Here is a 141,118-nt window from a genome sequence, read left to right as displayed (position 1 = left end):
CTCCCCTGTCCATGGGGAGGCACTAGATGCTACCTGCGTTTCCAGCAAAACCCCCGCATTTCCCCGGCAGCCCGTACTGGGAGGGACTCGGGGAAGACCCTCGAAGGGCTCCTAGGAGATCTCGGGTGCTACAGACAGAAGACGGAACCTCCCCACACTCAGAAATCCGGAACAAGGGTGACTGTTAGGGTGAGGTTTAGGGCCGCCCTCCATGCAGCTTCCTGGTGTCACAGGTGTTCCCTCGCAAGGGGAAGTCCGCTAATTACCTCCCGTGTCCATGGGGAGGCGTAGATGCTACCTGCGTTTCCAGCCCAACCCCCGCCTTTCCCCGGCAGCCCGCACTGGGAGGGACTCGGAGAAGACTCTCGAAGGGCTCCTAGGAGATCTCGGGTGCTGCAGACAGAAGAAGGAACCTCCCCACACTCAGAATTCCGGAACACGGCTGACTGTGTGGGGGAGGTTCGGGGCCGCCCTCCACGCAGCTTCCTGGTGTCACAGGTGTTCCCTCGCAAGGGGAAGTCCGCTACTTACCTCCCCTGTCCATGGGGAGTCACTAGATGCTACCTGCTTTTCCAGCCCAACCCCCGCATTTCCCCGGCAGCCCGTACTGGGAGGGACTCGGGGAAGACTCTCGAAGGGCTCCTAGGAGATCTCGGGTGCTGCAGACAGAAGACGGAACCTCCCCACACTCAGAATTCCGGAACAAGTGTGACTGTGTGGATGAGGTTCAGGGCCGCCCTCCACGCAGCTTCCTGGTGTCACAGGTGTTCGCTCGCAAGGGGAAGTCCGCTAATTACCTCCCCTGTCCATGGGGAGGCGTAGTTGCTACCTGCGTTTCCAGTCCAGCCCCCGCCTTTCCCCGGCAGCCCGCACTGGGAGGGACTCGGGGAAGACTCTCGAAGGGCTCCTAGGAGATCCTGGTTGCTGCAGACAGAAGACGGAACCTCCCCACACTCAGAATTCCGGAACACGGCTGACTGTGTGGGGGAGTTTCGGGGCGGCCCTCCACGCAGCTTCCTGGTGTCACAGGTGTTCCCTCGCAAGGGGAAGTTCGCTAATTACCTCCCCTGTCCATGGGGAGGCACTAGATGCTACCTGCGTTTCCAGCCCAACCGCCGCTTTTCCCCGGCAGCCCGCAGTGTGAGGGACTCGGGGAAGACTCTCGAAGGGCTCCTAGGAGATCCCGGGTGCTGCAGACAGAAGACGGAACCTCCCCACACTCAGAATTCCGGAACACGGCTGACTGTGTGGGGGAGGATCGGGGCCGCCCTCCACGCAGCTTCCTGGTGTCACAGGTGTTCCCTCGCAAGGGGAAGTCCGCTACTTACCTCCCCTGTCCATGGGGAAGCACTAGATGCTACCTGCGTTTCTAGCACAACCCCCGCATTTCCCCGGCAGCTCGTACTGGGAGGGACTCGGGGAAGACTCTCGAAGAGCTCCTAGGAGATCTAGGGTGCTGCAGACAGAAGACGGAACCTCCTCACACTCAGAATTCCGGAACACGGCTGACTGTGTGGGTGAGGTTCAGGGCCGCCCTCCACGCAGCTTCCTGGTGTCACAGGTGTTCCCTCGCAAGGGGAAGTCCACTAATTACCTCCCCTGTCCATGGGGAGGCGTAGATGCTACCTGCGTTTTCAGCCCAACGCCCGCCTTTCCCCGGCAGCCCGCACTGGGAGGGACTCGGGGAAGACTCTCGAAGGGCTCCTAGGAGATCTCGGGTGCTGCAGACAGAAGACGGAACCTCCCCACACTCAGAATTCCGGAACAAGGCGGACTGTGTGGGGGAGGATCGGGGCCGCCCTCCACGCAGCTTCCTGGTGTCACAGGTGTTCCCTCGCAAGGGGAAGTCCGCTAATTACCTCCCCTGTCCATGGGGAGGCGTAGATGCTACCTGCGTTTCCAGCCCAACCCCCGCATTTCCCTGGCAGCCCGTACTGGGAGGGACTCGGGGAAGACTCTCGAAGGGCTCCTAGGAGATCCCGGGTGCTGCAGACAGAAGACGGAACCTCCCCACAGTCAAAACTCCGGAACACGGCTGACTGTGTGGGGGAGGTTCGGGGCCGCCCTCCACGCAGCTTCCTTGTGTCACAGGTGTTACCTCGCAAGGGGAAGTCCGCTAATTACCTCCCCTGTCCATGGGGAGGCGTAGATGCTACCTGCGTTTCCAGGCCAACCCCCGCCTTTCCCCGGCAGCCCGCACTGGGAGGGACTCGGGGAAGACTCTCGAAGGGCTCCTAGGAGATCCCGGGTGCTGCAGACAGAAGACGGAACCTCCCCACACTCAGAATTCCGGAACACGGCTGACTGTGTCGGGGAGGATCGGGGCCGCCCTCCACGCAGCTTCCTGGTGTCACAGGTGTTCCCTCGCAAGGGGAAGTCCGCTAATTACCTCCCCTGTCCATGGGGAGGCGTAGATGCTACCTGCGTTTCCAGGCCAACGCCCGCCTTTCCCCGGCAGCCCGCACTGTGAGGGACTCGGGGAAGACTCTCGAAGGGCTCCTAGGAGATCTCGGGTGCTGCAGACAGAAGACGGAATCTCCCCACACTCAAAATTCCGAAACACGGCTGACTGTGTGGGGGAGGTTCGGGGCCTCCCTCTACGCAGCTTCCTGGTGTCACAGGTGTTCCCTCGCAAGGGGAAGTCCGCTAATTACCTCCCCTGTCCAGGGGGAGGCACTAGATGCTACCTGCGTTTCCAGCCCAACCCCCGCCGTTCCCCGGCAGCCCGCACTGGGAGGGACTCGGGGAAGACTCTCGAAGGGCTCCTAGGAGATCCCGGGTGCTGCAGACAGAAGACGGAACCTCCCCACACTCAGAATTCCGGAACACGGCTGACTGTGTCGGGGAGGATCGGGGCCGCCCTCCACGCAGCTTCCTGGTGTCACAGGTGTTCCCTCGCAAGGGGAAGTCCGCTAATTACCTCCCCTGTCCATGGGGAGGCGTAGATGCTACCTGCGTTTCCAGGCCAACCCCCGCCTTTCCCCGGCAACCCGCACTGGGAGGGACTCGGGGAAGACTCTCGAAAGGCTCCTAGGAGATCCCGGGTGCTGCAGACAGAAGACGGAACCTCCCCACACTCAGAATTCCGGAACAAGGCGGACTGTGTGGGGGAGGATCGGGGCCGCCCTCCACGCAGCTTCCTGGTGTCACAGGTGTTCCCTCGCAAGGGGAAGTCCGCTAATTACCTCCCCTGTCCATGGGGAGGCGTAGATGCTACCTGCGTTTCCAGCCCAACCCCCGCATTTCCCTGGCAGCCCGTACTGGGAGGGACTCGGGGAAGACTCTCGAAGGGCTCCTAGGAGATCCCGGGTGCTGCAGACAGAAGACGGAATCTCCCCACACTCAAAACTCCGGAACACGGCTGACTGTGTGGGGGAGGTTCGGGGCCGCCCTCCACGCAGCTTCCTGGTGTCACAGGTGTTACCTCGCAAGGGGAAGTCCGCTAATTACCTCCCCTGTCCATGGGGAGGCGTAGATGCTACCTGCGTTTCCAGCCCAACCCCCGCCGTTCCCCGGCAGCCCGCACTGGGAGGGACTCGGGGAAGACTCTCGAAGGGCTCCTAGGAGATCTCGGGTGCTGCAGACAGAAGACGGAACCTCCCCACACTCAGAATTCCGGAACACGGCTGACTGTGTGGGGGAGGATCGGGGCCGCCCTCCATGCAGCTTCCTGGTGTCACAGGTTTTCCCTCGCAAGGGGAAGTCTGCTAATTACCTCCCCTGTCCATGGGGTGGCACTAGATGCTACCTGCGTTTCCAGCCCAACCCCCGCATTTCCCGGCAGCCCGTACTGGGAGGGAATCGGGGAAGACTCTCGAAAGGCTCCTAGGTGATCTCGGGTGCTGCAGACAGAAGACGGAATCTCCCCACACTCAAAATTCCGAAACACGGCTGAGTGTGTGGGGGAGGTTCGGGGCCTCCCTCTACGCAGCTTCCTGGTGTCACAGGTGTTCCCTCGCAAGGGGAAGTCCGCTAATTACCTCCCCTGTCCAGGGGGAGGCACTAGATGCTACCTGCGTTTCCAGCCCAACCCCCGCCGTTCCCCGGCAGCCCGCACTGGGAGGGACTCGGGGAAGACTCTCGAAGGGCTCCTAGGAGATCCCGGGTGCTGCAGACAGAAGACGGAACCTCCCCACACTCAGAATTCCGGAACACGGCTGACTGTGTGGGTGAGGTTCAGGGCCGCCCTCCACGCAGCTTCCTGGTGTCACAGGTGTTCCCTCGCAAGGGGAAGTCCACTAATTACCTCCCCTGTCCATGGGGAGGCGTAGATGCTACCTGCGTTTTCAGCCCAACGCCCGCCTTTCCCCGGCAGCCCGCACTGGGAGGGACTCGGGGAAGACTCTCGAAGGGCTCCTAGGAGATCTCGGGTGCTGCAGACAGAAGACGGAACCTCCCCACACTCAGAATTCCGGAACACGGCTGACTGTGTGGGTGAGGTTCAGGGCCGCCCTCTACGCAGCTTCCTGGTGTCACAGGTGTTCCCTCGCAAGGGGAAGTCCGCTACTTACCTCCCCTGTCCATGGGGAAGCACTAGATGCTACCTGCGTTTCTAGCACAACCCCCGCATTTCCCCGGCAGCTCGTACTGGGAGGGACTCGGGGAAGACTCTCGAAGAGCTCCTAGGAGATCTCGGGTGCTGCAGACAGAAGACGGAACCTCCTCACACTCAGAATTCCGGAACACGGCTGACTGTGTGGGTGAGGTTCTGGGCCGCCCTCCACGCAGCTTCCTGGTGTCACAGGTGTTCCCTCGCAAGGGGAAGTCCACTAATTACCTCCCCTGTCCATGGGGAGGCGTAGATGCTACCTGCGTTTTCAGCCCAACGCCCGCCTTTCCCCGGCAGCCCGCACTGGGAGGGACTCGGGGAAGACTCTCGAAGGGCTCCTAGGAGATCTCGGGTGCTGCAGACAGAAGACGGAACCTCCCCACACTCAGAATTCCGGAACACGGCTGACTGTGTGGGGGAGGATCGGGGCCGCCCTCCATGCAGCTTCCTGGTGTCACAGGTGTTCCCTCGCAAGGGGAAGTCTGCTAATTACCTCCCCTGTCCATGGGGTGGCACTAGATGCTACCTGCGTTTCCAGCCCAACCCCCGCATTTCCCGGCAGCCCGTACTGGGAGGGAATCGGGGAAGACTCTCGAAAGGCTCCTAGGTGATCTCGGGTGCTGCAGACAGAAGACGGAATCTCCCCACACTCAAAATTCCGAAACACGGCTGACTGTGTGGGGGAGGTTCGGGGCCTCCCTCTACGCAGCTTCCTGGTGTCACAGGTGTTCCCTCGCAAGGGGAAGTCCGCTAATTACCTCCCCTGTCCAGGGGGAGGCACTAGATGCTACCTGCGTTTCCAGCCCAACCCCCGCCGTTCCCCGGCAGCCCGCACTGGGAGGGACTCGGGGAAGACTCTCGAAGGGCTCCTAGGAGATCCCGGGTGCTGCAGACAGAAGACGGAACCTCCCCACACTCAGAATTCCGGAACACGGCTGACTGTGTCGGGGAGGATCGGGGCCGCCCTCCACGCAGCTTCCTGGTGTCACAGGTGTTCCCTCGCAAGGGGAAGTCCGCTAATTACCTCCCCTGTCCATGGGGAGGCGTAGATGCTACCTGCGTTTCCAGGCCAACCCCCGCCTTTCCCCGGCAGCCCGCACTGGGAGGGACTCGGGGAAGACTCTCGAAGGGCTCCTAGGAGATCCCGGGTGCTGCAGACAGAAGACGGAACCTCCCCACACTCAGAATTCCGGAACAAGGCGGACTGTGTGGGGGAGGATCGGGGCCGCCCTCCACGCAGCTTCCTGGTGTCACAGGTGTTCCCTCGCAAGGGGAAGTCCGCTAATTACCTCCCCTGTCCATGGGGAGGCGTAGATGCTACCTGCGTTTCCAGCCCAACCCCCGCATTTCCCTGGCAGCCCGTACTGGGAGGGACTCGGGGAAGACTCTCGAAGGGCTCCTAGGAGATCCCGGGTGCTGCAGACAGAAGACGGAACCTCCCCACAGTCAAAACTCCGGAACACGGCTGACTGTGTGGGGGAGGTTCGGGGCCGCCCTCCACGCAGCTTCCTGGTGTCACAGGTGTTACCTCGCAAGGGGAAGTCCGCTAATTACCTCCCCTGTCCATGGGGAGGCACTAGATGCTACCTGCGTTTCCAGCAAAACCCCCGCATTTCCCCGGCAGCCCGTACTGGGAGGGACTCGGGGAAGACCCTCGAAGGGCTCCTAGGAGATCTCGGGTTCTACAGACAGAAGACGGAACCTCCCCACACTCAGAAATCCGGAACAAGGGTGACTGTTAGGGTGAGGTTTAGGGCCGCCCTCCATGCAGGTTCCTGGTGTCACAGGTGTTCCCTCGCAAGGGGAAGTCCGCTAATTACCTCCCCTGTCCATGGGGAGGCGTAGATGCTACCTGCGTTTCCAGCCCAACCCCCGCCTTTCCCCGGCAGCCCGCACTGGGAGGGACTCGGAGAAGACTCTCGAAGGGCTCCTAGGAGATCTCGGGTGCTGCAGACAGAAGAAGGAACCTCCCCACACTCAGAATTCCGGAACACGGCTGACTGTGTGGGGGAGGTTCGGGGCCGCCCTCCACGCAGCTTCCTGGTGTCACAGGTGTTCCCTCGCAAGGGGAAGTCCGCTACTTACCTCCCCTGTCCATGGGGAGTCACTAGATGCTACCTGCTTTTCCAGCCCAACCCCCGCATTTCCCCGGCAGCCCGTACTGGGAGGGACTCGGGGAAGACTCTCGAAGGGCTCCTAGGAGATCTCGGGTGCTGCAGACAGAAGACGGAACCTCCCCACACTCAGAATTCCGGAACAAGTGTGACTGTGTGGATGAGGTTCAGGGCCGCCCTCCACGCAGCTTCCTGGTGTCACAGGTGTTCCCTCGCAAGGGGAAGTCCGCTAATTACCTCCCCTGTCCATGGGGAGGCGTAGTTGCTACCTGCGTTTCCAGTCCAGCCCCCGCCTTTCCCCGGCAGCCCGCACTGGGAGGGACTCGGGGAAGACTCTCGAAGGGCTCCTAGGAGATCCTGGTTGCTGCAAACAGAAGACGGAACCTCCCCACACTCAGAATTCCGGAACACGGCTGACTGTGTGGGGGAGTTTCGGGGCGGCCCTCCACGCAGCTTCCTGGTGTCACAGGTGTTCCCTCGCAAGGGGAAGTCCGCTAATTACCTCCCCTGTCCATGGGGAGGCACTAGATGCTACCTGCGTTTCCAGCCCAACCCCCGCTTTTCCCCGGCTGCCCGCAGTGAGAGGGACTCGGGGAAGACTCTCGAAGGGCTCCTAGGAGATCCCGGGTGCTGCAGACAGAAGACGGAACCTCCCCACACTCAGAATTCCGGAACACGGCTGACTGTGTGGACGAGGTTCGGGGCCGCCCTCCACGCAGCTGCCTGGTGTCACAGGTGTTCCCTGGCAGGCGGAAATCAGCTAATTACCTCCCCTGTCCAGGGGGAGGCACTAGATGCTACCTGCGTTTCCAGCCCAACCGCCGCTTTTCCCCGGCAGCCCGCAGTGTGAGGGACTCGGGGAAGACTCTCGAAGGGCTCCTAGGAGATCCCGGGTGCTGCAGACAGAAGACGGAACCTCCCCACACTCAGAATTCCGGAACACGGCTGACTGTGTGGGGGAGGATCGGGGCCGCCCTCCACGCAGCTTCCTGGTGTCACAGGTGTTCCCTCGCAAGGGGAAGTCCGCTACTTACCTCCCCTGTCCATGGGGAGGCACTAGATGCTACCTGCGTTTCCAGCCCAACCGCCGCTTTTCCCCGGCAGCCCGCAGTGTGAGGGACTCGGGGAAGACTCTCGAAGGGCTCCTAGGAGATCCCGGGTGCTGCAGACAGAAGACGGAACCTCCCCACACTCAGAATACCGGAACACGGCTGACTGTGTGGGGGAGGATCGGGGCCGCCCTCCACGCAGCTTCCTGGTGTCACAGGTGTTCCCTCGCAAGGGGAAGTCCGCTACTTACCTCCCCTGTCCATGGGGAAGCACTAGATGCTACCTGCGTTTCTAGCACAACCCCCGCATTTCCCCGGCAGCTCGTACTGGGAGGGACTCGGGGAAGACTCTCGAAGAGCTCCTAGGAGATCTCGGGTGCTGCAGACAGAAGACGGAACCTCCTCACACTCAGAATTCCGGAACACGGCTGACTGTGTGGGTGAGGTTCAGGGCCGCCCTCCACGCAGCTTCCTGGTGTCACAGGTGTTCCCTCGCAAGGGGAAGTCCACTAATTACCTCCCCTGTCCATGGGGAGGCGTAGATGCTACCTGCGTTTTCAGCCCAACGCCCGCCTTTCCCCGGCAGCCCGCACTGGGAGGGACTCGGGGAAGACTCTCGAAGGGCTCCTAGGAGATCTCGGGTGCTGCAGACAGAAGACGGAACCTCCCCACACTCAGAATTCCGGAACACGGCTGACTGTGTGGGGGAGGATCGGGGCCGCCCTCCATGCAGCTTCCTGGTGTCACAGGTGTTCCCTCGCAAGGGGAAGTCTGCTAATTACCTCCCCTGTCCATGGGGTGGCACTAGATGCTACCTGCGTTTCCAGCCCAACCCCCGCATTTCCCGGCAGCCCGTACTGGGAGGGAATCGGGGAAGACTCTCGAAAGGCTCCTAGGTGATCTCGGGTGCTGCAGACAGAAGACGGAATCTCCCCACACTCAAAATTCCGAAACACGGCTGACTGTGTGGGGGAGGTTCGGGGCCTCCCTCTACGCAGCTTCCTGGTGTCACAGGTGTTCCCTCGCAAGGGGAAGTCCGCTAATTACCTCCCCTGTCCAGGGGGAGGCACTAGATGCTACCTGCGTTTCCAGCCCAACCCCCGCCGTTCCCCGGCAGCCCGCACTGGGAGGGACTCGGGGAAGACTCTCGAAGGGCTCCTAGGAGATCCCGGGTGCTGCAGACAGAAGACGGAACCTCCCCACACTCAGAATTCCGGAACACGGCTGACTGTGTCGGGGAGGATCGGGGCCGCCCTCCACGCAGCTTCCTGGTGTCACAGGTGTTCCCTCGCAAGGGGAAGTCCGCTAATTACCTCCCCTGTCCATGGGGAGGCGTAGATGCTACCTGCGTTTCCAGGCCAACCCCCGCCTTTCCCCGGCAGCCCGCACTGGGAGGGACTCGGGGAAGACTCTCGAAGGGCTCCTAGGAGATCCCGGGTGCTGCAGACAGAAGACGGAACCTCCCCACACTCAGAATTCCGGAACAAGGCGGACTGTGTGGGGGAGGATCGGGGCCGCCCTCCACGCAGCTTCCTGGTGTCACAGGTGTTCCCTCGCAAGGGGAAGTCCGCTAATTACCTCCCCTGTCCATGGGGAGGCGTAGATGCTACCTGCGTTTCCAGCCCAACCCCCGCATTTCCCTGGCAGCCCGTACTGGGAGGGACTCGGGGAAGACTCTCGAAGGGCTCCTAGGAGATCCCGGGTGCTGCAGACAGAAGACGGAACCTCCCCACAGTCAAAACTCCGGAACACGGCTGACTGTGTGGGGGAGGTTCGGGGCCGCCCTCCACGCAGCTTCCTGGTGTCACAGGTGTTACCTCGCAAGGGGAAGTCCGCTAATTACCTCCCCTGTCCATGGGGAGGCACTAGATGCTACCTGCGTTTCCTGCAAAACCCCCGCATTTCCCCGGCAGCCCGTACTTGGAGGGACTCGGGGAAGACCCTCGAAGGGCTCCTAGGAGATCTCGGGTGCTACAGACAGAAGACGGAACCTCCCCACACTCAGAAATCCGGAACAAGGGTGACTGTTAGGGTGAGGTTTAGGGCCGCCCTCCATGCAGCTTCCTGGTGTCACAGGTGTTCCCTCGCAAGGGGAAGTCCGCTAATTACCTCCCCTGTCCATGGGGAGGCGTAGTTGCTACCTGCGTTTCCAGTCCAGCCCCCGCCTTTCCCCGGCAGCCCGCACTGGGAGGGACTCGGGGAAGACTCTCGAAGGGCTCCTAGGAGATCCTGGTTGCTGCAGACAGAAGACGGAACCTCCCCACACTCAGAATTCCGGAACACGGCTGACTGTGTGGGGGAGTTTCGGGGCGGCCCTCCACGCAGCTTCCTGGTGTCACAGGTGTTCCCTCGCAAGGGGAAGTCCGCTAATTACCTCCCCCGTCCATGGGGAGGCACTAGATGCTACCTGCGTTTCCAGCCCAACCCCCGCTTTTCCCCGGCTGCCCGCAGTGAGAGGGACTCGGGGAAGACTCTCGAAGGGCTCCTAGGAGATCCCGGGTGCTGCAGACAGAAGACGGAACCTCCCCACACTCAGAATTCCGGAACACGGCTGACTGTGTGGACGAGGTTCGGGGCCGCCCTCCACGCAGCTGCCTGGTGTCACAGGTGTTCCCTGGCAGGCGGAAATCAGCTAATTACCTCCCCTGTCCAGGGGGAGGCACTAGATGCTACCTGCGTTTCCAGCCCAACCGCCGCTTTTCCCCGGCAGCCCGCAGTGTGAGGTACTCGGGGAAGACTCTCGAAGGGCTCCTAGGAGATCCCGGGTGCTGCAGACAGAAGACGGAACCTCCCCACACTCAGAATTCCGGAACACGGCTGACTGTGTGGGGGAGGATCGGGGCCGCCCTCCACGCAGCTTCCTGGTGTCACAGGTGTTCCCTCGCAAGGGGAAGTCCGCTACTTACCTCCCCTGTCCATGGGGAAGCACTAGATGCTACCTGCGTTTCTAGCACAACCCCCGCATTTCCCCGGCAGCTCGTACTGGGAGGGACTCGGGGAAGACTCTCGAAGAGCTCCTAGGAGATCTCGGGTGCTGCAGACAGAAGACGGAACCTCCTCACACTCAGAATTCCGGAACACGGCTGACTGTGTGGGTGAGTTTCAGGGCCGCCCTCCACGCAGCTTCCTGGTGTCACAGGTGTTCCCTCGCAAGGGGAAGTCCACTAATTACCTCCCCTGTCCATGGGGAGGCGTAGATGCTACCTGCGTTTTCAGCCCAACGCCCGCCTTTCCCCGGCAGCCCGCACTGGGAGGGACTCGGGGAAGACTCTCGAAGGGCTCCTAGGAGATCTCGGGTGCTGCAGACAGAAGACGGAACCTCCCCACACTCAGAATTCCGGAACACGGCTGACTGTGTGGGGGAGGATCGGGGCCGCCCTCCATGCAGCTTCCTGGTGTCACAGGTGTTCCCTCGCAAGGGGAAGTCTGCTAATTACCTCCCCTGTCCATGGGGTGGCACTAGATGCTACCTGCGTTTCCAGCCCAACCCCCGCATTTCCCGGCAGCCCGTACTGGGAGGGAATCGGGGAAGACTCTCGAAAGGCTCCTAGGTGATCTCGGGTGCTGCAGACAGAAGACGGAATCTCCCCACACTCAAAATTCCGAAACACGGCTGACTGTGTGGGGGAGGTTCGGGGCCTCCCTCTACGCAGCTTCCTGGTGTCACAGGTGTTCCCTCGCAAGGGGAAGTCCGCTAATTACCTCCCCTGTCCAGGGGGAGGCACTAGATGCTACCTGCGTTTCCAGCCCAACCCCCGCAGTTCACCGTCAGCCCGCAGTGAGAGGGAACCGGGGAATACTCTCGAAGGGCTCCTAGGAGATCCCGGGTGCTGCAGACAGAAGACGGAACCTCCCCACACTCAGAATTCCGGAACAAGGGTGACTGTTTGGGTGAGGTTAAGGGCCGCCCTCCACGCAGCTTCCTGGTGTCACAGGTGTTCCCTCGCAAGGGGAAATCCACTAATTACCTCCCCTGTCCATGGGGAGGCACTAGATGCTACCTGCGTTTCCAGCCCAACCCCCGCTTTTCCCCGGCTGCCCGCAGTGAGAGGGACTCGGGGAAGACCCTCGAAGGGCTCCTAGGAGATCCCGGGTGCTGCAGACAGAAGACGGAACCTCCCCACACTCAGAATTCCGGAACACGGCTGACTGTGTGGGCGAAGTTCGGGGCCGCCCTCCACGCAGCTGCCTGGTGTCACAGGTGTTCCCTGGCAGGCGTAAATCCGCTAATTACCTCCCCTGACCATGGGGAGGCACTAGATGCTACCTGCGTTTCCAGCCCAACCGCCGCTTTTCCCCGGCAGCCCGCTGTGTGAGGGACTCGGGGAAGATTCTCGAAGGGCTCCTAGGAGATCCCGGGTGCTGCAGACAGAAGACGGAACCTCCATACACTCAGAATTCCGGAACACGGCTGACTGTGTGGGGGAGGTTCGGGGCCGCCCTCCACGCAGCTTCCTGGTGTCACAGGTGTTCCCTCGCAAGGGGAAGTCCGCTATTTACCTCCCCTGTCCATGGGGAAGCACTAGATTCTACCTGCGTTTCCAGCCCAACCCCCGGATTTCCCCGGCAACTCGTACTGGGAGGGACTCGGGGAAGACTCTCGAAGGGCTCCTAAGAGATCTCGGGTGCTGCAGACAGAAGACGGAACCTCCTCACACTCAGAATTCCGGAACACGGCTGACTGTGTGGGAGAGGTTCAGGGCCGCCCTCCACGCAGCTTCCTGGTGTCACAGGTGTTCCCTCGCAAGGGGTAGTCCGCTAATTACCTCCCCTGTCCATGGGGAGGCGTAGATGCTACCTGCTTTTCCAGCCCAACCCCCGCCGTTCCCCGGCAGCCCGCACTGGGAGGGACTCGGGGAAGACTCTCGAAGGGCTCCTAGGAGATCCCGGGTGCTGCAGACAGAAGACGGAACCTCCCCACACTCAGAATTCCGGAACACGGCTGACTGTGTCGGGGAGGATCGGGGCCGCCCTCCACGCAGCTTCCTGGTGTCACAGGTGTTCCCTCGCAAGGGGAAGTCCGCTAATTACCTCCCCTGTCCATGGGGAGGCGTAGATGCTACCTGCGTTTCCAGGCCAACCCCCGCCTTTCCCCGGCAGCCCGCACTGGGAGGGACTCGGGGAAGACTCTCGAAGGGCTCCTAGGAGATCCCGGGTGCTGCAGACAGAAGACGGAACCTCCCCACACTCAGAATTCCGGAACAAGGCTGACTGTGTGGGGGAGGATCGGGGCCGCCCTCCACGCAGCTTCCTGGTGTCACAGGTGTTCCCTCGCAAGGGGAAGTCCGCTAATTACCTCCCCTGTCCATGGGGAGGCGTAGATGCTACCTGCGTTTCCAGCCCAACCCCCGCATTTCCCTGGCAGCCCGTACTGGGAGGGACTCGGGGAAGACTCTCGAAGGGCTCCTAGGAGATCCCGGGTGCTGCAGACAGAAGACGGAACCTCCCCACAGTCAAAATTCCGGAACACGGCTGACTGTGTGGGGGAGGTTCGGGGCCGCCCTCCACGCAGCTTCCTGGTGTCACAGGTGTTACCTCGCAAGGGGAAGTCCGCTAATTACCTCCCCTGTCCATGGGGAGGCACTAGATGCTACCTGCGTTTCCAGCAAAACCCCCGCATTTCCCCGGCAGCCCGTACTGGGAGGGACTCGGGGAAGACCCTCGAAGGGCTCCTAGGAGATCTCGGGTGCTACAGACAGAAGACGGAACCTCCCCACACTCAGAAATCCGGAACAAGGGTGACTGTTAGGGTGAGGTTTAGGGCCGCCCTCCATGCAGCTTCCTGGTGTCACAGGTGTTCCCTCGCAAGGGGAAGTCCGCTAATTACCTCCCCTGTCCATGGGGAGGCGTAGATGCTACCTGCGTTTCCAGCCCAACCCCCGCCTTTCCCCGGCAGCCCGCACTGGGAGGGACTCGGGGAAGACTCTCGAAGGGCTCCTAGGAGATCTCGGGTGCTGCAGACAGAAGAAGGAACCTCCCCACACTCAGAATTCCGGAACACGGCTGACTGTGTGGGGGAGGTTCGGGGCCGCCCTCCACGCAGCTTCCTGGTGTCACAGATGTTCCCTCGCAAGGGGAAGTCCGCTACTTACCTCCCCTGTCCATGGGGAGTCACTAGATGCTACCTGCTTTTCCAGCCCAACCCCCGCATTTCCCCGGCAGCCCGTACTGGGAGGGACTCGGGGAAGACTCTCGAAGGGCTCCTAGGAGATCTCGGGTGCTGCAGACAGAAGACGGAACCTCCCCACACTCAGAATTCCGGAACAAGTGTGACTGTGTGGATGAGGTTCAGGGCCGCCCTCCACGCAGCTTCCTGGTGTCACAGGTGTTCCCTCGCAAGGGGAAGTCCGCTAATTACCTCCCCTGTCCATGGGGAGGCACTAGATGCTACCTGCGTTTCCAGCCCAACCCCCGCTTTTCCCCGGCTGCCCGCAGTGAGAGGGACTCGGGGAAGACTCTCGAAGGGCTCCTAGGAGATCCCGGGTGCTGCAGACAGAAGACGGAACCTCCCCACACTCAGAATTCCGGAACACGGCTGACTGTGTGGACGAGGTTCGGGGCCGCCCTCCACGCAGCTGCCTGGTGTCACAGGTGTTCCCTGGCAGGCGGAAATCAGCTAATTACCTCCCCTGTCCATGGGGAGGCGTAGATGCTACCTGCGTTTTCAGCCCAACGCCCGCCTTTCCCCGGCAGCCCGCACTGGGAGGGACTCGGGGAAGACTCTCGAAGGGCTCCTAGGAGATCTCGGGTGCTGCAGACAGAAGACGGAACCTCCCCACACTCAGAATTCCGGAACACGGCTGACTGTGTGGGGGAGGATCGGGGCCGCCCTCCATGCAGCTTCCTGGTGTCACAGGTGTTCCCTCGCAAGGGGAAGTCTGCTAATTACCTCCCCTGTCCATGGGGTGGCACTAGATGCTACCTGCGTTTCCAGCCCAACCCCCGCATTTCCCCGGCAGCCCGTACTGGGAGGGAATCGGGGAAGACTCTCGAAAGGCTCCTAGGAGATCTCGGGTGCTGCAGACAGAAGACGGAATCTCCCCACACTCAAAATTCCGAAACACGGCTGACTGTGTGGGGGAGGTTCGGGGCCTCCCTCTACGCAGCTTCCTGGTGTCACAGGTGTTCCCTCGCAAGGGGAAGTCCGCTAATTACCTCCCATATCCATGGGGAGGCACTAGATGCTACCTGCGTTTCCAGCCCAACCCCCGCCTTTCCCCGGCAGCCCGTATTGGGAGGGACTCGGGGAAGACTCTCGAAGGGCTTCTAGGAGATCTCGGGTGCTGCAGACAGAAGACGGAACCTCCCCACACTCAGAATTCCGGAACACGGCTGACTGTGTGGGGGAGGTTCGGGGCCGCCCTCCACGCAGCTTCCAGGTGTCACAGGTGTTCCCTGGCAGGGGGAAGTCCGGTAATTACCTCCCCTGTCCAGGGGGAGGCACTAGATGCTACCTGCGTTTCCAGCCCAACCCCCGCGCTTCCCCGGCAGCCCGCAGTGGGAGGGACTCGGGGAAGACTCTAAAATGGCTCCTAGGAGATCCTGGGTGCTGCAGACAGAAGACGGAACCTCCCCACACTCAGAATTCCGGAACACGGCTGACTGTGTGGGGGAGGTTCGGGGCCGCCCTCCACGCAGCTTCCTGGTGTCACAGGTGTTCCCTCGCAAGGGGAAGTCCGCTAATTACCTCCCCTGTCCATGGGGAGGCACTAGATGCTACCTGCGTTTCCAGCCCAACCCCCGCATTTCCCCAGCAGCCCTTACTGGGAGGGACTCGGGGAAGACTCTCGAAGGGCTCCTAGAATATCTCGGGTGCTGCAGACAGAAGACGGAACCTCCCCACACTCAGAATTCCGGAACAAGTGTGACTGTGTGGTTGAAGTTCAGGGCCGCCCTCCACGCAGCTTCCTGGTGTCACAGGTGTTCCCTCGCAAGGGGAAGTCCGCTAATTACCTCCCCTTTCCATGGGGAGGCATAGATGCTACCTGCGTTTCCAGCCCAACCCCCGCCTTTCCCCGGCAGCCCGCACTGGGAGGGACTCCGGGAAGACTCTCGAAGGGCTCCTAGGATATCCCGGGTTCTGCAGACAGAAGACGGAACCTCCCCACACTCAGAGTTCTGGAACAAGGGTGACTGTGTGGGGGAGGTTCGGGGCCGACCTCCACGCAGCTTCCTGGTGTCACAGGTGTTCCTTCGCAAGGGGAAGTCCGCTAATTACCTCCCCTGTCCAGGGGGAGGCACTAGATGCTACCTGCGTTTCCAGCCCAACCCCCGCAGTTCCCCGTCAGCCCGCAGTGAGAGGGAACCGGGGAATACTCTCGAAGGGCTCCTAGGAGATCCCGGGTGCTGCAGACAGAAGACGGAACCTCCCCACACTCAGAATTCCGGAACAAGGGTGACTGTTTGGGTGAGGTTAAGGGCCGCCCTCCACGCAGCTGCCTGGTGTCACAGGTGTTCCCTCGCAAGGGGAAGTCCGCTACTTACTCCCCTGTCCATGGGGAGGCGTAGATGTTACCTGCGTTTCCAGCCCAACTCCCGCCTTTCCCCGGCAGCCCGCACTGGAAAGGACTCGGGGAAGACTCTCGAAGGGCTCCTAGGAGATCTCGGGTGCTGCAGACAGAAGACGGAACCTCCCCACACTCAGAATTCCGGAACACGGCTGACTATGTTGGGGAAGTTCGGGGCCGCCCTCCACGCAGCTTCCTGGTGTCACAGGTGTTCCCTCGCAAGGGGAAGTCCGCTACTTACCTCCCCTGTCCATGGGGAAGCACTAGATGCTACCTGCGTTTCCAGCACAACCCCCGCATTTCCCCGGCAGCCCGTACTGGGAGGGACTCGGGGAAGACTCTCGAAGGGCTCCTAGGAGATCTCGGGTGCTGCAGACAGAAGACGGAACCTCCCCACACTCAGAATTCCGGAACACGTCTGACTGTGTGGAGGATGTTCGGGGCCGCCCTCCACGCAGCTTCCTGGTGTCACAGGTGTTTCCTCGCAAGGGGAAGACCGCTAATTACCTCCCCTGTCCATAGGGAGGCACTAGATGCTACCTGCGTTTCCAGCCCAACCCCCGCATTTCCCCGGCTGCCCGCAGTGAGAGGGACTCGGGGAAGACTCTCGAAGGGCTCCTAGGAGATCTCGGGTGCTGCAGACAGATGACGGAACCTCCCCACACTCGGAATTCCGGAACAAGTGTGACTGTGTGGGTGAGGTTCAGGGCCGCCCTCCACGCAGCTTCCTGGTGTCACAGGTGTTCCCTCGCAAGGGGAAGTCCGCTAATTACCTCCCTTGTCCATGGGGAGGCGTAGATGCTACCTGCGTTTCCAGCCCAACCCCCGCCTTTCCCCTGCAGCCCGCACTGGGAGGGACTCGGGGAAGACACTCGAAGGGCTCCTAGGAGATCCCGGGTGCTGCAGACAGAAGACGGAACCTCCCCACACTCAGAATTCCGGAACAAGGGTGACTGATTTGGTGAGGTTTAATGCTGCCCTCCACGCAGCTTCCTGGTGTCACAGGTGTTCCCTCGCAAGGGGAAGTCCGCTACTTACCTCCCCTGTCCATGGGGAGGCACTAGATGCTACCTGCGTTTCCAGCCCAACCCCCGCATTTCCCCGGCAGCCCGTACTGGGAGGGACTCGGGGAAGACTCTCGAAGGGCTCCTAGGAGATCTCGGGTGCTGCAGACAGAAGACGGAACCTCCCCACACTCAGAATTCCGGAACACGGCTGACTGTGTTGGGGAAGTTCGGGGCCGCCCTCCACGCAGCTTCCTGGTGTCACAGGTGTTCCCTCGCAAGGGGAAGTCCGCTACTTACCTCCCCTGTCCATGGGGAAGCACTAGATGCTACCTGCGTTTCCAGCACAACCCCCGCATTTCCCCGGCAGCCCGTACTGGGAGGGACTCGGGGAAGACTCTCGAAGGGCTCCTAGGAGATCTCGGGTGCTGCAGACAGAAGACGGAACCTCCCCACACTCAGAATTCCGGAACACGTCTGACTGTGTGGAGGATGTTCGGGGCCGCCCTCCACGCAGCTTCCTGGTGTCACAGGTGTTTCCTCGCAAGGGGAAGACCGCTAATTACCTCCCCTGTCCATGGGGAGGCACTAGATGCTACCTGCGTTTCCAGCCCAACCCCCGCATTTCCCCGGCTGCCCGCAGTGAGAGGGACTCGGGGAAGACTCTCGAAGGGCTCCTAGGAGATCTCGGGTGCTGCAGACAGATGACGGAACCTCCCCACACTCAGAATTCCGGAACAAGTGTGACTGTGTGGGTGAGGTTCAGGGCCGCCCTCCACGCAGCTTCCTGGTGTCACAGGTGTTCCCTCGCAAGGGGAAGTCCGCTAATTACCTCCCCTGTCCATGGGGAGGCGTAGATGCTACCTGCGTTTCCAGCCCAACCCCCGCCTTTCCCCTGCAGCCCGCACTGGGAGGGACTCGGGGAAGACACTCGAAGGGCTCCTAGGAGATCCCGGGTGCTGCAGACAGAAGACGGAACCTCCCCACACTCAGAATTCCGGAACAAGGGTGACTGATTTGGTGAGGTTTAATGCTGCCCTCCACGCAGCTTCCTGGTGTCACAGGTGTTCCCTCGCAAGGGGAAGTCCGCTACTTACCTCCCCTGTCCATGGGGAGGCACTAGATGCTACCTGCGTTTCCAGCCCAACCCCCGCATTTCCCCTGCAGCCCGTACTGGGAGGGACTCGGGGAAAACTCTCGAAGGGCTCCTAGGAGATCTCGGGTGCTGCAGACATAAGACGGAACCTCCCCACACTCAGAATTCCGGAACACGGCTGACTGTGTGGGGGAGGTTCGGGGCCGCACTCCACGCAGCTTCCTGGTGTCACAGGTGTTCCCTCGCAAGGGGAAGTCCGCTAATTACCTCCCCTGTCCATGGGGAGGTACTAGATGCTACCTGCGTTTCCAGCCCAACCCCCGCATTTCCCCAGCAGCCCGCACTGGGAGGGACTCGGGGAAGACTCTCGAAGGGCTCGTAGGAGATCTCCGGTGCTGCAGACAGAAGACGGAACCTCCCCACACTCAGAATTCCAGAACACGGCTGACTGTGTGGGGGAGGTTCGGGGCCGCACTCCACGCAGCTTCCTGGTGTCACAGGTGTTCCCTCGCAAGGGGAAGTCCGCTACTTATCTCCCCTGTCCATGGGGAGGCACTAGATGCTACCTGCGTTTCCAGCCCAACCCCCGCATTTCCCCGGCAGCCCGTACTGGGAGGGACTCGGGGAAGACTCTCGAAGGGCTCCTAGGAGATCTCGGGTGCTGCAGACAGAAGACGGAACCTCCCCACACTCAGAATTCCGGAACAAGGGTGACTGTGTTGGTGAGGTTCAGGGCCGCCCTCCACGCAGCTTCCTGGTGTCACAGGTGTTCCCTTGCAAGGGGAAGTCCGCTAATTACCTCCCCTGTCCATGGGGAGGCGTAGATGCTACCTGCGTTTCCAGCCCAACCCCCGGCTTTCCCCGGCAGCCCGCACTGGGAGGGACTCGGGGAAGGCTCTCGAAGGGCTCCTAGGCGATCCCGGGTGCTGCAGACAGAAGACGGAACCTCCCCACACTCAGAATCCCGGAACACGTCTGACTGTGTGGGGGAGGATCGGGGCCGCCCTCCACGCAGCTTCCTGGTGTCACAGGTGTTCCCTCGCAAGGGGAAGTCCGCTAATTACCTCCCCTGTCCATGGGGAGGCACTAGATGCTACCTGCGTTTCCAGCCCAACCCCCGCATTTCCCCGGCAGCCCGTAATGGGAGGGACTCGGGGAAGACTCTCGAAGGGCTCCTAGGAGATCTCGGGTGCTGCAGACAGAAGACGGAACCTCCCCACACTCAGAATTCCGGAACACGGCTGACTGTGTGGGGGAGGTTCGGGGCCGCCCTCCACGCAGCTTCCTGGTGTCACAGGTGTTCCCTGGCAGGGGGAAGTCCGCTAATTACCTCCGCTGTCCAGGGGGAGGCACTAGATGCTACCTGCTTTTCCTGCCCAACCCCCGCACTTCCCCGGCAGCCCGCAGTGAGAGGGACTCGGGGAAGACTCTAGAATGGCTCCTAGGAGATCCCGGGTGCTGCAGACAGAAGACGGAACCTCCCCACACTCAGAATTCCGGAACAAGGGTGACTGTTTGGGTGAGGTTTAGGGCCGCCCTTCACGCAGCTTCCTGGTGTCACAGGTGTTCCCTCGCAAGGGGAAGTCCGCTAATTACCTCCCCTGTCCATGGGGAGGCGTAGATGCTACCTGCGTTTCCAGCCCAACCCCCGCATTTCCCCGGCAGCCCGTACTGGGAGGGACTCGAGGAAGACTCTCGAAGGGCTCCTAGGAGATCTCGGGTGCTGCAGACAGAAGACGGAACCTCCCCACACTCAAAACACCGGAACACGGCTGACTGTGTGGGGGAGGTTCGGGGCCGCCCTCCACGCAGCTTCCTGGTGTCACAGGTGTTCCCTCGCAAGGGGAAGTCCGCTAATTACCTCCCCTGTCCATGGGGAGGCACTAGATGCTACCTGCGTTTCCAGCCAAACCCCCGCATTTCCCCGGCAGCCCGTACTGGGAGGGACTCGGGGAAGACTCTCGAAGGGCGCCTAGGAGATCTCGGGTGCTGCAGACAGAAGACGGAACCTCCCCACACTCAGAAATCCGGAACAAGGTTGACTGTTAGGGTGAGGTTTAGGGCCGCCCTCCACGCAGGTTCCTGGTGTCACAGGTGTTCCCTCGCAAGGGGAAGTCCGCTAATTACCTCCCCTGTCTATGGGGAGGCGAAGATGCTACCTGCGTTTCCAGCACAACCCCCGCCTTTCCCCGGCAGCCCGCACTGGGAGGGACTCGGGGAAGACTCTCGAAGGGCTCCTAGGAGATCTCGGGTGCTGCAGACAGAAGACGGAACCTCCCCACACTCAGAATTCCGGAACACGGCTGACTGTGTGGGGGAGGTTCGGGGCCGCCCTCCACGCAGCTTCCTGATGTCACAGGTGTTCCCTCGCAAGGGGAAGTCCGCTACTTACCTCCCCTGTCCATGGGGAGGCACTAGATGCTACCTGCGTTTCCAGCCCAACCCCCGCATTTCCCCGGCAGCCCGTACTGGGAGGGACTCGGGGAAGACTCTCGAAGGGCTCCTAGGAGATCTCGGGTGCTGCAGACAGAAGACGGAACCTCCCCACACTCAGAATTCCGGAACAAGTGTGACTGTGTGGATGAGGTTCAGGGCCGCCCTCCACGCAGCTTCCTGGTGTCACAGGTGTTCCCTCGCAAGGGGAAGTCCGCTAATTACCTCCCCTGTCCAGGGGGAGGCACTAGATGCTACCTGCGTTTCCAGCCCAACCCCCGCAGTTCCCCGTAAGCCCGCAGTGAGAGGGAACCGGGGAATACACTCGAAGGGCACCTAGGAGATCCCGGGTGCTGCAGACAGAAGACGGAACCTCCCCACACTCAAAATTCCGGAACAAGGGTGACTGTTTGGGTGAGGTTAAGGGCCGCCCTCCACGCAGCTGCCTGGTGTCACAGGTGTTCCCTCGCAAGGGGAAGTCCGCTACTTACCTCCCCTGTCCATGGGGAGGCGTAGATGTTACCTGCGTTTCCAGCCCAACTCCCGCCTTTCCCCGGCAGCCCGTACTGGGAGGGACTCGGGGAAGACTCTCGAAGGGCTCCTAGGAGATCTCGGGTGCTGCAGACAGAAGACGGAACCTCCCCACACTCAGAATTCCGGAACACGTCTGACTGTGTGGAGGATGTTCGGGGCCGCCCTCCACGCAGCTTCCTGGTGTCACAGGTGTTTCCTCGCAAGGGGAAGACCGCTAATTACCTCCCCTGTCCATGGGGAGGCACTAGATGCTACCTGCGTTTCCAGCCCAACCCCCGCATTTCCCCGGCTGCCCGCAGTGAGAGGGACTCGGGGAAGACTCTCGAAAGGCTCCTAGGAGATCTCGGGTGCTGCAGACAGATGACGGAACCTCCCCACACTCAGAATACCGGAACAAGTGTGACTGTGTGGGTGAGGTTCAGGGCCGCCCTCCACGCAGCTTCCTGGTGTCACAGGTGTTCCCTCGCAAGGGGAAGTCCGCTAATTACCTCCCCTGTCCATGGGGAGGCGTAGATGCTACCTGCGTTTCCAGCCCAACCCCCGCCTTTCCCCGGCAGCCCGCACTGGGAGGGACTCGGGGAAGACACTCGAAGGGCTCCTAGGAGATCCCGGGTGCTGCAGACAGAAGACGGAACCTCCCCACACTCAGAATTCCGGAACAAGGGTGACTGATTTGGTGAGGTTTAATGCTGCCCTCCACGCAGCTTCCTGGTGTCACAGGTGTTCCCTCGCAAGGGGAAGTCCGCTACTTACCTCCCCTGTCCATGGGGAGGCACTAGATGCTACCTGCGTTTCCAGCCCAACCCCCGCATTTCCCCTGCAGCCCGTACTGGGAGGGACTCGGGGAAAACTCTCGAAGGGCTCCTAGGAGATCTCGGGTGCTGCAGACATAAGACGGAACCTCCCCACACTCAGAATTCCGGAACACGGCTGACTGTGTGGGGGAGGTTCGGGGCCGCACTCCACGCAGCTTCCTGGTGTCACAGGTGTTCCCTCGCAAGGGGAAGTCCGCTAATTACCTCCCCTGTCCATGGGGAGGTACTAGATGCTACCTGCGTTTCCAGCCCAACCCCCGCATTTCCCCAGCAGCCCGCACTGGGAGGGACTCGGGGAAGACTCTCGAAGGGCTCGTAGGAGATCTCCGGTGCTGCAGACAGAAGACGGAACCTCCCCACACTCAGAATTCCGGAACACGGCTGACTGTGTGGGGGAGGTTCGGGGCCGCCCTCCACGCAGCTTCCTGGTGTCACAGGTGTTCCCTCGCAAGGGGAAGTCCGCTACTTACCTCCCCTGTCCATGGGGAGGCACTAGATGCTACCTGCGTTTCCAGCCCAACCCCCGCATTTCCCCGGCAGCCCGTACTGGGAGGGACTCGGGGAAGACTCTCGAAGGGCTCCTAGGAGATCTCGGGTGCTGCAGACAGAAGACGGAACCTCCCCACACTCAGAATTCCGGAACAAGGGTGACTGTGTTGGTGAGGTTCAGGGCCGCCCTCCACGCAGCTTCCTGGTGTCACAGGTGTTCCCTTGCAAGGGGAAGTCCGCTAATTACCTCCCCTGTCCATGGGGATGCGTAGATGCTACCTGCGTTTCCAGCCCAACCCCCGGCTTTCCCCGGCAGCCCGCACTGGGAGGGACTCGGGGAAGGCTCTCGAAGGGCTCCTAGGAGATCCCGGGTGCTGCACACAGAAGACGGAACCTCCCCACACTCAGAATTCCGGAACAAGGGTGACTGTGTGGATGAGGTTTAGGGCCGCCCTCCACGCAGCTTCCTGGTGTCACAGGTGTTCCCTCGCAAGGGGAAATCCGCTAATTACCTCCTCTGTCCATGGGGAGGCACTAGATGCTACCTGCGTTTCCAGCCCAACCCCCGCATTTCCCCGGCTGCCCGCAGTGAGAGGGACTCGGGGAAGACTTTCGAAGGGCTCCTAGGAGATCCCGGGTGCTGCAGACAGAAGACGGAACCTCCCCACACTCAGAATTCCGGAACACAGCTGACTGTGTGGGCGAGGTTCGGGGCCGCCCTCTACGCAGCTGCCTGGTGTCACAGGTGTTCCCTGGCAGGCGGAAATCCGCTAATTACCTCCCCTGTCCAGGGGGAGGCACTAGATGCTACCTGCGTTTCCAGCCTAACCGCCGCTTTTCCCCGGCAGCCTGCAGTGTGAGGGTCTCGGGGAAGATTCTCGAAGGGCTCCTAGGAGATCCCGGGTGCTGCAGACAGAAGACGGAACCTCCCCACACTCAGAATTCCGGAACACGGCTGACTGTGTGGGGGAGGTTCGGGGCCGCCCTCCACGCAGCTTCCTGGTGTCACAGGTGTTCCCTCGCAAGGGGAAGTCCGCTACTTACCTCCCCTGTCCATGGGGAAGCTCTAGATGCTACCTGCGTTTCCAGCCCAACCCCCGCATTTCCCCGGCAGCCCGTACTGGGAGGGACTCGGGGAAGACTCTCGAAGGGCTCCTAGGAGATCTCGGGTGCTGCAGACAGAAGACGGAACCTCCCCACACTCAGAATTCCGGAACAAGTGTGACTGTGTGGATGAGGTTCAGGGCCGCCCTCCACGCAGCTTCCTGGTGTCACAGGTGTTCCCTCGCAAGGGGAAGTCCGCTAATTACCTCCCCTTTCCATGGGGAGGCGTAGATGCTACCTGCGTTTCCAGCCCAACGCCCGCCTTTCCCCGGCAGCCCGCACTGGGAGGGACTCGGGGTAGACTCTCGAAGGGCTCCTAGGAGATCCCGGGTGCTGCAGACAGAAGTCGGAACCTCCCCACACTCAGAATTCCGGAACACGGGTGACTGTGTGGGGGAGGTTCGGGGCCGCCCTCCACGCAGCTTCCTGGTGTCACAGGTGTTCCCTCGCAAGGGGAAGTCCGCTACTTACCTCCCCTGTCCATGGGGAGGCACTAGATGCTACCTGCGTTTCCAGCCCAACCCCCGCATTTCACCGGCAGCCCGTACTGGGAGGGACTCGGGTAAGACTCTCGAAGGGCTCCTAGGAGATCTCGGGTGCTGCAGACAGAAGACGGAACCTCCCCACACTCAGAATTCCGGAACACGGCTGACTGTGTGGGGGAGGTTCGGGGCCGCCCTCCACGCAGATTCCTGGTGTCACAGGTGTTCCCTCGCAAGGGGAAGTCCGCTAATTACCTCCCCTGTCCATGGGGAGGCACTAGATGCTACCTGCGTTTCCAGCCCAACCCCCGCACTTCCCCGGCAGCTCGCAGTGAGAGGGACTCGGGGAAGACTCTAGAAGGGCTGCTAGGAGATCCCGGGTGCTGCAGACAGAAGACGGAACCTCCCCACACTCAGAATTCCGGAACAAGGGTGACTGATTGGGTGAGTTTTAAGGCCGCCCTCCACGCAGCTTCCTGGTGTCACAGGTGTTCCCTCGCAAGGGGAAGTCCGCTAATTACCTCCCCTGTCCATGGGGAGGCGTAGATGCTACCTGCGTTTCCAGCCCAACCCCCGGCTTTCCCCGGCAGCCCGCACTGGGAGGGACTCGGGGAAGACTATCGAAAGGCTCCTAGGCGATCCCGGGTGCTGCAGACAGAAGACGGAACCTCCCCACACTCAGAATACCGGAACACGTCTGACTGTGTGGGGGAGGATCGGGGCCGCCCTCCACGCAGCTTCCTGGTGTCACAGGTGTTCCCTCGCAAGGGGAAGTCCGCTAATTACCTCCCATGTCCATGGGGAGGCGTAAATGCTACCTGCGTTTCCAGCCCAACCCCCGCATTTCCCCGGCAGCCCGTACTGGGAGGGACTCGGGGAAGACTCTCGAAGGGCTCCTAGGAGATCTCGGGTGCTGCAGACAGAAGACGGAACCTCCCCACACTCAAAACACCGGAACACGGCTGACTGTGTGGGGGAGGTTCGGGGCCGCCCTCCACGCAGCTTCCTGGTGTCACAGGTGTTCCCTCGCAAGGGGAAGTCCGCTAATTACCTCCCCTGTCCATGGGGAGGCACTAGATGCTACCTGCGTATCCAGCCAAACCCCCGCATTTCCCCGGCAGCCCGTACTGGGAGGGACTCGGGGAAGACTCTCGAAGGGCGCCTAGGAGATCTCGGGTGCTGCAGACAGAAGACGGAACCTCCCCACACTCAGAAATCCGGAACAAGGGTGACTGTTAGGGTGAGGTTTAGGGCCGCCCTCCACGCAGGTTCCTGGTGTCACAGGTGTTCCCTCGCAAGGGGAAGTCCGCTAATTACCTCCCATGTCCATGGGGAGGCGTAAATGCTACCTGCGTTTCCAGCCCAACCCCCGCATTTCCCCGGCAGCCCGTACTGGGAGGGACTCGGGGAAGACTCTCGAAGGGCTCCTAGGAGATCTCGGGTGCTGCAGACAGAAGACGGAACCTCCCCACACTCAAAACACCGGAACACGGCTGACTGTGTGGGGGAGGTTCGGGGCCGCCCTCCACGCAGCTTCCTGGTGTCACAGGTGTTCCCTCGCAAGGGGAAGTCCGCTAATTACCTCCCCTGTCCATGGGGAGGCACTAGATGCTACCTGCGTATCCAGCCAAACCCCCGCATTTCCCCGGCAGCCCGTACTGGGAGGGACTCGGGGAAGACTCTCGAAGGGCGCCTAGGAGATCTCGGGTGCTGCAGACAGAAGACGGAACCTCCCCACACTCAGAAATCCGGAACAAGGGTGACTGTTAGGGTGAGGTTTAGGGCCGCCCTCCACGCAGGTTCCTGGTGTCACAGGTGTTCCCTCGCAAGGGGAAGTCCGCTAATTACCTCCCCTGTCCATGGGGAGGCGAAGATGCTACCTTCGTTTCCAGCACAACCCCCGCCTTTCCCAGGCAGCCCGCACTGGGAGGGACTCGGGTAAGACTCTCGAAGGGCTCCTAGGAGATCTCGGGTGCTGCAGACAGAAGACGGAACCTCCCCACACTCAGAATTCCGGAACACAGCTGACTGTGTGGGGGAGGTTCGGGGCCGCCCTCCACGCAGCTTCCTGGTGTCACAGGTGTTCCCTCGCAAGGGGAAGTCCGCTAATTACCTCCCCTGTCCATGGGGAGGCGTAGATGCTACCTGCGTTTCCAGCCCAACCCCCGCATTTCCCCGGCAGCCCGCACTGGGAGGGACTCGGGGAAGACTCTCGAAGGGCTCCTAGGAGATCCCGGGTGCTGCAGACAGAAGTCGGAACCTCCCCACACTCAGAATTCCGGAACACGGGTGACTGTGTGGGGGAGGATCGGGGCCGCCCTCCACGCAGCTTCCTGGTGTCACAGGTGTTCCCTCGCAAGGGGAATTCCGCTAATTACCTCCCCTGTCCATGGGGAGGCACTAGATGCTACCTGCGTTTCCAGCCCAACCCCCGCATTTCGCCGGCAGCCAGTACTGGGAGGGACTCGGGGAAGACTCTCGAAGGGCTCCTAGGAGATCTCGGGTGCTGCAGACAGAAGACGGAACCTCCCCACACTCAGAATTCCGGAACACGGCTGACTGTGTGGGGGATGTTCGGGGCGGCCTTCCACGCAGCTTCCTGGTGTCACAGGTGTTCCCTCGCAAGGGGAAGTCCGCTAATTACCTCCCCTGTCCATGGGGAGGCACTAGATGCTACCTGCGTTTCCAGCCTAACCCCCGCATTTCCCCGGCAGCCCGTACTGGGAGGGACTCGGGGAAGACTCTCGAAGGGCTCCTAGGAGATCTCCGGTGCTGCAGACAGAAGACGGAACCTCCCCACACTCAGAATTCCGGAACACTGCTGACTGTGTGGGGGAGGTTCGGGGCCGCCCTCCACGCAGCTTCCTGGTGTCACAGGTGTTCCCTCGCAAGGGGAAGTCCGCTAATTACCTCCCCTGTCCATGGGGAGGCACTAGATGCTACCTGCGTTTCCAGCCCAACCCCCGCATTTCCCCTGCAGCCCGTACTGTTAGGGACTCGGGGAAGACTCTCGAAGGGCTCCTAGAAGATCTCGGGTGCTGCAGACAGAAGACGGAACCTCCCCACACTCAGAATTCCGGAACAAGTGTGACTGTGTGGGTGAGGATCAGGGCCGCCCGCCACGCAGCTTCCTGGTGTCACAGGTGTTCCCTCGCAAGGGGAAGTCCGCTAATTACCTCCCCTGTCCATGGGGAGGCATAGATGCTACCTGCGTTTCCAGCCCAACCCCCGCCTTTCCCCGGCAGCCCGCACTGGGTGGGACTCGCGGAAGACTCTCGAAGGGCTCCTAGGATATCCCGGGTGCTGCAGACAGAAGACGGAACCTCCCCACACTCAGAATTCCGGAACAAGTGTGACTGTTTGGGTGAGGTTTAGGGCCGCCCTCCACGCAGCTTCCTGGTGTCACAGGTGTTCCCTCGCAAGGGGAAGTCCGCTACTTACCTCCCCTGTCCATGGGGAGGCACTAGATGCTACCTGCTTTTCCAGCCCAACCCCGGCATTTCCCCGGCAGCCCGTACTGGGAGGGACTCGGGGAAGACTCTCGAAGGGCTCCTAGGAGATCTCGGGTGCTGCAGACAGAAGACGGAACCTCCCCACACTCAGAATTCCGGAACAAGTGTGACTGTGTGGGGGAGGTTCGGGGCCGCCTTCCACGCAGCTTCCTGGTGTCACAGGTGTTCCCTCGCAAGGGGAAGTTCGCTAATTACCTCCCCTGTCCATAGGGAGGCATAGATGCTACCTGCGTTTCCAGCCCAACCCCCGCCTTTCCCCGGCAGCTCGCACTGGGAGGGACTCGGGGAAGACTCTCGAAGGGCTCCTAGGATATCCCGGGTGCTGCAGACAGAAGACGGAACCTCCCCACACTCAGAATTCCGGAACAAGGGTGACTGTGTGGGTGAGGTTTAGGGCCGCCCTCCATGCAGCTTCCTGGTGTCACAGGTGTTCCCTCGCAAGGGGAAGTCCGCTACGTACCTCCCCTGTCCATGGGGAGGCACTAGATGCTACCTGCTTTTCCAGCCCAACCCCGGCATTTCCCCGGCAGCCCGTAATGGGAGGGAATCGGGGAAGACTCTCGAAGGGCTCCTAATAGATATCGGGTGCTGCAGACAGAAGACGGAACCTCCCCACACTCAGAATTCCGGAACACGGCTGACTGTGTGGGGGAGGTTCGGGGCCGCCCTCCACGCAGCTTCCTGGTGTCACAGGTGTTCCCTCGCAAGGGGAAGTCCGCTACATACCTCCCCTGTCCATGGGGAGGCACTAGATGCTACCTGCGTTTCCAGCCCAACCCCCGCATTTCCCCGGCAGCCCGTACTGGGAGGGACTCGGGGAAGACTCTCGAAGGGCTCCTAGGAGATCTCGGGTGCTGCAGACAGAAGACGGAACCTCCCCACACTCAGAATTCCGGAACACGGCTGACTGTGTGGGGGATGTTCGGGGACTCCCTCCACGCAGCTTCCTGGTGTCACAGGTGTTCCCTGGCAGGGGGAAGTCCGCTAATTACCTCCATTGTCCAGGGGGAGGCACTAGATGCTACCTGCGTTTCCAGCCCAACCCCCGCATTTCCCCGGCAGCCCGTACTGGGAGGGACTCGGGGAAGACTCTCGAAGGGCTCCTAGGAGATCTCCGGTGCTGCAGACAGAAGACTGAACCTCCCCACACTCAGAATTCCGGAACACGGCTGACTGTGTGGGGGATGTTCGGGGACTCCCTCCACGCAGCTTCCTGGTGTCACAGGTGTTCCCTGGCAGGGGGAAGTCCGCTAATTACCTCCAATGTCCAGGGGGAGGCACTAGAGGCTACCTGCGTTTCCAGCCCAACCCCCGCACTTCCCCGGCAGCCCGCAGTGAGAGGGACCCGGGGAAGACTCTCGAAGGGCTCCTAGGAGATCTCGGGTGCTGCAGACAGAAGACGGAACCTCCCCACACTCAGAATTCCGGAACAAGGGTGACTGAGTTGGTGAGTTTCAGGGCCGCCCTCCACGCAGCTTCCTGGTGTCACAGGTGTTCCCTTGCAAGGTGAAGTCCGCTAATTACCTCCCCTGTCCATGCGGAGGTGTAGATGCTACCTGCGTTTCCAGCCCAACCCCCGCCATTCCCCGGCAGCCCGCACTGGGAGGGACTCGGGGAAGACTCTCGAAGGGCTCCTAGGAGATCCCGGGTGCTGCACACAGAAGACGGAACCTCCCCACACTCAGAATTCCGGAACAAGGGTGACTGTGTGGATGAGGTTTAGGGCCGCACTCCACGCAGCTTCCTGGTGTCACAGGTGTTCCCTGGCAGGCGGAAATCCGCTAATTACCTCCCCTGTCCAGGGGGAGGCACTAGATGCTACCTGCATTTCCAGCCCAACCGCCGCTTTTCCCCGGCAGCCTGCAGTGTGAGGGAGTCGGGGAAGACTCTCGAAGGGCTCCTAGGAGATCCCGGGTTCTGCAGACCGAAGACGGAACCTCCCCACACTCAGAATTCCGGAACACGGCTGACTGTGTGGGGGAGGTTCGGGGCCGCCCTCCACGCAGCTTCCTGGTGTCACAGGTGTTCCCTCGCAAGGGGAAGTCCGCTACATACCTCCCCTGTCCATGGGGAAGCTCTAGATGCTACCTGCGTTTCCAGCCCAACCCCCGCATTTCCCCGGCAGCCCGTACTGGGAGGGACTCGGGGAAGACTCTCGAAGGGCTCCTAGGAGTTCTCGGGTGCTGCAGACAGAAGACGGAACCTCCCCACACTCAGAATTCCGGAACACGGCTGACTGTGTGGGGGAGGTTCGGGGCCGCCCTCCACGCAGATTCCTGGTGTCACAGGTGTTCCCTCGCAAGGGGAAGTCCGCTAATTACCTCCCCTGTCCATGGGGAGGCACTAGATGCTACCTGCGTTTCCAGCACAACCCCCGCACTTCCCCGGCAGCTCGCAGTGAGAGGGACTCGGGGAAGACTCTAGAAAAGCTCCTAGGAGATCCCGGGTGCTGCAGACAGAAGACGGAACCTCCCCACACTCAGAATTCCGGAACAAGGGTGACTGATTGGGTGAGGTTTAAGGCCGCCCTCCACGCAGCTTCCTGGTGTCACAGGTGTTCCCTCGCAAGGGGAAGTCCGCTAATTACCTCCCCTGTCCATGGGGAGGCGTAGATGCTACCTGCGTTTCCAGCCCAACCCCCGCATTTCCCCGGCAGTCCGCACTGGGAGGGACTCGGGGAAGACTCTCGAAGGGCTCCTAGGAGATCCCGGGTGCTGCAGACAGAAGACGGAACCTCCCCACACTCAGAATCCCGGAACACGTCTGACTGTGTGGGGGAGGATCGGGGCCGCCCTCCACGCAGCTTCCTGTTGTCACAGGTGTTCCCTCGCAAGGGGAAGTCCGCTAATTACCTCCCCTGTCCATGGGGAGGCACTAGATGCTACCTGCGTTTCCAGCCCAACCCCCGCATTTCCCCGGCAGACCGCAGTGAGAGGGACTCGGGGAAGACTCTAGAATGGCTCCTAGGAGATCCCGGGTGCTGCAGACAGAAGACGGAACCTCCCCAGACTCAGAATTCCGGAACAAGGGTGACTGTTTGGGTGAGGTTTAGGGCCGCCCTCCACGCATCTTCCTGGTGTCACAGGTGTTCCCTCGCAAGGGGAAGTCCGCTAATTACCTCCAATGTCCATGGGGAGGCGTAGATGCTACCTGCGTTTCCAGCCCAACCCCCGCATTTCCCCGGCAGCCCGTACTGGGAGGGACTCGGGGAAGACTCTCGAAGGGCTCCTAGGAGATCTCGGGTGCTGCAGACAGAAGACGGAACCTCCCCACACTCAAAATACCGGAACACGGCTGACTGTGTGGGGGAGGTTCGGGGCCGCCCTCCACGCAGCTTCCTGGTGTCACAGGTGTTCCTTCACAAGGGGAAGTCCGCTAATTACCTCCCCTGTCCATGGGGAGGCACTAGATGCTACCTGCGTTTCCAGCCAAACCCCCGAATTTCCCCGGCAGCCCGTAATGGGAGGGACTCGGGGAAGACTCTCGAAGGGCTCCTAGGAGATCTCGGGTGCTGCAGACAGAAGACGGAACCTCCCCACACTCAGAAATCCGGAACAAGGGTGACTGTTAGGGTGAGGTTTAGGGCCGCCCTCCACGCAGGTTCCTGGTGTCACAGGTGTTCCCTCGCAAGGGGAAGTCCGATAATTTCCTCCCCTGTCCATGGGGAGGCGAAGATGCTACCTGCGTTTCCAGCACAACCCCCGCCTTTCCCCGGCAGCCCGCACTGGGAGGGACTCGGGGAAGACTCTCGAAGGGCTCCTAGGAGATCTCGGGTGCTGCAGACAGAAGACGGAACCTCCCCACACTCAGAATTCCGGAACACGGCTGACTGTGTGGGGGAGGTTCGGGGCCGCCCTCCACGCAGCTTCCTGGTGTCACAGGTGTTCCCTCGCAAGGGGAAGTCCGCTACTTACCTCCCCTGTCCATGGGGAGGCACTAGATGCTACCTGCGTTTCCAGCCCAACCCCCGCATTTCCCCGGCAGCCCGTACTGGGAGGGACTCGGGGAAGACTCTCGAAGGGCTCCTAGGAGATCTCGGGTGCTGCAGACAGAAGACGGAACCTCCCCACACTCAGAATTCCGGAAAAAGTGTGACTGTGTGGATGAGGTTTAGGGCCGCCCTCCACGCAGCTTCCTGGTGTCACAGGTGTTCCCTCGCAAGGGGAAGTCCGCTAATTACCTCCCCTGTCCATGGGGAGGCGTAGATGCTACCTGCGTTTCCAGCCCAACCCCCGCCTTTCCCCGGCAGCCCGCACTGGGAGGGACTCGGGGAAGACTCTCGAAGGGCTCCTAGGAGATCCCGGGTGCTGCAGACAGAAGACGGAACCTCCCCACACTCAGAATTCCGGAACACGTGTGACTGTGTGGGGGAGGTTTAGGGCCGCCCTCCACGCAGCTTCCTGGTGTCACAGGTGTTCCCTCGCAAGGGGAAGTCCGCTACTTACCTCCCCTATCCATGGGGAGGCACTAGATGCTACCTGCGTTTCCAGCACAACCCCCGCATTTCGCCGGCAGCCCGTACTGGGAGGGACTCGGGGAAGACTCTCGAAGGGCTCCTAGGAGATCTCGGGTGCTGCAGACAGAAGACGGAACCTCCCCACACTCAGAATTCCGGAACACGGCTGACTGTGTGGGGGAGGTTCGGGGCGGCCTTCCACGCAGCTTCCTGGTGTCACAGGTGTTCCCTCGCAAGGGGAAGTCCGCTAATTACCTCCCCTGTCCATGGGGAGGCACTAGATGCTACCTGCGTTTCCAGCCTAACCCCCGCATTTCCCCGGCAGCCCGTACTGGGAGGGACTCGGGGAAGACTCTCGAAGGGCTCCTAGGAGATCTCGGGTGCTGCAGACAGAAGACGGAACCTCCCCACACTCAAAATACCGGAACACGGCTGACTGTGTGGGGGAGGTTCGGGGCCGCCCTCCAAGCAGCTTCCTGGTGTCACAGGTGTTCCTTCACAAGGGGAAGTCCGCTAATTACCTCCCCTGTCCATGGGGAGGCACTAGATGCTACCTGCGTTTCCAGCCAAACCCCCGAATTTCCCCGGCAGCCCGTAATGGGAGGGACTCGGGGAAGACTCTCGAAGGGCTCCTAGGAGATCTCGGGTGCTGCAGACAGAAGACGGAACCTCCCCACACTCAGAAATCCGGAACAAGGGTGACTGTTAGGGTGAGGTTTAGGGCCGCCCTCCACGCAGCTTCCTGGTGTCACAGGTGTTCCCTCGCAAGGGGAAGTCCGATAATTTCCTCCCCTGTCCATGGGGAGGCGAAGATGCTACCTGCGTTTCCAGCACAACCCCCGCCTTTCCCCGGCAGCCCGCACTGGGAGGGACTCGGGGAAGACTCTCGAAGGGCTCCTAGGAGATCTCGGGTGCTGCAGACAGAAGACGGAACCTCCCCACACTCAGAATTCCGGAACACGGCTGACTCTGTGGGGGAGGTTCGGGGCCGCCCTCCACGCAGCTTCCTGGTGTCACAGGTGTTCCCTCGCAAGGGGAAGTCCGCTACTTACCTCCCCTGTCCATGGGGAGGCACTAGATGCTACCTGCGTTTCCAGCCCAACCCCCGCATTTCCCCGGCAGCCCGTACTGGGAGGGACTCGGGGAAGACTCTCGAAGGGCTCCTAGGAGATCTCGGGTGCTGCAGACAGAAGACGGAACCTCCCCACACTCAGAATTCCGGAAAAAGTGTGACTGTGTGGATGAGGTTTAGGGCCGCCCTCCACGCAGCTTCCTGGTGTCACAGGTGTTCCCTCGCAAGGGGAAGTCCGCTAATTACCTCCCCTGTCCATGGGGAGGCGTAGATGCTACCTGCGTTTCCAGCCCAACCCCCGCCTTTCCCCGGCAGCCCGCACTGGGAGGGACTCGGGGAAGACTCTCGAAGGGCTCCTAGGAGATCCCGGGTGCTGCAGACAGAAGACGGAACCTCCCCACACTCAGAATTCCGGAACACGTGTGACTGTGTGGGGGAGGTTTAGGGCCGCCCTCCACGCAGCTTCCTGGTGTCACAGGTGTTCCCTCGCAAGGGGAAGTCCGCTACTTACCTCCCCTATCCATGGGGAGGCACTAGATGCTACCTGCGTTTCCAGCACAACCCCCGCATTTCGCCGGCAGCCCGTACTGGGAGGGACTCGGGGAAGACTCTCGAAGGGCTCCTAGGAGATCTCGGGTGCTGCAGACAGAAGACGGAACCTCCCCACACTCAGAATTCCGGAACACGGCTGACTGTGTGGGGGAGGTTCGGGGCGGCCTTCCACGCAGCTTCCTGGTGTCACAGGTGTTCCCTCGCAAGGGGAAGTCCGCTAATTACCTCCCCTGTCCATGGGGAGGCACTAGATGCTACCTGCGTTTCCAGCCTAACCCCCGCATTTCCCCGGCAGCCCGTACTGGGAGGGACTCGGGGAAGACTCTCGAAGGGCTCCTAGGAGATCTCCGGTGCTGCAGACAGAAGACAGAACCTCCCCACACTCAGAATTCCGGAACACTGCTGACTGTGTGGGGGAGGTTCGGGGCCGCCCTCCACGCAGCTTCCTGGTGTCACAGGTGTTCCCTCGCAAGGGGAAGTCCGCTAATTACCTCCCCTGTCCATGGGGAGGCACTAGATGCTACCTGCGTTTCCAGCCCAACCCCCGCATTTCCCCGGCAGCCCGTACTGGTAGGGACTCGGGGAAGACTCTCGAAGGGCTCCTAGAAGATCTCGGGTGCTGCAGACAGAAGACGGAACCTCCCCACACTCAGAATTCCGGAACAAGTGTGACTGTGTGGGTGAGGATCAGGGCCGCCCTCCACGCAGCTTCCTGGTGTCACAGGTGTTCCCTCGCAAGGGGAAGTCCGCTAATTACCTCCCCTGTCCATGGGGAGGCATAGATGCTACCTGCGTTTCCAGCCCAACCCCCGCCTTTCCCCGGCAGCCCGCACTAGGAGGGACTCGGGGAAGACTCTCGAAGGGCTCCTAGGATATCCCGGGTGCTGCAGACAGAAGACGGAACCTCCCCACACTCAGAATTCCGGAACACGTGTGACTGTGTGGGTGAGGTTTAGGGCCGCCCTCCACGCAGCTTCCTGGTGTCACAGGTGTTCCCTCGCAAGGGGAAGTCCGCTACTTACCTCCCCTGTCCATGGGGAGGCACTAGATGCTACCTGCTTTTCCAGCCAAACCCCGGCATTTCCCCGGCAGCCCGTACTGGGAGGGACTCGGGGAAGACTCTCGAAGGGCTCCTAGGAGATCTCGGGTGCTGCAGACAGAAGACGGAACCTCCCCACACTCAGAATTCCGGAACAAGTGTGACTGTGTGGGGGAGGTTCGGGGCCGCCTTCCACGCTGCTTCCTGGTGTCACAGGTGTTCCCTCGAAAGGGGAAGTCCGCTAATAACCTCCCCTGTCCATGGGGAGGCACTAGATGCTACCTGCGTTTCCAGTCCAACCCCCGCATTTCCCCGGCAGCCCGCAATGTGTGGGACTCGGGGAAGACTCTCGAAGGGCTCCTAGGAGATCCCGGGTGCTGCAGACAGAAGACGGAACCTCCCCACACTCAGAATTCCGGAACACGGCTGACTGTGTGGGGGAGGTTCGGGGCCGCCCTCCACGCAGTTTCCTGGTGTCACAGGTGTTCCTTCGCAAGGGGAAATCCGCTAATTACCTCCCCAGTCCATGGGGAGGCACTAGATGCTACCTGCGTTTCCAGCCCAACCCCCGCATTTCCCCGGCAGCCCGTACTGGGAGGGACTCGGGGAAGACTCTCGAAGGGCTCCTAAGAGATCTCGGGTGCTGCAGACAGAAGACGGAACCTCCCCACACTCAGAATTCCGGAACAAGTGTGACTGTGTGGGGGAGGTTCAGGGCCGCCCTACACGCAGCTTCCTGGTGTCACAGGTGTTCCCCCGCAAGGGGAAGTCCGCTAATTACCTCCCCTGTCCATGGGGAGGCGTAGATGCTACCTGCGTTTCCAGCCCAACCCCCGCCTTTCCCCGGCAGCCCGCACTGGGAGGGACTCGGGGAAGACTCTCGAAGGGCTCCTTGGAGATCCCGGGTGCTGCAGACAGAAGACGGAACCTCCCCACACTCAGAATTCCGGAACAAGGGTGACTGTGTGGGTGAGGTTTAGGGCCGCCCTCCACGCAGCTTCCTGGTGTCACAGGTGTTCCCTCGCAAGGGGAAGTCCGCTACTTACCTCCCCTGTCCATGGGGAGGCACTAGATGCTACCTGCGTTTCCAGCCCAACCCCCGCATTTCCCCGGCAGCCCGTACTGGGAGTGACTCGGGGAAGACTCTCGAAGGGCTCCTAGGAGATCTCGGGTGCTGCAGACAGAAGACGGAACCTCCCCACACTCAGAATTCCGGAACACGGCTGACTGTGTGGGGGAGGTTGGGGGCCGCACTTCACGCAGCTTCCTGGTGTCACAGGTGTTCCCTCGCAAGGGGAAATCCGCTAATTACCTCCCCTGTCCATGGGGAGGCACTAGATGCTACCTGCGTTTCCAGCCCAACCCCCGCTTTTCCCTGGTTGCCCGCAGTTAGAGGGACTCGGGGAAGACTCTCGAAGGGCTCCTAGGAGATCCCGGATGCTGCAGACAGAAAACGGAACCTCCCCACACTCAGAATTCCGGAACACGGCTGACTGTGTGGGCGAGTTTCAGGGCCGCCCTCCACGCAGCTGCCTGGTGTCACAGGTCTTCCCTGGCAGGCGGAAATCCGTTAATTACCTCCCCTGTCCAGAGGGAGGCACTAGATGCTACCTGCGTTTCCAGCCCAACCCCCGCCTTTCCGCGGCAGCCCGCACTGGGAGGGACTCGGGGAAGACTCTCGAAGGGCTCCTAGGAGATCTCGGGTGCTGCAGACAGAAGACGGAACCTCCCCACACTCAGAATTCCGGAACACGGCTGACTGTGTGGGGGAGGTTCGGGGCCGCCCTCCACGCAGCTTCCTGGTGTCACAGGTGTTCCCTCGCAAGGGGAAGTCCGCTACTTACCTCCCCTTTCCATGGGGAGGCACTAGATTCTACCTGCGTTTCCAGCCCAACCCCCGCATTTCCCCGGCAGCCCGTACTGGGAGGGATTCGGGGAAGACTCTCGAAGGGCTCCTAGGAGATCTCGGGTGCTGCAGACAGAAGACGGAACCTCCCCACACTCAGAATTCCGGAACACGGCTGACTGTGTGGGGGAGGTTCAGGGCCGCCCTCCACGCAGCTTCCTGGTGTCACAGGTGTTCCCTCGCAAGGGGAAGTCCGCTAATTACCTCCCCTGTCCATGGGGAGGCACTAGTTGCTACCTGCGTTTCCAGCCCAACCCCCGCATTTCCCAGGCAGCCCGTACTGGGAGGGACTCGGGGAAGACACTCGAAGGGCTCCTAGGAGATCTCGGGTGCTGCAGACAGAAGACGGAACCTCCCCACACTCAGAATTCCGGAACACGGCTGACTGTGTGGGGGATGTTCGGGGCCGCCCTCCACGCAGCTTCCTGGTGTCACAGGTGTTCCCTCGCAAGGGGAAGTCCGCTAATTTCCTCCCCAGTCCATGGGGAGGCACTAGATGCTACCTGCGTTTCCAGCCCAACCCCCGCATTTCCCCTGCAGCCTGTACTGGGAGGGACTCGGGGAAGACTCTCGAAGGGCTCCTAGGAGATCTCGGGTGCTGCAGACAGAAGACGGAACCTCCCCACACTCAGAATTGCGGAACAAGTGTGACTGTGTGGGTGAGGTTCAGGGCCGCACTGCACGCAGCTTCCTGGTGTCACAGGTGTTCCCTCGCAAGGGGAAGTCCGCTAATTAACTCCCCTGTCCATGGGGAGGCGTAGATGCTACCTGCGTTTCCAGCCCAACCCCCGCCTTTCCGCGGCAGCCCGCACTGGGAGGGACTCGGGGAAGACTCTCGAAGGGCTCCTTGGAGATCCCGGGTGCTGCAGACAGAAGACGGAACCTCCCCACACTCAGAATTCCGGAACAAGGGTGACTGTGTGGGTGAGGTTTTGGGGCCGCCCTCCACGCAGCTTCCTGGTGTCACAGGTCTTCCCTCGCAAGGGGAATTCCGCTACTTACCTCCCCTGTCCATGGGGAGGCACTAGATGCTACCTGCGTTTCCAGCCCAACCCCCGCATTTCCCCGGCAGCCCGTACTGGGAGTGACTCGGGGAAGACTCTCGAAAGGCTCCTAGGAGATCTCGGGTGCTGCAGACAGAAGACGGAACCTCCCCACACTCAGAATTCCGGAACACGGCTGACTGTGTGGGGGAGGTTCGGGGCCGCCCTTCACGAGGATTCCTGGTGTCACAGGTGTTCCCTCGCAAGGGGAAATCCGCTAATTACCTCCCCTGTCCATGGGGAGGCACTAGATGCTACCTGCGTTTCCAGCCCAACCCCCGCTTTTCCCCGGCTGTCCGCAGTGAGAGGGACTCGGGGAAGACTCTCGAAGGGCTCCTAGGAGATCCCGGGTGCTGCAGACAGAAGACGGAACCTCCCCACACTCAGAATTCCGGAACACGGCTGACTGTGTGGGCGAGTTTCGGGGCCGCCCTCCACGCAGCTGCCTGGTGTCACAGGTTTTCCCTGGCAGGCGGAAATCCGTTAATTACCTCCCCTGTCCAGAGGGAGGCACTAGATGCTACCTGCGTTTCCAGCCCAACCCCCGCCTTTCCCCGGCAGCCCGCACTGGGATGGACTCGGGGAAGAATCTCGAAGGGCTCCTAGGAGATCTCGGGTGCTGCAGACAGAAGACGGAACCTCCCCACACTCAGAATTCCGGAACACGGCTGACTGTGTGGGGGAGGTTCGGGGCCGCCCTCCACGCAGCTTCCTGGTGTCACAGGTGTTCCCTCGCAAGGGGAACTCCGCTACTTACCTCCCCTGTCCATGTGGAGGCACTAGATGCTACCTGCGTTTCCAGCCCAACCCCCGCTTTTCCCCGGCTGCCCGCAGTGAGAGGGACTCGGTGAAGACTCTCGAAGGGCTCCTAGGAGATCCCGGGTGCTGCAGACAGAAGACGGAACCTCCCCACACTCAAAATTCCGGAACACGGCTGACTGTGTGGGCGAGTTTCGGGGCCGACCTCCACGCAGCTGCCTGGTGTCACAGGTGTTCCCTGGCAGGCGAAAATCCGTTAATTACCTCCCCAGTCCAGAGGGAGGCACTAGATGCTACCTGCGTTTCCAGCCCAACCCCCGCCTTTCCGCGGCAGCCCGCACTGGGAGGGACTCGGAGAAGAATCTCGAAGGGCTCCTAGGAGATCTCGGGTGCTGCAGACAGAAGACGGAACCTCCCCACACTCAGAATTCCGGAACACGCCTGACTGTGTGGGGGAGGTTCGGGGCCTCCCTCCACGCAGCTTCCTGGTGTCAAAGGTGTTCCCTCGCAAGGGGAAGTCCGCTAATTACCTCCCCTGTCCATGGGGAGCCACTAGATGCTACCTGCGTTTCCAGCCCAACCCCCGCATTTCCCCGGCAGCCCGTACAGGGAGGGACTCGGGGAAGACTCTCGAAGGGCTCCTAGGAGATCTCGGGTGCTGCAGACAGAAGACGGAACCTCCCCACACTCAGAATTCCGGAACACGGCTGACTGTGTGGGGGAGGTTCGGGGCCGCCCTCCACGCAGCTTCCTGGTGTCACAGGTGTTCCCTCGCAAGGGGAAGTCCGCTAATTACCTCCAATGTCCATGGGGAGGCGTAGATGCTACCTGCGTTTCCAGCCCAACCCCCGCATTTCCCCGGCAGCCCGTACTGGGAGGGACTCGGGGAAGACTCTCGAAGGGCTCCTAGGAGATCTCGGGTGCTGCAGACAGAAGACGGAACCTCCCCACACTCAAAATACCGGAACACGGCTGACTGTGTGGGGGAGGTTCGGGGCTGCCCTCCACGCAGCTTCCTGGTGTCACAGGTGTTCCCTCGCAAGGGGAAGTCCGCTAATTACCTCCCCTGTCCATGGGGAGGCACTAGATGCTACCTGCGTTTCCAGCCAAACCCCCGAATTTCCCCGGCAGCCCGTAATGGGAGGGACTCGGGGAAGACTCTCGAAGGGCTCCTAGGAGATCTCGGGTGCTGCAGACAGAAGACGGAACCTCCCCACACTCAGAAATCCGGAACAAGGGTGACTGTTAGGGTGAGGTTTAGGGCCGCCCTACACGCAGGTTCATGGTGTCACAGGTGTTCCCTCGCAAGGGGAAGTCCGATAATTTCCTCCCCTGTCCATGGGGAGGCGAAGATGCTACCTGCGTTTCCAGCACAACCCCCGCCTTTCCCCGGCAGCCCGCACTGGGAGGGACTCGGGGAAGACTCTCGAAGGGCTCCTAGGAGATCTCGGGTGCTGCAGACAGAAGACGGAACCTCCCCACACTCAGAATTCCGGAACACGGCTGACTGTGTGGGGGAGGTTCGGGGCCGCACTCCACGCAGCTTCCTGGTGTCACAGGTGTTCCCTCGCAAGGGGAAGTCCGCTACTTACCTCCCCTGTCCATGGGGAGGCACTAGATGCTACCTGCGTTTCCAGCCCAACCCCCGCATTTCCCCGGCAGCCCGTACTGGGAGGGACTCGGGGAAGACTCTCGAAGGGCTCCTAGGAGATCTCGGGTGCTGCAGACAGAAGACGGAACCTCCCCACACTCAGAATTCCGGAAAAAGTGTGACTGTGTGGATGAGGTTTAGGGCCGCCCTCCACGCAGCTTCCTGGTGTCACAGGTGTTCCCTCGCAAGGGGAAGTCCGCTAATTACCTCCCCTGTCCATGGGGAGGCGTAGATGCTACCTGCGTTTCCAGCCCAACCCCCGCCTTTCCCCGGCAGCCCGCACTGGGAGGGACTCGGGGAAGACTCTCGAAGGGCTCCTAGGAGATCCCGGGTGCTGCAGACAGAAGACGGAACCTCCCCACACTCAGAATTCCGGAACACGGCTGACTGTGTGGGGGAGGTTCGGGGCGGCCTTCCACGCAGCTTCCTGGTGTCACAGGTGTTCCCTCGCAAGGGGAAGTCCGCTAATTACCTCCCCTGTCCATGGGGAGGCACTAGATGCTACCTGCGTTTCCAGCCTAACCCCCGCATTTCCCCGGCAGCCCGTACTGGGAGGGACTCGGGGAAGACTCTCGAAGGGCTCCTAGGAGATCTCCGGTGCTGCAGACAGAAGACAGAACCTCCCCACACTCAGAATTCCGGAACACTGCTGACTGTGTGGGGGAGGTTCGGGGCCGCCCTCCACGCAGCTTCCTGGTGTCACAGGTGTTCCCTCGCAAGGGGAAGTCCGCTAATTACCTCCCCTGTCCATGGGGAGGCACTAGATGCTACCTGCGTTTCCAGCCCAACCCCCGCATTTCCCCGGCAGCCCGTACTGGTAGGGACTCGGGGAAGACTCTCGAAGGGCTCCTAGAAGATCTCGGGTGCTGCAGACAGAAGACGGAACCTCCCCACACTCAGAATTCCGGAACAAGTGTGACTGTGTGGGTGAGGATCAGGGCCGCCCTCCACGCAGCTTCCTGGTGTCACAGGTGTTCCCTCGCAAGGGGAAGTCCGCTAATTACCTCCCCTGTCCATGGGGAGGCATAGATGCTACCTGCGTTTCCAGCCCAACCCCCGCCTTTCCCCGGCAGCCCGCACTAGGAGGGACTCGGGGAAGACTCTCGAAGGGCTCCTAGGATATCCCGGGTGATGCAGACAGAAGACGGAACCTCCCCACACTCAGAATTCCGGAACAAGGGTGACTGTTTGGGTGAGGTTTAGGGCCGCCCTCCACGCAGCTTCCTGGTGTCACAGGTGTTCCCTCGCAAGGGGAAGTCCGCTACTTACCTCCCCTGTCCATGGGGAGGCACTAGATGCTACCTGCTTTTCCAGCCCAACCCCGGCATTTCCCCGGCAGCCCGTACTGGGAGGGACTCGGGGAAGACTCTCGAAGGGCTCCTAGGAGATCTCGGGTGCTGCAGACAGAAGACGGAACCTCCCCACACTCAGAATTCCGGAACAAGTGTGACTGTGTGGGGGAGGTTCGGGGCCGCCTTCCACGCAGCTTCCTGGTGTCACAGGTGTTCCCTCGCAAGGGGAAGTCCGCTAATAACCTCCCCTGTCCATGGGGAGGCACTAGATGCTACCTGCGTTTCCAGCCCAACCACCGCATTTCCCCGGCAACCCGTACTGGGAGGGACTCGGGGAAGACTCTCGAAGGGCTCCTAGGAGATCTCGGGTGCTGCAGACAGAAGACGGAACCTCCCCACACTCAAAATACCGGAACACGGCTGACTGTGTGGGGGAGGTTCGGGGCTGCCCTCCACGCAGCTTCCTGGTGTCACAGGTGTTCCCTCGCAAGGGGAAGTCCGCTAATTACCTCCCCTGTCCATGTGGAGGCACTAGATGCTACCTGCGTTTCCAGCCAAACCCCCGAATTTCCCCGGCAGCACGTAATGGGAGGGACTCGGGGAAGACTCTCGAAGGGCTCCTAGGAGATCTCGGGTGCTGCAGACAGAAGACGGAACCTCCCCACACTCAGAAATCCGGAACAAGGGTGACTGTTAGGGTGAGGTTTAGGGCCGCCCTCCACGCAGGTTCCTGGTGTCACAGGTGTTCCCTCGCAAGGGGAAGTCCGATAATTTCCTCCCCTGTCCATGGGGAGGCGAAGATGCTACCTGCGTTTCCAGCACAACCCCCGCCTTTCCCCGGCAGCCCGCACTGGGAGGGACTCGGGGAAGACTCTCGAAGGGCTCCTAGGAGATCTCGGGTGCTGCAGACAGAAGACGGAACCTCCCCACACTCAGAATTCCGGAACACGGCTGACTGTGTGGGGGAGGTTCGGGGCCGCCCTCCACGCAGCTTCCTGGTGTCACAGGTGTTCCCTCGCAAGGGGAAGTCCGCTACTTACCTCCCCTGTCCATGGGGAGGCACTAGATGCTACCTGCGTTTCCAGCCCAACCCCCGCATTTCCCCGGCAGCCCGTACTGGGAGGGACTCGGGGAAGACTCTCGAAGGGCTCCTAGGAGATCTCGGGTGCTGCAGACAGAAGACGGAACCTCCCCACACTCAGAATTCCGGAAAAAGTGTGACTGTGTGGATGAGGTTTAGGGCCGCCCTCCACGCAGCTTCCTGGTGTCACAGGTGTTCCCTCGCAAGGGGAAGTCCGCTAATTACCTCCCCTGTCCATGGGGAGGCGTAGATGCTACCTGCGTTTCCAGCCCAACCCCCGCCTTTCCCCGGCAGCCCGCACTGGGAGGGACTCGGGGAAGACTCTCGAAGGGCTCCTAGGAGATCCCGGGTGCTGCAGACAGAAGACGGAACCTCCCCACACTCAGAATTCCGGAACACGGCTGACTGTGTGGGGGAGGTTCGGGGCGGCCTTCCACGCAGCTTCCTGGTGTCACAGGTGTTCCCTCGCAAGGGGAAGTCCGCTAATTACCTCCCCTGTCCATGGGGAGGCACTAGATGCTACCTGCGTTTCCAGCCTAACCCCCGCATTTCCCCGGCAGCCCGTACTGGGAGGGACTCGGGGAAGACTCTCGAAGGGCTCCTAGGAGATCTCCGGTGCTGCAGACAGAAGACAGAACCTCCCCACACTCAGAATTCCGGAACACTGCTGACTGTGTGGGGGAGGTTCGGGGCCGCCCTCCACGCAGCTTCCTGGTGTCACAGGTGTTCCCTCGCAAGGGGAAGTCCGCTAATTACCTCCCCTGTCCATGGGGAGGCACTAGATGCTACCTGCGTTTCCAGCCCAACCCCCGCATTTCCCCGGCAGCCCGTACTGGTAGGGAATCGGGGAAGACTCTCGAAGGGCTCCTAGAAGATCTCGGGTGCTGCAGACAGAAGACGGAACCTCCCCACACTCAGAATTCCGGAACAAGTGTGACTGTGTGGGTGAGGATCAGGGCCGCCCTCCACGCAGCTTCCTGGTGTCACAGGTGTTCCCTCGCAAGGGGAAGTCCGCTAATTACCTCCCCTGTCCATGGGGAGGCATAGATGCTACCTGCGTTTCCAGCCCAACCCCCGCCTTTCCCCGGCAGCCCGCACTAGGAGGGACTCGGGGAAGACTCTCGAAGGGCTCCTAGGATATCCCGGGTGATGCAGACAGAAGACGGAACCTCCCCACACTCAGAATTCCGGAACAAGGGTGACTGTTTGGGTGAGGTTTAGGGCCGCCCTCCACGCAGCTTCCTGGTGTCACAGGTGTTCCCTCGCAAGGGGAAGTCCGCTACTTACCTCCCCTGTCCATGGGGAGGCACTAGATGCTACCTGCTTTTCCAGCCCAACCCCGGCATTTCCCCGGCAGCCCGTACTGGGAGGGACTCGGGGAAGACTCTCGAAGGGCTCCTAGGAGATCTCGGGTGCTGCAGACAGAAGACGGAACCTCCCCACACTCAGAATTCCGGAACAAGTGTGACTGTGTGGGGGAGGTTCGGGGCCGCCTTCCACGCAGCTTCCTGTTGTCACAGGTGTTCCCTCGCAAGGGGAAGTCCGCTAATAACCTCCCCTGTCCATGGGGAGGCACTAGATGCTACCTGCGTTTCCAGCCCAACCACCGCATTTCCCCGGCAACCCGTACTGGGAGGGACTCGGGGAAGACTCTCGAAGGGCTCCTAGGAGATCTCGGGTGCTGCAGACAGAAGACGGAACCTCCCCACACTCAGAATTCCGGAACACGGCTGACTGTGTGGGTGAGTTTCAGGGCCGCCCTCCACGCAGCTTCCTGGTGTCACAGGTGTTCCCTCGCAAGGGGAAGTCCGCTAATTACCTCCCCTGTCCATGGGGAAGCACTAGATGCTACCTGCGTTTCCAGCCAAACCCCCGCCTTTCCCCGGCAGCCCGTACTGGGAGGGACTCGGGGAAGACTCTCGAAGGGCTCCTAGGAGATCTCAGGTGCTGCAGACAGAAGACGGAACCTCCCCACACTCAGAATTCCGGAACACGGCTGACTGTGTGGGGGAGGTTCGGGGCCGCCCTCCACGCAGCTTCCTGTTGTCACAGGTGTTCCCTCGCAAGGGGAAGTCCGCTAATTACCTCCCCTGTCCATGGGGAGGCACTAGATGCTACCTGCGTTTCCAGTCCAACCCCCGCATTTCCCCGGCAGCCCGCAATGTGTGGGACTCGGGGAAGACTCTCGAAGGGCTCCTAGGAGATCCCGGGTGCTGCAGACAGAAGACGGAACCTCCCCACACTCAGAATTCCGGAACACGGCTGACTGTGTGGGGGAGGTTCGGGGCCGCCCTCCACGCAGTTTCCTGGTGTCACAGGTGTTCCTTCGCAAGGGGAAATCCGCTAATTACCTCCCCAGTCCATGGGGATGCGCTAGATGCTACCTGCGTTTCCAGCCCAACCCCCGCATTTCCCCGGCAGCCCGTACTGGGAGGGACTCGGGGAAGACTCTCGAAGGGCTCCTAGGAGATCTCGGGTGCTGCAGACAGAAGACGGAACCTCCCCACACTCAGAATTCCGGAACAAGTGTGACTGTGTGGGGGAGGTTCAGGGCCGCCCTACACGCAGCTTCCTGGTGTCACAGGTGTTCCCCCGCAAGGGGAAGTCCGCTAATTACCTCCCCTGTCCATGGGGAGGCGTAGATGCTACCTGCGTTTCCAGCCCAACCCCCGCCTTTCCCCGGCAGCCCGCACTGGGAGGGACTCGGGGAAGACTCTCGAAGGGCTCCTTGGAGATCCCGGGTGCTGCAGACAGAAGACGGAACCTCCCCACACTCAGAATTCCGGAACAAGGGTGACTGTGTGGGTGAGGTTTAGGGCCGCCCTCCACGCAGCTTCCTGGTGTCACAGGTCTTCCCTCGCAAGGGGAAATCCGCTAATTACCTCCCCTGTCCATGGGGAGGCACTAGATGCTACCTGCGTTTCCAGCCCAACCCCCGCTTTTCCCTGGTTGCCCGCAGTGAGAGGGACTCGGGGAAGACTCTCGAAGGGCTCCTAGGAGATCCCGGGTGCTGCAGACAGAAGACGGAACCTCCCCACACTCAGAATTCCGGAACACGGCTGACTGTGTGGGCGAGTTTCAGGGCCGCCCTCCACGCAGCTGCCTGGTGTCACAGGTCTTCCCTGGCAGGCGGAAATCCGTTAATTACCTCCCCTGTCCAGAGGGAGGCACTAGATGCTACCTGCGTTTCCAGCCCAACCCCCGCCTTTCCGCGGCAGCCCGCACTGGGAGGGACTCGGGGAAGACTCTCGAAGGGCTCCTAGGAGATCTCGGGTGCTGCAGACAGAAGACGGAACCTCCCCACACTCAGAATTCCGGAACACGTCTGACTTAGTGGGGGAGGTTCGGGGCCGCCCTCCACGCAGCTTCCTGGTGTCACAGGTGTTCCCTCGCAAGGGGAAGTCCGCTACTTACCTCCCCTTTCCATGGGGAGGCACTAGATGCTACCTGCGTTTCCAGCCCAACCCCCGCATTTCCCCGGCAGCCCGTACTGGGAGGGATTCGGGGAAGACTCTCGAAGGGCTCCTAGGAGATCTCGGGTGCTGCAGACAGAAGACGGAACCTCCCCACACTCAGAATTCCGGAACACGGCTGACTGTGTGGGGGAGGTTCAGGGCCGCCCTCCACGCAGCTTCCTGGTGTCACAGGTGTTCCCTCGCAAGGGGAAGTCCGCTAATTACCTCCCCTGTCCATGGGGAGGCACTAGATGCCACCTGCGTTTCCAGCCCAACCCCCGCATTTCCTAGGCAGCCCGTACTGGGAGGGACTCGGGGAAGACACTCGAAGGGCTCCTAGGAGATCTCGGGTGCTGCAGACAGAAGACGGAACCTCCCCACACTCAGAATTCCGGAACACGGCTGACTGTGTGGGGGATGTTCGGGGCCGCCCTCCACGCAGCTTCCTGGTGTCACAGGTGTTCCCTCGCAAGGGGAAGTCCGCTAATTTCCTCCCCAGTCCATGGGGAGGCACTAGATGCTACCTGCGTTTCCAGCCCAACCCCCGCATTTCCCCTGCAGCCTGTACTGGGAGGGACTCGGGGAAGACTCTCGAAGGGCTCCTAGGAGATCTCGGGTGCTGCAGACAGAAGACGGAACCTCCCCACACTCAGAATTGCGGAACAAGTGTGACTGTGTGGGTGAGGATCAGGGCCGCACTGCACGCAGCTTCCTGGTGTCACAGGTGTTCCCTCGCAAGGGGAAGTCCGCTAATTAACTCCCCTGTCCATGGGGAGGCGTAGATGCTACCTGCGTTTCCAGCCCAACCCCCGCCTTTCCGCGGCAGCCCGCTATGGGAAGGACTCGGGGAAGACTCTCGAAGGGCTCCTTGGAGATCCCGGGTGCTGCAGACAGAAGACGGAACCTCCCCACACTCAGAATTCCGGAACAAGGGTGACTGTGTGGGTGAGGTTTTGGGGCCGCCCTCCACGCAGCTTCCTGGTGTCACAGGTCTTCCCTCGCAAGGGGAATTCCGCTACTTACCTCCCCTGTCCATGGGGAGGCACTAGATGCTACCTGCGTTTCCAGCCCAACCCCCGCATTTCCCCGGCAGCCCGTACTGGGAGTGACTCGGGGAAGACTCTCGAAAGGCTCCTAGGAGATCTCGGGTGCTGCAGACAGAAGACGGAACCTCCCCACACTCAGAATTCCGGAACACGGCTGACTGTGTGGGGGAGGTTCGGGGCCGCCCTTCACGAGGATTCCTGGTGTCACAGGTGTTCCCTCGCAAGGGGAAATCCGCTAATTACCTCCCCTGTCCATGGGGAGGCACTAGATGCTACCTGCGTTTCCAGCCCAACCCCCGCTTTTCCCCGGCTGTCCGCAGTGAGAGGGACTCGGGGAAGACTCTCGAAGGGCTCCTAGGAGATCCCGGGTGCTGCAGACAGAAGACGGAACCTCCCCACACTCAAAATTCCGGAACACGGCTGACTGTGTGGGCGAGTTTCGGGGCCGACCTCCACGCAGCTGCCTGGTGTCACAGGTGTTCCCTGGCAGGCGAAAATCCGTTAATTACCTCCCCAGTCCAGAGGGAGGCACTAGATGCTACCTGCGTTTCCAGCCCAACCCCCGCCTTTCCGCGGCAGCCCGCACTGGGAGGGACTCGGGGAAGAATCTCGAAGGGCTCCTAGGAGATCTCGGGTGCTGCAGACAGAAGACGGAACCTCCCCACACTCAGAATTCCGGAACACGCCTGACTGTGTGGGGGAGGTTCGGGGCCGCCCTCCACGCAGCTTCCTGGTGTCAAAGGTGTTCCCTCGCAAGGGGAAGTCCGCTACTTACCTCCCCTGTCCATGGGGAGGCACTAGATGCTACCTGCGTTTCCAGCCCAACCCCCGCATTTCCCCGGCAGCCCGTACAGGGAGGGACTCGGGGAAGACTCTCGAAGGGCTCCTAGGAGATCTCGGGTGCTGCAGACAGAAGACGGAACCTCCCCACACTCAGAATTCCGGAACACGGCTGACTGTGTGGGGGAGGTTCGGGGCCGCCCTCCACGCAGCTTCCTGGTGTCACAGGTGTTCCCTCGCAAGGGGAAGCCCGCTAATTACCTCCCCTGTCCATGGGGAGGCACTAGATGCTACCTGCGTTTCCAGCCCAACCCCCGCATTTCCCCGGCAGCCCGTACTGGGAGGGACTCGGGGAAGACTCTCGAAGGGCTCCTAGGAGATCTCGGGTGCTGCAGACAGAAGACGGAACCTCCCCACACTCAGAATTCCGGAACAAGCGTGACTGTTTGGGTGAGGTTTAGGGCCGCCCTTCACGCAGCTTCCTGGTGTCACAGGTGTTCCCTCGCAAGGGGAAGTCCGCTAATTACCTCCCCTGTCCATGTGGAGGCACTAGATGCTACCTGCGTTTCCAGCCCAACCCCCGCATTTCCCCGGCAGCCCGCACTGGGATGGACTCGGGGAAGAATCTCGAAGGGCTCCTAGGAGATCTCGGGTGCTGCAGACAGAAGACGGAACCTCCCCACACTCAGAATTCCGGAACACGGCTGACTGTGTGGGGGAGGTTCGGGGCCGCCCTCCACGCAGCTTCCTGGTGTCACAGGTGTTCCCTCGCAAGGGGAAGTCCGCTACTTACCTCCCCTGTCCATGGGGAGGCACTAGATGCTACCTGCGTTTCCAGCCCAACCCCCGCTTTTCCCCGGCTGCCCGCAGTGAGAGGGACTCGGGGAAGACTCTCGAAGGGCTCCTAGGAGATCCCGGGTGCTGCAGACAGAAGACGGAACCTCCCCACACTCAAAATTCCGGAACACGGCTGACTGTGTGGGCGAGTTTCGGGGCCGACCTCCACGCAGCTGCCTGGTGTCACAGGTGTTCCCTGGCAGGCGAAAATCCGTTAATTACCTCCCCAGTCCAGAGGGAGGCAATAGATGCTACCTGCGTTTCCAGCCCAACCCCCGCCTTTCCGCGGCAGCCCGCACTGGGAGGGACTCGGGGAAGAATCTCGAACGGCTCCTAGGAGATCTCGGGTGCTGCAGACAGAAGACGGAACCTCCCCACACTCAGAATTCCGGAACACGCCTGACTGTGTGGGGGAGGTTCGGGGCCGCCCTCCACGCAGCTTCCTGGTGTCACAGGTGTTCCCTCGCAAGGGGAAGTCCGCTACTTACCTCCCCTGTCCATGGGGAGACACTAGATGCTACCTGCGTTTCCAGCCCAACCCCCGCATTTCCCCGGCAGCCCGTACAGGGAGGGACTCGGGGAAGACTCTCGAAGGGCTCCTAGGAGATCTCGGGTGCTGCAGACAGAAGACGGAACCTCCCCACACTCAGAATTCCGGAACACGGCTGACTGTGTGGGGGAGGTTCGGGGCCGCCCTCCACGCAGCTTCCTGGTGTCACAGGTGTTCCCTCGCAAGGGGAAGTCCGCTAATTACCTCCCCTGTCCATGGGGAGGCACTAGATGCTACCTGCGTTTCCAGCCCAACCCCCGCATTTCCCCGGCAGCCCGTACTGGGAGGGACTCGGGGAAGACTCTCGAAGGGCTCCTAGGAGATCTCGGGTGCTGCAGACAGAAGACGGAACCTCCCCACACTCAGAATTCCGGAACAAGGATGACTGTGTGGGGGAGGTTCAGGGCCGCCCTCCACGCAGCTTCCTGGTGTCACAGGTGTTCCCTCGCAAGGGGAAGTCCGCTATTTACCTCCCCTGTCCATGGGGAGGCGTAGATGCTACCTGAGTTTCCAGCCCAACCCCCGCCTTTCCCCGGCAGCCCGCACTGTGAGGGACTCGGGGAAGACTCTCGAAGGGCTCCTAGGAGATCTCGGGTGCTGCAGACAGAAGACGGAACCTCCCCACACTCAGAATTCCGGAACACGGCTGACAGTGTTGGGGAGGTTCGGGGCCGCACTCCACGCAGCTGCCTGGTGTCACAGGTGTTCCCTCGCAAGGGAAAGTCCGCTAATTACCTCCCCTGTCCATGGGGAGGCGTAGATGCTACTTGCGTTTCCAGCCAAACCCCCGCATTTCCCCGGCATCCCGCACTGGGAGCGACTCGGGGAAGACTCTCGAAGGGCTCCTAGGAGATCCCGGGTGCTGCAGACAGAAGACGGAACCTTCCCACACTCAGAATTCCGGAACAAGTGTGACTGTTTGGGTGACGTTTAGGGCCGCCCTCCACGCAGCTTCCTGGTGTCACAGGTGTTCCCTCGCAAGGGGAAGTCCGCTACTTACGTCCCCTGTCCATGGGGAGGCACTAGATGCTACCTGCGTTTCCAGCCCAACCCCCGCATTTCCCCGGCAGCCCGTACTGGGAGGGACTCGGGGAAGACACTCGAAGGGCTCCTAGGACATCTCGGGTGCTGCAGACAGAAGACGGAACCTCCCCACACTCAGAATTCCGGAACACGGCTGACTGTGTGGGGGAGGTTCGGGGCCGCCCTCCACGCAGCTTCCTGGTGTCACAGGTGTTCCCTCGCAAGGGGAAGTCCGCTAATTACCTCCCCTGTCCATGGGGAGGCACTAGATGCTACCTGCATTTCCAGCCCAACCCCCACCTTTCCCCGGCAGCCCGTACAGGGAGGGACTCGGGGAAGCCTCTCGAAGGGCTCCTAGGAGATCTCGGGTGCTGCAGACAGAAGACGGAACCTCCCCACACTCAGAATTCCGGAACAAGGGTGACTGTGTTGGTGAGGTTTAGGGCCGCCCTCCACGCAGCTTCCTGGTGTCACAGGTGTTCCCTCGCAAGGGGAAGTCCGCTAATTACCTCCCCTGTCCCTGGGGAGGCGTAGATGCTACCTACGTTTCCAGCCCAACCCCCGCCTTTCCACGGCAGCCCGTACTGGGAGGGACTCGGGGAAGACTCTCGAAGGGCTCCTAGGAGATCCCGGGTGCTGCAGACAGAAGACGGAACCTCCCCACACTCAGAATTCCGGAACAAGGGTGACTGTTTGGGTGAGGTTTAGGGCCGCCCTCCACGCAGCTTCCTGGTGTCACAGGTGTTCCCTCGCAAGGGGAAGTCCGCTACTTACCTCCCCTGTCCATGGGGAGGCACTAGATGCTACCTGCGTTTCCAGCCCAACCCCCGCATTTCCCCGGCAGCCCGTACTGGGAGGGACTCGGGGAAGACTCTCGAAGGGCTCCTAGGAGATCTCGGGTGCTGCAGACAGAAGACGGAACCTCCCCACACTCAGAATCCCGGAACACGGCTGACTGTGTGGGGGAGTTTCGGGGCCGCCCTCCACGCAGTTTCCTGGTGTCACAGGTGTTCCCTCGCAAGGGGAAATCCGCTAATAACCTCCCCTGTCCATGGGGAGGGACTAGATGCTACCTGCGTTTCCAGCCCAACCCCCGCTTTTCCCCGGCTGCCCGCAGTGAGAGGGACTCGGGGAAGACTCTCGAAGGGCTCCTAGGAGATCCCGGGTGCTGCAGACAGAAGACGGAACCTCCCTACACTCAGAATTCCGGAACACGGCTGACAGTGTTGGCGAGGTTCGGGGCCGCCCTCCACGCAGCTGCCTGGTGTCACAGGTGTTCCCTCGCAAGGGAAAGTCCGCTAATTACCTCCCATGTCCATGGGGAGGCGTAGATGCTACCTGCGTTTCCAGCCCAACCCCCGCATTTCCCCGGCATCCCGCACTGGGAGGGACTCGGGGAAGACTCTCGAAGGGCTCCTAGGAGATCTCGGGTGCTGCAGACAGAAGACGGAACCTTCCCACACTCAGAATTCCGGAACAAGGGTGACTGTTTGGGTGACGTTTAGGGCCGCCCTCCACGAAGCTTCCTGGTGTCACAGGTGTTCCCTCGCAAGGGGAAGTCCGCTACTTACGTCCCCTGTCCATGGGGAGGCACTAGATGCTACCTGCGTTTCCAGCCCAACCCCCGCATTTCCCCGGCAGCCTGTACTGGGAGGGACTCGGGGAAGAATCTCGAAGGGCTCCTAGGAGATCTCGGGTGCTGCAGACAGAAGACGGAACCTCCCCACACTCAGAATTCCGGAACAAGGGTGACTGTGTGGGTGAGGTTTAGGGCCGCCCTCCACGCAGCTTCCTGGTGTCACAGGTGTTCCCTCGCAAGGGGAAGTCCGCTAATTACCTCCCCTGTCCATGGGGAGGCACTAGAAGCTACCTGCATTTCCAGCCCAACCCCCACCTTTCCCCGGCAGCCCGTACTGGGAGGGACTCGGGGAAGCCTCTCGAAGGGCTCCTAGGAGATCTCGGGTGCTGCAGACAGAAGACGGAACCTCCCCACACTCAGAATTCCGGAACAAGGGTGACTGTGTGGGTGAGGTTTAGGGCCGCCCTCCACGCAGCTTCCTGGTGTCACAGGTGTTCCCTCGCAAGGGGAAGTCCGCTAATTACCTCCCCTGTCCATGGGGAGGCACTAGATGCTACTTGCATTTCCAGCCCAACCCCCACATTTCCCCGGCAGCCCGTACTGGGAGGGACTCCGGGAAGCCTCTCGAAGGGCTCCTAGGAGATCTCGGGTGCTGCAGACAGAAGACGGAACTTCCCCACACTCAGAATTCCGGAACACGGCTGACTGTGTGGGGGAGGTTCGGGGCCGCCATCCACGCAGCTTCCTGGTGTCACAGGTGTTCCCTCGCAAGGGGAAGTCCGCTAATTACCTCCCCTGTCCATGGGGAGGCAGTAGATGCTACCTGCGTTTCCAGCCCAACCCCCGCATTTGCCCGGCTGCCCGTATTGGGAGGGACTCGGGGAAGACTCTCGAAGGGCTCCTAGGAGATCTCGGGTGCTGCAGACAGAAGACGGAGCCTCCCCACACTCAGAATTCCGGAACAAGGGTGACTGTGTGGGTGAGGTTCAGGGCCGCCCTCCACGCAGCTTCCTAGTGTCACAGGTGTTCCCTCGAAAGGGGAAGTCCGCTAATTACCTCCTCTGTCCAGGGGGAGGCGTAGATTCTACCTGCGTTTCCAGCACAACCCCCGCATTTCCCCGGCAGCCCGTACTGGGAGGGACTCGGGGAAGACTCTCGAAGGGCTCCTAGGAGATCTCGGGTGCTGCAGACAGAAGACGGAACCTCCCCACACTCAGAATTCCGGAACAAGTGTGACTGTGTGGGTGAGGTTCAGGGCCGCCCTCCACGCAGCTTCCTGGTGTCACAGGTGTTCCCTCGCAAGGGGAAGTCCGCTAATTACCTCCCCTGTCCATGGGGAGGCACTAGATGCTACCTGCGTTTCCAGCCCAACCCCCGCATTTCCCCGGCAGCCCGTACTGGGAGGGACTCGGGGAAGACTCTCGAAGGGCTCCTAGGAGATCTCGGGTGCTGCAGACAGAAGACGGAACCTCCCCACACTCAGAATTCCGGAACAAGGGTGACTGTGTGGGTGAGGTTCAGGGCCGCCCTCCACGCAGATTCCTGGTGTCACAGGTGTTCCCTCGCAAGGGGAAGTCCGCTACTTACCTCCCCTGTCCATGTGGAGGCACTAGATTCTACCTGCGTTTCCAGCCCAACCCCCGCATTTCCCCGGCAGCCCGTACTGGGAGGGACTCGGGGAAGACTCTCGAAGGGCTCCTAGGAGATCTCGGGTGCTGCAGACAGAAGACGGTACCTCCCCACACTCAGAATCCCGGAACACGGCTGACTGTGTGGGGGAGGTTCGGGGCCGCCCTCCACGCAGTTGCCTGGTGTCACAGGTGTTCCCTCGCAAGGGGAAATCCGCTAATTACCTCCCCTGTCCATGGGGAGGGACTAGATGCTACCTTCGTTTCCAGCCCAACCCCCGCTTTTCCCCGGCTGCCCGCAGTGAGAGGGACTCGGGGAAGACTCTCGAAGGGCTCCTAGGAGATCCCGGGTGCTGCAGACAGAAGACGGAACCTCCCCACACTCAGAATTCCGGAACACGGCTGACTGTGTGGGGGAGGTTCGGGGCCGCCCTCCACGCAGCTTCCTGGTGTCACAGGTGTTCCCTCGCAAGGGGAAGTCCGCTAGTTACCTCCACTGTCCATGGGGAGGCACTAGATGCTACCTGCGTTTCCAGCCCAACCCCCGCATTTCCCCGGCAGCCCGTACTGTGAGGGACTCGGGGAAGCCTCTCGAAGGGCTCCTAGGAGATCTCGGGTGCTGCAGACAGAAGACGGAACCTCCACACACTCAGAATTCCGGAACACGGCTGACTGTGTGGGGGAGGTTCGGGGCCGCCCTCCACGCAGCTTCCTGGTGTCACAGGTGTTCCCTCGCAAGGGGAATTCCGCTACTTACCTCCCCTGTCCATGGGGAGGCACTAGATGCTACCTGCGTTTCCAGCACAACCCCCGCATTTCCCCGGCAGCCCGTACTGGGAGGGAATCGGGGAAGACTCTCGAAGGGCTCCTAGGAGATCTCGGGTGCTGCAGACAGAAGACGGAACCTCCCCACACTCAGAATTCCGGAACAAGGGTGACTGTGTGGGTGAGGTTCAGGGCCGCCCTCCACGCAGCTTCCTGGTGTCACAGGTGTTCCCTCGCAAGGGGAAGTCCGCTAATTACCTCCTCTGTCCAGGGGTATGCGTAGATTCTACCTGCGTTTCCAGCCCAACCCCCGCATTTCCCCGGCAGCCCGTACTGGGAGGGACTCGGGGAAGACTCTCGAAGGGCTCCTAGGAGATCCCGGGTGCTGCAGACAGAAGACGGAACCTCCCCACACTCAGAATCCCGGAACACGGCTGACTGTGTGGGGGAGGTTCGGGGCCGCCCTCCACGCAGTTTCCTGGTGTCACAGGTGTTCCCTCGCAAGGGGAAATCCGCTAATTACCTCCCCTGTCCATGGGGAGGGACTAGATGCTACCTGCGTTTCCAGCCCAACCCCCGCATTTCCCCGGCTGCCCGCAGTGAGAGGGACTCGGGGAAGACTCTCGAAGGGCTCCTAGGAGATCCCGGGTGCTGCAGACAGAAGACGGAACCTCCCCACACTCAGAATTCCGGAACACGGCTGACAGTGTTGGCGAGGTTCGGGGCCGCCCTCCACGCAGCTGCCTGGTGTCACAGGTGTTCCCTCGCAAGGGAAAGTCCGCTAATTACCTCCCCTGTCCATGGGGAGGCATAGATGCTACCTGCGTTTCCAGCCCAACCCCCGCATTTCCCCGGCATCCCGCACTGGGAGGGACTCGGGGAAGACTCTCGAAGGGCTCCTAGGAGATCCCGGGTGCTGCAGACAGATGACGGAACCTTCCCACACTCAGAATTCCGGAACAAGGGTGACTGTTTGGGTGACGTTTAGGGCCGCCCTCCACGCAACTTCCTGGTGTCACAGGTGTTCCCTCGCAAGGGAAAGTCCGCTAATTACCTCCCCTGTCCATGGGGAGGCATAGATGCTACCTGCGTTTCCAGCCCAACCCCCGCATTTCCCCGGCATCACGCAGTGCGAGGGACTCGGGGAAGACTCTCGAAGGGCTCCTAGGAGATCCCGGGTGCTGCAGACAGAAGACGGAACCTCACCACACTCAGAATTCCGGAACAAGTGTGACTGTGTGGGTGAGGTTTAGGGCCGCACTCCACGCAGCTTCCTGGTGTCACAGGTGTTCCCTCGCAAGGGGAAGTCCGCTACTTACCTCCCCTGTCCATGGGGAGGCACTAGATGCTACCTGCGTTTCCAGCCCAACCCCCGCAATTCCCCGGCAGCCCGTACTGGGAGGGACTCCGGGAAGACTCTCGAAGGGCTCCTAGGAGATCTCGGGTGCTGCAGACAGAAGACGTAACCTCCCCACACTCAGAATTCCGGAACAAGGGTGACTGTGTGGGTGAGGTTCAGGGCCGCCCTCCACGCAGCTTCCTGGTGTCACAGGTGTTCCCTCGCAAGGGGAAGTCCGCTAATTACCTCCCCTGTCCATGGGGAGGCGTAGATGCTACCTGCGTTTCCAGCCCAACCCCCGCCTTTCCCCGGCAGCCCGCACTGGGAGGGACTCGGGGAAGACTCTCGAAGGGCTCCTAGGAGATCTCGGGTGCTGCAGACAGAAGACGGAACCTCCCCACACTCAGAATTCCGGAACACGGCTGACTGTGTGGGGGAGGTTCGGGGCCGCCCTCCACGCAGCTTCCTGGTGTCACAGGTGTTCCCTCGCAAGGGGAAGTCCGCTACTTACCTCCCCTGTCCATGGGGAGGCACTAGATGCTACCTGCGTTTCCAGCACAACCCCCGCATTTCCCCGGCAGCCCGTACTGCGAGGGACTCGGGGAAGACTCTCGAAGGGCTCCTAGGAGATCTCGGGTGCTGCAGACAGAAGACGGAACCTCCCCACACTCAGAATTCCGGAACACGGCTGACTGTGTGGGGGAGGTTCGGGGCCGCCCTCCAACCAGATTCCTGGTGTCACAGGTGTTCCCTCGCAAGGGGAAATCCGCTAATTACCTCCCCTGTCCATGGGGAGGCACTAGATGCTACCTGCGTTTCCAGCCCAACCCCCGCATTTCCCCGGCTGCCCGCAGTGAGAGGGACTCGGGGAAGACTCTCGAAGGGCTCCTAGGAGATCCCGGGTGCTGCAGACAGAAGACGGAACCTCCCCACACTCAGAATTCCGGAACAAGGGTGACTGTGTGGGTGAGGTTTAGGGCCGCCCTCCACGCAGCTTCCTGGTGTCACAGGTGTTCCCTCGCAAGGGGAAGTCCGCTACTTACCTCCCCAGTCTATGGGGAGGCACTAGATGCTACCTGCCTTTCCAGCCCAACCCCCGCATTTCCCCGGCAGCCAGTACTGGGAGGGACTCGGGGAAGACTCTCGAAGGGCTCCTAGGAGATCTCGGGTGCTGCAGACAGAAGACGGAACCTCCCCACACTCAGAATTCCGGAACACGGCTGACTGTGTGGGTGAGGTTCAGGGCCGCCCTCCACGTAGCTTCCTGGTGTCACAGGTGTTCCCTCGCAAGGGGAAGTCCTCTAATTACCTCCCCTGTCCATGGGGAGGCGTAGATGCTACTTGCGTTTCCAGCCCAACCCCCGCTTTTCCCCGGCAGCCCGCACTGGGAGGGACTCGGGGAAGACTCTCGAAGGTCTCCTAGGAGATCTCGGGTGCTGCAGACAGAAGACGGAACCTCCCCACACTCAGAATTCCGGAACATGGTTGACTGTGTGGGGGAGTTTCGGGGCCGCCCTCCACGCAGCTTCCTGGTGTCACAGGTGTTCCCTCGCAAGGGGAAGTCCGCTAATTAACTTCTCTGTCCATGGGGAGGCACTAGATGCTACCTGCGTTTCCAGCCCAACCCCAGCATTTCCCCGGCAGCCCGTACTGGGAGGGACTCGGGGAAGACTCACGAAGGGCTCCTAGGAGATCTCGGGTGCTGCAGACAGAAGACGGAACCTTCCCACACTCAGAATTCCGGAACACGGCTGACTGTGTGGGCGAGGTTCGGGGCCGCCCTCCACGCAGCTGCCTGGTGTCACAGGTGTTCCCTGGCAGGCGGACATCCGCTAATTACCTCCCCTGTCCAGGGGGAGGCACTAGATGCTACCTGCGTTTCCAGCCCAACCGCCGCTTTTCCCCGGCAGCCCGCAGTGTGAGGGACTCGGGGAAGACTCTCGAAGGGCTCCTAGGAGATCCCGGTTGCTGCAGACAGAAGACGGAACCTCCCCACACTCAGAATTCCGGAACACGCCTGACTGTGTGGGGGAGGTTCGGGGCCGCCCTCCACGCAGCTTCCTGGTGTCACAGGTGTTCCCTCGCAAGGGGAAGTCCGCTACTTACCTCCCCTGTCCATGGGGAGGCACTAGATGCTACCTGCGTTTCCAGCCCAACCCCCGCATTTCCCCGGCAGCCCGTACTGGGAGGGACTCGGGGAAGACTCTCGAAGGGCTCCTAGGAGATCTCGGGTGCTGCAGACAGAAGACGGAACCCCCCCTCACTCAGAATTCTTGAACAAGTGTGACTGTGTGGGTGAGATTCAGGGCCGCCCTCCACGCAGCTTCCTGGTGTCACAGGTGTTCCCTCGCAAGGGGAAGTCCGCTAAATACCTCCCCTGTCCAGGGGGAGGCACTAGATGCTACCTGCGTTTCCATCCCAACCCCCGCATTTCCCCGGCATCCCGCACTGGGAGGGACTCGGGGAAGACTCTCGAAAGGCTCCTAGGAGATCTCGGGTGCTGCAGACAGAAGACGGAACCTCCCCACACTCAGAATTCCGGAACACGGCTGACTGTGTGGGGGAGGTTCGGGGCCGCCCTCCACGCAGCTTCCTGGTGTCACAGGTGTTCCCTCGCAAGGGGAATTCCGCTACTTACCTCCCCTGTCCATGGGGAGGCACTAGATGCAACCTGCGTTTCCAGCCCAACCCCCGCCTTTCCCCGGCAGCACGCAGTGCGAGGGACTCGGGGAAGACTCTCGAAGTGCTACTAGGAGATCCCGGGTGCTGCAGACAGAAGACGGAACCTCCGCACACTCAGAATACCGGAACAAGTGTGACTGTGTGGGTGAGGTTTAGGGCCGCCCTCCACGCAGCTTCCTGGTGTCACAGGTGTTCCCTCGCAAGGGGAAGTCCGCTAATTACCTCCTCTGTCCATGGGGAGGCACTAGATGCTACCTGCGTTTCCAGCCCAACCCCCGCATTTCCCCGGCAGCCCGTATTGTGAGGGACTCGGGGAAGACTCTCGAAGGGCTTTTAGGAGATCTCGGGTGCTGCAGACAGAAGACGGAACCTCCCCACACTCAGAATTCCGGAACATGGCTGACTGTGTGGGGGAGGTTCGGGGCAGCCCTCCACGCAGCTTACTCGTGTCACAGGTGTTCCCTCGCAAGGGGAAGTCCGCTAATTAACTTCTCTGTCCATGGGGAGGCACTAGATGCTACCTGCGTTTCCAGCCCAACCCCAGCATTTCCCCGGCAGCCCGTACTGGGAGGGACTCGGGGAAGACTCTCGAAGGGCTCCTAGGAGATCTCGGGTGCTGCAGACAGAAGACGGAACCTTCCCACACTCAGAATTCCGGAACACGCCTGACTGTGTGGGCGAGGTTCGGGGCCGCCCTCCACGCAGCTGCCTGGTGTCACAGGTGTTCCCTGGCAGGCGGACATCCGCTAATTACCTCCCCTGTCCATGGGGAGGCACTAGATGCTACCTGCGTTTCCAGCCCAACCGCCGCTTTTCCCCGGCAGCCCGCAGTGTGAGGGACTCGGGGAAGACTCTCGAAGGGCTCCTAGGAGATCCCGGGTGCTGCAGACAGAAGACGGAACCTCCCCACACTCAGAATTCCGGAACACGCCTGACTGTGTGGGGGAGGTTCGGGGCCGCCCTCCACGCAGCTTCCTGGTGTCACAGGTGTTCCCTCGCAAGGGGAAGTCCGCTACTTACCTCCCCTGTCCATGGGGAGGCACTAGATGCTACCTGCGTTTCCAGCCCAACCCCCGCATTTCCCCGGCAGCCCGTACTGGGAGGGACTCGGGGAAGACTCTCGAAGGGCTCCTAGGAGATCTCGGGTGCTGCAGACAGAAGACGGAACCTCCCCACACTCAGAATTCTTGAACAAGTGTGACTGTGTGGGTGAGATTCAGGGCCGCCCTCCACGCAGCTTCCTGGTGTCACAGGTGTTCCCTCGCAAGGGGAAGTCCGCTAAATACCTCCCCTGTCCAGGGGGAGGCACTAGATGCTACCTGCGTTTCCATCCCAACCCCCGCATTTCCCCGGCATCCCGCACTGGGAGGGACTCGGGGAAGACTCTCGAAAGGCTCCTAGGAGATCTCGGGTGCTGCAGACAGAAGACGGAACCTCCCCACACTCAGAATTCCGGAACACGGCTGACTGTGTGGGGGAGGTTCGGGGCCGCCCTCCACGCAGCTTCCTGGTGTCACAGGTGTTCCCTCGCAAGGGGAATTCCGCTACTTACCTCCCCTGTCCATGGGGAGGCACTAGATGCAACCTGCGTTTCCAGCCCAACCCCCGCCTTTCCCCGGCAGCACGCAGTGCGAGGGACTCGGGGAAGACTCTCGAAGGGCTACTAGGAGATCCCGGGTGCTGCAGACAGAAGACGGAACCTCCGCACACTCAGAATACCGGAACAAGTGTGACTGTGTGGGTGAGGTTTAGGGCCGCCCTCCACGCAGCTTCCTGGTGTCACAGGTGTTCCCTCGCAAGGGGAAGTCCGCTAATTACCTCCTCTGTCCATGGGGAGGCACTAGATGCTACCTGCGTTTCCAGCCCAACCCCCGCATTTCCCCGGCAGCCAGTATTGTGAGGGACTGGGGGAAGACTCTCGAAGGGCTTTTAGGAGATCTCGGGTGCTGCAGACAGAAGACGGAACCTCCCCACACTCAGAATTCCGGAACACGGCTGACTGTGTAGGGGAGGTTCGGGGCCGCCCTCCACGCAGCTTCCTGGTGTCACAGGTGTTCCCTCGCAAGGGGAAGTCCGCTAATTACCTCCCCTGTCCATGTGGAGGCACTAGATGCTACCTGCGTTTCCAGCCCAACCCCCGCATTTCCCCGGCAGCCCGTACTGGGAGGGACTCGGGGAAGACTCTCGAAGGGCTACTAGGAGATCCCGGGTGCTGCAGACAGAAGACGGAACCTCCGCACACTCAGAATACCGGAACAAGTGTGACTGTGTGGGTGAGGTTTAGGGCCGCCCTCCACGCAGCTTCCTGGTGTCACAGGTGTTCCCTCGCAAGGGGAAGTCCGCTAATTACCTCCTCTGTCCATGGGGAGGCACTAGATGCTACCTGCGTTTCCAGCCCAACCCCCGCATTTCCCCGGCAGCCCGTATTGTGAGGGACTCGGGGAAGACTCTCGAAGGGCTTTTAGGAGATCTCGGGTTCTGCAGACAGAAGACGGAACCTCCCCACACTCAGAATTCCGGAACACGGCTGACTGTGTAGGGGAGGTTCGGGGCCGCCCTCCACGCAGCATCCTGGTGTCACAGGTGTTCCCTCGCAAGGGGAAGTCCGCTAATTACCTCCCCTGTCCATGGGGAGGCATTAGATGCTACCTGCGTTTCCAGCCCAACCCCCGCATTTCCCCGGCAGCCCGTACTGGGAGGGACTCGGGGAAGACTCTCGAAGGACTCGTAGGAGATCTCGGGTGCTGCAGACAGAAGACGGAACCTTCCCACACTCAGAATTCCGGAACACGGCTGACTGTGTGGGCGAGGTTCGGGGCCGCCCTCCACGCAGCTGCCTGGTGTCACAGGTGTTCCCTGGCAGGCGGAAATCCGCTAATTACCTCCCGTGTCCAGGGGGAGGCACTAGATGCTACCTGCGTTTCCAGCCAAACCCCCGCATTTCCCCGGCAGCCCGTACTGTGAGGGACTCGGGGAAGACTCTCGAAGGGCTCCTAGGAGATCTCGGGTGCTGCAGACAGAAGACGGAACCTCCCCACACTCAGAATTCCGGAACACGGCTGACTGTGTGGGTGAGGTTCAGGGCCGCCCTCCACGCAGCTTCCTGGTGTCACAGGTGTTCCCTCGCAAGGGGAAGTCCGCTAATTACCTCCCCTGTCCATGGGGAGGCGGAGATGCTACCTGCGTTTCCAGCCCAACCCCCGCATTTCCCCGGCAGCCCGCACTGGGAGGGACTCGGGGAAAACTCTCGAAGATCTCCTAGGAGATCTCGGGTGCTGCAGACAGAAGACGGAACCTCCCCACACTCAGAATACCGGAACAAGTGTGACTGTGTGGGTGAGGTTTAGGGCCGCCCTCCACGCAGCTTCCTGGTGTCACAGGTGTTCCCTCGCAAGGGGAAGTCCGCTACTTACCTCCCCTGTCCATGGGGAGGCACTAGATGCTACCTGCGTTTCCAGCCCAACCCCCGCATTTCCCCGGCAGCCCATACTGGGAGGGACTCGGGGAAGTCTCTCGAAGGTCTCCTAGGAGATCTCGTGTGCTGCAGACAGAAGACGGAACCTCCCCACACTCAGAATTCCGGAACACGGCTGACTGTGTGGGTGAGGTTCAGGGCCGCCCTCCACGCAGCTTCCTGGTGTCACAGGTGTTCCCTCGCAAGGGGAAGTCCACTAATTACTTCCCCTGTCCATGGGGAGGCGTAGATGCTACTTGCGTTTCCAGCCCAACCCCCGCCTTTCCCCGGCAGCCCGCACTGGGAGGGACTCGGGGAAGAATCTCGAAGGGCTCCTAGGAGATCTCGGGTGCTGCAGACAGAAGACGGAACCTCCCCACACTCAGAATTCCGGAACACGGCTGACTGTGTGGGGGAGGTTCGGGGCCGCCCTCCACGCAGCTTCCTGGTGTCTCAGGTGTTCCCTCGCAAGGGGAATTCCGCTAATTACCTCCCCCGTCCATGGGGAGGCACTAGATGCTACCTGCGTTTCCAGCCCAACCCCCGCCTTTCCCCGGCAGCCCGTACTGGGAGGGACTCGGGGAAGACTCTCGAAGGGCTCCTAGGAGATCTCGGGTGCTGCAGACAGAAGACGGAACCTCCCCACACTCAGAATTCCGGAACACGGCTCACTGTGTGGGGGAGTTTCAAGGCCGCACTCCACGCAGCTTCCTGGTGTCACAGGTGTTCCCTCGCAAGGGGAAGTCCGCTAATTACCTCCCCTGTCCATGGGGAGGCGTAGATGCTACCTGCGTTTCCAGCCCAACCCCCGCCTTTCCCCGGCACCCCGCAGTGTGAGGGACTCGGGGAAGACTCTCGAAGGGCTCCTAGGAGATCCAGGGTGCTGCAGAACGAAGACGGAACCTCCCCACACTCAGAATTCCGGAACTCGTCTAACTGCGTGGGGGAGGTTCGTTGCCGCCCTCCACGCAGCTTCATGGTGTCACACGGGTTCCCTGGCAGGGGGAAGTCCGCTAATTACCTCCCCCGTCCAGGGGGAGGCACTAGATGCTACCTGCGTTTCCAGCCCAACCCCCGCCTTTCCCCGGCAGCCCGCAGTGCGAGGGACTCGGGGAAGACCCTCGAAGGGCTCCTAGGAGATCCCGGGTGCTGCAGACAGAAGACGGAACCTCCCCACACTCAGAATTCCGGAACACGGCTGACTGTGTGGGGGAGTTTTAACGCCGCCCTCCACGCAGCTTCCTGGTGTCACAGGTTTTCCCTCGCAAGGGGAAGTCCGCTACTTACCTCCCCTGTCCATGGGGAGGCACTAGATGCTACCTGCGTTTCCAGCCCAACCCCCACATTTCCCCGGCAGCCCGTATTGGGAGGGACTCGGGGAAGACTCTCGAAGGGCTCCTAGGAGATCTCGGGTGCTGCAGACAGAAGACGGAACCTCCCCACACTCAGAATTCCGGAACACGGCTGACTGTGTGGGTGAGGTTCAGGGCCGCCCTCCACGCAGCTTCCTGGTGTCACAGGTGTTCCCTTGCAAGGGGAAGTCCGCTAATTACCTCCCCTGTCCATGGGGAGGCGTAGATGCTACCTGCGTTTCCAGCCCAACCCCCGCATTTCCCCGGCAGCCCATACTGGGAGGGACTCGGGGAAGACTATCGAAGGGCTCCTAGGAGATCTCCGGTGCTGCAGACAGAAGACGGAACCTCCTCACACTCAGAATTCCGGAACACGGCTGACTGTGTGTGGGAGTTTCGGGGCCGCCCTCCACGCAGCTTCCTGGTGTCACAGGTGTTCCCTCGCAAGGGGAAGTCCGCTAATTACCTCCCCAGTCCATGGGGAGGCACTAGATGCTACCTGCGTTTCCAGCCCAACCCCCGCTTTTCCCCGGCAGCCCGTACTGGGAGGGACTCGGGGAAGACTCTCGAAGGGCTCCTAGGAGATCTCGGGTGCTGCAGAGAGAAGACGGAACCTCCCCACACTCAGAATTCCGGAACTCGGCTAACTGCGTGGGGGAGGTTCGTTGCCGCCCTCCACGCAGCTTCATGGTGTCACACGGGTTCCCTGGCAGGCGGAAGTTCGCTAATTACCTCCCCTGTCCATGGGGAGGCACTAGATGCTACCTGCGTTTCCAGCCCAACCCCCGCATTTCCCCGGCAGCCCGTATTGGGAGGGACTCGGGGAAGACTCTCGAAGGGCTCCTAGGAGATCTCGGGTGCTGCAGACAGAAGACGGAACCTCCCCACACTCAGAATTCCGGAACACGGCTGACTGTGTGGGTGAGGTTCAGGGCCGCCCTCCACGCAGCTTCCTGGTGTCACAGGTGTTCCCTTGCAAGGGGAAGTCCGCTAATTACCTCCCCTGTCCATGGGGAGGCGTAGATGCTACCTGCGTTTCCAGCCCAACCCCCGCATTTCCCCGGCAGCCCATACTGGGAGGGACTCGGGGAAGACTATCGAAGGGCTCCTAGGAGATCTCCGGTGCTGCAGACAGAAGACGGAACCTCCTCACACTCAGAATTCCGGAACACGGCTGACTGTGTGTGGGAGTTTCGGGGCCGCCCTCCACGCAGCTTCCTGGTGTCACAGGTGTTCCCTCGCAAGGGGAAGTCCGCTAATTACCTCCCCAGTCCATGGGGAGGCACTAGATGCTACCTGCGTTTCCAGCCCAACCCCCGCTTTTCCCCGGCAGCCCGTACTGGGAGGGACTCGGGGAAGACTCTCGAAGGGCTCCTAGGAGATCTCGGGTGCTGCAGAGAGAAGACGGAACCTCCCCACACTCAGAATTCCGGAACTCGGCTAACTGCGTGGGGGAGGTTCGTTGCCGCCCTCCACGCAGCTTCATGGTGTCACACGGGTTCCCTGGCAGGCGGAAGTTCGCTAATTACCTCCCCTGTCCAGGGGGAGGCACTAGATGCTACCTGCGTTTCCAGCCCAACCCCCGCCTTTCCCCGGCAGCCCGCAGTGCGAGGGACTCGGGGAAGACCCTCGAAGGGCTCCTAGGAGATCCCGGGTGCTGCAGACAGAAGACGGAACCTCCCCACACTCAGAATTCCGGAACAAGGGTGACTGTGTGGGTGAGGTTTAACGCCGCCCTCCACGCAGCTTCCTGGTGTCACAGGTGTTCCCTCGCAAGGGGAAGTCCGCTACTTACCTCCCCTGTCCATGCGGAGGCACTAGATGCTACCTGCGTTTCCAGCCCAACCCCCGCATTTCCCCTGCAGCCCGTACTGGGATGGACTCGGGGAAGACTCTCGAAGGGCTCCTAGGAGATCTCGGGTGCTGCAGACAGAAAACGGAACCTCCCCACACTCAGAATTCCGGAACACGGCTGACTGTGTGGGGGATGTTCGGGGCCGCCCTCACACAGCTTCCTGGTGTCACAGGTGTTCCCTCGCAAGGGGAAATCCGCTAATTACCTCCCCTGTCCATGGGGAGGCACTAGATGCTACCTGCGTTTCCAGCCCAACCCCCGCTTTTCCCCGGCTGCCCGCAGTGAGAGGGACTCGGGGAATACTCTCGAAGGGCTCCTACGAGATCCAGGGTGCTGCAGACAGAAGACGGAACCTCCCCACACTCAGAAATCCGGAACACGGGTGACTGTGTGGGGGAGGTTCGGGGCCGCCATCCACGCAGCTTCCTGGTGTCACAGGTTTTCCCTCGCAAGGGGAAGTCCGCTACTTACCTCCCCTGTCCATGGGGAGGCACTAGATGCTACCTGCGTTTCCAGCCCAACCCCCGCATTTCCCCGGCAGCCCGCACTGGGAGGGACTCGGGGAAGAATCTCGAAGGGCTCCTAGGAGATCCCGGGTGCTGCAGACAGAAGACGGAACCTCCCCACACTCAGAATTCCGGAACAAGTGTGACTGTTTGGGTGAGGTTTAGGGCCGCACTCCACGAAGCTTCCTGGTGTCACAGGTGTTCCCTCGCATGGGGAAGTCCCCTACTTACCTCCCCTGTCCATGGGGAGGCACTAGATGCTACCTGCGTTTCCAGCCCAACCCCCGCATTTCCCCGGCAGCCCGTACTGGGAGGGACTCGGGGAAGACTCTCGAAGGGCTCCTAGGAGATCTCGGGTGCTGCAGACAGAAGACGGAACCTCCCCACACTCAGAATTCCGGAACACGGCTGACTGTGTGGGTGAGGTTCAGGGCCGCCCTCCACGCAGCTTCCTGGTGTCAAAGGTGTTCCCTTGCAAGGGGAAGTCCGCTAATTACCTCCCCTGTCCATGGGGAGGCGTAGATGCTACCTGCGTTTCCAGCCCAACCCCCGCATTTCCCCGGCAGCCCGCACTGGGTGGGACTCGGGGAAGACTCTCGAAGGGCTCCTAGGAGATCTCGGGTGCTGCAGACAGAAGACGGAACCTCCCCACACTCAGAATTCCGGAACACGGCTGACTGTGTGGGGGAGGTTCGGGGCCGCCCTCCACGAAGCTTCCTGGTGTCACAGGTTTTCCCTCGCAAGGGGAAGTCCGCTACTTACCTTCCCTGTCCATGGGGAGGCACTAGATGCTACCTGCGTTTCCAGCCCAACCCCCGCATTTCCCCGGCAGCCCGTACTGGGAGGGACTCGGGGAAGACTCTCGAAGGGCTCCTAGGAGATCTCGGGTGCTGCAGACAGAAGACGGAACCTCCCCACACTCAGAATTCCGGAACACGGCTGACTGTGTGTGGGAGGTTCGGGGCCGCCTCCACGCAGCTTCCTGGTGTCACAGGTGTTCCCTCGCAAGGGGAAGTCCGTTAATTACGTCCCCTGTCCATGGGGAGGCACTAGATGCTACCTGCGTTTCCAGCCCAACCCCCGCATTTCCCCGGCAGCCCGTACTGGGAGGGACTCGGGGAAGACTCTCGAAGGGCTCCTAGGAGATCTCGGGTGCTGCAGACAGAAGACGGAACCTCCCCAAAATCAGAATTTGGGAACAAGGGTGACTGAGTGGGTGAGGTTCAGGGCCGCCCTCCACGCAGCTTCCTGGTGTCACAGGTGTTCCCTCGCAAGGGGAAGTCCGCTAATTACCTCCCCTGTCCTTGGGGAGGCGTAGATGCTACCTGCGTTTCCAGCCCAACCCCCGCATTTCCCCGGCTGCCCGCAGTGAGAGGGACTCGGGGAAGACTCTCGAAGGGCTCCTAGGAGATCCCGGGTGCTGTAGACAGAAGACGGAACCTCCCCACACTCAGAATTCCGGAACACGGCTGACTGTGTGGGCGAGGTTCGGGGCCGCCCTCCACACAGCTGACTGGTGTCACAGGTGTTCCCTGTCAGGCGGAAATCCGCTAATTACCTCCCCTGTCCAGGGGGAGGCACTAGATGCTACCTGCGTTTCCAGCCCAACCGCCGCATTTCCCCAGCAGCCCGCAGTGTGAGGGACTCGGGGAAGACTCTCGAAGGGCTCCTAGGAGATACCGGGTGCTGCAGACAGAAGACGGAACCTTCCCACACTCAGAATTCCGGAACACGGCTGACTGCGTGGGGGAGGTTCGGGGCCGCCCTCCACGCAGCTTCATGGTGTCACATGGGTTCCCTGGCAGGGGGAAGTCCGCTAATTACCTCCCCTGTCCAGGGGGAGGCACTAGATGCTACCTGCGTTTCCAGCCCAACCCCCGCCTTTCCCCGGCAGCCCGCAGTGCGAGGGACTCGGGGAAGACCCTCGAAAGCTCCTAGGAGATCCCGGGTTCTGCAGACAGAAGACAGAACCTCCCCACACTCAGAATTCCGGAACAAGGGTGACTGTGTGGGTGAGGTTTAAGGCCGCCCTCCACGCAGCTTCCTGGTGTCACAGGTGTTCCCTCGCTAGGGGAAGTCCGCTACTTACCTCCCCTGTCCATGCGGAGGCACTAGATGCTACCTGCGTTTCCAGCCCAACCCCCGCATTTCCCCGGCAGCCCGTACTGGGAGGGACTCGGGGAAGACTCTCGAAGGGCTCCTAGGAGATCTCGGGTGCTGCAGACAGAAGACGGAACCTCCCCACACTCAGAATTCCGGAACAAGCGTGACTGTGTGGGTGAGGTTCAGGGCCGCCCTCCACGCAGTTTCCTGGTGTCACAGGTGTTCCCTCGCAAGGGGAAGTCCGCTAATTACCTCCCCTGTCCATGGGGAGGCACTAGATGCTACCTGCGTTTCCAGCCCAACCCCCGCATTTCCCCGGCAGCCCGCACTGGGAGGGACTCGGGGAAGACTCTCGAAGGGCTCCTAGGAGATCTCGGGTGCTGCAGACAGAAGACGGAACCTCCCCACACTCAGAATTCCGGAACATGCCTGACTGTGTGGGGGAGTTTCGAGGCCGCCCTCCACGCAGCTTCCTGGTGTCACAGGTGTTCCCTCGCAAGGGGAAGTCCGCTAATTACCTCCCTTGTCCATGGGGAGGCACTAGATGCTACCTGCGTTTCCAGCCCAACCCCCGCATTTCCCCGGTAGCCCGTACTGGGAGGGACTCGGGGAAGACTCTCGAAGGGCTCCTAGGAGATCTCGGGTGCTGCAGACAGAAGACGGAACCTCCCCACACTCAGAATTCCGGAACACGGCTGACTGTGTGGGGGAGGTTCGGGGCCGCCCTCCACGCAGCTTCCTGGTGTCACAGGTGTTCCCTCGCAAGGGGAAGTCCGCTAATTACCTCCCCTGTCCATGGGGAGGCACTAGATGCTACCTGCGTTTCCAGCCCAACCCCAGCCTTTCCCCGGCAGCCCGCACTGGGAAGGACTCGGGGAAGACACTCGAAGGGCTCCTAGGAGATCCCGGGTGCTGCAGAACGAAGACGGAACCTCCCCACACTCAGAATTCCGGAACACGGCTAACTGCGTGGGGGAGGTTCGGGGCCGCCCTCCACGCAGCTTCATGGTGTCACACGGGTTCCCTGGCAGGGGGAAGTCCGCTAATTACCTCCCCTGTCCAGGGGGAGGCACTAGATGCTACCTGCGTTTCCAGCCCAACCCCCGCCTTTCCCCGGCAGCCAGCAGTGCGAGGGACTCGGGGAAGACCCTCGAAGGGCTCCTAGGAGATCCCGGGTGCTGCAGACAGAAGACGGAACCTCCCCACACTCAGAATTCCGGAACAAGGGTGACTGTGTGGGTGAGGTTTAAGGCCGCACTCCACGCAGCTTCCTGGTGTCACAGGTGTTCCCTCGCAAGGGGAAGTCCGCTAATTACCTCCCCTGTCCATGGGGAGGCGTAGATGCTACCTGCGTTTCCAGCCCAACCCCCGCCTTTCCCCGGCAGCCCGCACTGGGAGGGACTCGGGGAAGACTCTCGAAGGGCTCCTAGGAGATCTCGGGTGCTGCAGACAGAAGACGGAACCTCCTCACACTCAGAATTCCGGAACAAGGGTGACTGTTTGGGTGAGTTTTAGGGCCGCCCTCCACGCAGCTTCCTGGTGTCACAGGTGTTCCCTCGCAAGGGGAACTCCGCTACTTACCGCCCCTGTGCATGGGGAGGCACTAGAAGCTACCTGCGTTTCCAGCCCAACCCCCGCATTTCCCCGGCAGCCCGTACTGGGAGGGACTCGGGGAAGACTCTCGAAAGGCTCCTAGGAGACCTCGGGTGCTGCAGACAGAAGACGGAACCTCCCCACACTCAGAATTCCGGAACAAGGGTGACTGTGTGGGTGAGGTTTAAGGCCGCCCTGCACGCAGCTTCCTGGTGTCACAGGTGTTCCCTCGCTAGGGGAAGTCCGCTACTTACCTCCCCTGTCCATGCGGAGGCACTAGATGCTACCTGCGTTTCCAGCCCAACCTCCGCATTTCCCCGGCAGCCCGTACTGGGATGGACTCGGGGAAGACTCTCGAAGGGCTCCTAGGAGATCTCGGTTGCTGCAGACAGAAGACGGAACCTCCCCACACTCAGAATTCCGGAACACGGCTGACTGTGTGGGGGAGGTTCGGGGCCGCCCTCCACGCAGCTTCCTGGTGTCACAGGTGTTCCCTCGCAAGGTGAAGTCCGCTAATTACCTCCCCTGTCCATGGGGAGGCACTAGATGCTACCTGCGTTTCCAGCCCAACCCCCGCATTTCCCCGGCAGCCCGTACTGGGAGGGACTCGGGGAAGACTCTCGAAGGGCTCCTAGGAGATCTCGGGTGCTGCAGACAGAAGACGGAACCTCCCCACACTCAGAATTCCGGAACAAGCGTGACTGTGTGGGTGAGGCTCAGGGCCGCCCTCCACGCAGCTTCCTGGTGTCACAGGTGTTCCCTCGCAAGGGGAAGTCCGCTAATTACCTCCCCTGTCCATGGGGAGGCACTAGATGCTACCTGCGTTTCCAGCCCAACCCCCGCATTTCCCCGGCAGCCTGCACTGGGAGGGACTCGGGGAAGACTCTCGAAGGGCTCCTAGGAGATCTCGGGTGCTGCAGACAGAAGACGGAACCTCCCCACACTCAGAATTCCGGAACATGGCTGACTGTGTGGGGGAGGTTCGGGGCCGCCCTCCACGCAGCTTCCTGGAGTCACAGGTGTTCCCTCGCAAGGGGAAGCCCGCTAATTACCTCCCCTGTCCATGGGGAGGCACTAGATGCTACCTGCGTTTCCAGCCCAACCCCCGCATTTCCCCGGCAGCCCGTACTGGGAGGGACTCGGGGAAGACTCTCGAAGGGCTCCTAGGAGATCTCGGGTGCTGCAGACAGAAGACGGAACCTCCCCACACTCAGAATTCCGGAACACGGCTCACTGTGTGGGGGAGGTTCGGGGCCGCCCTCCACGCAGCTTCCTGGTGTCACAGGTGTTCCCTCGCAAGGGGAAGTCCGCTAATTACCTCCCCTGTCCATGGGGAGGCACTAGATGCTACCTGCGTTTCCAGCACAACCCCCGCCTTTCCCCGGCAGCCCGCACTGGGAAGGACTCGGGGAAGACACTCGAAGGGCTCCTAGGAGTTCCCGGGTGCTGCAGAACGAAGACGGAACCTCCCCACACTCAGAATTCCGGAACACGGCTAACTGCGTGGGGGAGGTTCGGGGCCGCCCTCCACGCAGCTTCATGGTGTCACACGGGTTCCCTGGCAGGGGGAAGTCCGCTAATTACCTCCCCTGTCCAGGGGGAGGCACTAGATGCTACCTGCGTTTCCAGCCCAACCCCCGCCTTTCCCCGGCAGCCAGCAGTGCGAGGGACTCGGGGAAGACCCTCGAAGGGCTCCTAGGAGATCCCGGGTGCTGCAGACAGAAGACGGAACCTCCCCACACTCAGAATTCCGGAACAAGGGTGACTGTGTGGGTGAGGTTTAAGGCCGCCCTCCACGCAGCTTCCTGGTGTCACAGGTGTTCCCTCGCAAGGGGAAGTCCGCTAATTACCTCCCCTGTCCATGGGGAGGCGTAGATGCTACCTGCGTTTCCAGCCCAACCCCCGACTTTCCCAGGCAGCCCGCACTGGGAGGGACTCGGGGAAGACTCTCGAAAGGCTCCTAGGAGATCCCGGGTGCTGCAGACAGAAGACGGAACCTCCCCACACTCAGAATTCCGGAACAAGTGTGACTGTTTTGGTGAGTTTTCGGGCCGCCCTCCACGCAGCTTCCTGGTGTCACAGGTGTTCCCTCGCAAGGGGAAGTCCGCTACTTACCTCCCCTGTGCATGGGGAGGCACTGGAAGCTACCTGCGTTTCCAGCCCAACCCCCGCATTTCCCCGGCAGCTCGTACTGGGAGGGACTCGGGGAAGACTCTCGAAGGGCTCCTAGGAGATCTCGGGTGCTGCAGACAGAAGACGGAACCTCCCCACACTCAGAATTCCGGAACACGGCTGACTGTGTGGGGGAGGTTCGGGGCCGCCCTCCACGGAGCTTCCTGGTGTCACACGTGTTCCCTCGCAAGGGGAAATCCGCTAATTACCTCCCCTGTCCATGGGGAGGCACTAGATGCTACCTGCGTTTCCAGCCCAACCCCCGCATTTCCCCGGCTGCCCGCAGTTTGAGGAACTCGGGGAAGACTCTCGAAAGGCTCCTAGGAGATCCCGGGTGCTGCACACAGAAGACGGAACCTCCCCACACTCAGAATTCCGGAACATGGCTGTCTGTGTGTGCGAGGTTCGGGGCCGCCCTCCACACAGCTGCCTGGTGTCACAGGTGTTCACTGTCAGGCAGAAATCCGCTAATTACCTCCCCTGTCCATGGGGAGGCACTAGATGCTACCTGCGTTTCCAGCCCAACCGCCGCTTTTCCCCGGCAGCCCGCAGTGTGAGGGACTCGGGGAAGACTCTCGAAGGGCTCCTAGGAGATCCCGGGTGCTGCAGACAGAAGACGGATCCTTCCCACACTCAGAATTCCGGAACACGGCTGACTGTGTGGGGGAGGTTCGGGGCCGCCCTCCACGCAGCTTCCTGGTGTCACAGGTTTTCCCTCGCAAGGGGAAGTCCGCTAATTACCTCCCCTGTCCATGGGGAGGCACTAGATACTACCTGCGTTTCCAGCCCAACCCCGCCTTTCCCCGGCAGCCCGCACTGGGAAGGACTCGGGGAAGACACTCGAAGGGCTCCTAGGAGATCCCGGGTGCTGCAGTACGAAGACGGAACCTCCCGACACTCAAAATTCCGGAACACGGCTAACTGCGTGGGGGAGGTTCGGGGCCGCCCTCCACGCAGCTTCATGGTGTCACACGGGTTCCCTGGCATGGGGAAGTCCGCTAATTACCTCCCCTGTCCAGGGGGAGGCACTAGATGCTACCTGCGTTTCCAGCCCAACCCCCGCCTTTCCCCGGCAGCCAGCAGTGCGAGGGACTCGGGGAAGACCCTCGAAGATCTCCTAGGAGATCCCGGGTGCTGCAGACAGAAGACGGAACCTACCCACACTCAGAATTCCGGAACAAGGGTGACTGTGTGTGTGAGGTTTAAGGCCGCCCTCCACGCAGCTTCCTGGTGTCACAGGTGTTCCCTCGCAAGGGGAAGTCCGCTACTTACCTCCCCTGTCCATGCGGAGTCACTAGATGCTACCTGCGTTTCCAGCCCAACCCCCGCATTTCCCCGGCAGCCCGTACTGGGATGGACTCGGGGAAGACTCTCGAAGGGCTCCTAGGAGATCTCGGGTGCTGCAGACAGAAGACGGAACCTCCCCACACTCAGAATTCCGGAACACGGCTGACTGTGTGGGGGAGGTTCGGGGCCGCCCTCCACACAGCTTCCTGGTGTCACAGGTGTTCCCTCGCAAGGGGAAATCCGCTAATTACCTCCCCTGTCCATGGGGAGGCACTAGATGCTACCTGCGTTTCCAGCCCAACCCCCGCTTTTCCCAGGCTGCCCGCAGTGGGAGGGACTCGGGGAAGACTCTCGAAGGGCTCCTAGGAGATCCCGGTTGCTGCAGACAGAAGACGGAACCTCCCCACACTCAGAATTCCGGAACACGGCTGACTGTGTGGGGGAGATCAGGGCCGCCTTCCACGCAGCTTCCAGGTGTCACAGGTGTTCCCTCGCAAGGAGAAGTCCGCTACTTACCTTCCCTGTCCATGGGGAGGCACTAGATGCTACCTGCGTTTCCAGCCCAACCCCCGCATTTCTTCGGCAGCCCGTACTGGGAGGGACTCGGGGAAGACTCTCGAAGGTCTCCTAGGAGATCTCGGGTGCTGCAGACAGAAGACGGAACCTCCCCACACTCAGAATTCCGGAACACGCCTGACTGTGTGTGGGAGGTTCGGGGCCGCTCTCCACGCAGCTTCCTGGTGTCACAGGTGTTCCCTCGCAAGGGGAAGTCCGCTAATTACCTCCCCTGTCCATGGGGAGGCACTAGATGCTACCTGCGTTTCCAGCCCAACCCCCGCATTTCCCCGGCAGCCCGTACTGGGAGGGACTCAGGGAAGACTCTCGAAGGGCTCCTAGGAGATCTCGGGTGCTGCAGACAGAAGACGGAACCTCCCCACACTCAGAATTCCGGAACACGCCTGACTGTGTGTGGGAGGTTCGGGGCCGCCCTCCACGCAGCTTCATGGTGTCACACGGGTTCCCTGGCAGGGGGAAGTCCGCTAATTACCTCCCCTGTCCAGGGGGAGGCACTAGATGCTACCTGCGTTTCCAGCACAACCCCCGCTTTTCCCCGGCAGCCCGCAGTGCGAGGGACTCGGGGAAGACCCTCGAAGGGCTCCTAGGAGATCCCGGGTGCTGCAGACAGAAGACGGAACCTCCCCACACTCAGAATTCCGAAACAAGGGTGACTGTGTGTGTGAGGTTTAAGGCCGCCCTCCACGCAGCTTCCTTGTGTCACAGGTGTTCCCTCGCAAGGGGAAGTCCGCTACATACCTCCCCTGTCCATGCGGAGGCACTAGATGCTACCTGCGTTTCCAGCCCAACCCCCGCATTTCCCCGGCAGCCCGTACTGGGATGGACTCGGGGAAGACTCACGAAGGGCTCCTAGGAGATCCCGGTTGCTGCAGACAGAAGACGGAACCTCCCCACACTCAGAATTCCGGAACACGGCTGACTGTGTGTGGGAGGTTCGGGGCCGCCCTCCACGCAGCTTCCTGGTGTCACAGGTTTTCCCTCGCAAGGGGAATTCCGCTACTTACCTCCCATGTCCATGGAGGGGCACTAGATGCTACCTGCGTTTCCAGCCCAACCCCCGCATTTCCCCGGCAGCCCGCACTGGGAGGGACTCGGGGAAGACTCTCGAAGGGCTCCTAGGAGATCTCGGATGCTGCAGACAGAAGACGGAACCTCCCCACACTCAGAATTCCGGAACACGGCTGACTGTGTGGGGGAGGTTCGGGGCCGCCCTGCACGCAGCTTCCTGGTGTCACAGGTGTTCCCTCGCAAGGGGAAGTCCGCTACTTACCTTCCCTGTCCATGGGGAGGCACTAGATGCTACCTGCGTTTCCAGCCCAACCCCCGCATTTCCCCGGCAGCCCGTACTGGGAGGGACTCGGGGAAGACTCTCGAAGGGCTCCTAGGAGATCTCGGGTGCTGCAGACAGAAGACGGAACCTCCCCACACTCAGAATTCCGGAACACGGCTGACTGTGTTGAGGTTCGGGGCCGCAATCCACGCAGCTTCCTGGTGTCACAGGTGTTCCCTCGCAAGGGGAAGTCCGCTAATTACCTCCCCTGTCCATGGGGAGGCACTAGATGCTACCTGCGTTTCCAGCCCAACCCCCGCATTTCCCCGGCAGCCCGTACTGGGAGGGACTCGGGGAAGACTCTCGAAGGGCTCCTAGGAGATCTCGGGTGCTGCAGACAGAAGACGGAACCTCCCCACACTCAGAATTCCGGAACAAGTGTGACTGTGTGGGTGAGGTTCAGGGCCGCCCTCCACACAGCTTCCTGGTGTCACAGGTGTTCCCTTGCAAGGGGAAGTCCGCTAATTACCTCCCCTGTCCATGGGGAGGCGTAGATCCTACCTGCGTTTCCAGCCCAACCCCCGCATTTCCCCGGCAGCCCGTACTGGGAGGGACTCGGGGAAGACTCTCGAAGGGCTCCTAGGAGATCTCCGGTTCTGCAGACAGAAGACGGAACCTCCCCACACTCAGAATTCCGGAACAAGGGTGACTGTGTGGGTGAGGTTCAGGGCCGCACTCCACGCAGCTTCCTGGTGTCACAGGTGTTCCCTCGCAAGGGGAAGTCCGCTAATTACCTCCCCTGTCCATGGGGAGGCGTAGATGCTACCTGCGTTTCCAGCCCAACCCCCGCCTTTCCCAGGCAGCCCGCACTGGGAGGGACTCGGGGAAGACTCTCGAAGGGCTCCTAGGAGATCCCGGGTGCTGCAGACAGAAGACGGAACCTCCCCACACTCAGAAATCCGGAACAAGGGTGACTGTTTGGGTGAGGTTTAGGGCCGCCCTCCACGAAGCTTCCTGGTGTCACAGGTGTTCCCTCGCAAGGGGAAGTCCGCTACTTACCTCCCCTGTCCATGGGGAGGCACTAGATGCTACCTGCGTTTCCAGCCCAACCCCCGCATTTCCCCGGCAGCCCGTACTGGGAGGGACTCGGGGAAGACTCTCGAAGGGCTCCTAGGAGATCTCGGGTGCTGCAGACAGAAGACGGAACCTCCCCACACTCAGAATTCCGGAACAAGCGTGACTGTGTGGGTGAGGCTCAGGGCCGCCCTCCACGCAGCTTCCTGGTGTCACAGGTGTTCCCTCGCAAGGGGAAGTCCGCTAATTACCTCCCCTGTCCATGGGGAGGCACTAGATGCTACCTGCGTTTCCAGCCCAACCCCCGCATTTCCCCGGCAGCCTGCATTGGGAGGGACTCGGGGAAGACTCTCGAAGGGCTCCTAGGAGATCTCGGGTGCTGCAGACAGAAGACGGAACCTCCCCACACTCAGAATTCCGGAACATGGCTGACTGTGTGGGGGAGGTTCGGGGCCGCCCTCCACGCAGCTTCCTGGAGTCACAGGTGTTCCCTCGCAAGGGGAAGCCCGCTAATTACCTCCCCTGTCCATGGGGAGGCACTAGATGCTACCTGCGTTTCCAGCCCAACCCCCGCATTTCCCCGGCAGCCCGTACTGGGAGGGACTCGGGGAAGACTCTCGAAGGGCTCCTAGGAGATCTCGGGTGCTGCAGACAGAAGACGGAACCTCCCCACACTCAGAATTCCGGAACACGGCTCACTGTGTGGGGGAGGTTCGGGGCCGCCCTCCACGCAGCTTCCTGGTGTCACAGGTGTTCCCTCGCAAGGGGAAGTCCGCTAATTACCTCCCCTGTCCATGGGGAGGCACTAGATGCTACCTGCGTTTCCAGCACAACCCCCGCCTTTCCCCGGCAGCCCGCACTGGGAAGGACTCGGGGAAGACACTCGAAGGGCTCCTAGGAGTTCCCGGGTGCTGCAGAACGAAGACGGAACCTCCCCACACTCAGAATTCCGGAACACGGCTAACTGCGTGGGGGAGGTTCGGGGCCGCCCTCCACGCAGCTTCATGGTGTCACACGGGTTCCCTGGCAGGGGGAAGTCCGCTAATTACCTCCCCTGTCCAGGGGGAGGCACTAGATGCTACCTGCGTTTCCAGCCCAACCCCCGCCTTTCCCCGGCAGCCAGCAGTGCGAGGGACTCGGGGAAGACCCTCGAAGGGCTCCTAGGAGATCCCGGGTGCTGCAGACAGAAGACGGAACCTCCCCACACTCAGAATTCCGGAACAAGGGTGACTGTGTGGGTGAGGTTTAAGGCCGCCCTCCACGCAGCTTCCTGGTGTCACAGGTGTTCCCTCGCAAGGGGAAGTCCGCTAATTACCTCCCCTGTCCATGGGGAGGCGTAGATGCTACCTGCGTTTCCAGCCCAACCCCCGACTTTCCCAGGCAGCCCGCACTGGGAGGGACTCGGGGAAGACTCTCGAAAGGCTCCTAGGAGATCCCGGGTGCTGCAGACAGAAGACGGAACCTCCCCACACTCAGAATTCCGGAACAAGTGTGACTGTTTTGGTGAGTTTTCGGGCCGCCCTCCACGCAGCTTCCTGGTGTCACAGGTGTTCCCTCGCAAGGGGAAGTCCGCTACTTACCTCCCCTGTGCATGGGGAGGCACTGGAAGCTACCTGCGTTTCCAGCCCAACCCCCGCATTTCCCCGGCAGCTCGTACTGGGAGGGACTCGGGGAAGACTCTCGAAGGGCTCCTAGGAGATCTCGGGTGCTGCAGACAGAAGACGGAACCTCCCCACACTCAGAATTCCGGAACACGGCTGACTGTGTGGGGGAGGTTCGGGGCCGCCCTCCACGGAGCTTCCTGGTGTCACACGTGTTCCCTCGCAAGGGGAAATCCGCTAATTACCTCCCCTGTCCATGGGGAGGCACTAGATGCTACCTGCGTTTCCAGCCCAACCCCCGCATTTCCCCGGCTGCCCGCAGTTTGAGGAACTCGGGGAAGACTCTCGAAAGGCTCCTAGGAGATCCCGGGTGCTGCACACAGAAGACGGAACCTCCCCACACTCAGAATTCCGGAACACGGCTGTCTGTGTGTGCGAGGTTCGGGGCCGCCCTCCACACAGCTTCCTGGTGTCACAGGTGTTCCCTCGCAAGGGGAAGTCCGCTAATTACCTCCCCTGTCCATGGGGAGGCACTAGATGCTACCTGCGTTTCCAGCCCAACCCCCGCATTTCCCCGGCAGCCCGTACTGGGAGGGACTCAGGGAAGACTCTCGAAGGGCTCCTAGGAGATCTCGGGTGCTGCAGACAGAAGACGGAACCTCCCCACACTCAGAATTCCGGAACACGCCTGACTGTGTGTGGGAGGTTCGGGGCCGCCCTCCACGCAGCTTCATGGTGTCACACGGGTTCCCTGGCAGGGGGAAGTCCGCTAATTACCTCCCCTGTCCAGGGGGAGGCACTAGATGCTACCTGCGTTTCCAGCCCAACCCCCGCATTTCCCCGGCAGCCCGTAATGGGATGGACTCGGGGAAGTCTCACGAAGGGCTCCTAGGAGATCCCGGTTGCTGCAGACAGAAGACGGAACCTCCCCACACTCAGAATTCCGGAACACGGCTGACTGTGTGTGGGAGGTTCGGGGCCGCCCTCCACGCAGCTTCCTGGTGTCACAGGTTTTCCCTCGCAAGGGGAATTCCGCTACTTACCTCCCATGTCCATGGAGGGGCACTAGATGCTACCTGCGTTTCCAGCCCAACCCCCGCATTTCCCCGGCAGCCCGCACTGGGAGGGACTCGGGGAAGACTCTCGAAGGGCTCCTAGGAGATCTCGGATGCTGCAGACAGAAGACGGAACCTCCCCACACTCAGAATTCCGGAACACGGCTGACTGTGTGGGGGAGGTTCGGGGCCGCCCTGCACGCAGCTTCCTGGTGTCACAGGTGTTCCCTCGCAAGGGGAAGTCCGCTACTTACCTTCCCTGTCCATGGGGAGGCACTAGATGCTACCTGCGTTTCCAGCCCAACCCCCGCATTTCCCCGGCAGCCCGTAATGGGAGGGACTCGGGGAAGACTCTCGAAGGGCTCCTAGGAGATCTCGGGTGCTGCAGACAGAAGACGGAACCTCCCCACACTCAGAATTCCGGAACACGGCTGACTGTGTTGAGGTTCGGGGCCGCAATCCACGCAGCTTCCTGGTGTCACAGGTGTTCCCTCGCAAGGGGAAGTCCGCTAATTACCTCCCCTGTCCATGGGGAGGCACTAGATGCTACCTGCGTTTCCAGCCCAACCCCCGCATTTCCCCGGCAGCCCGTACTGGGAGGGACTCGGGGAAGACTCTCGAAGGGCTCCTAGGAGATCTCGGGTGCTGCAGACAGAAGACGGAACCTCCCCACACTCAGAATTCCGGAACAAGTGTGACTGTGTGGGTGAGGTTCAGGGCCGCCCTCCACGCAGCTTCCTGGTGTCACAGGTGTTCCCTCGGAAGGGGAAGTCCGCTAATTACCTCCCCTGTTCATTGGGAGGCGTAGATGCTACCTGCGTTTCCAGCCCAACCCCCGCCTTTCCCCGGCAGCCCGCACTGGGAGGGACTCGGGGAAGACTCTCGAAGGGCTCCTAGGAGATCCCGGGTGCTGCAGACAGAAGACGGAACCTCCCCACACTCAGAATTCCGGAACACGGCTGACTGTGTGTGGGAGGTTCGGGGCCGCCCTCCACGCAGCTTCATGGTGTCACACGGGTTCCCTGGCAGGGTGAAGTCCGCTAATTACCTCCCCTGTCCAGGGGGAGGCACTAGATGCTACCTGCGTTTCCAGCACAACCCCCGCCTTTCCCCGGCAACCCGCAGTGCGAGGGACTCGGGGAAGACCCTCGAAGGGCTCCTAGGAGATCCCGGGTGCTGCAGACAGAAGACGGAACCTCCCCACACTCAGAATTCCGGAACAAGGGTGACTGTGTGGGTGAGGTTTAAGGCCGCCCTCCACGCAGCTTCCTGGTGTCACAGGTGTTCCCTCGCAAGGGGAAGTCCGCTAATTACCTCCCGTGTCCATGGGGAGGCACTAGATGCTACCTGCGTTTCCAGCCCAACCCCCGCATTTCCCCGGCAGCCCGTACTGGGAGAGACTCGGGGAAGACTCTCGAAGGGCTCCTAGGAGATCTCGGGTGCTGCAGACAGAAGACGGAACCTCCCCACACTCAGAATTCCGGAACAAGTGTGACTGTGTGGGTGAGGTACAGGGCCGCCCTCCACGCAGCTGCCTGGTGTCACAGGTGTTCCCTGGCAGGCGGAAATCCGCTAATTACCTCCCCTGTCCATGGGGAGGCGTTGATGCTACCTGCGTTTCCAGCCCAACCCCCGCCTTTCCCCGGCAGCCCGCACTGGGAGGGACTCGGGGAAGACTCTCGAAGGGCTCCTAGGAGATCCCGGCTGCTGCAGACAGAAGACGGATCCTCCCCACACTCAGAATTCCGGAACAAGGGTGACTGTTTGGGTGAGGTTTAGGGCCGCCCTCCACGCAGCTTCCTGGTGTCACAGGTGTTCCCTCGCAAGGGGAAGTCCGCTACTTTACTCCCCTGTCCATGGGGAGGCACTAGATGCTACCTGCGTTTCCAGCCCAACCCCCGCCTTTCTCCGGCAGCCCGCACTGGGAAGGACTCGGGGAAGAGCCTCGAAGGGCTCCTAGGAGATCCCGGGTGCTGCAGACAGAAGACGGAACCTCCCCACACTCAGAATTCCGGAACACGGCTGACTGTGTGGGCGAGGTTCGGGGCCACCCTCCACGCAGCAGCCTGGTCTCACAGGTGTTCCCTGGCAGGCGGAAATCCGCTAATTACCTCCCCTGTCAAGGGGGAGGCACTGGATGCTACCTGCGTTTCCAGCGCAACCGCCGCTTTTCCCCGGGAGCCCGCAGTGTGAGGGACTCGGGGAAGACTCTCGAAGGGCTCCTAGGAGATCCCGGGTGCTGCAGACAGAAGACGGAACCTCCCCACACTCAGAATTCCGGAACACGGCTGACTGTGTAGGGGAGTTTCGGGGCCGCCCTCCACGCAGCTTCCTGGTGTCACTGGTGTTCCCTCGCAAGGGGAAGTCCGCTAATTACCTCCCCTGTCCATGGGGAGGCACTAGACGCTACCTGCGTTTCCAGCCCAACACCCGCCTTTCCCCGGCAGCCCGCACTGTGAAGGACTCGGGGAAGACACTCGAAGGACTCCTAGGAGATCCCAGGTGCTGCAGAAAGAAGACGGAACCTCCCCACACTCAGAATTCCGGAACACGGCTGACTGTGTGGGGGAGGTTCGGGCCCGCCCTCCACGCAGCTTCCTGGTTTCACACGTGTTCCCTGGCAGGGGGAAGTCCGCTAATTACCTCCCCTGTCCAGGGGGAGGCACTAGATGCTACCTGCGTTTCCAGCCCAACCGCCGCTTTTCCCCGGCAGCCCGCAGTGTGAGGGACTCGGGGAAGACTCTCGAAGGGCTCCTAGGAGATCCCGGGTGCTGCAGACAGAAGACGGAACCTCCCCACACTCAGAATTCCGGAACACGGCTGACTGTGTGGGGGAGGTTCGGGGCCGCCCTCCACGCAGCTTCCTGGTGTCACAGGTGTTCCCTCGCAAGGGGAAGTCCGCTAATTACGTCCCCAGTCCATGGGGAGGCACTACATGCTACCTGCGTTTCCAGCCCAACCCCCGCTTTTCCCCGGCTGCCCGCAGTGAGAGGAACTCGGGGAAGACTCTCGAAGGGCTCCTAGGAGATCCCGGGTGCTGCAGACAGAAGACGGAACCTCCCCACACTCAGAATTCCGGAACACAGCTGACTGTGTGGGCGAGGTTCGGGGCCGCACTCCACGCAGCTGCCTGGTGTCACAGGTGTTCCCTGGCAGGCGGAAATCCGCAAATTACCTCCCCTGTCCAGGGGGAGGCACTAGATGCTACCTGCGTTTCCAGCCCAACCGCCGCTTTTCCCCGGCAGCCCGCAGTGTGAGGGACTCGGGGAAGACTCTCGAAGGGCTCCTAGGAGATCCCGGGTGCTGCAGACAGAAGACGGAACCTCCCCACACTCAGAATTCCGGAACACGGCTGACTGTGTAGGGGAGGTCCGGGGCCGCCCTCCACGCAGCTTCCTGGTGTCACAGGTGTTCCCTCGCAAGGGGAAGTCCGCTAATTACCTCCCCTGTCCATGGGGAGGCACTAGACGCTACCTGCGTTTCCAGCCCAACACCCGCCTTTCCCCGGCAGCCCGCACTGGTAAGGACTCGGGGAAGACACTTGAAGGGCTCCTAGGAGATCCCGGTTGCTGCAGAAAGAAGACGGAACCTCCCCACACTCAGAATTCCGGAACACGGCTGACTGTGTGTGGGAGGTTCGGGCCCGCCCTCCACACAGCTTCCTGGTTTCACACGTGTTCCCTGGCAGGGGGAAGTCCGCTAAATACCTCCCCTGTCCAGGGGGAGGCACTAGATGCTACCTGCGTTTCCAGCCCAACCCTCGCCTTTCCCCGGCAGCCCGCAGTGCGAGGGACTCGGGGAAGACCCTCGAATGGCTCCTAGGAGATCCCGGGTGCTGCAGACAGAAGACGGAACCTCCCTACACTCAGAATTCCGGAACAAGAGTGACTGTGTGGGTGAGGTTTAGGGCCGCCCTCCACGCAGCTTCCTGGTGTCACAGGTTTTCCCTCGCTAGGGGAAGTCCGCTAATTACCTCCCCAGTCCATGGGGAGGCACTAGATGCTACCTGCGTTTCCAGCCCAACCCCCGCATTTCCCCGGCAGCCCGTACTGGGAGGGACTCGGGGAAGACTCTCGAAGGGCTCCTAGGAGATCTCGGGTGCTGCAGACAGAAGACGGAACCTCCCCACACTCAGAATTCCGGAACACGGCTGACTGTGTGGGTGAGGTTCAGGGCCGCCCTCCACGCAGCTTCCTGGTGTCACACGTGTTCCCTCGCAAGGGGAAGTCCGCTAATTACCTCCCCTGTCCATGGGGAGGCGTAGATGCTACCTGCGTTTCCAGCCCAACCCCCGCCTTTCCCCGGCAGCCCGCACTGGGAGGGACTCGGGGAAGACTCTCGGAGGGCTGTAGGAGATCTCGGGTGCTGCAGACAGAAGACGGAACCTCCCCACACTCTGAATTCCGGAACACGGCTGACTGTGTGGGGGAGGTTCGGGGCCGCCCTCCACGCAGCTTCCTGGTGTCACAGGTGTTCCCTCGCAAGGGGAAGTCCGCTACTTACCTCCCCTGTCCATGGGGAGGCACTAGATGCTACCTGCGTTTCCACCCTAACCCCCTCTTTCCCCGGCAGCCCGCACTGGGAGGGACTCGGGGAAGACTCTCGAAGGGCTCCTAGGAGATCTCGGGTGCTGCAGACAGAAGACGGAACCTCCCCACACTCAGAATTCCGGAACAATTGTGACTGTGTGGGTGAGGTTCAGGGCCGCCCTCCACGCAGCTTCCTGGTGTCACAGGTATTCCCTCGCAAGGGGAAGTCCGCTAATTACCTCCCCTGTTCATTGGGAGGCGTAGATGCTACCTGCGTTTCCAGCCCAACCCCCGCCTTTCCCCGGCAGCCCGCAGTGCGAGGGACTCGGGGAAGACCCTCGAAGGGCTCCTAGGAGATCCCGGTTGCTGCAGACAGAAGACGGAACCTCCCCACAGTCAGAATTCCGAAACAAGAGTGACTGTGTGGGTGAGGTTTAAGGCCGCCCTCCACGCAGCTTCCTGGTGTCACAGGTGTTCCCTCGCAAGGGGAAGTCCGCTACATACCTCCCCTGTCCATGCGGCGGCACTAGATGCTACCTGCGTTTCCAGCCCAACCCCCGCATTTCCCCGGCAGCCCGTACTGGGATGGACTCGGGGAAGACTCCCGAAGGGCTCCTAGGAGATCTCGGGTGCTGCAGACAGAAGACGGAATCTCCCCACACTCAGAATTCCGGAACACGGTTGACTGTGTGGGGGAGGTTCGGGGCCGCCCTCCACACAGCTTCCTGGTGTCACAGGTGTTCCCTCGCAAGGGGAAATCCGCTAATTACCTCCCCTGTCCATGGGGAGGCACAAGATGCTACCTGCGTTTCCAGGCCTACCCCCGCCTTTCCCCGGCTGCCCGCAGTGAGAGGGACTCGGGGAAGACTCACGAAGGGCTCCTAGGAGATCCCGGTTGCTGCAGACAGAAGACGGAACCTCCCCACACTCAGAATTCCGGAACACGGCTGACTGTGTGGGGGAGGTTCGGGGCCGCCCTCCACGCAGCTTCCTGGTGTCACAGGTTTTCCCTCGTAAGGGGAATTCCGCTACTTACCTCCCATGTCCATGGGGGGGCACTAGATGCTACCTGCGTTTCCAGCCCAACCCCCGCATTTCCCCGGCAGCCCGTAATGGGAGGGACTCGGGGAAGACTCTCGAAGGGCTCCTAGGAGATCTCGGGTGCTGCAGACAGAAGACGGAACCTCCCCACACTCAGAATTCCGGAACACGGCTGACTGTGTGGTTGAGGTTCAGGGCCGCCCTCCACACAGCTTCCTGGTGTCACAGGTGTTCCCTTGCAAGGGGAAGTCCGCTAATTACCTCCCCTGTCCATGGGGAGGCGTAGATGCTACCTGCGTTTCCAGCCCAACCCCCGCATTTCCCCGGCAGCCCGCACTTGGAGGGACTCGGGGAAGACTCTCGAAGGGCTCCTAGGAGATCCCGGGTGCTGCAGACAGAAGACGGAACCTCCCCACACTCAGAATTCCGGAACACGGCTGACTGTGTAGGGGAGTTTCGGGGCCGCCCTCCACGCAGCTTCCTGGTGTCACTGGTGTTCCCTCGCAAGGGGAAGTCCGCTAATTACCTCCCCTGTCCATGGGGAGGCACTAGACGCTACCTGCGTTTCCAGCCCAACACCCGCCTTTCCCCGGCAGCCCGCACTGTGAAGGACTCGGGGAAGACACTCGAAGGACTCCTAGGAGATCCCAGGTGCTGCAGAAAGAAGACGGAACCTCCCCACACTCAGAATTCCGGAACACGGCTGACTGTGTGGGGGAGGTTCGGGCCCGCCCTCCACGCAGCTTCCTGGTTTCACACGTGTTCCCTGGCAGGGGGAAGTCCGCTAATTACCTCCCCTGTCCAGGGGGAGGCACTAGATGCTACCTGCGTTTCCAGCCCAACCGCCGCTTTTCCCCGGCAGCCCGCAGTGTGAGGGACTCGGGGAAGACTCTCGAAGGGCTCCTAGGAGATCCCGGGTGCTGCAGACAGAAGACGGAACCTCCCCACACTCAGAATTCCGGAACACGGCTGACTGTGTGGGGGAGGTTCGGGGCCGCCCTCCACGCAGCTTCCTGGTGTCACAGGTGTTCCCTCGCAAGGGGAAGTCCGCTAATTACGTCCCCAGTCCATGGGGAGGCACTACATGCTACCTGCGTTTCCAGCCCAACCCCCGCTTTTCCCCGGCTGCCCGCAGTGAGAGGAACTCGGGGAAGACTCTCGAAGGGCTCCTAGGAGATCCCGGGTGCTGCAGACAGAAGACGGAACCTCCCCACACTCAGAATTCCGGAACACAGCTGACTGTGTGGGCGAGGTTCGGGGCCGCACTCCACGCAGCTGCCTGGTGTCACAGGTGTTCCCTGGCAGGCGGAAATCCGCAAATTACCTCCCCTGTCCAGGGGGAGGCACTAGATGCTACCTGCGTTTCCAGCCCATCCGCCGCTTTTCCCCGGCAGCCCGCAGTGTGAGGGACTCGGGGAAGACTCTCGAAGGGCTCCTAGGAGATCCCGGGTGCTGCAGACAGAAGACGGAACCTCCCCACACTCAGAATTCCGGAACACGGCTGACTGTGTAGGGGAGGTCCGGGGCCGCCCTCCACGCAGCTTCCTGGTGTCACAGGTGTTCCCTCGCAAGGGGAAGTCCGCTAATTACCTCCCCTGTCCATGGGGAGGCACTAGACGCTACCTGCGTTTCCAGCCCAACACCCGCCTTTCCCCGGCAGCCCGCACTGGTAAGGACTCGGGGAAGACACTTGAAGGGCTCCTAGGAGATCCCGGTTGCTGCAGAAAGAAGACGGAACCTCCCCACACTCAGAATTCCGGAACACGGCTGACTGTGTGTGGGAGGTTCGGGCCCGCCCTCCACACAGCTTCCTGGTTTCACACGTGTTCCCTGGCAGGGGGAAGTCCGCTAAATTCCTCCCCTGTCCAGGGGGAGGCACTAGATGCTACCTGCGTTTCCAGCCCAACCCTCGCCTTTCCCCGGCAGCCCGCAGTGCGAGGGACTCGGGGAAGACCCTCGAATGGCTCCTAGGAGATCCCGGGTGCTGCAGACAGAAGACGGAACCTCCCTACACTCAGAATTCCGGAACAAGAGTGACTGTGTGGGTGAGGTTTAGGGCCGCCCTCCACGCAGCTTCCTGGTGTCACAGGTTTTCCCTCGCTAGGGGAAGTCCGCTAATTACCTCCCCAGTCCATGGGGAGGCACTAGATGCTACCTGCGTTTCCAGCCCAACCCCCGCATTTCCCCGGCAGCCCGTACTGGGAGGGACTCGGGGAAGACTCTCGAAGGGCTCCTAGGAGATCTCGGGTGCTGCAGACAGAAGACGGAACCTCCCCACACTCAGAATTCCGGAACACGGCTGACTGTGTGGGTGAGGTTCAGGGCCGCCCTCCACGCAGCTTCCTGGTGTCACACGTGTTCCCTCGCAAGGGGAAGTCCGCTAATTACCTCCCCTGTCCATGGGGAGGCGTAGATGCTACCTGCGTTTCCAGCCCAACCCCCGCCTTTCCCCGGCAGCCCGCACTGGGAGGGACTCGGGGAAGACTCTCGGAGGGCTGTAGGAGATCTCGGGTGCTGCAGACAGAAGACGGAACCTCCCCACACTCTGAATTCCGGAACACGGCTGACTGTGTGGGGGAGGTTCGGGGCCGCCCTCCACGCAGCTTCCTGGTGTCACAGGTGTTCCCTCGCAAGGGGAAGTCCGCTACTTACCTCCCCTGTCCATGGGGAGGCACTAGATGCTACCTGCGTTTCCACCCTAACCCCCTCTTTCCCCGGCAGCCCGCACTGGGAGGGACTCGGGGAAGACTCTCGAAGGGCTCCTAGGAGATCTCGGGTGCTGCAGACAGAAGACGGAACCTCCCCACACTCAGAATTCCGGAACAATTGTGACTGTGTGGGTGAGGTTCAGGGCCGCCCTCCACGCAGCTTCCTGGTGTCACAGGTATTCCCTCGCAAGGGGAAGTCCGCTAATTACCTCCCCTGTTCATTGGGAGGCGTAGATGCTACCTGCGTTTCCAGCCCAACCCCCGCCTTTCCCCGGCAGCCCGCAGTGCGAGGGACTCGGGGAAGACCCTCGAAGGGCTCCTAGGAGATCCCGGTTGCTGCAGACAGAAGACGGAACCTCCCCACAGTCAGAATTCCGAAACAAGAGTGACTGTGTGGGTGAGGTTTAAGGCCGCCCTCCACGCAGCTTCCTGGTGTCACAGGTGTTCCCTCGCAAGGGGAAGTCCGCTACATACCTCCCCTGTCCATGCGGAGGCACTAGATGCTACCTGCGTTTCCAGCCCAACCCCCGCATTTCCCCGGCAGCCCGTACTGGGATGGTCTCGGGGAAGACTCTCGAAGGGCTCCTAGGAGATCTCGGGTGCTGCAGACAGAAGACGGAATCTCCCCACACTCAGAATTCCGGAACACGGTTGACTGTGTGGGGGAGGTTCGGGGCCGCCCTCCACACAGCTTCCTGGTGTCACAGGTGTTCCCTCGCAAGGGGAAATCCGCTAATTACCTCCCCTGTCCATGGGGAGGCACAAGATGCTACCTGCGTTTCCAGGCCTACCCCCGCCTTTCCCCGGCTGCCCGCAGTGAGAGGGACTCGGGGAAGACTCACGAAGGGCTCCTAGGAGATCCCGGTTGCTGCAGACAGAAGACGGAACCTCCCCACACTCAGAATTCCGGAACACGGCTGACTGTGTGGGGGAGGTTCGGGGCCGCCCTCCACGCAGCTTCCTGGTGTCACAGGTTTTCCCTCGTAAGGGGAATTCCGCTACTTACCTCCCATGTCCATGGGGGGGCACTAGATGCTACCTGCGTTTCCAGCCCAACCCCCGCATTTCCCCGGCAGCCCGTAATGGGAGGGACTCGGGGAAGACTCTCGAAGGGCTCCTAGGAGATCTCGGGTGCTGCAGACAGAAGACGGAACCTCCCCACACTCAGAATTCCGGAACACGGCTGACTGTGTGGTTGAGGTTCAGGGCCGCCCTCCACACAGCTTCCTGGTGTCACAGGTGTTCCCTTGCAAGGGGAAGTCCGCTAATTACCTCCCCTGTCCATGGGGAGGCGTAGATGCTACCTGCGTTTCCAGCCCAACCCCCGCATTTCCCCGGCAGCCCGCACTGGGAGGGACTCGGGGAAGACTCTCGAAGGGCTCCTAGGAGATCTCGGGTGCTGCAGACAGAAGACGGAACCTCCCCACACTCAGAATTCCGGAACACGTCTGACTGTGTTGAGGTTCGGGGCCGCCCTCCACGCAGCTTCCTGGTGTCACAGGTGTTCCCTCGCAAGGGGAAGTCCGCTAATTACCTCCCCTGTCCATGGGGAGGCACTAGATGCTACCTGCGTTTCCAGCCCAACCCCCGCATTTCCCCGGCAGCCCGTACTGAGAGGGACTCAGGTAAGACTCTCGAAGGGCTCCTAGGAGATCTCGGGTGCTGCAGACAGAAGACGGAACCTCCCCACACTCAGAATTCCGGAACAAGTGTGACTGTGTGGGTGAGGTTCAGGGCCGCCCTCCACGCAGCTTCCTGGTGTCACAGGTGTTCCCTCGCAAGGGGAAGTCCGCTAATTACCTCCCCTGTTCATTGGGAGGCGTAGATGCTACCTGCGTTTCCAGCCCAACCCCCGCCTTTCCCCGGCAGCCCGCACTGGGAGGGACTCGGGGAAGACTCTCGAAGGGCTCCTAGGAGATCCCGGGTGCTGCAGACAGAAGACGGAACCACCCCACACTCAGAATTCCGGAACACGGCTGACTGTGTTTGGGAGGTTCGGGGCCGCCCTGCACGCAGCTTCATGGTGTCACACGGGTTCCCTGGCAGGGGGAAGTCCGCTAATTACCTCCCCTGTCCTGGGGGAGGTACTAGATGCTACCTGCGTTTCCAGCAAAACCCCCGCCTTTCCCCGGCAGCCCGCAGTGCGAGGGACTCGGGGAAGACCCTCGAAGGGCTCCTAGGAGATCCCGGGTGCTGCAGACAGAAGACGGAACCTCCCCACACTCAGAATTCCGGAACAAGGGTGACTGTGTGGGTGAGGTTAAAGGCCGCCCTCCACGCAGCTTCCTGGTGTCACAGGTGTTCCCTCGCAAGGGGAAGTCCGCTAATTACGTCCCCAGTCCATGGGGAGGCACTAAATGCTACCTGCGTTTCCAGCCTAACCCCCGCTTTTCCCCGGCTGCCCGCAGTGAGAGGAACTCGGGGAAGACTCTCGAAGGGCTCCTAGGAGATCCCGGGTGCTGCAGAAAGAAGACGGAACCTCCCCACACTCAGAATTCCGGAACACAGCTGACTGTGTGGGCGAGGTTCGGGGCCGCACTCCACGCAGCTGCCTGGTGTCACAGGTGTTCCCTGGCAGGCGGAAATCCGCAAATTACCTCCCCTGTCCAGGGGGAGGCACTAGATGCTACCTGCGTTTCCAGCCCAACCGCCGCTTTTCCCCGGCAGCCCGCAGTGTGAGGGACTCGGGGAAGACTCTCGAAGGGCTCCTAGGAGATCCCGGGTGCTGCAGACAGAAGACGGAACCTCCCCACACTCAGAATTCCGGAACATGGCTGACTGTGTAGGGGAGGTTCGGGGCCGCCCTCCACGCAGCTTCCTGGTGTCACAGGTGTTCCCTCGCAAGGGGAAGTCCGCTAATTACCTCCCCAGTCCATGGGGAGGCACAAGATTCTACCTGCGTTTCCAGCCCAACCCCCGCATTTCCCCAGCAGCCCGTACCGGGAGGGAATCGGGGAAGACTCTCGAAGGACTCCTAGGAGATCTCGGTTGCTGCAGACAGAAGACGGAACCTCCCCACACTCAGAATTCCGGAACACGGCTGACTGTGTGGGGGAGGTTCGGGGCCGCCCTCCACGCAGCTTCCTGTTTTCACATGTGTTCCCTCGCAAGGGGAAGTCCGCTACTTAAATCCCCTGTCCATGGGGAGGCACTAGATGCTACCTGCGTTTCCAGCCCAACCCCCGCATTTCCCCGGCAGCCCGTACTGGGAGGGACTAGGGGAAGACTCTCGAAGGGCTCCTAGGAGAACTCGGGTGCTGCAGACAGAAGACGGAACCTCCCAACACTCAGAATTCCGGAACACGGCTGACTGTGTGGGTGAGGTTCAGGGCCGCCCTCCACGCAGCTTCCTGGTGTCACACGTGTTCCCTCGCAAGGGGAAGTCCGCTAATTACCTCCCCTGTCCATGGGGAGGCGTAGATGCTACCTGCGTTTCCTGCCCAACCCCCGCCTTTCCCCGGCAGCCCGCACTGGGAGGGACTCGGGGAAGACTCTCGGAGGGCTCTAGGAGATCTCGGGTGCTGCAGACAGAAGACGGAACCTCCCCACACTCTGAATTCCGGAACACGGCTGACTGTGTGGGGGAGGTTCGGGGCCGCCCTCCACGCAGCTTCCTGGTGTCACAGGTGTTCCCTCGCAAGGGGAAGTCCGCTACTTACCTCCCCTGTCCATGGGGAGGCACTAGATGCTACCTGCGTTTCCAGCCTAACCCCCTCTTTCCCCGGCAGCCCGCACTGGGAGGGACTCGGGGAAGACTCTCGAAGGGCTCCTAGGAGATCCCGGGTGCTGCAGACAGAAGACGGAACCTCCCCACACTCAGAATTCCGGAACAAGGGTGACTGTTTGGGTGAGGTTTAGGGCCGCCCTCCACGCAGCTTCCTGGTGTCACAGGTGTTCCCTCGCAAGAGGAAGTCCGCTACTTACCTCCCCTGTCCATGGGGAGGCACTAGATGCTACCTGCGTTTCCAGCCCAAACCCCGCATTTCCCCGGCAGCCCGTACTGGGAGGGACTCGGGGAAGACTCTCGAAGGGCTCCTAGGAGATCTCGGGGGCTGCAGACAGAAGACGGAACCTCCCCACACTCAGAATTCCGGAACACGGCTGACTGTGTGGGTGAGGTTCGGGGCCGCCCTCCACGCAGCTTCCTGGTGTCACAGGTGTTCCCTCGCAAGGGGAAGTCCGCTAATTACCTCCCCTGTCCATGGGGAGGCACTAGATGCTACCTGCGTTTCCAGCCCAACCCCCGCATTTCCCCGGCAGCCCGTACTGGGAGGGACTCGGGGAAGACTCTCGAAGGGCTCCTAGGAGATCTCGGGTGCTGCAGACAGAAGACGGAACCTCCCCACATTCAGAATTCCGGAACAAGGGTGACTGTGTGGGTGAGGTTCAGGGCCGCACTCCATGCAGCTGCCTGGTGTCACAGGTGTTCCCTGGCAGGCGGAAATCCGCTAATTACCTCCCCTGTCCATGGGGAGGCGTTGATGCTACCTGCGTTTCCAGCCCAACCCCCGCCTTTCCCCGGCATCCCGCACTGGGAGGGACTCGGGGAAGACTCTCGAAGGGCTCCTAGGAGAACTCGGGTGCTGCAGACAGAAGACGGAACCTCCCAACACTCAGAATTCCGGAACACGGCTGACTGTGTGGGTGAGGTTCAGGGCCGCCCTCCACGCAGCTTCCTGGTGTCACACGTGTTCCCTCGCAAGGGGAAGTCCGCTAATTACCTCCCCTGTCCATGGGGAGGCGTAGATGCTACCTGCGTTTCCTGCCCAACCCCCGCCTTTCCCCGGCAGCCCGCACTGGGAGGGACTCGGGGAAGAATCTCGGAGGGCTCTAGGAGATCTCGGGTGCTGCAGACAGAAGACGGAACCTCCCCACACTCTGAATTCCGGAACACGGCTGACTGTGTGGGGGAGGTTCGGGGCCGCCCTCCACGCAGCTTCCTGGTGTCACAGGTGTTCCCTCGCAAGGGGAAGTCCGCTACTTACCTCCCCTGTCCATGGGGAGGCACTAGATGCTACCTGCGTTTCCAGCCTAACCCCCTCTTTCCCCGGCAGCCCGCACTGGGAGGGACTCGGGGAAGACTCTCGAAGGGCTCCTAGGAGATCCCGGGTGCTGCAGACAGAAGACGGAACCTCCCCACACTCAGAATTCCGGAACAAGGGTGACTGTTTGGGTGAGGTTTAGGGCCGCCCTCCACGCAGCTTCCTGGTGTCACAGGTGTTCCCTCGCAAGAGGAAGTCCGCTACTTACCTCCCCTGTCCATGGGGAGGCACTAGATGCTACCTGCGTTTCCAGCCCAAACCCCGCATTTCCCCGGCAGCCCGTACTGGGAGGGACTCGGGGAAGACTCTCGAAGGGCTCCTAGGAGATCTCGGGGGCTGCAGACAGAAGACGGAACCTCCCCACACTCAGAATTCCGGAACACGGCTGACTGTGTGGGTGAGGTTCGGGGCCGCCCTCCACGCAGCTTCCTGGTGTCACAGGTGTTCCCTCGCAAGGGGAAGTCCGCTAATTACCTCCCCTGTCCATGGGGAGGCACTAGATGCTACCTGCGTTTCCAGCCCAACCCCCGCATTTCCCCGGCAGCCCGTACTGGGAGGGACTCGGGGAAGACTCTCGAAGGGCTCCTAGGAGATCTCGGGTGCTGCAGACAGAAGACGGAACCTCCCCACATTCAGAATTCCGGAACAAGGGTGACTGTGTGGGTGAGGTTCAGGGCCGCACTCCATGCAGCTGCCTGGTGTCACAGGTGTTCCCTGGCAGGCGGAAATCCGCTAATTACCTCCCCTGTCCATGGGGAGGCGTTGATGCTACCTGCGTTTCCAGCCCAACCCCCGCCTTTCCCCGGCAGCCCGCACTGGGAGGGACTCGGGGAAGACTCTCGAAGGGCTCCTAGGAGATCCCGGCTGCTGCAGAGAGAAGACGGAACCTCCCCACACTCAGAATTCCGGAACACGGCTGACTGTGTAGGGGAGGTTCGGGGCCGCCCTCCACGCAGCTTCCTGGTGTCACAGGTGTTCCCTCGCAAGGGGAAGTCCGCTAATTACCTCCCCTGTCCATGGGGAGGCACTAGACGCTACCTGCGTTTCCAGCCCAACACCCGCCTTTCCCCGGCAGCCCGCACTGGGAAGGACTCGGGGAAGACCCTCGAAGGGCTCCTAGGAGATCCCGGGTGCTGCAGACAGAAGACGGAACCTCCCTACACTCAGAATTCCGGAACAAGGGTGACTGTGTGGGTCAGGTTTAGGGCCGCCCTCCACGCAGCTTCCTGGTGTCACAGGTGTTCCCTCGCTAGGGGAAGTCCGCTACTTACCTCCCCAGTCCATGGGGAGGCACTAGATGCTACCTGCGTTTCCAGCCCAACCCCCGCATTTCCCCGGCAGCCCGTACCGGGAGGGAATCGGGGAAGACTCTCGAAGGACTCCTAGGAGATCTCGGTTGCTGCAGACAGAAGACGGAACCTCCCCACACTCAGAATTCCGGAACACGGCTGACTGTGTGGGGGAGGTTCGGGGCCGCCCTCCACGCAGCTTCCTGGTGTCACATGTGTTCCCTCGCAAGGGGAAGTCCGCTACTTACCTCCCCTGTCCATGGGGAGGCACTAGATGCTACCTGCGTTTCCAGCCCAACCCCCGCATTTCCCCGGCAGCCCGTAATGGGAGGGACTCGGGGAAGACTCTCGAAGGGCTCCTAGGAGATCTCGGGTGCTGCAGACAGAAGACGGAACCTCCCCACACTCAGAATTCCGGAACACGGCTGACTGTGTGGGTGAGGTTCAGGGCCGCCCTCCACGCAGCTGCCTGGTGTCACAGGTGTTCCCTGGCCGGCGGAAATCCGCTAATTACCTCCCCTGTCCATGGGGAGGCGTTGATGCTACCTGCGTTTCCAGCCCAACCCCCGCCTTTCCCCGGCAGCCCGCACTGGGAGGGACTCGGGGAAGACTCTCGAAGGGCTCCTAGGAGATCCCGGCTGCTGCAGACAGAAGACGGAACCTCCCCACACTCAGAATTCCGGAACAAGGGTGACTGTTTGGGTGAGGTTTAGGGCCGCCCTCCACGCAGCTTCCTGGTGTCACAGGTGTTCCCTCGCAAGGGGAAGTCCGCTAATTACCTCCCCTGTCCATGGGGAGGCACTAGATGCTACCTGCGTTTCCAGCCGAACCCCCGCCTTTCCCCGGCAGCCCGCACTGGGAAGGACTCGGGGAAGAGCCTCGAAGGGCTCCTAGGAGATCCCGGGTGCTGCAGACAGAAGACGGATCCTCCCCACACTCAGAATTCCGGAACACGGCTGACTGTGTGGGCGAGGTTCGGGGCCGCCCTCCACGCAGCTGCCTGGTGTCACAGGTGTTCCCTTGCAGGCGGAAATCCGCTAATTTCCTCCCCTGTCCAGGGGGAGGCACTAGATGCTACCTGCGTTTCCAGCCCAACCGCCGCTTTTCCCCGGCAGCCCGCAGTGTGAGGGACTCGGGGAAGACTCTCGAATGGCTCCTAGGAGATCCCGGGTGCTGCAGAGAGAAGACGGAACCTCCCCACACTCAGAATTCCGGAACACGGCTGACTGTGTAGGGGAGGTTCGGGGCCGCCCTCCACGCAGCTTCCTGGTGTCACAGGTGTTCCCTCGCAAGGGGAAGTCCGCTAATTACCTCCCCTGTCCATGGGGAGGCACTAGACGCTACCTGCGTTTCCAGCCCAACACCCGCATTTCCCCGGCAGCCCGCACTGGGAAGGACTCGGGGAAGACACTCGAAGTGCTCCTAGGAGATCCCGGGTGCTGCAGACAGAAGACGGAACCTCCCTACACTCAGAATTCCGGAACAAGGGTGACTGTGTGAGTGAGGTTTAGGGCCGCCCTCCACGCAGCTTCCTGGTGTCACAGGTGTTCCCTCGCTAGGGGAAGTCCGCTACTTACCTCCCCAGTCCATGGGGAGGCACTAGATGCTACCTGCGTTTCCAGCCCAACCCCCGCATTTCCCCGGCAGCCCGTACCGGGAGGGAATCGGGGAAGACTCTCGAAGGACTCCTAGGAGATCTCGGTTGCTGCAGACAGAAGACGGAACCTCCCCACACTCAGAATTCCGGAACACGGCTGACTGTGTGGGGGAGGTTCGGGGCCGCCCTCCACGCAGCTTCCTGGTGTCACATGTGTTCCCTCGCAAGGGGAAGTCCGCTACTTACCTCCCCTGTCCATGGGGAGGCACTAGATGCTACCTGCGTTTCCAGCCCAACCCCCGCATTTCCCTGGCAGCCCGTACTGGGAGGGACTCGGGGAAGAATTTCGAAGGGCTCCTAGGAGATCTCGGGTGCTGCAGACAGAAGACGGAACCTCCCCACACTCAGAATTCCGGAACACGGCTGACTGTGTGGGGGAGGTTCCGGGCCGCCCTCCACGCAGCTTCCTGGTGTCACAGGTGTTCCCTCGCAAGGGGAAGTCCGCTAATTACGTCCCCTGTCCATGGGGAGGCACTAGATGCTACCTGCGTTTCCAGGCCAACCCCCGCTTTTCCCCGGGTTCCCGCAGTGAGAGGAACTCGGGGAAGACTCTCGAAGGGCTCCTAGGAGATCCCGGGTGCTGCAGACAGAAGACGGAACCTCCCCACACTCAGAATTCCGGAACACGACTGACTGTGTGGGCGAGGTTCGGGGCCGCACTCCACGCAGCTGCCTGGTGTCACAGGTGTTCCCTGGCAGGCGGAAATCCGCAAATTACCTCCCCTGTCCAGGGGGAGGCACTAGATGCTACCTGCGTTTCCAGCCCAACCGCCGCTTTTCCCCGGCAGCCCGCAGTGTGAGGGACTCGGGGAAGACTCTCGAAGGGCTCCTAGGAGATCCCGGGTGCTGCAGACAGAAGACGGAACCTCCCCACACTCAGAATTCCGGAACACGGCTGACTGTGTAGGGGAGGTTCGGGGCCGCCCTCCACGCAGCTTCCTGGTGTCACAGGTGTTCCCTCGCAAGGGGAAGTCCGCTAATTACCTCCCCTGTCCATGGGGAGGCACTAGACGCTACCTGCGTTTCCAGCCCAACACCCGCCTTTCCCCGGCAGCCCGCACTGGTAAGGACTCGGGGAAGAAACTTGAAGGGCTCCTAGGAGATCCCGGTTGCTGCAGAAAGAAGACGGAACCTCCCCACACTCAGAATTCCGGAACACGACTGACTGTGTGTGGGAGGTTCGGGCCCGCCCTCCACGCAGCTTCCTGGTTTCACACGTGTTCCCAGGCAGGGGGAAGTCCGCTAATTACCTCCCCTGTCCAGGTGGAGGCACTACATGCTACCTGCGTTTCCAGCCCAAACCCCGCATTTCCCCGGCAGACCGCAGTGCGAGGGACTCGGGGAAGGCCCTCGAAGGGCTCCTAGGAGATACCGGGTGCTGCAGACAGAAGACGGAACCTCCCTACACTCAGAATTCCGGAACAAGGGTGACTGTGTGGGTGAGGTTTAGGGCCGCCCTCCACGCAGCTTCCTGGTGTCACAGGTTTTCCCTCGCTAGAGGAAGTCCGCTACTTACCTCCCCAGTCCATGGGGAGGCACTAGATGCTACCTGCGTTTCCAGCCCAACCCCCGCATTTCCCCAGCAGCCCGTACCGGGAGGGAATCGGGGAAGACTCTCGAAGGACTCCTAGGAGATCTCGGTTGCTGCAGACAGAAGACGGAACCTCCCCACACTCAGAATTCCGGAACACGGCTGACTGTGTGGGGGAGGTTCGGGGCCGCCCTCCACGCAGCTTCCTGTTGTCACATGTGTTCCCTCGCAAGGGGAAGTCCGCTACTTACCTCCCCTGTCCATGGGGAGGCACTAGATGCTACCTGCGTTTCCAGCCCAACCCCCGCATTTCCCCGGCAGCCCGTACTGGGAGGGACTCGGGGAAGACTCTCGAAGGGCTCCTAGGAGATCTCGGGTGCTGCAGACAGAAGACGGAACCTCCCCACACTCAGAATTCCGGAACACGGCTGACTGTGTGGGTGAGGTTCAGGACCGCCCTCCACGCAGCTTCCTGGTGTCACACGTGTTCCCTCGCAAGGGGAAGTCCGCTAATTACCTCCCCTGTCCATGGGGAGGCGTAGATGCTACCTGCGTTTCCAGCCCAACCCCCGCCTTTCCCCGGCAGCCCGCACTGGGAGGGACTCGGGGAAGACTCTCGGAGGGCTCTAGGAGATCTCGGGTGCTGCAGACAGAAGACGGAACCTCCCCACACTCTGAATTCCGGAACACGGCTGACTGTGTGGGGGAGGTTCGGGGCCGCCCTCCACGCAGCTACCTGGTGTCACAGGTGTTCCCTCGCAAGGGGAAGTCCGCTACTTACCTCCCCTGTCCATGGGGAGGCACTAGATGCTACCTGCGTTTCCAGCCTAACCCCCTCTTTCCCCGGCAGCCCGCACTGGGAGGGACTCGGGGAAGACACTCGAAGGGCTCTTAGGAGATCCCGGGTGCTGCAGACAGAAGACGGAACCTCCCCACACTCAGAATTCCGGAACAAGGGTGACTGTTTGGGTGAGGTTTAGGGCCGCCCTCCACGCAGCTTCCTGGTGTCACAGGTGTTCCCTCGCAAGAGGAAGTCCGCTACTTACCTCCCCTGTCCATGGGGAGGCACTAGATGCTACCTGCGTTTCCAGCCCAACCCCCGCATTTCCCCGGCAGCCCGTACTGGGAGGGACTCAGGGAAGACTCTCGAAGGGCTCCTAGGAGATCTCGGGTGCTGCAGACAGAAGACGGAACCTCCCCACACTCAGAATTCCGGAACACGGCTGACTGTGTGGGTGAGGTTCAGGGCCGCACTCCATGCAGCTGCCTGGTGTCACAGGTGTTCCCTGGCAGGCGGAAATCCGCTAATTACCTCCCCTGTCCATGGGGAGGCGTTGATGCTACCTGCGTTTCCAGCCCAACCCCCGCCTTTCCCCGGCAGCCCGCACTGGGAGGGACTCGGGGAAGACTCTCGAAGGGCTCCTAGGAGATCCCGGCTGCTGCAGACAGAAGACGGAACCTCCCCACACTCAGAATTCCGGAACAAGGGTGACTGTTTGGGTGAGGTTTAGGGCCGCCCTCCACGCAGCTTCCTGGTGTCACAGGTGTTCCCTCGCAAGGGGAAGTCCGCTACTTACCTCCCCTGTCCATGGGGAGGCACTAGATGCTACCTGCTTTTCCAGCCCAACCCCCGCCTTTCCCCGGCAGCCCGCACTGGGAAGGACTCGGGGAAGAGCCTCGAAGGGCTCCTAGGAGATCCCGGGTGCTGCAGACAGAAGACGGAACCTCCCCACACTCAGAATTCCGGAACACGGCTGACTGTGTGGGCGAAGTTCGGGGCCGCCCTCCACGCAGCTGCCTGGTGTCACAGGTGTTCCCTGGCAGGCGGAAATCCGCTAATTTCCTCCCCTGTCCAGGGGGAGGCACTAGATGTTACCTGCGTTTCCAGCCCAACCGCCGCTTTTCCCCGGCAGCCCGCAGTGTGAGGGACTCGGGGAAGACTCTCGAAGGGCTCCTAGGAGATCCCGGGTGCTGCAGACAGAAGACGGAACCTCCCCACACTCAGAATTCTGGAACACGGCTGACTGTGTAGGGGAGGTTCGGGGCCGCCCTCCACGCAGCTTCCTGGTGTCACAGGTGTTCCCTCGCAAGGGGAAGTCCGCTAATTTCCTCCCCTGTCCATGGGGAGGCACTAGACGCTACCTGCGTTTCCAGCCCAACACCCGCCTTTCCCCGGCAGCCCGCACTGGGAAGGACTCGGGGAAGACACTCGAAGGGCTCCTAGGAGATCCCGGGTGCTGCAGACAGAAGACGGAACCTCCCTACACTCAGAATTCCGGAAGAAGGGTGACTGTGTGGGTGAGGTTTAGGGCCGCCCTCCACGCAGCTTCCTGGTGTCACAGGTGTTCCCTCGCTAGGGGAAGTCCGCTACTTACCTCCCCAGTCCATGGGGAGGCACTAGATGCTACCTGCGTTTCCAGCACAACCCCCGCATTTCCCCGGCTGCCCGTACCGGGAGGGAATCGGGGAAGACTCTCGAAGGACTCCTAGGAGATCTCGGTTGCTGCAGACAGAAGACGGAACCTCCCCACACTCAGAATTCCGGAACACGGCTGACTGTGTGGGGGAGGTTCGGGGCCGCCCTCCACGCAGCTTCCTGGTGTCACATGTGTTCCCTCGCAAGGGGAAGTCCGCTACTTACCTCCCCTGTCCATGGGGAGGCACTAGATGCTACCTGCGTTTCCAGCCCAACCCCCGCATTTCCCCGGCAGCCCGTACTGGGAGGGACTCGGGGAAGAATCTCGAAGGGCTCCTAGGAGATCTCGGGTGCTGCAGACAGAAGACGGAACCTCCCCACACTCAGAATTCCGGAACACGGCTGACTGTGTGGGTGAGGTTCAGGGCCGCCCTCCACGCAGCTGCCTGGTGTCACAGGTGTTCCCTGGCAGGCGGAAATCCGCTAATTACCTCCCCTGTCCATGGGGAGGCGTTGATGCTACCTGCGTTTCCAGGCCAACCCCCGCCTTTCCCCGGCAGCCCGCACTGGGAGGGACTCGGGGAAGACTCTCGAAGGGCTCCTAGGAGATCCCGGGTGCTGCAGACAGAAGACGGAACCTCCCCACACTCAGAATTCCGGAACAAGGGTGACTGTTTGGGTGACGTTTAGGGCCGCCCTCCACGCAGCTTCCAGGTGTCACAGGTGTTCCCTCGCAAGGGGAAGTCCGCTACTTACCTCCCCTGTCCATGGGGAGGCACTAGATGCTACCTGCGTTTCCAGCACAACCCCCGCCTTTCCCCGGCAGCCCGCACTGGGAAGGACACGGGGAAGAGCCTCGAAGGGCTCCTAGGAGATCCCGGGTGCTGCAGACAGAAGACGGAACCTCCCCACACTCAGAATTCCGGAACACGGCTGACTGTGTGGGCGAGGTTCGGGGCCGCCCTCCACGCAGCTGCCTGGTGTCACAGGTGTTCCCTGGCAGGCGGAAATCCGCTAATTTCCTCCCCTGTCCAGGGGGAGGCACTAGATGCTACCTGCGTTTCCAGCCCAACCGCCGCTTTTCCCCGGCAGCCCGCAGTGTGAGGGACTCGGGGAAGACTCTCGAATGGCTCCTAGGAGATCCCGGGTGCTGCAGACAGAAGACGGAACCTCCCCACACTCAGAATTCCGGAACACGGCTGACTGTGTAGGGGAGGTTCGGGGCCGCCCTCCACGCAGCTTCCTGGTGTCACAGGTGTTCCCTCGCAAGGGGAAGTCCGCTAATTACCTCCCCTGTCCATGGGGAGGCACTAGACGCTACCTGCGTTTCCAGCCCAACACCCGCCTTTCCCCGGCAGCCCGCACTGGGAAGGACTCGGGGAATACACTCGAAGGGCTCCGAGGAGATCCCGGGTGCTGCAGACAGAAGACGGAACCTCCCTACACTCAGAATTCCGGAACAAGGGTGACTGTGTGGGTGAGGTTTAGGGCCGCCCTCCACGCAGCTTCCTGGTGTCACAGGTGTTCCCTCGCTAGGGGAATTCCGCTACTTACCTCCCCAGTCCATGGGGAGGCACTAGATGCTACCTGCGTTTCCAGCCCAACCCCCGCATTTCCCCGGCAGCCCGTACCGGGAGGGAATCGGGGAAGACTCTCGAAGGACTCCTAGGAGATCTCGGTTGCTGCAGACAGAAGACGGAACCTCCCCACACTCAGAATTCCGGAACACGGCTGACTGTGTGGGGGAGGTTCGGGGCCGCCCTCCACGCAGCTTCCTGGTGTCACATGTGTTCCCTCGCAAGGGGAAGTCCGCTACTTACCTCCCCTGTCCATGGGGAGGCACTAGATGCTACCTGCGTTTCCAGCCCAACCCCCGCATTTCCCCGGCAGCCCGTACTGGGAGGGACTCGGGGAAGACTCTCGAAGGGCTCCTAGGAGATCTCGGGTGCTGCAGAAAGAAGACGGAACCTCCCCACACTCAGAATTCCGGAACACGGCTGACTGTGTGGGTGAGGTTCAGGGCCGCCCTCCACGCAGCTTCCTGGTGTCACAGGTGTTCCCTCGCAAGTGGAAGTCCGCTAATTACCTCCCCTGTCCATGGGGAGGCGTAGATGCTACCTGCGTTTCCAGCCCAACCCCCGCCGTTCCCCGGCAGCCCGCACTGGGAGGGACTCGGGGAAGACTCTCGGAGGGCTCTAGGAGATCTCGGGTGCTGCAGACAGAAGACGGAACCTCCCCACACTCTGAATTCCGGAACACGGCTGACTGTGTGGGGGAGGTTCGGGGCCGCCCTCCACGCAGCTTCCTGGTGTCACAGGTGTTCCCTCGCAAGGGGAAGTCCGCTACTTACCTCCCCTGTCCATGGGGAGGCACTAGATGCTACCTGGGTTTCCAGGCCAACCCCCGCATTTCCCCGGCAGCCCGTACTGGGAGGGACTCGGGGAAGACTCTCGAAGGGCTCCTAGGAGATCTCGGGTGCTGCAGACAGATGACGGAACCTCCCGACTCTCAGAATTCCGGAAAAAGTGTGACTGTGTGGGTGAGGTTTAGGGCCGCCCTCCACGCAGCTTCCTGGTGTCACAGGTGTTCCCTCGCAAGAGGAAGTCCGCTACTTACCTCCCCTGTCCATGGGGAGGCACTAGATGCTACCTGCGTTTCCAGCCCAACCCCCGCATTTCCCCGGCAGCCCGTACTGGCAGGGACTCGGGGAAGACTCTCGAAGGGCTCCTAGGAGATCTCGGGTGCTGCAGACAGAAGACGGAACCTCCCCACACTCAGAATTCCGGAACACGGCTGACTGTGTGGGGGAGGTTCGGGGCCGACCTCCACGCAGCTTCCTGGTGTCACAGGTGTTCCCTCGCAAGGGGAAGTCCGCTAATTACCTCCCCTGTCCATGGGGAGGCACTAGATGCTACCTGCGTTTCCAGCCCAACCACCGCATTTCCCCGGCAGCCCGTACTGGGAGGGACTCGGGGAAGACTCGAAGGGCTCCTAGGAGATCTCGGGTGCTGCAGACAGAAGACGGAACCTCCCCACACTCAGAATTCCGGAACACGGCTGACTGTGTGGGGGAGGTTCGGGGCCGACCTCCACGCAGCTTCCTGGTGTCACAGGTGTTCCCTCGCAAGGGGAAGTCCGCTAATTACCTCCCCTGTCCATGGGGAGGCACTAGATTCTACCTGCGTTTCCAGCCCAACCCCCGCATTTCCCCGGCAGCCCGTACTGGGAGGGACTCGGGGAAGACTCTCGAAGGGCTCCTAGGAGATCTCGGGTGCTGCAGACAGAAGACGGAACCTCCCCACACTCAGAATTCCGGAACAAGGGTGACTGTGTGTGTGAGGTTCAGGGCCGCCCTCCACGCAGCTGCCTGGTGTCACAGGTGTTCCCTGGCAGGCGGAAATCCGCTAATTACCTCCCCAGTCCATGGGGAGGCGTTGATGCTACCTGCGTTTCCAGCCCAACCCCCGCCTTTCCCCGGCAGCCCGCACTGGGAGGGACTCGGGGAAGACTCTCGAAGGGCTCCTAGGAGATCCCGGCTGCTGCAGACAGAAGACGGAACCTCCCCACAGTCAGAATTCCGGAACAAGGGTGACTGTTTTGGTGAGGTTTAGGGCCGCCCTCCACGCAGCTTCCTGGTGTCACAGGTGTTCCCTCGCTAGGGGAAGTCCGCTACTTACCTCCCCAGTCCATGGGGAGGCACTAGATGCTACCTGCGTTTCCAGCCCAACCCCCGCATTTCCCCGGCATCCCGTACCGGGAGGGAATCGGGGAAGACTCTCGAAGGGTTCCTAGGAGATCTCGGTTGCTGCAGACAGAAGACGGAACCTCCCCACACTCAGAATTCCGGAACACGGCTGACTGTGTGGGGGAGGTTCGGGGCCGCCCTCCACGCAGCTTCCTGGTGTCACAGGTGTTCCCTCGCAAGGGGAAGTCCGCTAATTACCTCCCCTGTCCATGGGGAGGCACTAGATGCTACCTGCGTTTCCAGGCCAACCCCCGCATTTCCCCGGCAGCCCGTACTGAGAGGGACTCGGGGAAGACTTTCGAAGGGCTCCTAGGAGATCTCGGCTGCTGCAGACAGAAGACGGAACCTCCCGACTCTCAGAATTCCGGAAAAAGAGTGACTGTGTGGGTGAGGTTCAGGGCCGCCCTCCACGCAGCTTCCTGGTGTCACAGGTGTTCCCTCGCAAGGGGAAGTCCGCTAATTACCTCCCCTGTCCATGGGGAGGCGTAGATGCTACCTGCGTTTCCAGCCTAACCCCCTCCTTTCCCCGGCAGCCCGCACTGGGTGGGACTCGGGGAAGACTCTCGAAGGTCTCCTAGGAGATCCCGGGTGCTGCAGACAGAAGACGGAACCTCCCCACACTCAGAATTCCGGAACAAGGGTGACTGTTTGGGTGAGGTTTAGGGCCGCCCTCCACGCAGCTTCCTGGTGTCACAGGTGTTCCCTCGCAAGAGGAAGTCCGCTACTTACCTCCCCTGTCCATGGGGAGGCACTAGATGCTACCTGCGTTTCCAGCCCAACCCCCGCATTTCCCCGGCAGCCCGTACTGTGAGGGACTCGGGGAAGACTTTCGAAGGGCTCCTAGGAGATCTCGGGTGCTGCAGACAGAAGACGGAACCTCCCCACACTCAGAATTCCGGAACACGGCTGACTGTGTGGGGGAGTTTCCGGGCCGCCCTCCACGCAGCTTCCTGGTGTCACAGGTGTTCCCTCGCAAGGGGAAGTCCGCTAATTACGTCCCCTGTCCATGGGGAGGCACTAGATGCTACCTGCGTTTCCAGGCCAACCCCCGCTTTTCCCCGGCTTCCCGCAGTGAGAGGAACTCGGGGAAGACTCTCGAAGGGCTCCTAGGAGATCCCGGGTGCTGCAGACAGAAGACGGAACCTCCCCACACTCAGAATTCCGGAACACGGCTGACTGTGTGGGCGAGGTTCGGGGCCGCACTCCACGCAGCTGCCTGGTGTCACAGGTGTTCCCTGGCAGGCGGAAATCCGCAAATTACCTCCCCTGTCCAGGGGGAGGCAGTAGATGCTACCTGCGTTTCCAGCCCAACCGCCGCTTTTCCCCGGCAGCCCGCAGTGTGAGGGACTCGGGGAAGACTCTCGAAGGGCTCCTAGGAGATCCCGGGTGCTGCAGACAGAAGACGGAACCTCCCCACACTCAGAATTCCGGAACACGGCTGACTGTGTGGGGGAGGTTCGGGGCCGCACTCCACGCAGCTTCCTGGTGTCACAGGTGTTCCCTCGCAAGGGGAAGTCCGCTAATTACGTCCCCAGTCCATGGGGAGGCACTAGATGCTACCTGCGTTTCCAGCCCAACCCCCGCATTTCCCCGGCTGCCCGCAGTGAGAGGAACTCGGGGAAGACTCTCGAAATGCTCCTAGGAGATCCCGGGTGCTGCAGACAGAAGACGGAACCTCCCCACACTCAGAATTCCGGAACACAGCTGAATGTGTGGGCGAGGTTCGGGGCCGCACTCCACGCAGCTGCCTGGTGTCACAGGTGTTCCCTGGCAGGCGGAAATCCGCAAATTACCTCCCCTGTCCAGGGGGAGGCACTAGATGCTACCTGCGTTTCCTGCCCAACCGCCGCTTTTCCCCGGCAGCCCGCAGTGTGAGGGACTCGGGGAAGACTCTCGAAGGGCTCCTAGGAGATCCCGGGTGCTGCAGACAGAAGACGGAACCTCCCCACACTCAGAATTCCGGAACACGGCTGACTGTGTAGGGGAGGTTCGGGGCCGCCCTCCACGCAGCTTCCTGGTGTCACAGGTGTTCCCTCGCAAGGGGAAGTCCGCTAATTACCTCCCCTGTCCATGGGGAGGCACTAGACGCTACCTGCGTTTCCAGCCCAACACCCGCCTTTCCCCGGCAGCCCGCACTGGTAAGGACTCGGGGAAGACACTTGAAGGGCTCCTAGGAGATCCCGGTTGCTGCAGAAAGAAGACGGAACCTCCCCACACTCAGAATTCCGGAACACGGCTGACTGTGTGTGGGAGGTTCGGGCCCGCCCTCCACGCAGCTTCCTGGTTTCACACGTGTTCCCTGGCAGGGGGAAGTCCGCTAATTACCTCCCCTGTCCAGGGGGAGGCACTAGATGCTACCTGCGTTTCCAGCCCAAACCCCGCCTTTCCCCTGCAGCCCGCAGTGCGAGGGACTCGGGGAAGACCCTCGAAGGGCTCCTAGGAGATCCCGGGTGCTGCAGACAGAAGACGGAACCTCCCTACACTCAGAATTCCGGAACAAGGGTGACTGTGTGGGTGAGGTTTAGGGCCGCCCTCCACGCAGCTTCCTGGTGTCACAGGTTTTCCCTCGCTAGAGGAAGTCCGCTACTTACCTCCCCAGTCCATGGGGAGGCACTAGATGCTACCTGCGTTTCCAGCCCAACCCCCGCATTTCCCCAGCAGCCCGTACCGGGAGGGAATCGGGGAAGACTCTCGAAGGACTCCTAGGAGATCTCGGTTGCTGCAGACAGAAGACGGAACCTCCCCACACTCAGAATTCCGGAACACGGCTGACTGTGTGGGGGAGGTTCGGGGCCGCCCTCCACGCAGCTTCCTGTTGTCACATGTTTTCCCTCGCAAGGGGAAGTCCGCTACTTACCTCCCCTGTCCATGGGGAGGCACTAGATGCTACCTGCCTTTCCAGCCCAACACCCGCATTTCCCCGGCAGCCCGTACTGGGAGGGACTCGGGGAAGACTCTCGAAGGGCTCCTAGGAGATCTCGGGTGCTGCAGACAGAAGACGGAACCTCCCCACACTCAGAATTCTGGAACACGGCTGACTGTGTGGGTGAGGTTCAGGGCCGCCCTCCACGCAGCTTCCTGGTGTCACAGGTGTTCCCTCGCAAGGGGAAGTCCGCTAATTACCTCCCCTGTCCATGGGGAGGCGTTGATGCTACCTGCGTTTCCAGCCCAACCCCCGCCTTTCCCCGGCAGCCCGCACTGGGAGGGACTCGGGGAAGACTCTCGGAGGGCTCTAGGAGATCTCGGGTGCTGCAGACAGAAGACGGAACCTCCCCAAACTCTGAATTCCGGAACACGGCTGACTGTGTGGGGGAGGTTCGTGGCCGCCCTCCACGCAGCTACCTGGTGTCACAGGTGTTCCCTCGCAAGGGGAAGTCCGCTACTTACCTCCCCTGTCCATGGGGAGGCACTAGATGCTACCTGCGTTTCCAGCCTAACCCCCTCTTTCCCCGGCAGCCCGCACTGGGAGGGACTCGGGGAAGACTCTCGAAGGGCTCCTAGGAGATCCCGGGTGCTGCAGACAGAAGACGGAACCTCCCCACACTCAGAATTCCGGAACAAGGGTGACTGTTTGGGTGAGGTTTAGGGCCGCCCTCCACGCAGCTTCCTGGTGTCACAGGTGTTCCCTCGCAAGAGGAAGTCCGCTACTTACCTCCCCTGTCCATGGGGAGGCACTAGAAGCTACCTGCGTTTCCAGCCCAACCCCCGCATTTCCCCGGCAGCCCGTACTGGGAGGGACTCGGGGAAGACTCTCGAAGGGCTCCTAGGAGATCTCGGGTGCTGCAGACAGAAGACGGAACCTCCCCACACTCAGAATTCCGGAACACGGCTGACTGTGTGGGTGAGGTTCAGGGCCGCACTCCATGCAGCTGCCTGGTGTCACAGGTGTTCCCTGGCAGGCGGAAATCCGCTAATTACCTCCCCTGTCCATGGGGAGGCGTTGATGCTACCTGCGTTTCCAGCCCAACCCCCGCCTTTCCCCGGCAGCCCGCACTGGGAGGGACTCGGGGAAGACTCTCGAAGGGCTCCTAGGAGATCCCGGCTGCTGCAGACAGAAGACGGAACCTCCCCACACTCAGAATTCCGGAACAAGGGTGACTGTTTGGGTGAGGTTTAGGGCCGCCCTCCACGCAGCTTCCTGGTGTCACAGGTGTTCCCTCGCAAGGGGAAGTCCGCTACTTACCTCCCCTGTCCATGGGGAGGCACTAGATGCTACCTGCGTTTCCAGCCCAACCCCCGCCTTTCCACGGCAGCCCGCACTGGGAAGGACTCGGGGAAGAGCCTCGAAGGGCTCCTAGGAGATCCCGGGTGCTGCAGACAGAAGACGGAACCTCCCCACACTCAGAATTCCGGAACACGTCTGACTGTGTGGGCGAGGTTCGGGGCCGCCCTCCACGCAGCTGCCTGGTGTCACAGGTGTTCCCTGGCAGGCGGAAATCCGCTAATTTCCTCCCCTGTCCAGGGGGAGGCACTAGATGCTACCTGCGTTTCCAGCCCAACCGCCGCTTTTCCCCGGCAGCCCGCAGTGTGAGGGACTCGGGGAAGACTCTCGAAGGGCTCCTAGGAGATCCCGGGTGCTGCAGACAGAAGACGGAACCTCCCTACACTCAGAATTCCGGAACAAGGGTGACTGTGTGGGTGAGGTTTAGGGCCGCCCTCCACGCAGCTTCCTGGTGTCACAGGTTTTCCCTCGCTAGGGGAAGTCCGCTACTTACCTCCCCAGTCCATGGGGAGGCACTAGATGCTACCTGCGTTTCCAGCCCAACCCCCGCATTTCCCCGGCAGCCCGTACTGGGAGGGACTCGGGGAAGAATCTCGAAGGGCTCCTAGGAGATCTCGGGTGCTGCAGACAGAAGACGGAACCTCCCCACACTCAGAATTCCGGAACACGGCTGACTGTGTGGGTGAGGTTCAGGGCCGCCCTCCACGTAGCTGCCTGGTGTCACAGGAGTTCCCTGGCAGGCGGAAATCCGCTAATTACCTCCCCTGTCCATGGGGAGGCGTTGATGCTACCTGCGTTTCCAGCCCAACCCCCGCCTTTCCCCGGCAGCCCGCACTGGGAGGGACTCGGGGAAGACTCTCGAAGGGCTCCTAGGAGATCCCGGCTGCTGCAGACAGAAGACGGAACCTCCCCACACTCAGAATTCCGGAACAAGGGTGACTGTTTGGGTGAGGTTTAGGGCCGCCCTCCACGCAGCTTCCTGGTGTCACAGGTGTTCCCTCGCAAGGGGAAGTCCGCTACTTACCTCCCCTGTCCATGGGGAGGCACTAGATGCTACCTGCGTTTCCAGCCCAACCCCCGCCTTTCCCCGGCAGCCCGCACTGGGAAGGACTCGGGGAAGAGCCTCGAAGGGCTCCTAGGAGATCCCGGGTGCTGCAGACAGAAGACGGAACCTCCCCACACTCAGAATTCCGGAACACGGCTGACTGTGTGGGCGAGGTTCGGGGCCGCCCTCCACGCAGCTGCCTGGTGTCACAGGTGTTCCCTGGCAGGCGGAAATCCGCTAATTTCCTCCCCTGTCCAGGGGGAGGCACTAGATGCTACCTGCGTTTCCAGCCCAACCGCCGCTTTTCCCCGGCAGCCCGCAGTGTGAGGGACTCGGGGAAGACTCTCGAATGGCTCCTAGGAGATCCCGGGTGCTGCAGACAGAAGACGGAGCCTCCCCACACTCAGAATTCCGGAACACGGCTGACTGTGTAGGGGAGGTTCGGGGCCGCCCTCCACGCAGCTTCCTGGTGTCACAGGTTTTCCCTCGCTAGGGGAAGTCCGCTACTTACCTCCCCAGTCCATGGGGAGGCACTAGATGCTACCTGCGTTTCCAGCCCAACCCCCGCATTTCCCCGGCAGCCCGTACTGGGAGGGACTCGGGGAAGAATCTCGAAGGGCTCCTAGGAGATCTCGGGTGCTGCAGACAGAAGACGGAACCTCCCCACACTCAGAATTCCGGAACACGGCTGACTGTGTGGGTGAGGTTCAGGGCCGCCCTCCACGTAGCTGCCTGGTGTCACAGGTGTTCCCTGGCAGGCGGAAATCCGCTAATTACCTCCCCTGTCCATGGGGAGGCGTTGATGCTACCTGCGTTTCCAGCCCAACCCCCGCCTTTCCCCGGCAGCCCGCACTGGGAGGGACTCGGGGAAGACTCTCGAAGGGCTCCTAGGAGATCCCGGCTGCTGCAGACAGAAGACGGAACCTCCCCACACTCAGAATTCCGGAACAAGGGTGACTGTTTGGGTGAGGTTTAGGGCCGCCCTCCACGCAGCTTCCTGGTGTCACAGGTGTTCCCTCGCAAGGGGAAGTCCGCTACTTACCTCCCCTGTCCATGGGGAGGCACTAGATGCTACCTGCGTTTCCAGCCCAACCCCCGCCTTTCCCCGGCAGCCCGCACTGGGAAGGACTCGGGGAAGAGCCTCGAAGGGCTCCTAGGAGATCCCGGGTGCTGCAGACAGAAGACGGAACCTCCCCACACTCAGAATTCCGGAACACGGCTGACTGTGTGGGCGAGGTTCGGGGCCGCCCTCCACGCAGCTGCCTGGTGTCACAGGTGTTCCCTGGCAGGCGGAAATCCGCTAATTTCCTCCCCTGTCCAGGGGGAGGCACTAGATGCTACCTGCGTTTCCAGCCCAACCGCCGCTTTTCCCCGGCAGCCCGCAGTGTGAGGGACTCGGGGAAGACTCTCGAATGGCTCCTAGGAGATCCCGGGTGCTGCAGACAGAAGACGGAACCTCCCCACACTCAGAATTCCGGAACACGGCTGACTGTGTAGGGGAGGTTCGGGGCCGCCCTCCACGCAGCTTCCTGGTGTCACAGGTGTTCCCTCGCAAGGGGAAGTCCGCTACTTACCTCCCCTGTCCATGGGGAGGAACTAGATGCTACCTGCGTTTCCAGGCCAACCCCCGCATTTCCCCGGCAGCCCGTACTGGGAGGGACTCGGGGAAGACTCTCGAAGGGCTCCTAGGAGATCTCGGGTGCTGCAGACAGATGACGGAACCTCCCGACTCTCAGAATTCCGGAAAAAGGGTGACTGTGTGGGTGAGGTTCAGGGCCGCCCTCCACGCAGCTTCCTGGTGTCACAGGTGTTCCCTCGCAAGGGGAAGTCCGCTAATTACCTCCCCTGTCCATGGGGAGGCCTAGATGCTACCTGCGTTTCCAGCCTAACCCCCTCTTTCCCCGGCAGCCCGCACTGGGTGGGACTCGGGGAAGACTCTCGAAGGGCTCCTAGGAGATCCCGGGTGCTGCAGACAGAAGACGGAACCTCCCCACACTCAGAATTCCGGAACAAGGGTGACTGTTTGGGTGAGGTTTAGGGCCGCCCTCCACGCAGCTTCCTGGTGTCACAGGTGTTCCCTCGCAAGGGGAAGTCCGCTAATTACCTCCCCTGTCCATGGGGAGGCACTAGATGCTACCTGCGTTTCCAGCCCAACCCCCGCCTTTCCCCGGCAGCCCGCACTGGGAAGGACTCGGGGAAGAGCCTCGAAGGGCTCCTAGGAGATCGCGGGTGCTGCAGACAGAAGACGGAACCTCCCCACACTCAGAATTCCGGAACACGGCTGACTGTGCGGGGGATTTTCGGGGCCGCCCTCCACGCTGCTTCCTGGTGTCACAGGTGTTCCCTCGCAAGGGGAAGTCCGCTAATTACCTCCCCTGTCCATGGGGAGGCGTAGATGCTACCTGCGTTTCCAGCCTAACCCCCTCCTTTCCCCGGCAGCCCGCACTGGGTGGGACTCGGGGAAGACTCTCGAAGGGCTCCTAGGAGATCCCGGGTGCTGCAGACAGAAGACGGAACCTCCCCACACTCAGAATTCCGGAACAAGGGTGACTGTTTGGGTGAGGTTTAGGGCCGCCCTCCACGCAGCTTCCTGGTGTCACAGGTGTTCCCTCGCAAGAGGAAGTCCGCTACTTACCTCCCCTGTCCATGGGGAGGCACTAGATGCTACCTGCGTTTCCAGCCCAACCCCCGCATTTCCCCGGCAGCCCGTACTGGGAGGGACTCGGGGAAGACTCTCGAAGGGCTCCTAGGAGATCTCGGGTGCTGCAGACAGAAGACGGAACCTCCCCACACTCAGAATTCCGGAACACGGCTGACTGTGTGGGGGAGGTTCGGGGCGGCCCTCCACGCAGCTTCCTGGTGTCACAGGTGTTCCCTCGCAAGGGGAAGTCCGCTACTTACCTCCCCTGTCCATGGGGAGGCACTAGATGCTACCTGCGTTTCCAGGCCAACCCCCGCATTTCCCCGGCAGCCCGTACTGGGAGGGACTCGGGGAAGACTCGAAGGGCTCCTAGGAGATCCCGGCTGCTGCAGACAGAAGACGGAACCTCCCCACAGTCAGAATTCCGGAACAAGGGTGACTGTTTTGGTGAGGTTTAGGTCCGCCCTCCACGCAGCTTCCTGGTGTCACAGGTGTTCCCTCGCAAGGGGAAGTCCGCTACTTACCTCCCCTGTCCATGGGGAGGCGTTGATGCTACCTGCGTTTCCAGCCCAACCCCCGCCTTTACCCGGCAGCCCGCACTGGGAGGGACTCGGGGAAGACTCTCGAAGGGCTCCTAGGAGATCCCGGCTGCTGCAGACAGAAGACGGAACCTCCCCACAGTCAGAATTCCGGAACAAGGGTGACTGTATTGGTGAGGTTTAGGGCCGCCCTCCACGCAGCTTCCTGGTGTCACAGGTGTTCCCTCGCAAGGGGAAGTCCGCTACTTACCTCCCCTGTCCATGGGGAGGCACTAGATGCTACCTGCGTTTCCAGCCCAACCCCCGCCTTTCCCCGGCAGCCCGCACTGGGAAGGACTCGGGGAAGAGCCTCGAAGGGCTCCTAGGAGATCCCGGGTGCTGCAGACAGAAGACGGAACCTCCCCACACTCAGAATTCCGGAACACGGCTGACTGTGCGGGGGATTTTCGGGGCCGCCCTCCACGCAGCTTCCTGGTGTCACAGGTGTTCCCTCGCTAGGGGAAGTCCGCTACTTACCTCCCCAGTCCATGGGGAGGCACTAGATGCTACCTGCGTTTCCAGCCCAACCCCCGCATTTCCCCGGCAGCCCGTACCGGGAGGGAATCGGGGAAGACTCTCGAAGGGCTCCTAGGAGATCTCGGTTGCTGCAGACAGAAGACGGAACCTCCCCACACTCAGAATTCCGGAACACAGCTGACTGTGTGGGCGAGGTTCGGGGCCGCACTCCACGCAGCTGCCTGGTGTCACAGGTGTGCCCTGGCAGTCGGAAATCCGCAAATTACCTCCCCTGTCCAGGGGGAGGCACTAGATGCTACCTGCGTTTCCTGCCCAACCGCCGCTTTTCCCCGGCAGCCCGCAGTGTGAGGGACTCGGGGAAGACTCTCGAAGGGCTCCTAGGAGATCCCGGGTGCTGCAGACAGAAGACGGAACCTCCCCACACTCAGAATTCCGGAACACGGCTGACTGTGTAGGGGAGGTTCGGGGCCGCCCTCCACGCAGCTTCCTGGTGTCACAGGTGTTCCCTCGCAAGGGGAAGTCCGCTAATTACCTCCCCTGTCCATGGGGAGGCACTAGACGCTACCTGCGTTTCCAGCCCAACACCCGCCTTTCCCCGGCAGCCCGCACTGGTAAGGACTCGGGGAAGACACTTGAAGGGCTCCTAGGAGATCCCGGTTGCTGCAGAAAGAAGACGGAACCTCCCCACACTCAGAATTCCGGAACACGGCTGACTGTGTGTGGGAGGTTCGGGCCCGCCCTCCACGCAGCTTCCTGGTTTCACACGTGTTCCCTGGCAGGGGGAAGTCCGCTAATTACCTCCCCTGTCCAGGGGGAGGCACTAGATGCTACCTGCGTTTCCAGCCCAAACCCCGCCTTTCCCCTGCAGCCCGCAGTGCGAGGGACTCGGGGAAGACCCTCGAAGGGCTCCTAGGAGATCCCGGGTGCTGCAGACAGAAGACGGAACCTCCCTACACTCAGAATTCCGGAACAAGGGTGACTGTGTGGGTGAGGTTTAGGGCCGCCCTCCACGCAGCTTCCTGGTGTCACAGGTTTTCCCTCGCTAGAGGAAGTCCGCTACTTACCTCCCCAGTCCATGGGGAGGCACTAGATGCTACCTGCGTTTCCAGCCCAACCCCCGCATTTCCCCAGCAGCCCGTACCGGGAGGGAATCGGGGAAGACTCTCGAAGGACTCCTAGGAGATCTCGGTTGCTGCAGACAGAAGACGGAACCTCCCCACACTCAGAATTCCGGAACACGGCTGACTGTGTGGGGGAGGTTCGGGGCCGCCCTCCACGCAGCTTCCTGTTGTCACATGTTTTCCCTCGCAAGGGGAAGTCCGCTACTTACCTCCCCTGTCCATGGGGAGGCACTAGATGCTACCTGCCTTTCCAGCCCAACCCCCGCATTTCCCCGGCAGCCCGTACTGGGAGGGACTCGGGGAAGACTCTCGAAGGGCTCCTAGGAGATCTCGGGTGCTGCAGACAGAAGACGGAACCTCCCCACACTCAGAATTCTGGAACACGGCTGACTGTGTGGGTGAGGTTCAGGGCCGCCCTCCACGCAGCTTCCTGGTGTCACACGTGTTCCCTCGCAAGGGGAAGTCCGCTAATTACCTCCCCTGTCCATGGGGAGGCGTTGATGCTACCTGCGTTTCCAGCCCAACCCCCGCCTTTCCCCGGCAGCCCGCACTGGGAGGGACTCGGGGAAGACTCTCGGAGGGCTCTAGGAGATCTCGGGTGCTGCAGACAGAAGACGGAACCTCCCCAAACTCTGAATTCCGGAACACGGCTGACTGTGTGGGTGAGGTTCAGGGCCGCACTCCATGCAGCTGCCTGGTGTCACAGGTGTTCCCTGGCAGGCGGAAATCCGCTAATTACCTCCCCTGTCCATGGGGAGGCGTTGATGCTACCTGCGTTTCCAGCCCAACCCCCGCCTTTCCCCGGCAGCCCGCACTGGGAGGGACTCGGGGAAGACTCTCGAAGGGCTCCTAGGAGATCCCGGCTGCTGCAGACAGAAGACGGAACCTCCCCACACTCAGAATTCCGGAACAAGGGTGACTGTTTGGGTGAGGTTTAGGGCCGCCCTCCACGCAGCTTCCTGGTGTCACAGGTGTTCCCTCGCAAGGGGAAGTCCGCTACTTACCTCCCCTGTCCATGGGGAGGCACTAGATGCTACCTGCGTTTCCAGCCCAACCCCCGCCTTTCCACGGCAGCCCGCACTGGGAAGGACTCGGGGAAGAGCCTCGAAGGGCTCCTAGGAGATCCCGGGTGCTGCAGACAGAAGACGGAACCTCCCCACACTCAGAATTCCGGAACACGTCTGACTGTGTGGGCGAGGTTCGGGGCCGCCCTCCACGCAGCTGCCTGGTGTCACAGGTGTTCCCTGGCAGGCGGAAATCCGCTAATTTCCTCCCCTGTCCAGGGGGAGGCACTAGATGCTACCTGCGTTTCCAGCCCAACCGCCGCTTTTCCCCGGCAGCCCGCAGTGTGAGGGACTCGGGGAAGACTCTCGAAGGGCTCCTAGGAGATCCCGGGTGCTGCAGACAGAAGACGGAACCTCCCCACACTCAGAATTCCGGAACACGGCTGACTGTGTAGGGGAGGTTCGGGGCCGCCCTCCACGCAGCTTCCTGGTGTCACAGGTGTTCCCTCGCAAGGGGAAGTCCGCTAATTACCTCCCCTGTCCATGTGGAGGCACTAGACGCTACCTGCGTTTCCAGCCCAACACCCGCCTTTCCCCGGCAGCCCGCACTGGGAAGGACTCGGGGAAGACACTCGAAGGGCTCCTAGGAGATCCCGGGTGCTGCAGACAGAAGACGGAACCTCCCTACACTCAGAATTCCGGAACAAGGGTGACTGTGTGGGTGAGGTTTAGGGCCGCCCTCCACGCAGCTTCCTGGTGTCACAGGTTTTCCCTCGCTAGGGGAAGTCCGCTACTTACCTCCCCAGTCCATGGGGAGGCACTAGATGCTACCTGCGTTTCCAGCCCAACCCCCGCATTTCCCCGGCAGCCCGTACCGGGAGGGACTCGGGGAAGAATCTCGAAGGGCTCCTAGGAGATCTCGGGTGCTGCAGACAGAAGACGGAACCTCCCCACACTCAGAATTCCGGAACACGGCTGACTGTGTGGGTGAGGTTCAGGGCCGCCCTCCACGTAGCTGCCTGGTGTCACAGGTGTTCCCTGGCAGGCGGAAATCCGCTAATTACCTCCCCTGTCCATGGGGAGGCGTTGATGCTACCTGCGTTTCCAGCCCAACCCCCGCCTTTCCCCGGCAGCCCGCACTGGGAGGGACTCGGGGAAGACTCTCGAAGGGCTCCTAGGAGATCCCGGCTGCTGCAGACAGAAGACGGAACCTCCCCACACTCAGAATTCCGGAACAAGGGTGACTGTTTTGGTGAGGTTTAGGGCCGCCCTCCACGCAGCTTCCTGGTGTCACAGGTGTTCCCTCGCAAGGGGAAGTCCGCTACTTACCTCCCCTGTCCATGGGGAGGCACTAGATGCTACCTGCGTTTCCAGCCCAACCCCCGCCTTTCCCCGGCAGCCCGCACTGGGAAGGACTCGGGGAAGAGCCTCGAAGGGCTCCTAGGAGATCCCGGGTGCTGCAGACAGAAGACGGAACCTCCCCACACTCAGAATTCCGGAACACGGCTGACTGTGTGGGCGAGGTTCGGGGCCGCCCTCCACGCAGCTGCCTGGTGTCACAGGTGTTCCCTGGCAGGCGGAAATCCGCTAATTTCCTCCCCTGTCCAGGGGGAGGCACTAGATGCTACCTGCGTTTCCAGCCCAACCGCCGCTTTTCCCCGGCAGCCCGCAGTGTGAGGGACTCGGGGAAGACTCTCGAATGGCTCCTAGGAGATCCCGGGTGCTGCAGACAGAAGACGGAACCTCCCCACACTCAGAATTCCGGAACACGGCTGACTGTGTAGGGGAGGTTCGGGGCCGCCCTCCACGCAGCTTCCTGGTGTCACAGGTGTTCCCTCGCAAGGGGAAGTCCGCTAATTACCTCCCCTGTCCATGGGGAGGCACTAGACGCTACCTGCGTTTCCAGCCCAACACCCGCCTTTCCCTGGCAGCCCGCACTGGGAAGGACTCGGGGAATACACTCGAAGGGCTCCTAGGAGATCCCGGGTGCTGCAGACAGAAGACGGAACCTCCCTACACTCAGAATTCCGGAACAAGGATGACTGTGTGGGTGAGGTTTAGGGCCGCCCTCCACGCAGCTTCCTGGTGTCACAGGTGTTCCCTCGCTAGGGGAATTCCGCTACTTACCTCCCCAGTCCATGGGGAGGCACTAGATGCTACCTGCGTTTCCAGCCCAACCCCCGCATTTCCCCGGCAGCCCGTACCGGGAGGGAATCGGGGAAGACTCTCGAAGGACTCCTAGGAGATCTCGGTTGCTGCAGACAGAAGACGGAACCTCCCCACACTCAGAATTCCGGAACACGGCTGACTGTGTGGGGGAGGTTCGGGGCCGCCCTCCACGCAGCTTCCTGGTGTCACATGTGTTCCCTCGCAAGGGGAAGTCCGCTACTTACCTCCCCTGTCCATGGGGAGGCACTAGATGCTACCTGCGTTTCCAGCCCAACCCCCGCATTTCCCCGGCAGCCCGTACTGGGAGGGACTCGGGGAAGACTCTCGAAGGGCTCCTAGGAGATCTCGGGTGCTGCAGACAGAAGACGGAACCTCCCCACACTCAGAATTCCGGAACACGGCTGACTGTGTGGGTGAGGTTCAGGGCCGCCCTCCACGCAGCTTCCTGGTGTCACAGGTGTTCCCTCGCAAGGGGAATTCCGCTAATTACCTCCCCTTTCCATGGGGAGGCGTAGATGCTACCTGCGTTTCCAGCCCAACCCCCGCCGTTCCCCGGCAGCCCGCACTGGGAGGGACTCGGGGAAGACTCTCGGAGGGCTCTAGGAGATCTCGGGTGCTGCAGACAGAAGACGGAACCTCCCCACACTCTGAATTCCGGAACACGGCTGACTGTGTGGGGGAGGTTCGGGGCCGCCTCCACGCAGCTTCCTGGTGTCACAGGTGTTCCCTCGCAAGGGGAAGTCCGCTACTTACCTCCCCTGTCCATGGGGAGGCACTAGATGCTACCTGCGTTTCCAGGCCAACCCCCGCATTTCCCCGGCAGCCCGTACTGGGAGGGACTCGGGGAAGACTCTCGAAGGGCTCCTAGGAGATCTCGGGTGCTGCAGACAGATGACGGAACCTCCCGACTCTCAGAATTCCGGAAAAAGGGTGACTGTGTGGGTGAGGTTCAGGGCCGCCCTCCACGCAGCTTCCTGGTGTCACAGGTGTTCCCTCGCAAGGGGAAGTCCGCTAATTACCTCCCCTGTCCATGGGGAGGCCTAGATGCTACCTGCGTTTCCAGCCTAACCCCCTCTTTCCCCGGCAGCCCGCACTGGGTGGGACTCGGGGAAGACTCTCGAAGGGCTCCTAGGAGATCCAGGGTGCTGCAGACAGAAGACGGAACCTCCCCACACTCAGAATTCCGGAACAAGGGTGACTGTTTGTGTGAGGTTTAGGGCCGCCCTCCACGCAGCTTCCTGGTGTCACAGGTGTTCCCTCGCAAGGGGAAGTCCGCTAATTACCTCCCCTGTCCATGGGGAGGCACTAGATGCTACCTGCGTTTCCAGCCCAACCCCCGCCTTTCCCCGGCAGCCCGCACTGGGAAGGACTCGGGGAAGAGCCTCGAAGGGCTCCTAGGAGATCCCGGGTGCTGCAGACAGAAGACGGAACCTCCCCACACTCAGAATTCCGGAACACGGCTGACTGTGCGGGGGATTTTCGGGGCCGCCCTCCACGCAGCTTCCTGGTGTCACAGGTGTTCCCTCGCAAGGGGAAGTCCGCTAATTACCTCCCCTGTCCATGGGGAGGCGTAGATGCTACCTGCGTTTCCAGCCTAACCCCCTCCTTTCCCCGGCAGCCCGCACTGGGTGGGACTCGGGGAAGACTCTCGAAGGGCTCCTAGGAGATCCCGGGTGCTGCAGACAGAAGACGGAACCTCCCCACACTCAGAATTCCGGAACAAGGGTGACTGTTTGGGTGAGGTTTAGGGCCGCCCTCCACGCAGCTTCCTGGTGTCACAGGTGTTCCCTCGCAAGAGGAAGTCCGCTACTTACCTCCCCTGTCCATGGGGAGGCACTAGATGCTACCTGCGTTTCCAGCCCAACCCCCGCATTTCCCCGGCAGCCCGTACTGGGAGGGACTCGGGGAAGACTCTCGAAGGGCTCCTAGGAGATCTCGGGTGCTGCAGACAGAAGACGGAACCTCCCCACACTCAGAATTCCGGAACACGGCTGACTGTGTGGGGGAGGTTCGGGGCGGCCCTCCACGCAGCTTCCTGGTGTCACAGGTGTTCCCTCGCAAGGGGAAGTCCGCTACTTACCTCCCCTGTCCATGGGGAGGCACTAGATGCTACCTGCGTTTCCAGGCCAACCCCCGCATTTCCCCGGCAGCCCGTACTGGGAGGGACTCGGGGAAGACTCGAAGGGCTCCTAGGAGATCCCGGCTGCTGCAGACAGAAGACGGAACCTCCCCACAGTCAGAATTCCGGAACAAGGGTGACTGTTTTGGTGAGGTTTAGGGCCGCCCTCCACGCAGCTTCCTGGTGTCACAGGTGTTCCCTCGCAAGGGGAAGTCCGCTACTTACCTCCCCTGTCCATGGGGAGGCGTTGATGCTACCTGCGTTTCCAGCCCAACCCCCGCCTTTACCCGGCAGCCCGCACTGGGAGGAACTCGGGGAAGACTCTCGAAGGGCTCCTAGGAGATCCCGGCTGCTGCAGACAGAAGACGGAACCTCCCCACAGTCAGAATTCCGGAACAAGGGTGACTGTATTAGTGAGGTTTAGGGCCGCCCTCCACGCAGCTTCCTGGTGTCACAGGTGTTCCCTCGCAAGGGGAAGTCCGCTACTTACCTCCCCTGTCCATGGGGAGGCACTAGATGCTACCTGCGTTTCCAGCCCAACCCCCGCCTTTCCCCGGCAGCCCGCACTGGGAAGGACTCGGGGAAGAGCCTCGAAGGGCTCCTAGGAGATCCCGGGTGCTGCAGACAGAAGACGGAACCTCCCCACACTCAGAATTCCGGAACACGGCTGACTGTGCGGGGGATTTTCGGGGCCGCCCTCCACGCAGCTTCCTGGTGTCACAGGTGTTCCCTCGCTAGGGGAAGTCCGCTACTTACCTCCCCAGTCCATGGGGAGGCACTAGATGCTACCTGCGTTTCCAGCCCAACCCCCGCATTTCCCCGGCAGCCCGTACCGGGAGGGAATCGGGGAAGACTCTCGAAGGGCTCCTAGGAGATCTCGGTTGCTGCAGACAGAAGACGGAACCTCCCCACACTCAGAATTCCGGAACACGGCTGACTGTGTGGGGGAGGTTCGGGGCCGCCCTCCACGCAGCTTCCTGGTGTCACAGGTGTTCCCTCGCAAGGGGAAGTCCGCTAATTACCTCCCCTGTCCATGGGGAGGCACTAGATGCTACCTGCGTTTCCAGGCCAACCCCCGCATTTCCCCGGCAGCCCGTACTGAGAGGGACTCGGGGAAGACTTTCGAAGGGCTCCTAGGAGATCTCGGCTGCTGCAGACAGAAGACGGAACCTCCCGACTCTCAGAATTCCGGAAAAAGTGTGACTGTGTGGGTGAGGTTCAGGGCCGCCCTCCACGCAGCTTCCTGGTGTCACAGGTGTTCCCTCGCAAGGGGAAGTCCGCTAATTACCTCCCCTGTCCATGGGGAGGCGTAGATGCTACCTGCGTTTCCAGCCTAACCCCCTCCTTTCCCCGGCAGCCCGCACTGGGAGGGACTCGGGGAAGACTCTCGAAGGTCTACTAGGAGATCCCGGGTGCTGCAGACAGAAGACGGAACCTCCCCACACTCAGAATTCCGGAACAAGGGTGACTGTGTGGGGGAGTTTCCGGGCCGCCCTCCACGCAGCTTCCTGGTGTCACAGGTGTTCCCTCGCAAGGGGAAGTCCGCTAAATACGTCCCCTGTCCATGGGGAGGCACTAGATGCTACCTGCGTTTCCAGGCCAACCCCCGCTTTTCCCCGGCTTCCCGCAGTGAGAGGAACTCGGGGAAGACTCTCGAAGGGCTCCTAGGAGATCCCGGGTGCTGCAGACAGAAGACGGAACCTCCCCACACTCAGAATTCCGGAACACGGCTGACTGTGTGGGCGAGGTTCGGGGCCGCACTCCACGCAGCTGCCTGGTGTCACAGGTGTTCCCTGGCAGGCGGAAATCCGCAAATTACCTCCCCTGTCCAGGGGGAGGCAGTAGATGCTACCTGCGTTTCCAGCCCAACCGCCGCTTTTCCCCGGCAGCCCGCAGTGTGAGGGACTCGGGGAAGACTCTCGAAGGGCTCCTAGGAGATCCCGGGTGCTGCAGACAGAAGACGGAACCTCCCCACACTCAGAATTCCGGAACACGGCTGACTGTGTGGGGGAGGTTCGGGGCCGCACTCCACGCAGCTTCCTGGTGTCACAGGTGTTCCCTCGCAAGGGGAAGTCCGCTAATTACGTCCCCAGTCCATGGGGAGGCACTAGATGCTACCTGCGTTTCCAGCCCAACCCCCGATTTTCCCCGGCTGCCCGCAGTGAGAGGAACTCGGGGAAGACTCTCGAAATGCTCCTAGGAGATCCCGGGTGCTGCAGACAGAAGACGGAACCTCCCCACACTCAGAATTCCGGAACACAGCTGACTGTGTGGGCGAGGTTCGGGGCCGCACTCCACGCAGCTGCCTGGTGTCACAGGTGTTCCCTGGCAGGCGGAAATCCGCAAATTACCTCCCCTGTCCAGGGGGAGGCACTAGATGCTACCTGCGTTTCCTGCCCAACCGCCGCTTTTCCCCGGCAGCCCGCAGTGTGAGGGACTCGGGGAAGACTCTCGAAGGGCTCCTAGGAGATCCCGGGTGCTGCAGACAGAAGACGGAACCTCCCCACACTCAGAATTCCGGAACACGGCTGACTGTGTAGGGGAGGTTCGGGGCCGCCCTCCACGCAGCTTCCTGGTGTCACAGGTGTTCCCTCGCAAGGGGAAGTCCGCTAATTACCTCCCCTGTCCATGGGGAGGCACTAGACGCTACCTGCGTTTCCAGCCCAACACCCGCCTTTCCCCGGCAGCCCGCACTGGTAAGGACTCGGGGAAGACACTTGAAGGGCTCCTAGGAAATCCCGGTTGCTGCAGAAAGAAGACGGAACCTCCCCACACTCAGAATTCCGGAACACGGCTGACTGTGTGTGGGAGGTTCGGGCCCGCCCTCCACGCAGCTTCCTGGTTTCACACGTGTTCCCTGGCAGGGGGAAGTCCGCTAATTACCTCCCCTGTCCAGGGGGAGGCACTAGATGCTACCTGCGTTTCCAGCCCAAACCCCGCCTTTCCCCTGCAGCCCGCAGTACGAGGGACTCGGGGAAGACCCTCGAAGGGCTCCTAGGAGATCCCGGGTGCTGCAGACAGAAGACGGAACCTCCCTACACTCAGAATTCCGGAACAAGGGTGACTGTGTGGGTGAGGTTTAGGGCCGCCCTCCACGCAGCTTCCTGGTGTCACAGGTTTTCCCTCGCTAGAGGAAGTCCGCTACTTACCTCCCCAGTCCATGGGGAGGCACTAGATGCTACCTGCGTTTCCAGCCCAACCCCCGCATTTCCCCAGCAGCCCGTACCGGGAGGGAATCGGGGAAGACTCTCGAAGGACTCCTAGGAGATCTCGGTTGCTGCAGACAGAAGACGGAACCTCCCCACACTCAGAATTCCGGAACACGGCTGACTGTGTGGGGGAGTTTCGGGGCCGCCCTCCACGCAGCTTCCTGTTGTCACATGTGTTCCCTCGCAAGGGGAAGTCCGCTACTTACCTCCCCTGTCCATGGGGAGGCACTAGATGCTACCTGCCTTTCCAGCCCAACCCCCGCATTTCCCCGGCAGCCCGTACTGGGAGGGACTCGGGGAAGACTCTCGAAGGGCTCCTAGGAGATCTCGGGTGCTGCAGACAGAAGACGGAACCTCCCCACACTCAGAATTCTGGAACACGGCTGACTGTGTGGGTGAGGTTCAGGGCCGCCCTCCACGCAGCTTCCTGGTGTCACACGTGTTCCCTCGCAAGGGGAAGTCCGCTAATTACCTCCCCTGTCCATGGGGAGGCGTAGATGCTACCTGCGTTTCCAGCCCAACCCCCGCCTTTCCCCGGCAGCCCGCACTGGGAGGGACTCGGGGAAGACTCTCGGAGGGCTCTAGGAGATCTCGGGTGCTGCAGACAGAAGACGGAACCTCCCCACACTCTGAATTCCGGAACACGGCTGACTGTGTGGGGGAGGTTCGTGGCCGCCCTCCACGCAGCTACCTCGGGTCACAGGTGTTCCCTCGCAAGGGGAAGTCCGCTACTTACCTCCCCTGTCCATGGGGAGGCACTAGATGCTACCTGCGTTTCCAGCCTAACCCCCTCTTTCCCCGGCAGCCCGCACTGGGAGGGACTCGGGGAAGACTCTCGAAGGGCTCCTAGGAGATCCCGGGTGCTGCAGACAGAAGACGGAACCTCCCCACACTCAGAATTCCGGAACAAGGGTGACTGTTTGGGTGAGGTTTAGGGCCGCCCTCCACGCAGCTTCCTGGTGTCACAGGTGTTCCCTCGCAAGAGGAAGTCCGCTACTTACCTCCCCTGTCCATGGGGAGGCACTAGAAGCTACCTGCGTTTCCAGCCCAACCCCCGCATTTCCCCGGCAGCCCGTAATGGGAGGGACTCGGGGAAGACTCTCGAAGGGCTCCTAGGAGATCTCGGGTGCTGCAGACAGAAGACGGAACCTCCCCACACTCAGAATTCCCGGAACACGGCTGACTGTGTGGGTGAGGTTCAGGGCCGCACTCCATGCAGCTGCCTGGTGTCACAGGTGTTCCCTGGCAGGCGGAAATCCGCTAATTACCTCCCCTGTCCATGGGGAGGCGTTGATGCTACCTGCGTTTCCAGCCCAACCCCCGCCTTTCCCCGGCAGCCCGCACTGGGAGGGACTCGGGGAAGACTCTCGAAGGGCTCCTAGGAGATCCCGGCTGCTGCAGACAGAAGACGGAACCTCCCCACACTCAGAATTCCGGAACAAGGGTGACTGTTTGGGTGAGGTTTAGGGCCGCCCTCCACGCAGCTTCCTGGTGTCACAGGTGTTCCCTCGCAAGGGGAAGTCCGCTACTTACCTCCCCTGTCCATGGGGAGGCACTAGATGCTACCTGCGTTTCCAGCCCAACCCCCGCTTTTCCCCGGCAGCCCGCACTGGGAAGGACTCGGGGAAGAGCCTCGAAGGGCTCCTAGGAGATCCCGGGTGCTGCAGACAGAAGACGGAACCTCCCCACACTCAGAATTCCGGAACACGTCTGACTGTGTGGGCGAGGTTCGGGGCCGCCCTCCACGCAGCTGCCTGGAGTCACAGGTGTTCCCTGGCAGGCGGAAATCCGCTAATTTCCTCCCCTGTCCAGGGGGAGGCACTAGATGCTACCTGCGTTTCCAGCCCAACCGCCGCTTTTCCCCGGCAGCCCGCAGTGTGAGGGACTCGGGGAAGACTCTCGAAGGGCTCCTAGGAGATCCCGGGTGCTGCAGACAGAAGACGGAACCTCCCCACACTCAGAATTCCGGAACACGGCTGACTGTGTAGGGGAGGTTCGGGGCCGCCCTCCACGCAGCTTCCTGGTGTCACAGGTGTTCCCTCGCAAGGGGAAGTCCGCTAATTACCTCCCCTGTCCATGTGGAGGCACTAGACGCTACCTGCGTTTCCAGCCCAACACCCGCCTTTCCCCGGCAGCCCGCACTGGGAAGGACTCGGGGAAGACACTCGAAGGGCTCCTAGGAGATCCCGGGTGCTGCAGACAGAAGACGGAACCTCCCTACACTCAGAATTCCGGAACAAGGGTGACTGTGTGGGTGAGGTTTAGGGCCGCCCTCCACGCAGCTTCCTGGTGTCACAGGTGTTCCCTCGCTAGGGGAAGTCCGCTACTTACCTCCCCAGTCCATGGGGAGGCACTAGATGCTACCTGCGTTTCCAGCCCAACCCCCGCATTTCCCCGGCTGCCCGTACCGGGAGGGAATCGGGGAAGACTCTCGAAGGACTCCTAGGAGATCTCGGTTGCTGCAGACAGAAGACGGAACCTCCCCACACTCAGAATTCCGGAACACGGCTGACTGTGTGGGGGAGGTTCGGGGCCGCCCTCCACGCAGCTTCCTGGTGTCACATGTGTTCCCTCGCAAGGGGAAGTCCGCTACTTACCTCCCCTGTCCATGGGGAGGCACTAGATGCTACCTGCGTTTCCAGCCCAACCCCCGCATTTCCCCGGCAGCCCGTACTGGGAGGGACTCGGGGAAGAATCTCGAAGGGCTCCTAGGAGATCTCGGGTGCTGCAGACAGAAGACGGAACCTCCCCACACTCAGAATTCCGGAACACGGCTGACTGTGTGGGTGAGGTTCAGGGCCGCCCTCCACGCAGCTGCCTGGTGTCACAGGTGTTCCCTGGCAGGCGGAAATCCGCTAATTACCTCCCCTGTCCATGGGGAGGCGTTGATGCTACCTGCGTTTCCAGCCCAACCACCGCCTTTCCCCGGCAGCCCGCACTGGGAGGGACTCGGGGAAGACTCTCGAAGGGCTCCTAGGAGATCCCGGCTGCTGCAGACAGAAGACGGAACCTCCCCACACTCAGAATTCCGGAACAAGGGTTACTGTTTGGGTGAGGTTTAGGGCCGCCCTCCACGCAGCTTCCTGGTGTCACAGGTGTTCCCTCGCAAGGGGAAGTCCGCTACTTACCTCCCCTGTCCATGGGGAGGCACTAGATGCTACCTGCGTTTCCAGCCCAACCCCCGCCTTTCCCCGGCAGCCCGCACTGGGAAGGACTCGGGGAAGAGCCTCGAAGGGCTCCTAGGAGATCCCGGGTGCTGCAGACAGAAGACGGAACCTCCCCACACTCAGAATTCCGGAACACGGCTGACTATGTGGGCGAGGTTCGGGGCCGCCCTCCACGCAGCTGCCTGGTGTCACAGGTGTTCCCTGGCAGGCGGAAATCCGCTAATTTCCTCCCCTGTCCAGGGGGAGGCATTAGATGCTACCTGCGTTTCCAGCCCAACCACCGCTTTTCCCCGGCAGCCCGCAGTGTGAGGGACTCGGGGAAGACTCTCGAATGGCTCCTAGGAGATCCCGGGTGCTGCAGACAGAAGACGGAACCTCCCCACACTCAGAATTCCGGAACACGGCTGACTGTGTAGGGGAGGTTCGGGGCCGCCCTCCACGCAGCTTCCTGGTGTCACAGGTGTTCCCTCGCAAGGGGAAGTCCGCTAATTACCTCCCCTGTCCATGGGGAGGCACTAGACGCTACCTGCGTTTCCAGCCCAACACCCGCCTTTCCCTGGCAGCCCGCACTGGGAAGGACTCGGGGAATACACTCGAAGGGCTCCTAGGAGATCCCGGGTGCTGCAGACAGAAGACGGAACCTCCCTACACTCAGAATTCCGGAACAAGGGTGACTGTGTGGGTGAGGTTTAGGGCCGCCCTCCACGCAGCTTCCTGGTGTCACAGGTGTTCCCTCGCTAGGGGAATTCCGCTACTTACCTCCACAGTCCATGGGGAGGCACTAGATGCTACCTGCGTTTCCAGCCCAACCCCCGCATTTCCCCGGCAGCCCGTACCGGGAGGGAATCGGGGAAGACTCTCGAAGGACTCCTAGGAGATCTCGGTTGCTGCAGACAGAAGACGGAACCTCCCCACACTCAGAATTCCGGAACACGGCTGACTGTGTGGGGGAGGTTCGGGGCCGCCCTCCACGCAGCTTCCTGGTGTCACATGTGTTCCCTCGCAAGGGGAAGTCCGCTACTTACCTCCCCTGTCCATGGGGAGGCACTAGATGCTACCTGCGTTTCCAGCCCAACCCCCGCATTTCCCCGGCAGCCCGTACTGGGAGGGACTCGGGGAAGACTCTCGAAGGGCTCCTAGGAGATCTCGGGTGCTGCAGACAGAAGACGGAACCTCCCCACACTCAGAATTCCGGAACACGGCTGACTGTGTGGGTGAGGTTCAGGGCCGCCCTCCACGCAGCTTCCTGGTGTCACAGGTGTTCCCTCGCAAGGGGAAGTCCGCTAATTACCTCCCCTGTCCATGGGGAGGCGTAGATGCTACCTGCGTTTCCAGCCCAACCCCCGCCGTTCCCCGGCAGCCCGCACTGGGAGGGACTCGGGGAAGACTCTCGGAGGGCTCTAGGAGATCTCGGGTGCTGCAGACAGAAGACGGAACCTCCCCACACTCTGAATTCCGGAACACGGCTGACTGTGTGGGGGAGGTTCGGGGCCGCCCTCCACGCAGCTTCCTGGTGTCACAGGTGTTCCCTCGCAAGGGGAAGTCCGCTACTTACCTCCCCTGTCCATGGGGAGGCACTAGATGCTACCTGCGTTTCCAGGCCAACCCCCGCATTTCCCCGGCAGCCCGTACTGGGAGGGACTCGGGGAAGACTCTCGAAGGGCTCCTAGGAGATCTCGGGTGCTGCAGACAGATGACGGAACCTCCCGACTCTCAGAATTCCGGAAAAAGGGTGACTGTGTGGGTGAGGTTCAGGGCCGCCCTCCACGCAGCTTCCTGGTGTCACAGGTGTTCCCTCGCAAGGGGAAGTCCGCTAATTACCTCCCCTGTCCATGGGGAGGCGTAGATGCTACCTGCGTTTCCAGCCTAACCCCCTCCTTTCCCCGGCAGCCCGCACTGGGTGGGACTCGGGGAAGACTCTCGAAGGGCTCCTAGGAGATCCCGGGTGCTGCAGACAGAAGACGGAACCTCCCCACACTCAGAATTCCGGAACAAGGGTGACTGTTTGGGTGAGGTTTAGGGCCGCCCTCCACGCAGCTTCCTGGTGTCACAGGTGTTCCCTCGCAAGGGGAAGTCCGCTAATTACCTCCCCTGTCCATGGGGAGGCACTAGATGCTACCTGCGTTTCCAGCCCAACCCCCGCCTTTCCCCGGCAGCCCGCACTGGGAAGGACTCGGGGAAGAGCATCGAAGGGCTCCTAGGAGATCCCGGGTGCTGCAGACAGAAGACGGAACCTCCCCACACTCAGAATTCCGGAACACGGCTGACTGTGCGGGGGATTTTCGGGGCCGCCCTCCACGCAGCTTCCTGGTGTCACAGGTGTTCCCTCGCAAGGGGAAGTCCGCTAATTACCTCCCCTGTCCATGGGGAGGCGTAGATGCTACCTGCGTTTCCAGCCTAACCCCCTCCTTTCCCCGGCAGCCCGCACTGGGTGGGACTCGGGGAAGACTCTCGAAGGGCTCCTAGGAGATCCCGGGTGCTGCAGACAGAAGACGGAACCTCCCCACACTCAGAATTCCGGAACAAGGGTGACTGTTTGGGTGAGGTTTAGGGCCGCCCTCCACGCAGCTTCCTGGTGTCACAGGTGTTCCCTCGCAAGAGGAAGTCCGCTACTTACCTCCCCTGTCCATGGGGAGGCACTAGATGCTACCTGCGTTTCCAGCCCAACCCCCGCATTTCCCCGGCAGCCCGTACTGGGAGGGACTCGGGGAAGACTCTCGAAGGGCTCCTAGGAGATCTCGGGTGCTGCAGACAGAAGACGGAACCTCCCCACACTCAGAATTCCGGAACACGGCTGACTGTGTGGGGGAGGTTCGGGGCGGCCCTCCACGCAGCTTCCTGGTGTCACAAGTGTTCCCTCGCAAGGGGAAGTCCGCTAATTACCTCCCCTGTCCATGGGGAGGCACTAGATGCTACCTGCGTTTCCAGGCCAACCCCCGCATTTCCCCGGCAGCCCGTACTGGGAGGGACTCGGGGAAGACTCGAAGGGCTCCTAGGAGATCCCGGCTGCTGCAGACAGAAGACGGAACCTCCCCACAGTCAAAATTCCGGAACAAGGGTGACTGTTTTGGTGAGGTTTAGGGCCGCCCTCCACGCAGCTTCCTGGTGTCACAGGTGTTCCCTCGCAAGGGGAAGTCCGCTACTTACCTCCCCTGTCCATGGGGAGGCGTTGATGCTACCTGCGTTTCCAGCCCAACCCCCGCCTTTCCCCGGCAGCCCGCACTGGGAGGGACTCGGGGAAGACTCTCGAAGGGCTCCTAGGAGATCCCGGCTGCTGCAGACAGAAGACGGAACCTCCCCACAGTCAGAATTCCGGAACAAGGGTGACTGTTTTGGTGAGGTTTAGGGCCGCCCTCCATGCAGCTTCCTGGTGTCACAGGTGTTCCCTCGCAAGGGGAAGTCCGCTACTTACCTCCCCTGTCCATGGGGAGGCACTAGATGCTACCTGCGTTTCCAGCCCAACCCCCGCCTTTCCCCGGCAGCCCGCACTGGGAAGGACTCGGGGAAGAGCCTCGAAGGGCTCCTAGGAGATCCCGGGTGCTGCAGACAGAAGACGGAACCTCCCCACACTCAGAATTCCGGAACACGGCTGACTGTGCGGGGGATTTTCGGGGCCGCCCTCCACGCAGCTTCCTGGTGTCACAGGTGTTCCCTCGCTAGGGGAAGTCCGCTACTTACCTCCCCAGTCCATGGGGAGGCACTAGATGCTACCTGCGTTTCCAGCCCAACCCCCGCATTTCCCCGGCAGCCCGTACCGGGAGGGAATCGGGGAAGACTCTCGAAGGGCTCCTAGGAGATCTCGGTTGCTGCAGACAGAAGACGGAACCTCCCCACACTCAGAATTCCGGAACACGGCTGACTGTGTGGGGGAGGTTCGGGGCCGCCCTCCACGCAGCTTCCTGGTGTCACAGGTGTTCCCACGCAAGGGGAAGTCCGCTAATTACCTCCCCTGTCCATGGGGAGGCACTAGATGCTACCTGCGTTTCCAGGCCAACCCCCGCATTTCCCCGGCAGCCCGTACTGAGAGGGACTCGGGGAAGACTTTCGAAGGGCTCCTAGGAGATCTCGGCTGCTGCAGACAGAAGACGGAACCTCCCGACTCTCAGAATTCCGGAAAAAGGGTGACTGTGTGGGTGAGGTTCAGGGCCGCACTCCACGCAGCTTCCTGGTGTCATAGGTGTTCCCTCGCAAGGGGAAGTCCGCTAATTACCTCCCCTGTCCATGGGGAGGCGTAGATGCTACCTGCGTTTCCAGCCTAACCCCCTCCTTTCCCCGGCAGCCCGCACTGGGAAGGACTCGGGGAAGACACTCGAAGGGCTCCTAGGAGATCCCGGGTGCTGCAGACAGAAGACGGAACCTCCCTACACTCAGAATTCCGGAACAAGGGTGACTGTGTGGGTGAGGTTTAGGGCCGCCCTCCACGCAGCTTCCTGGTGTCACAGGTGTTCCCTCGCTAGGGGAAGTCCGCTACTTACCTCCCCAGTCCATGGGGAGGCACTAGATGCTACCTGCGTTTCCAGCCCAACCCCCGCATTTCCCCGGCTGCCCGTACCGGGAGGGAATCGGGGAAGACTCTCGAAGGACTCCTAGGAGATCTCGGTTGCTGCAGACAGAAGACGGAACCTCCCCACACTCAGAATTCCGGAACACGGCTGACTGTGTGGGGGAGGTTCGGGGCCGCCCTCCACGCAGCTTCCTGGTGTCACATGTGTTCCCTCGCAAGGGGAAGTCCGCTACTTACCTCCCCTGTCCATGGGGAGGCACTAGATGCTACCTGCGTTTCCAGCCCAACCCCCGCCTTTCCCCGGCAGCCCGCACTGGGAAGGACTCGGGGAAGAGCATCGAAGGGCTCCTAGGAGATCCCGGGTGCTGCAGACAGAAGACGGAACCTCCCCACACTCAGAATTCCGGAACACGGCTGACTGTGCGGGGGATTTTCGGGGCCGCCCTCCACGCAGCTTCCTGGTGTCACAGGTGTTCCCTCGCAAGGGGAAGTCCGCTAATTACCTCCCCTGTCCATGGGGAGGCGTAGATGCTACCTGCGTTTCCAGCCTAACCCCCTCCTTTCCCCGGCAGCCCGCACTGGGTGGGACTCGGGGAAGACTCTCGAAGGGCTCCTAGGAGATCCCGGGTGCTGCAGACAGAAGACGGAACCTCCCCACACTCAGAATTCCGGAACAAGGGTGACTGTTTGGGTGAGGTTTAGGGCCGCCCTCCACGCAGCTTCCTGGTGTCACAGGTGTTCCCTCGCAAGAGGAAGTCCGCTACTTACCTCCCCTGTCCATGGGGAGGCACTAGATGCTACCTGCGTTTCCAGCCCAACCCCCGCCTTTCCCCGGCAGCCCGCACTGGGAAGGACTCGGGGAAGAGCATCGAAGGGCTCCTAGGAGATCCCGGGTGCTGCAGACAGAAGACGGAACCTCCCCACACTCAGAATTCCGGAACACGGCTGACTGTGCGGGGGATTTTCGGGGCCGCCCTCCACGCAGCTTCCTGGTGTCACAGGTGTTCCCTCGCAAGGGGAAGTCCGCTAATTACCTCCCCTGTCCATGGGGAGGCGTAGATGCTACCTGCGTTTCCAGCCTAACCCCCTCCTTTACCCGGCAGCCCGCACTGGGTGGGACTCGGGGAAGACTCTCGAAGGGCTCCTAGGAGATCCCGGGTGCTGCAGACAGAAGACGGAACCTCCCCACACTCAGAATTCCGGAACAAGGGTGACTGTTTGGGTGAGGTTTAGGGCCGCCCTCCACGCAGCTTCCTGGTGTCACAGGTGTTCCCTCGCAAGGGGAAGTCCGCTACTTACCTCCCCTGTCCATGGGGAGGCGTTGATGCTACCTGCGTTTCCAGCCCAACCCCCGCCTTTCCCCGGCAGCCCGCACTGGGAGGGACTCGGGGAAGACTCTCGAAGGGCTCCTAGGAGATCCCGGCTGCTGCAGACAGAAGACGGAACCTACCCACACTCAGAATTCCGGAACAAGGGTGACTGTTTTGGTGAGGTTTAGGGCCGCCCTCCACGCAGCTTCCTGGTGTCACAGGTGTTCCCTCGCAAGGGGAAGTCCGCTAATTACCTCCCCTGTCCATGGGGAGGCACTAGATGCTACCTGCGTTTCCAGCCCAACCCCCGCCTTTCCCCGGCAGCCCGCACTGGGAAGGACTCGGGGAAGAGCCTCGAAGGGCTCCTAGGAGATCCCGGGTGCTGCAGACAGAAGACGGAACCTCCCCACACTCAGAATTCCGGAACACGGCTGACTGTGCGGGGGATTTTCGGGGCCGCCCTCCACGCAGCTTCCTGGTGTCACAGGTGTTCCCTCGCTAGGGGAAGTCCGCTACTTACCTCCCCAGTCCATGGGGAGGCACTAGATGCTACCTGCGTTTCCAGCCCAACCCCCGCATTTCCCCGGCAGCCCGTACCGGGAGGGAATCGGGGAAGACTCTCGAAGGGCTCCTAGGAGATCTCGGTTGCTGCAGACAGAAGACGGAACCTCCCCACACTCAGAATTCCGGAACACGGCTGACTGTGTGGGGGAGGTTCGGGGCCGCCCTCCACGCAGCTTCCTGGTGTCACAGGTGTTCCCACGCAAGGGGAAGTCCGCTAATTACCTCCCCTGTCCATGGGGAGGCACTAGATGCTACCTGCGTTTCCAGGCCAACCCCCGCATTTCCCCGGCAGCCCGTACTGAGAGGGACTCGGGGAAGACTTTCGAAGGGCTCCTAGGAGATCTCGGCTGCTGCAGACAGAAGACGGAACCTCCCGACTCTCAGAATTCCGGAAAAAGGGTGACTGTGTGGGTGAGGTTCAGGGCCGCCCTCCACGCAGCTTCCTGGTGTCACAGGTGTTCCCTCGCAAGGGGAAGTCCGCTAATTACCTCCCCTGTCCATGGGGAGGCGTAGATGCTACCTGCGTTTCCAGCCTAACCCCCTACTTTCCCCGGCAGCCCGCACTGGGAGGGACTCGGGGAAGACTCTCGAAGGTCTCCTAGGAGATCCCGGGTGCTGCAGACAGAAGACGGAACCTCCCCACACTCAGAATTCCGGAACAAGGGTGACTGTTTGGGTGAGGTTTAGGGCCGCCCTCCACGCAGCTTCCTGGTGTCACAGGTGTTCCCTCGCAAGAGGAAGTCCGCTACTTACCTCCCCTGTCCATGGGGAGGCACTAGATGCTACCTGCGTTTCCAGCCCAACCCCCGCATTTCCCCGGCAGCCCGTACTGGGAGGGACTCGGGGAAGACTCTCGAAGGGCTCCTAGGAGATCTCGGGTGCTGCAGACAGAAGACGGAACCTCCCCACACTCAGAATTCCGGAACACGGCTGACTGTGTGGGGGAGGTTCGGGGCCGACCTCCACGCAGCTTCCTGGTGTCACAGGTGTTCCCTCGCTAGGGGAAGTCCGCTAATTACCTCCCCTGTCCATGGGGAGGCACTAGATGCTACCTGCGTTTCCAGCCCAACCCCCGCATTTCCCCGGCAGCCCGTACTGGGAGGGACTCGGGGAAGACTCTCGAAGGGCTCCTAGGAGATCTCGGGTGCTGCAGACAGAAGACGGAACCTCCCCACACTCAGAATTCCGGAACACGGCTGACTGTGTGGGGGAGGTTCGGGGCCGCCCTCCACGCAGCTTCCTGGTGTCACAGGTGTTCCCTCGCAAGGGGAAGTCCGCTAATTACCTCCCCTGTCCATGGGGAGGCACTAGATGCTACCTGTGTTTCCAGCCCAACCCCCGCATTTCCCCGGCAGCCCGTACTGGGAGGGACTCGGGGAAGACTCTCGAAGGGCTCCTAGGAGATCTCGGGTGCTGCAGATAGAAGACGGAACCTCCCCACACTCAGAATTCCGGAACACGGCTGACTGTGTGGGTGAGGTTCAGGGCCGCCCTCCACGCAGCTGCCTGGTGTCACAGGTGTTCCCTGGCAGGCGGAAATCCGCTAATTACCTCCCCTGTCCATGGGGAGGCGTTGATGCTACCTGCGTTTCCAGCCCAACCCCCGCGTTTCCCCGGCAGCCCGCACTGGGAGGGACTCGGGGAAGACTCTCGAAGGGCTCCTATGAGATCCCGGCTGCTGCAGACAGAAGACGGAACCTCCCCACACTCAGAATTCCGGAACAACGGTGACTGTTTGCGTGAGGTTTAGGGCCGCCCTCCACGCAGCTTCCTGGTGTCACAGGTGTTCCCTCGCAAGGGGAAGTCCGCTACTTACCTCCCCTGTCCATGGGGAGGCACTAGATGCTACCTGCGTTTCCAGCCCAACCCCCGCCTTTCCCCGGCAGCCCGCACTGGGAAGGACTCGGGGAAGAGCCTCGAAGGGCTCCTAGGAGATCCCGGGTGCTGCAGACAGAAGACGGAACCTCCCCACACTCAGAATTCCGGAACACGGCTGACTGTGTGGGCGAGGTTCGGGGCCGCCCTCCACGCAGCTGCCTGGTGTCACAGGTGTTCCCTGGCAGGGGGAAATCCGCTAATTTCCTCCCCTGTCCAGGGGGAGGCACTAGATGCTACCTGCGTTTCCAGCCCAACCGCCGCTTTTCCCCGGCAGCCCGCAGTGTGAGGTACTCGGGGAAGACTCTCGAAGGGCTCCTAGGAGATCCCGGGTGCTGCAGACAGAAGACGGAACCTCCCCACACTCAGAATTCCGGAACACGGCTGACTGTGTAGGGGAGGTTCGGGGCCGCCCTCCACGCAGCTTCCTGGTGTCACAGGTGTTCCCTCGCAAGGGGAAGTCCGCTAATTACCTCCCCTGTCCATGGGGAGGCACTAGACGCTACCTGCGTTTCCAGCCCAACACCCGCCTTTCCCCGGCAGCCCGCACTGGGAAGGACTCGGGGAAGACACTCGAAGGGCTCCTAGGAGATCCCGGGTGCTGCAGACAGAAGACGGAACCTCCCTACACTCAGAATTCCGGAACAAGGTTGACTGTGTGGGTGAGGTTTAGGGCCGCCCTCCACGCAGCTTCCTGGTGTCACAGGTGTTCCCTCGCTAGGGGAAGTCCGCTACTTACCTCCCCTGTCCATGGGGAGGCGTAGATGCTACCTGCGTTTCCAGCCCAACCCCCGCATTTCCCCGGCAGCCCGCAATGGGAGGGACTCGGGGAAGACTCTCGGAGGGCTCTAGGAGATCTCGGGTGCTGCAGACAGAAGACGGAACCTCCCCACACTCTGAATTCCGGAACACGGCTGACTGTGTGGGCGAGGTTCGGGGCCGCCCTCCACGCAGCTTCCTGGTGTCACAGGTGTTCCCTCGCAAGGGGAAGTCCGCTACTTACCTCCCCTGTCCATGGGGAGGCACTAGATGCTACCTGCGTTTCCAGGCCAACCCCCGCATTTCCCCGGCAGCCCGTACAGGGAGGGACTCGGGGAAGACTCTCGAAGGGCTCCTAGGAGATCCCGGGTGCTGCAGACAGATGACGGAACCTCCCGACTCTCAGAATTCCGGAAAAAGGGTGACTGTGTGGGTGAGGTTCAGGGCCGCCCTCCACGCAGCTTCCTGGTGTCACAGGTGTTCCCTCGCAAGGGGAAGTCCGCTAATTACCTCCCCTGTCCATGGGGAGGCGTAGATGCTACCTGCGTTTCCAGCCTAACCCCCTCCTTTCCCCGGCAGCCCGCACTGGGTGGGACTCGGGGAAGACTCTCGAAGGGCTCCTAGGAGATCCCGGGTGCTGCAGACAGAAGACGGAACCTCCCCACACTCAGAATTCCGGAACAAGGGTGACTGTTTGGGTGAGGTTTAGGGCCGCCCTCCACGCAGCTTCCTGGTGTCACAGGTGTTCCCTCACAAGAGGAAGTCCGCTACTTACCTCCCCAGTCCATGGGGAGGCACTAGATGCTACCTGCGTTTCCAGCCCAACCCCCGCATTTCCCCGGCAGCCCGTACTGGGAGGGACTCGGGGAAGACTCTCGAAGGGCTCCTAGGAGATCTCGGGTGCTGCAGACAGAAGACGGAACCTCCCCACACTCAGAATTCCGGAACACGGCTGACTGTGTGGGGGAGGTTCGGGGCCGACCTCCACGCAGCTTCCTGGTGTCACAGGTGTTCCCTCGCAAGGGGAAGTCCGCTAATTACCTCCCCTGTCCATGGGGAGGCACTAGATGCTACCTGCGTTTCCAGCCCAACCCCCGCATTTCCCCGGCAGCCCGTACTGGGAGGGACTCGGGGAAGACTCGAAGGGCTCCTAGGAGATCTCGGGTGCTGCAGACAGAAGACGGAAACTCCCCACACTCAGAATTCCGGAACACCGCTGACTGTGTGGGGGAGGTTCGGGGCCGACCTCCACGCAGCTTCCTGGTGTCACAGGTGTTCCCTCGCAAGGGGAAGTCCGCTAATTACCTCCCCTGTCCATGGGGAGGCACTAGATGCTACCTGCGTTTCCAGCCCAACCCCCGCATTTCCCCGGCAGCCCGTACTGTGAGGGACTCGGGGAAGACTCTCGAAGGGCTCCTAGGAGATCTCGGGTGCTGCAGACAGAAGACGGAACCTCCCCACACTCAGAATTCCGGAACACGGCTGACTGTGTGGGGGAGGTTCGGGGCCGCCCTCCACGCAGCTTCCTGGTGTCACAGGTGTTCCCTCGCAAGGGGAAGTCCGCTAATTACCTCCCCTGTCCATGGGGAGGCGTAGATGCTACCTGCGTTTCCAGCCCAACCCCCGCCTTTCCCCGGCAGCCCGCACTGGGAGGGACTCGGGGAAGACTCTCGGAGGGCTCTAGGAGATCTCGGGTGCTGCAGACAGAAGACGGAACCTCCCCACACTCTGAATTCCGGAACACGGCTGACTGTGTGGGGGAGGTTCGGGGCCGCCCTCCACGCAGCTTCCTGGTGTCACAGGTGTTCCCTCGCAAGGGGAAGTCCGCTACTTACATCCCCAGTCCATGGGGAGGCACTAGATGCTACCTGCGTTTCCAGGCCAACCCCCGCATTTCCCCGGCAGCCCGTACTGAGAGGGACTCGGGGAAGACTCTCGAAGGGCTCCTAGGAGATCTCGGGTGCTGCAGACAGAAGACGGAACCTCCCGACTCTCAGAATTCCGGAAAAAGAGTGACTGTGTGGGTGAGGTTCAGGGCCGCCCTCCACGCAGCTTCATGGTGTCACAGGTGTTCCCTCGCAAGGGGAAGTCCACTAATTACCTCCCCTGTCCATGGGGAGGCGTAGATGCTACCTGCGTTTCCAGCCTAACCCCCTCCTTTCCCCGGCAGCCCGCACTGGGAGGGACTCGGGGAAGACTCTCGAAGGTCTCTTAGGAGATCCCGTGTGCTGCAGACAGAAGACGGAACCTCCCCACACTCAGAATTCCGGAACAAGGGTGACTGTTTGGGTGAAGTTTAGGGCCGCCCTCCACGCAGCTTCCTGGTGTCACATGTGTTCCCTCGCAAGAGGAAGTCCGCTAATTACCTCCCCTGTCCATGGGGAGGCACTAGATGCTACCTGCGTTTCCAGCCCAACCCCCGCATTTCCCCGGCAGCCCGTACTGGGAGGGACTCGGGGAAGACTCGAAGGGCTCCTAGGAGATCTCGGGTGCTGCAGACAGAAGACGGAACCTCCCCACACTCAGAATTCCGGAACAAGGGTGACTGTGTGGGTGAGGTTCAGGGCCGCCCTCCACGCAGCTGCCTGGTGTCACAGGTGTTCCCTGGCAGGCGGACATCCGCTAATTACCTCCCCTGTCCATGGGGAGGCGTTGATGCTACCTGCGTTTCCAGCCCAACCCCTGCCTTTCCCCAGCAGCCCGCACTGGGAGGGACTCGGGGAAGACTCTCGAAGGGCTCCTAGGAGATCCCGGCTGCTGCAGACAGAAGACGGAACCTCCCCACACTCAGAATTCCGGAACAAGGGTGACTTATTGGGTGAGGTTTAGGGCCGCCCTCCACGCAGCTTCCTGGTGTCACATGTGTTCCCTCGCAAGGGGAAGTCCGCTACTTACCTCCCCTGTCCATGGGGTGGCACTAGATGCTACCTGCTTTTCCAGCCAAACCCCCGCCTTTCCCCGGCAGCCCGCACTGGGAAGTACTCGGGGAAGAGCCTCGAAGGGCTCCTAGGAGATCCCGGGTGCTGCAGACAGAAGACGGAACCTCCCCACACTCAGAATTCCGGAACACGGCTGACTGTTCGGGGGATTTTCGGGGCCGCCCTCCACGCAGCTTCCTGGTGTCACAGGTGTTCCCTCGCAAGGGGAAGTCCGCTAATTACCTCCCCTGTCCATGGGGAGGTACTAGATGCTACCTGCGTTTCCAGCCCAACCCCCGCATTTCCCCGGCAGCCCGTACTGGGAGGGACTCGGGGAAGACTCTCGAAGGGCTCCTAGGAGATCTCGGGTTCTGCAGACCGAAGACGGAACCTTCCCACACTCAGAAATCCGGAACACGGCTGACTGTGTGGGGGAGGTTCGGGGCCGCCCTCCACGCATCTTCCTGGTGTCACAGGTGTTCCCTCGCAAGGGGAAGTCCGCTACTTACCTCCCCTGTCCATGGGGAGGCATAGATGCTACCTGCGTTTCCAGCCCAACCCCCGCCTTTCCCCGGCAGCCCGCACTGGGAGGGACTCGGGGAAGACTCTCGAAGGGCTCCTAGGAGATCCCGGGTGCTGCAGACAGAAGACGGAACCTCCCCACACTCAGAATTTCGGAACAAGGGTGACTGTTTGGGTGAGGTTTAGGGCCGCACTCCACGCAGCTTCCTGGTGTCACAGGTGTTCCCTCGCAAGGGGAAGTCCGCTACTTACCTCCCCTGTCCATGGGGAGGCACTAGATGCTACCTGCTTTTCCAGCCCAACCCCCGCATTACCCCGGCAGCCCGCACTGGGAGGGACTCGGGGGAGACACTCGAAGGGCTGCTAGGAGATCCCGGGTGCTGCAGACAGAAGACGGAACCTCCCCACACTCAGAATTCCGGAACACGGCTGACTGTGTGGGGGAGGTTCTGGGCCGCCCTCCGCGCAGCTTCCTGGTGTCACAGGTTTTCCCTGGCAGGGGGATGTCCACTAATTACCTCTCCTGTCCAGGGGGAGGCACTAGATGCTATCTGCGTTTCCAGCTCAACCCCCGCACTTCCCCGGCAGCCCGCAGTGAGAGGGACTCGGGGAAGACTCTAGAAGGGCTCCTAGGAGATCCCGGGTGCTGCAGACAGAAGACGGAACCTCCCCGCACTCAGAATTCCGGAACAAGGGTGACTGTTTGGGTGAGGTTTAGGGCCGCCCTCCACGCAGCTTATTGGAGTCACAGGTGTTCCCTCGCAAGGGGAAGTCCGCTAATTACCTCCCCTGTCCATGGGGAGGCACTAGATGCTACCTGCGTTTCCAGCCCAACCCCCGCATTTCCCCGGCAGCCCGTACTGTGAGGGACTCGGGGAAGACTCTCGAAGGGCTCCTAGGAGATCTCGGGTGCTGCAGACAGAAGACGGAACCTCCCCACACTCAGAATTCCGGAACACGGCTGACTGTGTGGGGGAGGTTCGGGGCCGCCCTCCACGCAGCTTCCTGGTGTCACAGGTGTTCCCTCGCAAGGGGAAGTCCGCTAATTACCTCCCCTGTCCATGGGGAGGCGTAGATGCTACCTGCGTTTCCAGCCCAACCCCCGCCTTTCCCCGGCAGCCCGCACTGGGAGGGACTCGGGGAAGACTCTCGGAGGGCTCTAGGAGATCTCGGGTGCTGCAGACAGAAGACGGAACCTCCCCACACTCTGAATTCCGGAACACGGCTGACTGTGTGGGGGAGGTTCGGGGCCGCCCTCCACGCAGCTTCCTGGTGTCACAGGTGTTCCCTCGCAAGGGGAAGTCCGCTACTTACATCCCCAGTCCATGGGGAGGCACTAGATGCTACCTGCGTTTCCAGGCCAACCCCCGCATTTCCCCGGCAGCCCGTACTGAGAGGGACTCGGGGAAGACTCTCGAAGGGCTCCTAGGAGATCTCGGGTGCTGCAGACAGAAGACGGAACCTCCCGACTCTCAGAATTCCGGAAAAAGAGTGACTGTGTGGGTGAGGTTCAGGGCCGCCCTCCCGCAGCTTCATGGTGTCACAGGTGTTCCCTCGCAAGGGGAAGTCCACTAATTACCTCCCCTGTCCATGGGGAGGCGTAGATGCTACCTGCGTTTCCAGCCTAACCCCCTCCTTTCCCCGGCAGCCCGCACTGGGAGGGACTCGGGGAAGACTCTCGAAGGTCTCTTAGGAGATCCCGTGTGCTGCAGACAGAAGACGGAACCTCCCCACACTCAGAATTCCGGAACAAGGGTGACTGTTTGGGTGAAGTTTAGGGCCGCCCTCCACGCAGCTTCCTGGTGTCACAGGTGTTCCCTCGCAAGAGGAAGTCCGCTACTTACCTCCCCTGTCCATGGGGAGGCACTAGATGCTACCTGCGTTTCCAGCCCAACCCCCGCATTTCCCCGGCAGCCCGTACTGGGAGGGACTCGGGGAAGACTCGAAGGGCTCCTAGGAGATCTCGGGTGCTGCAGACAGAAGACGGAACCTCCCCACACTCAGAATTCCGGAACAAGGGTGACTGTGTGGGTGAGGTTCAGGGCCGCCCTCCACGCAGCTGCCTGGTGTCACAGGTGTTCCCTGGCAGGCGGACATCCGCTAATTACCTCCCCTGTCCATGGGGAGGCGTTGATGCTACCTGCGTTTCCAGCCCAACCCCTGCCTTTCCCCAGCAGCCCGCACTGGGAGGGACTCGGGGAAGACTCTCGAAGGGCTCCTAGGAGATCCCGGCTGCTGCAGACAGAAGACGGAACCTCCCCACACTCAGAATTCCGGAACAAGGGTGACTTTTTGGGTGAGGTTTAGGGCCGCCCTCCACGCAGCTTCCTGGTGTCACATGTGTTCCCTCGCAAGGGGAAGTCCGCTACTTACCTCCCCTGTCCATGGGGTGGCACTAGATGCTACCTGCTTTTCCAGCCAAACCCCCGCCTTTCCCCGGCAGCCCGCACTGGGAAGTACTCGGGGAAGAGCCTCGAAGGGCTCCTAGGAGATCCCGGGTGCTGCAGACAGAAGACGGAACCTCCCCACACTCAGAATTCCGGAACACGGCTGACTGTTCGGGGGATTTTCGGGGCCGCCCTCCACGCAGCTTCCTGGTGTCACAGGTGTTCCCTCGCAAGGGGAAGTCCGCTAATTACCTCCCCTGTCCATGGGGAGGTACTAGATGCTACCTGCGTTTCCAGCCCAACCCCCGCATTTCCCCGGCAGCCCGTACTGGGAGGGACTCGGGGAAGACTCTCGAAGGGCTCCTAGGAGATCTCGGGTTCTGCAGACCGAAGACGGAACCTTCCCACACTCAGAAATCCGGAACACGGCTGACTGTGTGGGGGAGGTTCGGGGCCGCCCTCCACGCATCTTCCTGGTGTCACAGGTGTTACCTCGCAAGGGGAAGTCCGCTACTTACCTCCCCTGTCCATGGGGAGGCACTAGATGCTACCTGCGTTTCCAGCCCAACCCCCGCATTTCCCCGGCAGCCCGTACTGGGAGGGATTCGGGGAAGACTCTCAAAGGGCTCCTAGGAGATCTCGGGTGCTGCAGACAGAAGACGGAACCTCCCCACACTCAGAATTCCGGAACACGGGTGACTGTGTGGGAGAGGTTCAGGGCCACCCTCCACGCAGCTTCCTGGTGTCACAGGTGTTCCCTCGCAAGGGGAAGTCCGCTACTTACCTCCCCTGTCCATGGGGAGGCATAGATGCTACCTGCGTTTCCAGCCCAACCCCCGCCTTTCCCCGGCAGCCCGCACTGGGAGGGACTCGGGGAAGACTCTCGAAGGGCTCCTAGGAGATCCCGGGTGCTGCAGACAGAAGACGGAACCTCCCCACACTCAGAATTTCGGAACAAGGGTGACTGTTTGGGTGAGGTTTAGGGCCGCACTCCACGCAGCTTCCTGGTGTCACAGGTGTTCCCTCGCAAGGGGAAGTCCGCTACTTACCTCCCCTGTCCATGGGGAGGCACTAGATGCTACCTGCTTTTCCAGCCCAACCCCCGCATTACCCCGGCAGCCCGCACTGGGAGGGACTCGGGGGAGACACTCGAAGGGCTGCTAGGAGATCCCGGGTGCTGCAGACAGAAGACGGAACCTCCCCACACTCAGAATTCCGGAACACGGCTGACTGTGTGGGGGAGGTTCTGGGCCGCCCTCCGCGCAGCTTCCTGGTGTCACAGGTTTTCCCTGGCAGGGGGATGTCCACTAATTACCTCTCCTGTCCAGGGGGAGGCACTAGATGCTATCTGCGTTTCCAGCTCAACCCCCGCACTTCCCCGGCAGCCCGCAGTGAGAGGGACTCGGGGAAGACTCTAGAAGGGCTCCTAGGAGATCCCGGGTGCTGCAGACAGAAGACGGAACCTCCCCGCACTCAGAATTCCGGAACAAGGGTGACTGTTTGGGTGAGGTTTAGGGCCGCCCTCCACGCAGCTTATTGGAGTCACAGGTGTTCCCTCGCAAGGGGATGTCCGCTAATTACCTAACCTGTCCATGGGGAGGCGTAGATGCTACCTGCGTTTCCAGCCCAACCCCCGCCTTTCCCTGGCAGCCCGCACTGGTAGGGACTCGCGGAAGACTCTCGAAGGGCTCCTAGGAGATCTCGGGTGCTGCAGACAGAAGACGGAACCTCCCCACACTCAGAATTCCGGAACACGGCTGACTGTGTGGGGGAGGTTCGGGGCCGCCCTCCACGCAGCTTCCTGGTGTCACAGGTGTTCCCTCGCAAGGGGAAGTCCGCTAATTACCTCCCCTGTCCATGGGGAGGCACTAGATGCTACCTGCGTTTCCAGCCCAACCCCCGCATTTCCCCGGCAGCCCGTACTGGGAGGGACTCGGGGAAGACTCTCGAAGGGCTCCTAGGAGATCTCGGGTGCTGCAGACAGAAGACGGTACCTCCCCACACTCAGAATTCCGGAACACGCCTGACTGTGTGGGCGAGGTTCGGGGCCGCCCTCCACGCAGCTTCCTGGTGTCACACGTGTTCCCTGGCAGGGGGAAGTCCGCTAATTACCTCCCCTGTCCAGGGAGAGGCTCTAGATGCTACCTGCGTTTCCAGCCCAACCCCCGCCTTTCCCCAGCAGCCCGCAGTGCGAGGGACTCGGGGAAGACCCTCGAAGGGCTCCTAGGAGATCCCGGGTGCTGCAGACAGAAGACGGAACCTCCCCACACTCAGAATTCCGGAACAAGGGTGACTGTGTGGGTGAGGTTTAGGGCCGCACTCCACGCAGCTTCCTGGTGTCACAGGTGTTCCCTCGCAAGGGGAAGCCCGCTACTTACCTCCCCTTTCCATGGGGAGGCACTAGATGCTACCTGCGTTTCCAGCACAACCCCCGCATTTCCCCGGCAG

This window comes from Camelus bactrianus, unplaced genomic scaffold (assembly GCF_048773025.1).
Source record: "Camelus bactrianus isolate YW-2024 breed Bactrian camel unplaced genomic scaffold, ASM4877302v1 HiC_scaffold_53, whole genome shotgun sequence".
Taxonomy (NCBI): Eukaryota; Metazoa; Chordata; class Mammalia; order Artiodactyla; family Camelidae; genus Camelus; species Camelus bactrianus.
Note: the sequence above shows the minus strand (reverse complement) of the source record.